Here is a 108792-nt window from a genome sequence, read left to right as displayed (position 1 = left end):
ATGTTGTTCATGGATTTTAAGAAATAATTTGACAAAATACCACATAAAAGGCTAGTTAACAGAACTGAGGCTTATGGAATAGGAGGGCCAGTGTGCATTTGAATTAAAAAGAAACTGTCATAAGGAGAGAAAGCAGTAAGCTATGGTAGATGGTTTGTTTTGGACTTGTTTTTGAGGGTGGGAGACAGTGATCTCCAAAGACTACTGCTTTTTTTGCTTCACATCATCAATTATCTTTTTTTTCCTCACGGTTAAAAGTGGGCATGTTCGCAGATAATTGCACAAATTTCAGTAATATTCATAACTCTACAGATATGTCCATAAGCAACACGATTTGGACAACAATCAAGCTTGGGCTGATAAGTGGCAAGTCACACTTATGTCACACAAGTGCCAGGCACTGACCACCTTGAACAAGAGAGAATCCAACCATCTTCCCATGGCATTCAATGGCACTACCATCACTGACTAACACACTATCAACATCTTAGAGGGTACCACTGACTAGAAACAGGAGCAGGTTGGAAGTGGTAATTCTGCATTAACTAACTCACGTCCTGACTCCCCATGCCCATTCCCTACCTTTAAGTTGAGTTGCCACAGTCTTAGCAGACAATAGGGCTGCTCTCTCATTACAGAGAGACGACTCGTGGAGGTTTAACCCGAGGGTGACCACGCCTCAGGCTCGGGGAAAGGTTGACAAGGAGAGTCCTTCACAGTCACCTCAGCCAGTGCAAAATTGAACCCACGCTGTTGGCATCAGTCCATCATCTATAAGGCACAAGTCAGGGTGTGACAGAATATTCTCCACTTGCCTTCATATTTCCATCAAAACTGAAGAAGTTTGACATCATCCAGGTTGAAGAAGCCGCTCAATTCACACCCCATCCATAATCTTCAACATTCATTCTGTCCACCACTAGCGGCAGAGGCAGCATTGTGCACAATCTACAAGGTGCCTTGCAATATCAATCCAAAGTTGCTTCGACAGCACATTCCAAATCCATGACCTTGCCCAACTAGAAAGACAGTGGATGCAATGGACATACCACCTGATTAGGGATTCATTTGTACAAAAGGCAAGCTGTGCTGTTACTATAACTAAAGTCTGTGAAGAAAAAAAAATCCTATTCCATGAATTGTACATTATTCTTAGGTCGAACCTCCGTATCCAACAAACAGCATCCAACAATAATCTGTGGATAAATTACACAGGTTTGGTGCTCTTCCAAATTAAACATCAGGAAATTGTCACAATTGGTTACAAATTCCAAATTACTTTCCGATATAATTGTCCAAACTAATGTCAATTTGTGAAGTCAGTAATTTTTAATGTTTTTGTTAATTAATTATCTCTCAAACGGTATCTGTTATGTTTAACACTGAGCAATAAGTCAGATGTTAATTAAATGCAGTTAATATACAATTATGTGCAGATTGTGAGCATTAATTGGGGTTTCAACTGAACATTTTTGAAGAGACATTTCTTGAAATGGAGAGGTAGATGATTTGAAGGTGTACGTTTCACTCTGTAAATAAATGTTACATTGAGTAAAGAATAGGTTTTCTTATGTTTTCTACAATATAATAGCAGATTAGGTTCACAACTGAACAGTGCATGCACCGTGTGTCTCATGATGATCGCAATATTGTATTATCAAGCACAAAAGGGAAAAATTAAAAACAGATAAAACTTCAGATTTAGTGAAGGCTGACTTCAATAGTATGAAACCAAAACTGTCTGCAGTAAACTAGGAAAATGTGATAATCAGTAAAATGATAAAATATCAATGGGAGCTGTTCAAAATAGAATTAAATGCAATTTATAACTAAGATAACAACTTTACTTGTGAAAAGTCAGCTAAAGCAATAACAGAACTAAATGGAAAAATTATATAAAATATTATTTAAAATTACAGATTGTGGCAATAAGGAAAAATATAAAAATCAACAAAATTAAAAAGAATTTTCAGACTGGAGGCCTGTGACCAGTGGAGTACCACAAGGATTGGTGCTGGGTCCTCTACTTTTTGTCATTTACATAAATGATTTGGAGTCGAGCATAAGAGGTGCAGTTAATAAGTTTGCAAATGACACCAAAATTGGAGGTGTAGTAGACAGCGAAGAGGGTTACCTCAGATTACAACAGAATCTGGACCAGATGGGCCAATGGGCTGAGAAGCGGCAGATGGAGTTTAATTCAGATAAATGCAAGGTGCTGCATTTTGGGAAAGCAAATCTTAGCAGGACTTATACACTTAATGGTAAGGTCCCAGGGAGTGTTGCTGAACAAAGAGACCTTGGAGTGCAGGTTCATAGCTCCTTGAAAGTGGAGTCGCAGCTAGATAGGATAGTGAAGAAGGCGTTTGGTATGCTTTCCTTTATTGGTCAGTGTATTGAGTACAGGAGTTGGGAGGTCATGTTGCGGCTGTACAGGACACTGGTTAGGCCACTGTTGGAATATTGCGTGCAATTCTGGTCTCCTTCCTATCGGAAAGATGTTATGAAACTTGAAAGGGTTCAGAAAAGATTTACAAGGAGGTTAGCAGGGTTGGAGGATCTGAGCTACAGGGTGAGGCTGAACAGGCTGGGGCTGTTTTCCCTGGAGCATCGGAGACTGAGGGGTGACCTTATAGAAGTTTACAAAATTATGAGGGGCATAGATAGGATAAATAGACAAAGTCTTTTCCCTAGGGTCGGGGAGTCCAGAACTAGAGGGCATAAGTTTAGGGTGAGAGGGGAAAGATATAAAAGAGACCTAAGGGGCAACATTTTCACGCAGAGGGTGGTACGTGTATGGAATGAGCTGCCAGAGGATGTGGTGGAGGCTGGTACAATTACAACATTTAAGAGGCATTTTGATGGGTATATGAATAGGAAGGGTTTGGAGGGATATGGGCCGGGTGCTGGCAGGTGGGACTAGATTGGGTTGGGATATCTGGTCGGCATGGACGGGTTGGACCAAAGGGTCTGTTTCCATGCTGTACATCTCTATGACTCTATAACTTCAAAAAAGGGAGTTAAATAAGAAATTTACAAGCTATCGAAATCAAACATCTTTGATGATTCTGTTAGAAATAAGTATGTGGGCAGAAATAACCTGATTGTGCCTAAGCTGGTTTGAGGTACATACAGAGGCCTACAGGCAACTATCCAAACATTCTGATGCCTCAGTTTATTTCTGCTAATTTTCCTTATGTCATTTTCTGAATTTCTGCTCCTGAATATTTCAAATCATCGTTCAAACAGCCTTTTGTGAAGAGAACTTGTGCCAATTGTCCTTAACATTTTTTTGTGCATGTACACTCACAGTCCATCGGCTCCTGTACCCCTTCGAGTTAATATCAATACTCCTCCTTCCTACCAAAATGCAACAGCTCACATGCTCTGCATTAAAATTTCATCTGCCAGATAGCCACCCATTCCATTAGAGTATGACTTTTGAGATCTCGCACTATCATCATCACAATAATTCCAAACTGTGTCATGTGCAAACGTTGAAATTGTGCTCCACACACTCAAATCAGGTCATTAACCCTACATCAAGAAAAGCAGTGGTTGTGATCCTGACCCCTCGGACAATGATCCAAATAAAAATCATTTGCTGCTATTCTTTTCCTGTCAGTCAGCCAATTTCACATTTAAGTTGTCACCGCCCTTTTATTTAACAGCTTCAACTCTACTTAAAAGGCATATTATCAAATACCTTTTGAAAGTCCAACTATACATCAACCCTCGGTGTTACCTCATCAAAAAAACCCCGCCCCTGATCAACACTGACCCCCCTCTCCCCCCCCAGGCCCTGATCAACACTGACCCCCCCACTCCCCCCCAGGCCCTGATCAACACTGACTCCCCTCCCCCCCAGGCCCTGATCAACACTGACCCCTCTCTCCCCCAGGCCCTGATCAACACTGACCCTCCCCTCTCCCCCTCAGGCCATGATCAAAACTGACCCCCCCTCTCCCCAAGGCCCTGATCAACACTGACCTCCCCCCCCCCAGGCCATGATCAACACTGACCCCCCCCCCCACCTCCAGGCCATGATCAACACTGACCCCCCCCTCTCCCCCAAGGCCATGATCAATACTTACCCCCCTCACCCTCTCCCCCTCCCCCCCAGGCCCTGATCAACACTGACCCGCCCCCCTCTCCTCCCCCGGGCCCTGAACAACACTGACTCCCCCTCTCCCCCCCCCCCCCCAGGCCATGATCAACACTGACCCCCCCTCTCCCCCAGGCGCTGATCAACACTGACCCCCCTCTCCCCCTCCAGCCCCTGATCAACACTGACCCCCCTCTCCCCCCCCCCCAGGCCATGATCAACACTGACCCCCCTCTCTCCCTCCCCCCCCAGGCCCTGATCAACACTGACCCCCCCCCCCTCCCCCAGGCCCTGATTAACACCGACTCCCCCTCTCCCCCAGGCCCTGATCAACACTGACCCCTCTCTCCCTCTCCCCCAGGCCCTGATTAACACTGACTCCCCTCTCTCCCTCCCCTCCAGGCCCTGATCAACACTGACCCCCCTCTCCCCCAGGCCCTGATTAACACTGACCCCTCTCTCCCTCTCCCCCAGGCCCTGATTAACACTGACTCCCCTCTCTCCCTCTCCCCCAGGCCCTGATCAACACTGACTCCCCTCTCTCCCTCCCCCCCAGGCCCTGATTAACACTGACTCCCCTCTCTCCCTCCCCTCCAGGCCCTGATCAACACTGACCCCCCTCTCCCCCAGGCCCTGATTAACACTGACTCCCCTCTCTCCCTCCCCTCCAGGCCCTGATCAACACTGACCCCCCTCTCCCCCAGGCCCCGATTAACACTGACTCCCCTCTCTCCCTCCCCCCCAGGCCCTGATTAACACTGACTCGCCTCTCTCCCTCCCCCCCCAGGCCCTGATTAACACTGACTCCCCTCTCTCCCTCCCCTCCAGGCCCTGATCAACACTGACCCCCTTCTCCCCCAGGCCCTGATCAACACTGACCCCCCCTCCCCAAGGCCCTAATCAACACTGACCCCCCTCTCCCCCTCCCCCCCAGGCCCTGATCAACACTGACTCCCCTCTCTCCCTCTCCCCCAGGCCCTGATTAACACTGACTCCCCTCTCTCCCTCTCCCCCAGGCCCTGATCAACACTGACTCCCCTCTCTCCCTCCCCCCCAGGCCCTGATCAACACTGACTCCCCTCTCTCCCTCCCCCCCAGGCCCTGATTAACACTGACTCCCCTCTCTCCCTCCCCTCCAGGCCCTGATCAACACTGACCCCCCTCTCCCCCAGGCCCTGATTAACACTGACTCCCCTCTCTCCCTCCCCCCCAGGCCCTGATCAACACTGACTCCCCTCTCTCCCTCCCCCCCAGGCCCTGATCAACACTGACTCCCCTCTCTCCCTCCCCCCCAGGCCCTGATCAACACTGACTCCCCTCTCTCCCTCCCCCCCAGGCCCTGATCAACACTGACCCCCCCCTCTCCCCCAGGCCCTGATTAACACTGACTCCCCCTCTCCCCCAGGCCCTGATTAACACTGACCCTCCCCTCTCCCCCTCAGGCCATGATCAAAACTGACCCCCCTCTCCCCAAGGCCCTGATCAACACTGACCTCCCCCCCCCACCTCCAGGCCATGATCAACACTGACCCCCCCTCTCCCCCAAGGCCATGATCAATACTTACCCCCCTCTCCCTCTCCCCCACCCCCACAGGCCCTGATCAACACTGACCCCCCCTCTCCTCCCCCGGGCCCTGATCAACACTGACCCCCCCTCTCCCCCAGGCGCTGATCAACACTGACCCCCCCTCCCCCTCCAGCCCCTGATCAACACTGACCCCCCCCCCCCGGCCATGATCAACACTGACCCCCCCCTCTCCCTCCCCCCCCAGGCCCTGATCAACACTGACCCCTCTCTCCCTCCCCCCCCAGGCCCTGATCAACACTGACCCCCCTCTCTCCCTCCCCCCCCCAGGCCCTGATCAACACTGACCGCCCTCTCCCCCTCCAGCCCCTGATCAACACTGACCCCCCTCTCCCCCCCCGGCCATGATCAACACTGACCCCCCCCTCTCCCTCCCCCCCCAGGCCCTGATCAACACTGACCCCTCTCTCCCTCCCCCTCCAGCCCCTGATCAACACTGACCCCCCCCCCCCGGCCATGATCAACACTGACCCCCCCCTCTCCCTCCCCCCCCAGGCCCTGATCAACACTGACCCCTCTCTCCCTCCCCCCCCAGGCCCTGATCAACACTGACCCCCCTCTCTCCCTCCCCCCCCCAGGCCCTGATCAACACTGACCCCCCCTCCCCCTCCAGCCCCTGATCAACACTGACCCCCCCCCCCCGGCCATGATCAACACTGACCCCCCCCTCTCCCTCCCCCCCCAGGCCCTGATCAACACTGACCCCTCTCTCCCTCCCCCCCCAGGCCCTGATCAACACTGACCCCCCTCTCTCCCTCCCCCCCCCAGGCCCTGATCAACACTGACCGCCCTCTCCCCCTCCAGCCCCTGATCAACACTGACCCCCCTCTCCCCCCCCGGCCATGATCAACACTGACCCCCCCCTCTCCCTCCCCCCCCCAGGCCCTGATCAACACTGACCCCTCTCTCCCTCCCCCCCCCAGGCCCTGATTAACACTGACTCCCCTCCCTCCCTCCCTCTCCCCCAGGCCCTGATTAACACTGACCCCCCCTCTCCCCCAGGCCCTGATCAACACTGACCCCCCTCTCCCCCAGGCCCTGATTAACACTGACCCCCCTCTCCCCCAGGCCCTGATTAACACTGACTCCCCCTCTCCCCTTCCCGGTCCGCGGACGCCCTCTCCCTCCAGCCCTGTGTCCCTCTCACCTTTCCGACTCTGCGTCTTGTCTCTCACACAACACCTTCCCTCCGCTTCCGATTCCTGTCGAAAGGTTCCGGGAGCAGCTGTTCCGCCTGACCACCCTCCCTTCCTGACAGTCCCTCTGGGTTACACCCATGAAGCATCATATATTTATTGTTACACTTTGGTGTGATGTTTCCAAAGTAATAACATGTAAATAATGTTATATGTCAATTTGATCACTGTTTTTAACTATTATTTATGCAAAATATTATTTATAGATACTTGTATTTATTAATACTCAAGCATGCTGGTTTGCTAGTTCTAAAGTAATAATATTTAAATAAATTATACATCCTTTTAATAACATTTACATTATGATATAGCTTAGCTGCACAAATTTCCTCTACATTGGGGAGACAGGTCGCCAACATGCGGAACATTTTGGAGAACATCTCTGGGACACACGCACTAATCAACACCACCACCCTGTGGCCGAACATTTCAACACCCCCTCCCACTCCACCAAAGACATGCAAGTCCTGGGCCTCCTTCACCGCCAAACTCTCGCCATCCAACTCCTGGAGGAAGAACATCTCATCTTCCACCTTGGGACCCTCCAACCACACGGCATCAACATCGGTTTCATCAGTTTCTTCATCTCCCCACCCCCCCCCCCCTTGTCCCGGATCCAAACCTCCAACCTGACACCACCCTCTTGAACTGCCCGAGCTAACCATCTTCCTTCCACCTATCCACTTCACCCTCCATCCGACCTATCATCATTCCCCACCTTCATCTAACTATCGCATTCTCAGCTACCTTCCCCCAGCCCCAGACCCCTCCCATTGATTTCTCAGCCCCATGCCCCCACTCCACCCCAACCCCCACCCCACATTCCTGAAGAAGACCTTATGCTCGAAACGTCAACTCTTCTGCTCCTCAGATGATGTCTGACCGGCTGTACTTTTCCAGCATCACACTTTTTGACTCTGATCTCCAGCATCTCCTGTCCTCACTTTATCCTAGCTGCACAAATACCTACCTGTATATATGAATATATAATACATTAAGAATCTTGGATCTGCAGATATATCTAACATTTTGCTGGGCTATTTTTATAACAGGAAATGTCTGTGTAATTCTGTAATGTTGCAAGTTAAAATTGTTAATGTACTATGGATGTTATGAAATTGAATATCACATAAGCAGATTTGACTTTGAAATGTGGACCAATTTTATCTCCGCCCCCACCCCCTCTCCGGCCTATCACCCTCACCTAAACCTCCTTCCACCTATCGCATTCCCAACGCCCCCCCCCCAAGTCCCTCCTCCCTACCTTTTATCTTAGCCTGAGGAGAAAGTGAGGTCTGCAGATGCTGGAGATCAGAGATGGAAATGTGTTGCTGCAAAAACGCAGCAGGTCAGGCAGCATCTAGGGAACAGGAGAATCGACGTTTCGGGCATTAGCCCTTCTTCAGGAATGAGGAAAGTTGGTCCAGCAGGCTAAGATAAAAGATAGGGAGGAGGGACTTGGGGGAGGGGCGTCGGAAATGTGATAGGTGGAAAGAGGTCAAGGTGAGGGTGATAGGTCAGACTGGGGTGGGGGCGCCACCTCCAAACGGACACTAACCTCCATGTACAGCGCATCATCCGCCGCCATTTCCGCCACCTCCAAACGGACACCTACCACCCCACTAACCTCCATGTACAGCGCATCATCCGCCGCCATTTCCGCCACCTCCAAACGGACCCCACCACCAAGGATATATTTCCCTCCCCTCCCCTATCAGCATTCCGTAAAGACCACTCCCTCCGTGACTCCCTCGTCAGATCCACACCCCCCACCAACCCAACCTCCACTCCCGGCACCTTCCCCTGCAACCGCAGGAGGTGCAAGACTTGCGCCCACACCTCCCCCCTCACCTCCCTCCAAGGCCCCAAAGGAAACTTCCATATCCGCCACAGATTCACCTGTACCTCCACACATATCATCTATTGCATCCTTTGCACCTGATGTGGCCTCCTCTATATTGGGGAGACAGGCCGCCTACTTGCGGAGCGTTTCAGAGAACACCTCTGGGACACCCGGACCAACCAACCCAACCACCCTGTAGCTCAACATTTCAATTCCCCCTCCCACTCCACCAAGGATATGCAGGTCTTTGGACTCCTCCATCGTCAGACCACAGCGAAACGACGGTTGGAGGAAGAACGCCTCATCTTCCGGCTAGGAACCCTCCAACCACAAGGGATGAACTCGGATTTCACCAGTTTCCTCATTTCCCCTCCCCCCAGCCTGTCTCAGCCAAATCCATCAAATTCAGCACCGCCTCCCTAACCTGCAATCTTCTTCCCGACCTCTCCGCCCCCACCCCAATCTGTCCTATCACCCTCACCTTGACCTTTTTCCACCTATCACATTTCCGACGCCCCTCCCCCAAGTCCCTCCTCCCTATCTTTTATCTTAGCCTGCTGGACAAACTTTCCTCATTCCTGAAGAAGGGCTAATGCCCGAAACGTCGATTCTCCTGTTCCTTGGATGCTGCCTGACCTGCTGCGCTTTTCCAGCAACACATTTCCATCTCTGATCTCCAGCATCTGCAGACCTCATTTTCTCTTCATCTTTTATCTTAGCCTGCTTGGCACACCCTCCTCATTCCTGAAGAAGGGCTTATGCCCGAAACGTCGATTCTCCTTCTCCACCAGCAACTTTTCAAAATGCTGCAATTTCCAAGGTAGTTATCCACCACAGAAAAGCTAATGACCACTAAATCAATCTTGCCACTGGAGACGGGAATAATATCGACACTGTCAGTCTGTGACGCAGTGCTGAGGAAATGAGGTGTCACCTCCAAGCTGGAAGTGCATTGGGAATCCAGCTAAATGATGCAAATCAGGGTTTCAGCATATACAGAAGTAGCTACAGTATTCTGTGGGGCAACCAGCTGAACCAGCTTAACTGGTCAATTAAATAAATCACCCAGTTTTTTCTTAGCAGCACAAGGAACGTCAATGCCCCCTGCTGACCTGGGCTGCCACACTACCCAAGTTACAAAGCCTTGAAACAACTCCCATATATACTCCTACATTTTCCTTTCTGTCAGTGTCCTGACACATGATTTTCAAGCTTTCCTGGCTGCCAGCTGCCACGTCCCCCAGAGAAAGGACCAAGGGGCTGATCAGTGGTATTTAAAGCAGCCAACAAATACTGGCCGAGCCAGTAATGCACAAATTCCATGAATTATTTTTAAAAATCCAACAATGCTCCAACCGGAAGTTAAACACAGCTGCTGGAATGGATGCAGATTGATGTCAACCAGATTGAAAATCCAAAGTGATATGTGAATTTAACCTACTGAAAGTTCTTTGGGCCCAATTGCATCTACAGCTCTTGCTTTGGAGAGAAACCTGTCAGTATCGGTTACGTTTGACTAGTGGGCATTTGAAGAATGACTGACAGAGAATACAAATTCAAGTCATTCTGCTGTAACCCTCATTTCGTTAATGCAAATTCACTGTAATGCAATTGACAAATTGGGAACACTATTTCTAAAGCATGAACTTTTAAAACATGTAATGCAATTACATCACCAACACTTTAAGCGCTGTTTCTAAAGCGCGATTTTTCTATAACACGGGGATGCACAAGAACACATCCATTGCGTTATAGAAAAACTAGCTTTAAAACCATTACTTAAGCTTAGGAGGTTATTTTCTTGTGTTTTTACTGAAGTTCTTCACTAATTGTGCCCCATTGCCTGTTTCCATGTGTCAAGTACAATGGGACAAGTTTCTCTCTGCATGCAGATTTCATCAATGTGACAGACAACTACCAAAATAAATGGTTCAAATTACAGCTCCACATCCTTTTTACAGACTGCACATTTACTACCTCATTTTTTCATGGATCTGCCTCAAAGTTATTGGCTAAACACATCTTCCTGAACAATGGTACCACACGGATCAAAATTACTTAGCACTAATGTGGGCAGCATTTGTATCACGTCACCATACCTTCTACCTGTATGAATGTTATGACCATGTTCTGAATTCTTTTGACAGGTAAAGATGAAAATCATTCTAGTACAGACTAAGGAACACTTACAAAACAAGGGACAACCATTCTCCAATGAATTGCTCAGACCAATGCCTGGACTAATCAATGTCATCCTTTCTGGTTTAAAATTTAAACAAACAAGCAGTCAACTGTCAGTCATCATCTAGCTTGCATTCTCCATGGCAATGTCTCTGTGTCCAACTAGTCAGCACTCTCCCTTCAAACATTACAAATATTGTTTTCCCTTTTCATTGATACTTCTTGCAAAGTATTCTAACAAGTTTTTTTTTATTCATTCATAGGATAAGGGCATTGCTGGATAGGCCAGCATTTATTGCTTATCCCTAATTGTCCAGAGGTCAGTTGCTGTGGGTCTGGAGTCACATGTAAGCCAGACGAGGTAAGGATAGCAGTTTCCTCCCCTGAAGGACATTAGTGAACCAGATGGGTTTTTTCTGACAGTCAACAATGGATTCATGGTCATCATTAGACTCTTCATTCCAGATTTTTAAAATTGAATTCAAATTCCACCAGCTGTTGAGGCAGGATTTGAGCCCAGGTCCCTAGGCATTATCTGTGTCTCTGGATTAACAATCCAGTGATAATATCACAATGCTGCCACCTCTCCAATGCAAGCTGAAAAAATGTATCTTTCTTTAGCAAAACTCACAAACTATTATTAATTATTTGTAAAGACCTGATCCAGAACTCTATTAGAACCTTCTTTCTTCAGCAAATAAGTTAGTCTTGATTATATATTATTGTTGCACATCACTGACAGTATACTCTAGCTCTTAGCGGAGCAGCTGTTAACCCATTATGCTACATCAGCTCACAGCGTATTTCCAACATTGTTGTAAAGACTCTTGACGCAAATAATATGGAATTTGTGGAGCCTGAACGTGTGGAATATACTGGTGCATCTGTCCAACAACATTTTTACACAATATGTAAAAACAATCAGCTTGTCTCCTCGGGAAAATTTCCCCAAGGAGACACATGACTGGCATGATTGAACTAAATAAACAAATAACTTGCATTATATAGTCTCATTTACTGCCCCAGGATGTCCCAAAGCACTGCACTGTCAATTGAGTAATTTTGAAGTGCTGTCACCATTGTAATATTTCGTACTTAGATGTACCTAAGATTTCGTATCTTTGTACCAAAGATGGGCATCAGGAATAGCAACATTGTACAATTTTCATTGTACTCCTGTACTTTTGTACTTGAGTACACAAGACAATAAAATCTAATTCTAATACTTTGGAACATGGCAGTCAGTTTGCAGATGCAATGTCCCACACCAACCTAGAGTGACTGTATAACCTGATTCAAACCTGCTGGAGTAGTTTGCTCAGAATCAAGTCCTGCGACTTCCAGAGTTATCACAAATGTTCAAGATTTTAAAAACTACACAGAGTTCCCCAATTTACCTACTTTCAAAATCCAGGTTGACTGCATAAACCAAAACCACTGATATTCTATCTTGTTTGCATTGGATAGAATTCAACAAAGCTGACTCATTTTTCACATTTAGCCCCTATCATTAATGCCTATTTTGTATGTTTCTCTCCTTTGTTACCATTTGCACTGCCTTTGTAATTTGCTCTGGACATTCTCATCGGTTCCACTCCTCTTCCTACTTTTCAATAGTCCTTTTGGTTACAAAGAATTCAAATCAGATTTGAAACATTAGCATCATTTCCCTCCCCACAGATGTGGCAGACGTGCTGCATTTATGGCAAGACAATGGCCTGGTGGTATTGTCACCTGATTAATATTCCAAAGACCCAGGTAATGTTCTGGGACATAGGTTCAAATCCTGCCATAGAATTTGAATTCAATAAAAAAAAGTCTAGAATTAGGAATTGAATGATGATCATGAAGCAGTTATTGATTGTTGGAAAAACCTATCTGGTTCATTAATGTCCTTTATAGGGAAAGAAAGTGCCATCCTTGCCTGGTCTGGGTTATGCAATTGACTCTTAACTGCCCTCTGGGCAATTAGGGATGGGCAATAAATACTGGCCTAGCCAGCGACACCCTCTTCCTGTGAATGAATTTTAAAAATCCTCTGCGGTTTCAATTTGTTCTTTTTCGCTCCAAGTCCAGAATATTCATTTTTTCTCTCCTAATGCAACGGTCCTTTATTGTTGTCATTTGGTGCTGTATTTACAAGTTTGATGTCCTTCAGGGACTCCAAAACGTGCAGCAACATTGTAACTAACCCAGCAGTTTGTGGAGAATTAGTGATAGCCAGTAGGCAGGATATTATTAAGCTGGAGAGGATTCAGAAAAGATTTACCAGGATGTTGCCAGCAATGGAGAGTTTGAGTTATAAGGATAGGCTGGGAATTTCTTCACTGGAGCACGGGATGTTGAGGGATGACGGGTTGGACCGAAGGATCTGTTTCCATGCTGTACATCTCTATGACTCTATGAGAGACAAAGATAAGGTGAATAGCCAAAGTCTTTTCCTGAGGATGGGAGTCCAAAACAAGGAAGTATATTTTTAAAGTGAGAGGAGAAAGATTTAAAAAGAACACAAGCAGCAATTTTTTCACACAGAGGGTGGTTCATATGTGGAAAGAACAGCCAGAGGAAGTGGTGGATGAAGGCACAGTTACAACATTTAAAAGACATTTGGACATGAATAGGAAAGGTTTAGAGGGATATGGGCCAAACACAGGCAGCTGGGTTGAGGTTAGTTTGGGAAGCTTGGTCAGTGTGGATGAGCTGGATCGAAGGGTCTGTTTCCACACTTTATGACTCTGTAGCTCTATGACTACGAGTTCAGAATCAGCACAAGTTGCTGGAATGATATCGTTCAAATCATTAGCCTCGCAAAGATGCCAGCATGGCCTCAGCCTTCCCATAAGTTTCAGGAAATTGTTGCATTTGGCCACTTCAAATAAATTAATCTCATGCATAAAGCTAAGGCTGATATTTAATGACGTGATTTCTGTTCCTGCATTGTCACTGAACTTCTCTGAGCCAGAAATGGAGCCACTGAAAATCCAAAGTCTCAATCCAATGGACAGTAATTTTTTACAGACATTTAAAATGTAAAAGCTTAACTTTTTCTTTTTGTGTCTTTGCTTTCAAATTTCCCTTTTAATACAATCTTTCTTATTCCACTATCATTTCTTTGCGACCCTAATTTCACTGAAATGTAGTGTATCTCTGCTCCAACTGCCTCTGTTTCTTTATTTATCCTTAAATCTTACTGATTAAAGGGAATGTGGGTCCAACTGATAAATCCGACAATCAAACTCTGAACGAAAACACAAGTTGTTCAATGGAAGGATCTTAACTATAACTAATGCCTGTAAAAATGGTATGGCAATTATCATGGGGGATTTTAATCTACATGTCGATTAGTCAAACCAGCTCAGTCAAAGTTAAAAATCACACAACACCAGGTTATAGTCCAACAGGTTTAATTGATTGTCACCTGATGAAGGAGTGTCGCTCCGAAAGCTAATGCTTCCAATTAAACCTGTTGGACTATAACCTGGTGTTGTGTGATTTTTAACTTTGTACACCCCAGTCCAACACCAGCATCTCCGAATCACAGCTCAGTCAAGGTAGCCTTGAGGAGGAGATCGTTGAGTGTATCTGCCATAGTTTTCTTGAAGAGTATATAATGGAACCAATGTGGGAGCAAGCTATCCTAGATCTGGTCCTGTGTAATGGGACAGGAATAATTAGTGATCTCATAGTTAGGGATCTTCTTGGAAAGAGTGATCACAGTATGGTTGACTTTAGAATACAGATGGAGAGTGTCAAGATAAAATCCAATGCCAGGGTCCTGTGCCCTGGGAGGCGACAATAGAATGAGGGAGGACTTGGCTAAAGTAGGCTCCAAACAAAGATTTTATGGTGGGACAGTTGATGAGCAGTGGAGGACTTTCAAAACAATTTTTCAAAGTGCATAGCAAAAATATATTCCAGTGAAAAGAAAGGACTGTAAGAAAAGGGGTAATCTGCCATGACTGTCTATGGAAATAAGGCAGGCTATCAAATTGAAAGGGATGGCATAAAAAGTGGCCAAAAACAGCAGGGAGCTAGAAAATTGGGAAAACTTTAAAGTTCAACAGAAAGACACAAAAAGAGCTACAAAGAAAAGTAAGATAGAACATGAGGAGAAAAAAAACTAACAGAATACAAAGACAGATAACAAAGGTTTCTATAAATATATAAAATGAAAACGAGTGACTACATTAAATGTTGGTCCTTTACAGGATGAGAAGGGGCATTTAGTTATGGGACACGATGAAATGGCCAAGGCATTGGACAGGTATTATGTATCAGTCTTCACAGTGGAGGACATTAATAAATGCTAGTAATTGACAAAGAGATGAAAGTAGGTGAGGACCTGGAAACAATCATTATTATGGAAGAGGTAATGTTGTGCAAGCTATTGCAGCTCAGGATAGACAAGTTTCCTGCCCCTGATGGAATGCATCCCAGGGGACTAAAAGAGATGGTGGGAGAAATAGCAAGTGTACTGGTGGTAATTTTCCAAACTTTGCGGAACTCTGGGCAGTCCCAGCAGATTGGAAAACAGCAAATGTGACAACACTGTTTAAAAAGGGAGGTAGATGAAAGAAGGGAATTATAGACTGGTTAGCTTAACCTCTGTCAGGGAAGATGCTTGACTCTACTATAAGGAAGAAATAGAAAGGCATCTTGATAGAAATTGTCCTGTTGGGCCGATGCAGCATGGATTCATGAAGGGCAGGTCATGCTTAACAAATCTTTTGGAACTCTATGAAGACATTACGAGTAAGGTGGACAACAGGGACCCAGTGGATGTGATGTACCTAGATTTACAAGAGGACTTCGACAAGGTGCCACACAAGAGGCTGCTGCATAAGATAAGGATGCATGGCATTGCAGGTAAAATATTAGTATGGATAGATGATTGGTTAACTAACAGGAAGCAAAGAATGTGGATAAATGAGTGCTATTCTGGCTGGCAATCAGTAACTAGTGGTGTGCCTCAGGGATCGGTGTTGGGACCGCAATTATTCACAATTTATATAGATGATTTGGAGTTGGGGACCACGTGTAGTGTGTCAAAGTTTGCAGATGACACTAAGAGGAGTTGCAGAGCAAAGTGTGCAAAGGACTGTGAAACTTTGCAGTGGAACATAGATACTTTGAGTGAGTGGGCAAAGGTCTGGCTGATGGAATACAATGTTAGTAAATGTGAAGTCATCCATTTTGGTAGGAGTAACAGTAAAAAGGATTGTTACTTGAATGGTAAAAAATTGCAGCATGAATCAAAGAGGTTGGTCTGCATGCACAACAAGTAATTAGGAAGGGAAATGGAATTTTCTCTTTCATTGCTAAAAGGATTGAGTTTAAAAGCAAGGAAGTCATCTTGCAGCTGTATAAGGTGCTGGTGAGGCCACACCTGGAGTACTATGTGCAGTTTTGGTCTCCTTACTTAAGAAAGGATGTACTGGCATTGGAGAGGGTGCAGAGGAGATTCACTAGGTTGATTTTGGAGTTGAGGGGGTTGGCTTATGAGGAGAGACTGAGTAGACTGGGATTATATTCATTGGAATTCAGAAGAATGAGGGGGGATCTTAGAGAAACATATACCATTATGAAGAAAATAAATAAGGTGGAAGTGGAGAGGATGTTTCCACTGGCAAGTGAAACTAGGACAAAAGGGCATAGCCTCAAAATTAGGGGGAGTAGATTTAGGACTGAATTGAGAAGAAGCTTCTTCACCCAGAGGGCTGTAACTCTATGGTATTCCCTGCCCAGTGAAGTAGTTGATGCTACTTCATTAAATGTTTTTAAAGCCAAGACAGATTTTTTTGAACAATAAAGGAATTAACTGTTACGATGAGAGGGCGGTAAGTGGAGCTGAGGCCATGAAAAGATCATCCATGATCGTATTGAATGGCGGAGCAGACTCGATGGGCCAGATAGCCTACTCCTGCTCCTAGGTCTTATGTTGTTATGCTCTTAGCTACAAAAGCAGGAGTGAATCTGTCTCAGATAGATATCACTTTCTGTAAAGAAGTTTAATTCACAAAGTTTTTAGTCTGTTGATTTTTATACAATTGTCAATTTGTTATTTGTATTTTTTTATTAGTTCATGGATCCTGACATTGTTGGCAATTACTTCTCATCTCTAATTGTTAGACAGCAATTAAGAGTCAACCACATTGTTGTAGGTCTGAAGTCATAGGTAGTGCCTGATCGCAGTTTCCTTGTCTAATGGATAATAGTGATCCAATTGATTTTTACTCCAATAGTTACATGATTGCCATTAGCCATCTTTTTAGTCTGGATATTCATTGGAATTCAAAGGGAGATTAGAACTCATGTCCCCAGAGCATTAGTCTGTGGTCTTGCATTACTAGCACAGTGACATTCCCAATGTAGCATTACATCCCCTCAAATGTTTTTTGATTTCAATATGTTTAAAAGCAACTAGCCTATTCACCATTACGTATTCCAGGTATAGTCTGGGTGTAGGCCCAGTTTTAGCTTTGCATGTGAAGTGAGTTATTCATCCTTGTACGATTTTGTAGTTCATGCTATTTTTACATTAGACTAATGACAAATGAATGTTTTTGGACAAAGAAGGAACCCATCAATTTCTTGTCTTTGTCAGAGAGGGTAGGGCCTGCAGGAAAAATTAGGCTAAAAATAGTGTCTGAAACCCTACTACCCTCTGGGAATACAAATAGGAGTAAATGCTAAATACGTTAAGGCCTTAGAGATGGTGCAAAGATTGGGCAAGCAAGATTGGTCTCATCAAAGCAGAAAAGGATTAAATACTCAATAGAAGGTTTTGATAGGATGGGAATGTTAAATTGTTTCTGCTGGAAGCATTGGGTATATTTTAAGTAATTGGGAAAATAACCAGGGCAGATGAGGAGACTATTTTTTACACAGTGAGACATTGTGATCTGGAATGCATGACCTGAATGGATGGTGGAGCAGATTAAAGAGTAAACTTTGAAGGGAATTGGATAAACACATGAAGGGTCAGCACAGATGCAAAGGGACAAATAGCCACTGTATGGCTCATTGATTCTTTAAGTTCAAACTGTACCGCAGAAGTCAAAGACCCAGCAAGAATAAGCAAATCTCATTTGTTAAGATTGTTCTGAAGAAGGGTCACTGAATCCAAAATATTAACTCTGATTCCTCTCTGCAGATGCTGCCAGACCTTCTGAGTTCTTCCGGCAATTTCTGTTTTAGGATCTTTAATTTGTTGTGTTAGTTGTTGCTAAGCACAGAGCCAAACATTTGTGCTCTTAATGTTGCAGCTGGTATCAGGTCAGCTCCGAAAATATATCTGAATCAGTTTTACCAACCACTCTGAGGCATTTGTATGAACTACATAAATCACAATTGTGGACAATCTATTGCTTCCAATCGTCATGATCAGGAATGAATGGTCATTATCTGTGTGCTTTTCTCCCATATCAATTATAATTTCACAGACCTCCTAAAAAAAAAGGTTTATAACAATTTTAAATAGGGAATGAATATCCAGTGCCTGGATTTACAGCTGATTTATGACAAATGGTGCAAATTCCCTCATCCCCTCACATTCTATATCCAGTTCTACCCACCTACCACACTGCATCCAAAATCTTTATCGATGACTGTCACTTTGCCCAACTTGTAATGAGCAGCCTGACCAATTCTCACTCATTTTCAGTATACTTTTTTTTCTTTCCTAAATATTGATGTCTTGAAAACAATCCACATTCCAGAAAAGAGGGTGTTGTAAATCTCTGGGACCTGATCAAATGTATACCCGGACATTATGGGAAGCTCGGGAGGAAATTGTGGGGCTCCTAGCAGAGATATTTGTATCGTCCACAGCCATGGGTGAGGTGCCAGAAGACTGGAGGGTGGCTAATGTTGTGACTTTATTTAAGAAAGGTTATTCGGAGGTGCCTGGGGTCTATAGACCAGAGAGCCTGATGTCAGTGGTGGATAAGCTGTTGCAGGGCATTCTGAGAGACAGGATATACATGCATTCAGAGAGGCAAGGACTGATTAGGGATAGTCAACATGGTTTTGTGCATGGGAAATTGTATATCACAAAGTTGATTCGGTTTCATGAGGAGGTGACAAAGAAGATAGATGAGGGCAGAACGGTAAATGTTGTTTACATGTACTTTAGTAAGGCCTTTGACAAAGTTCAGCATGGTAGACTGGTTAGTAAATCAGATCACATGGGATCAGGGTGAGCTTGCCAATTGGATACAAAATTGGTTTGATGATAAGAGACAGAGGGCTGGTGGTGGAAGGTTGTTTTTCGGACTGGAGGCCTATGATTAGCAGTGTTCCACAGGGATCCATGCTGGATCCACTGTTACTTGTCATTTATATAAATGATTTGGATGAGAATATATGAAGCATAGTTAGTAAGTTTGCAGATGACACCAAAATCATTGGTATAATAGACAGTAAAGAAGGGATCTTGATCAATTGAGACAAGGGCTGAGGAGTGGCAGATGGAGTTTAATTTAGATAAATGCAAGGTATTTTGGTAAGACGAACAAGGCAGAACTTACACCATTAATGATAGAGCCCTGAGGAGTGTTGTTGAACAGTGAAGACCTAGGGATTCAGGTACATAATTCGTTGAAAGTTGCCCCACTGGTAGACAGAGTAGTAAGGAAGGTATTTGGTACGCTTGCCTTCATTACTCAAACCACTGAGTATAGGAGTTGAGACGTCATGTTGAGGTTGTACAGGATGTTGGTGAGGCCATTTTTGGAGTACTGTGTACAGTTCTGGTCATCCTGCTATAGGATGAAATTGGAATTGGAAAGGGTGCAGAGAAGATTTATAACGCTGTTATTGGGAATAGATGGTTTGAGTTATAAGGAGAGGCTGGATAGACTGGGACTTTTTTCAGTGGTAGGAGGTTGACACATGATCTTATCGAGGTTTATAAAATCAAGTGGGGTATAGATAAAAAGAATAGTCAAGGTATTTTGCCTAAGGTAGGGGAGTTCAAAACACACGGGTATATTTTTAAGGTGAGAGGAGAAAGATTTAAAAGGGAGCTGAGGGCAACTTTTTCACACACAGTGTGGTTCATATGGAATGAACTGTCAGAGAAAGTGGGAAATGCAGGTACAGTTACAACATTTAAAAGACACTTGGACAGGTACACGGATAGGAAACGTTAAAACATTTAGAGAAAGTGAGGATTGCAGATGCCAGAAATCATAATCGAGAGTGTGGTGCTGGAAAAGCACAGCAGGTCAGGCAGCATCTGAGGAGCAGGAAAATCGACGTTTTGGGCATAAGCCATTCATCAGGAATTCCAGCTAGCTTCTCCCCAGCCCCACCCCCCTCCCATTTATCTCTCAACCCCTTTGGCCACAAGCCTCACTCCGGATGAAGGGCTTATGCCCGAAACGTCGATTGTCCTGTTCCTCGGATGCTGCCTGACCTGCTGTGCTTTTCCAGCACTACATTCTTGACTAAAATGGATATGGGCAAATGGGACTCGTTTAGTTTGGGAAACCTGGTCAGTATGGACAACTTGGACTGAAGGGTCTGTTTCCATGCTGTATGACTCTATGACCCTATACATGTAGCCATCCTGCAACATCTTCTGACAAATTAGAAACATGTACATATGAACCTACAAATCAGGAGCAGGCCATTCAGTCCTTTGGGCCTGTTCCAGTATTCAATAAGATCACGTCTCATCTGATTGTAACCTCAAATCCACATTCCCATCGACCCCTGATAATCTTCAAACCTGTAAATCCTTTATATTCTTCCTCTTCAGGTAATAGTCTAATTCCCTTCTAAACATTTTAATTCAACTTATTTCCACCATAATGTCAAGCAGTGCGTTCTTAGCTTTTACCACTCAAGCATCCAAAAGCCTTTTTAACGTACCACTTTTGCTTCTTTTACCAATTTCAAATCTGTGCTCTCTCCTCTTCAATCCTTTCATGCATAGGAACAACCTTTTGCTGTCTATTCAATCCAACGTGACATGAATTTCGATACTAACCCAGAAATTGAGTGGAATCTGGAGATATAGACCTGAAATGTTCAACTCTGTGGATGAATCTATTTGAAGCAATGACTGTCCTAGTTTCTCCTTCACCAATTGACAATCAGGAGTACAACACAGAGGTGATCTCTCGTTGCAGAATATCTGATACCATATAGGTGTTTGGAACCACAGAATATAAGTGGTTGCTCCCGTTGAATTTGGTCAAACACAACATTCTAGGATGCTGATGGTGACAGATGTTTTTGCAGTTCAGTGTGGTGGTTATACACTCCTTGTTGGAGATCATCATTACCTGACACTCGAGTGGTACCAAATGCTACTTGCCACAAATCCGGGTCTTGCTACATACAAGGATGGACTACTTTACTACATGAGAAGGTGTGAATGTACAGTCATCCATGAATATCTGCTGTTGGCTTTCCAGTGGGGGCAAGTTCAATGATTAATTTATAGCATTGTGAAAAATGGCAAACATGTGCAAGTCTTCACTGCTTTACATTCATCTGATGATTCAAGAATTTGGACCCCGTATTTTCAACTGGTTCTGGATTAAGAGTGGCTTTTCTATAAGTTGCTGTGGGTAATTAATTTTCATATTAATAACACCTTTACTTTTATAGTAGGTAACTCTTCATATCAATCAGGAGTATGTACACAAGTACATGATAATGGCAAGACATAAACATGGTGTTCCTTGTTCATAGTGTCTTGGCAAACAATATTCTATATACTCTGAGTGCAGTAACCATTTCAATTACAGCTGGAGAGGTGAGTTACATGTAAATTATGTCAGTGGTTAATAATGCTTTTTTTCTGGTTTTTAGATTAGTTTTCCTTAAGAAGCTCATGGAGTAAACATATTAGATCACAGGATACTCCGTTACCGTTGTCATCTGATATGTTGGTGCTGAGTCCATAATACCAAAGTGTCAAGGTCTTGATGACTTTGATTGTTTCCAACAGTTGTTTCAGAATATCCATGTTACATCCATCCCATAGTGTTACCAGAGCACCCACTGCGTCTGTGGTGACACTTTATGTCCAGTTTATCGGTGTAAGTAATGTTTTTAAAGCTTTTCTTGCACTTATTATCTGCCTGCGTATGTTTGTGGTATCTTGATTACTAAGTAAGTGGTAGATTTAAAAATGTGTTTGTACAACTATGAAATGCTAACTGAAGAGTGGGTTGTAAGTTTGGAGTTGGGGTGGGTGTGGAGGTGGAGGTGGGGAGTTTTCAGGCAGGAACACACCCCAGAGGTCAGAGCTAAAGTTTCTCTTGCTGCACAGCCATGCTGCCTGCTGAATTCAAATTGTTCCGCAGCACTTGCTACAATACAGCCTCCATGTTCTATTTTCATTTGTTATTGAAACTAAGGTAACGATCCCTGATCTGATGTCACATCACTCCATCCTCATCCCTGAGTAAACGGTAATTTTCCTGTTTTCAGACTCTTCTCTCAGTTTCAAGCGGCGTAAAGATTTGCAGGCTGATTAACAATTTGACAGAGTGCAATGTGAACTCTCTTTATTTCAGCCGACTGAGTGGTCAGTCCTGTATGACAGGAAGCTTTAATGGCCTCTAAAGATCCATATAATGGATAGTGGTGGGATATATTTCTGTGCAGCAGGATTCCAAACCTGTTACAACAATAACTTAGATTTACACAGCCCCTTAAACAGATTCACCATTCCAAGGTGCTTCATGGAAGTATTATAAAAGAAAGTATGATACTCAACTGCATGAGAAGGTGAGATGACTAAAGGCTTGGATCACTGGCCTGCATGGTGGCTTGCTGATTAGCACTGCTGCCTCACAGCACCAGGGACCCAGGTTCAATTCCAGCCTCAGGTGACCGTCTGTGTGCAGTTTACACATTTTCTGTATCTGCATGGGTTTCCTCCCACAGTCCAAAGATGTACAGGCTAGGTGAATTGGCCATGCTAAATTACCCATAGTGTGTAGGTTAGGTTCATTAGTCAGGGGAAATGTAGAGTAATAGGGTAGGGGAATAAGTCTGGGTGGGTTACGCTTTGGAGGGTCAGTGTGGACTTGTTAGGCCAAATGACTTGTTTCCACACTGGAGGAATTCTGTGAAAGAGGCAAGTTTTAAGGAGTGTCTTAAAGTAAAAACAGTGAACTAGAGACAGTACACAAAGGAAAATTCAGAGCATGAGGCCTTGGCAATTGAAAGTGCAGTTGGTAGAGGCCAGAATTACAGGAATGCATAGATCTCAGATGGTTGTGGGACTGGAGATGATCGCAGAGGCAGGCATGAGTGAGGCCCAGGAGGGATTTGAAAATAAAGGTAAGAGTATGAAAATTATGGTGCTAGTTGAGTGGGAGTCAATGTAGATCTGATCAGAATCTAACATAAAGTCAAAGACTCCTTGCTCGATCGAAATAAGATGGAGAGCTGCCTGATAAAAGGCAACTATAAGTTGCTTTTATTGTTACCACCAGTCCCTGGAGGAGGCTGCTCAATTTATTACACGTTCAGCTGGGACCTCAAATTGTCTCTCGGCTGAGGAATGAATGAATTAGCTCCCTATTTTTGTTCTCCCCCCTCCTCCATTGGATGCAAAAGGTTAATTTTTTTTTAAATCCCTTCTCCTGTGGATGCCTTTCTCCAGCACCAAATCAATTTATGTTTTAAACAAACCAATTTAACAAGGCTTTTCTGAGTTAACAAAAGCGTGAGTTCATTAGTTATTAACCACAAGAACTTGCATACACATAGATTTGAAATGAGAGGTGAGTCCAAAAAAGAAGTAAGTTAAAAAGGTAAATGGATTAGTCTCTGAGTTCTATAAAAAGTAGATAATGGTATGTGTGTCAGTAACTTTGGTTGATACTAATAGCACTCACGTTGGTAGATGAACAGTTGATTTGATATGTTTGGCTCTGCAGGTTGGCTGAAAGGCCTTTGTCCTATTTACTTTTTGACCGTTTTCACTTGCTTTCTGACTTCCATCAAAGAGAGAGAGAGAGATCTTTTATTTTTACCTGCAGTAGAGTTTATTTGGAGTTTTCTCAGCTGTGACCCTCATAGCACACACCATTACCAGCTAGCACACACAGAAAAGGGTTACAATTAGCTTTAACCCCCTGTTATGATTCCAATCCGACTGAATCATGGATAGGGTAAATAGACAAGGTCCTTTCCTTGGGTTGGGAGAGTCCAGTCCCTGTGTAAATATTAATTTTCCCTGTTTTCAGACTGTTCTCTCAGTTTAAAGCAGTGTAACAATTTGCAGGCTGATTAACAGTTTGACAATGTGAAGTCTCTTTATTTCAGCTGACTGAGTGGTCAGTCCTGTATGATGGGAAGCTTTTATGGACTCTGACGATCCATACAATGAATGGTGGTGGGATATATCTCCCACATCTGACACAATTATTCCATACTGAATGTTAATCTAGAACTCAGAGCCAACACTCTGGTCCCAACAACGAGGTTGTGTGCAGCAGGATTTCAAACCTATGACAACAACTTCAAGTTACATCATCCCTTAAACAGGTTCGCCATTCCTAGAGGTGATAGGTTTAGGGTGAGGGGGAAAAGATTTAAAAGGGACAGAAGGGGCAACTTTTTCACGCAAAGGGTGGTGTGTAATGAGCTGCCAGAGGAGGTGGGTGGAGACTGGTACAATTACATTTAAAAAGGCATCTGAATGGGTACATGAATATGGGCCAAGTGCTGGCAAATAGGACTGGATTAATTTAGGATATCTGGTCAGCATGGACGAGTTGGACTGAAGAGTTTGTTTTCATACTGTACATCTCTATGACCCTATGATATTACATGATCCCAGAATGAAATCTGACCTGAGAGACAATATTTTGCTCATTTTTAACATGGTGGTCTTTCGCTGAACAAAAGCACACAAGGCTGTAGATTTGAGTTTAACAATTAAATAGAAGTTTATCATACAAAATATATTTTAAAAAGAAACCAAACTGTCTATATATAACAGAGTTTAACAAATTTCAAAGCACACTGCAAAACAAAATTTCATTCTGGAATGTCACTTTACAGTTAGTCAAAATCAAGATAAATTTTCCTTCCCTATTACATTTGTACTTTTGACTTAACTGCCTTTCTCACTTCCTGTTTTGTGAGCTGTAAGGTCTTTTCTCTAGAATATCACATAACTGAGTTAGTTTTGAATAGCCAACGCAGGCTTCTAACTAAACACTTCTGTCTGGCAGTTTCACCAAACTAAACACTTTCACTGAGGTAACTTACTCCTAAACTGCTGTGAACAATCTTCTACTTCTAGGAGAAAATATACCAGCATCTGAATTCAGCCAGGTCTCCTTCAAACTACCCAAAAGCTTTCCAACCTCTTGACTTTTCTTCCCTAAAATCAATATTTGATTAATCTAAACCTAAAATGTCTTTCAGTGTTTTCTCTGACTTGCTCTAAACCCCACAACATAAACAAATTTCCATTAACAATCCAGGAGGCCTTTAGTCATCTGCTGTCTAACTCATGGTTCTGATTTAAATCATGGTTCCAAAAAGACTGACCTATTCAATTATAAATCCTCTCACAATGATGAAACAACACCCATATGCCATTAGTTTGAAATCTAAATTCTAAGAAAAAAGATATTTATATATATCACAATTTCCATTGTAAGATAAACTTAAACATGTCTCTTACCATGGCTACTTTCTTTTCTCCCATCATGTCCACAGTCAGAGATAACTCATAGAAGATTACTGTACGATATATGTGCATTTCTCTCTTTGAAGCTTCCTTGACAACTGTTGAGTGTAACCATCTCGTGTCTCCCTCTAGTTATGGGTAATCCATGCAGGTCTTCCAGACCATCACTGAATTACATTACTCAAAATTTACATTCTCAGTCATTTTTGGCCATATTGTACATCTCTATGACTCTAAAAGTTCAATATTTCCTTAGGTGATGCAGGGCTATGATTTGTGACTATGACACTCTCCTCAAAAGACAAATAATATGAGATAGACAAAAGAACACAGAAAACAACAGACACATACATCATTCCTCCAGCCAAAAAAACCCAAAGAACTGCAGATGCTGGAAATCAGAAACAAAAACTGAAATTGTTGGAAAAACTCAGCAGGTCTGGTAGTATCTGTGGAAAGAAAGCAGAGTTAGTGTTTCAGATCAGGTGACCCTTCTTCAGAACTATTCTGAAGAAGGGTCACTGGACCGAAAATGTAACACTGCTTTCTCTCCACAGATGCTGCCGGAACTACTGAGTAATTCCAGCCATTTCTACATTTTTTTCAGTCTTCTAGCCCTGGTCAATATTACATTTTTAGTTCAAATCTGGTGTCATGGACCCTAGATAGGGCATCTGAAATCACATTTGATTTTTCACCAATGTGGATGATTTTTAGGTGGGCACGTATCCTCCTTCAATTATTTTTACCAGCACTTTGGCACTTACTGCACTTGTTGGTGGGAAGATCACACCTTTTCCCAACAGTAGAGTTTGCCTGGCTACAGTGTTCCTCAGTATCACTATAAGTTGTTCACCTCACCCTTGGGAAAAGTGGCCATCCTTCCTTTGAATACAAAGTCCCAACAACTCTGAGATTTGGTTAACTTCATCTGCACTTTTAGGAATGTCTTTACAGGGATTCTTAGCTACAGCAGAGCCATAGCCTGGTCTACTATGCTGACTCTCATTCTCTGCTTGTTGTGTATGTGTCCCAGTGAATTCCATTGGTTTTTCCAATAGCCCAGATTTGCCCTACTCATCGGCAGTTAGAACACAGCTTTCTCGTTCTCACTTTTCATCTCAGTATCACCTTTTGTACCCTGACGAGGGGTCCAAACATTTTCCTCTGTCCCACAGGTGTTCAGTTTCCAATCATTCTCCCTACCATTATCCTTGCCAGTTAGTTGGGACTGATGAGTAATGGTTTCTTTTCTGGAACAGAGAGGTGTAGATCATTTCATAAAAATCAGCCAGCACAGCAACCTGCCTACTCCCAGTTACTCTCTGCTTTTCTACAAATATTCTTATTGAAAAAGGAAGGGTGTTTTAAAGGAGAAATATTTGACAGAGATGTTTAAGTGACTTCTGTTTTAATTGGCTGTACCCACTGGTCAAAAGCTACTTAAATTCCTGCTTTCAAATTCCAGGTACACCTGGTCCTACTGTTTCCTAAGGGTGCAGAAATTTTCAACAGTATGACTCCAGTATTAAAGATAATCTTTTTTTAAGAGCCTTGCAATCAACAGCACCTTCTTCATGCATGAGGGAGTAAACTTTGAGAGTTTTCCTGAAAGCAGTGATAAGGACTGATATTTGCAATGCCACTTCAATTGCTCTGCTACCTGTGTGAAGGATATAAAGATAGCTTCTACCTTTCCTTCATCAAACTTAGAATTAAATGAGCAAACTGAATTGATTCCATCCTTTGGTGTGACTTAGTGGTGTCTGATGAATACAATAGATTTTCTAGTTCCTTTCCTGTTTTTTTCTGTAATTCTCTCTCATCACTCTTTGCTCATCCCTTTCCAATCTTTACTTTTGTCTTTGCTCCCATACCAATTTTTCTCTCATTTCATTCTCCCTTCCTTATATCTCTTTTCTTTCTCTTTTTCCTGAAGTTCTCATTTTTGCTGCTCCAATTTTAATCTCTCCACTGTTCCTGAACTGTTTCATCTTGCTCAATTTCCACCTGTAAACCGCTGACCACCTTATTAAAAATTTTGGGTTTTCTAGCATTTGGGTTAAATTCAAATCCTAAGGAACTTGAATTGTCAAAAGTAACTTACCCCAAGCTTTCTAAGAAATGCACTGACATTACATGTCAATACTGCTATAGTATTGCAGGGCAAACTCAAGAAAGTCCTTTATAATTAAAAAATTAGTTTTCAAAAAGGCAATTTATCCTCTTTATCTTGTTTATTTTGTCCGTAGGTTCAAATCAGAGACACCAGCCCTCAATTTGTTATGAACAGTCCCTGTATGAGGTTTCCCAAATTATTATAGTTCCAGACACATACCCCACATTGATAAGCTTGGGTTGAGGAGGGATAAACTGGTTTACCTTCTTTATTCACTCCAACCCCCACCTCATTTGTTGACAAGAATCCTTTCCCTTGCAGATGCCTTTTTCCCAAACCAAATTAATGGGTACTCCACATAGAAGATTGCTCATAATTTACATTTCCAGTCAGTTTTTGGCTGTTAGTTTTACACAATGTGTAATTAAAAGTTCAATATTTTCATAAGTGATGCAGGATTATGATCAGTCATCATGGCATTACTGATGGAAATTTCAAACCAATACACTCATAACCTTATTATTTTACTTGTAAAATTATACAGGAAAATAGTGTTCCCCTGGGCATTGGGTTCAATGGAAGAGAACACAAGGTATGATGATTTCACACTGCTGTTCTGGATGTGAATTATAGGCAAGGCTAATAGTTTCACAGTCAAGAAAAACTCAAAGTTTCCATGAAGGAATAGACAGACTTGCAGAATTTGATCCCCAAAACAAGAATGACAGCAGAATGTTACTTATTGAGTCAATGTTAGGTCATGGTTCTAAATGAATAGAAATTGAAAATGTGCTTATGATTCTTTGACACAGAGGATGATTTATAAGTGGAATGAATTGTCTGATGAAGTGATAGATGCAGGTGTAGTTACAACATTTAAAAGACATTTGTACATGAATAGAAAAGGTTTAGAGAGATATGGGCCAAATGCAGGCAAGTGGGACTAGTTTATTTTGGGAAAATTGATCCGGATGGACAAGTTGGACCAAAGGTTTCCATGCTGCATTACTCTGTGACATCCCAAAATCCCTTCCAATATAAAAACAGGATCAGTTCTTTGTAAATTAATGACTTTGATAAATGTAGAGTTGAGGGCGTGTATGGATATAGGTGTATTAACTTTTCACCATTAATTATAGATTTATAATTATACTTATAATTCAGTTCTTCCCAATGAGATTTGAATTTTATTTGATGTAAAGCTTAGAAGTAAAATGTATTTGGGCAGTCTCAGTTCAGTTGAGAATGGGCACGTTTACCAGGCAAAACAGCCCACCCATATTCATTACTAGTCAACAGAAAATTAGGAGGCTCCCAGTCTCATATTGTGATGATGGGAGGGTCATAAATTTGACAGGCGTATACTTAGGTTGCATGTCAGATGTTAGAGTGTGAGCAAATTGTTTGGACCATTTATACAAGTAATTCCTATCTGAGTTTTAATTCATGCCCAGTGGATCAGTCCAGATTAATGCTTCCTAACACCAAAGTACACTTTCAAATGGATCTTTCCAGCACATTTGAAGTGTTTGATTCTGAGAATCAGTTTGGAAATGCTGCAGACAGTTGCTTCTGTTTCTCTGAATCACTGCAAATCCTCACTGTCAAAATGCTTTGTATATATCAACACAGTATTAAATTCTTTAAATAAAAAATGTTGAATAATGTATATATTAGGGTGGCTTTAGAGTAAAACTTAGACCCATAGACTGAATTCCTGTTTTAATCAATGGCAAGAGACAAGCAGCTGAGTAGAAGGACAATTTTCTCCACGGGACAATCAGAGTGAGTCATCTTGGAACAAGTGTAACACAGCTACTGGTAGATGACTGAAAAGTGACGTTGCCAGAAGCCTCAAAGCAGATCATCTGTCCTCAAAGACTGCTTTGTCACTCATTTGGCCAGGGCCCTTATGGGAACCAGTGTTACATAGGATTATTTACTTCACAGAAACAGGCCATTTGGTCAAAATTGTCCAAGCTGTTAATGTTTCTCATGTACTTTTTCCCACCTTTTCTCACTGAATTATCTTATCATAACCATATACTTCCTTCTCCTTCATATGATTGTGTAACTTCATTTTAAATACACCAAGACAATTAATTTCAACCATTACCCTGTAATAGTGAGTCCCATGTTCATACCCTCTTGAAGTAAAGAGGGTTTTTTTTTCTGAATTGAATATTGAATTCGTATATTTTTGTCTTTGAAAAAATGTTTTTCTAGAAATATGTGGAACTTTTGTCATGGAATTGTAAGATTTAATATTGAAAGTTTCCATAGTCCTAATGGATCACACAGCTGCTCTCACCTTGGACAGAGAGATGACTGTGGTGGTTTAACCTGAGGGTCACCATACCTAAGGCAAGGGGAGAGGTTGAGGAAGAGAGCTGGTCATGGTAGCCTCAGCTGGTGCGGAATTGAACCCACACGGTTGGTGTCACTCTTCCATCCAGCAAATTAAGCTAACTCACACCCTTCATTAACATTACATATATAACCACATGAGATTTTTCAGAGCCATGGAGGTTGATCCCAGGGTATTACTTTTGCATAGTATGTTCTTAAAACTTCAATTACCCCACTTTCAACAAAATGTAAATTTTCAAGGATCTTACATTGAGAATAATAATATGAAGAATGTAATTTCACATGAATTATTATTTCAAAACGTTTTCCACCTCTAAGTACTTCACCAGCACATCTTGTTGATTAAACAGCAACTACTGACAGCAACCTTTGGATTTTCACATTTAGCTGCAAATATCTGGCCTCCAGAGGATGCTAGATTAGAGTGGTGCTGAAAAAGCACAGCAGTTCAGGCAGCATCTGAGGAGCAGGAAAATCAACGTTTTGGGCAAAAGCCCTCCATCAGGAATCCTGATTACCTAGTTTTTACCTCCAGAGGATGCTGTCAGTTTCATGGAGTTATAATTGCTAACACTGAAGGTTTCACTGCCTGTTAACTCCAAAGTCCAGGCCAATGTTGCTGCTCCTTCAAAAATAGCTATTTTTCCCAAAATGATAATGCAAAGTAAGTTACTTTGTATTAATTACTTTGAGATAATTAGTTGCACTATGTCCTCATGTTTTATTTAAAGCAAACCAGTTAGACCCCATAGAGAGTTGTAACTTCAATTAAGAGGATTCCCCTTGCCTTTTTAAATCATGTGAAATTGGAATATTAGTCAAATAATGGCTTGACCTGATATTATCACAACCTGGTGGTGAGCTATTTTGAATGAAGAATCCCAGTATTGATGCTTGGTCCATGCTGAGCGAATTAATTTCAGCTGGGCAAATGATTCAGTTGCTGTCACTTAACTATAGGTGTTGCAGAGGGAGCCTGTTGTTGTTTTCTGCTGCATGTTTCAACTCAGTACTTCTGCGAGAAAGTAAACATTTCTATGAGAACAGGCTTGGTTTTATATCATAGTAATACATGAAGAATTAAACCTTGGATAAAATACCAGCAGCCTGTGACAGTAAAACAGTAAGCCACAACATTGAGAAGGACAGTGGAGCAAATCCAAAGTACTGAGATGTAAGTACATGATACAGATAAATGCCTTTACAATGAGATGCAAGTTAATGTGGCATCGATCTGCGCATCAACTTGTATTTGGAATTGACAGTGCAGAGAGAAATTTGTTTCTCATTAACATACAATGTCCACGCTTCTATGTAGTGTTACTTTTTTGTGACTTGAGGTCATTTATTTTTACAATGCTCAGACTATAGTATTCCCAAATATATATTTGCAGCAGCATTGCTATTTTAAGATAACAGCCCATGGCTTTCCATGTGTTGCTTACATTAGTCTATAGCCAAGCAAATGACTCACCATAAGAACTCAAGATTAAATTTATTTTGCTAGTTGCACTTCTGCATTTTCTATCTTGTAACTTCCTTACAATAAGTTTGTGTTGCCATAAAATAGAGAGATTATTTCACATTGAAATGGTTGGTGAGGAGAAATGTGATGAGGTGGAAGTTTGAAGCATTTGACCCTCAAATTTACAGTGATTCTATGGCCTAACACAGCCCTGTCTATTTTCTTGAATGGCATCCTTTTCCACAGCTGGAATTTGCAGGTATAATTTGCAGGTATCATAGTTATTGAAAATCAGTAGAAAGCAATCAAAGGGAAAAAAGATCTACAGCTCAGTTGTTTGCACCTGCCTCTCAGCCAGAACTTCTGTATTCAAGTTTGATTCCAGGATTGTTGGGCAAAAGAGGAGTGTTCATGGTATGGTTCCATTTGACAACCAACCTCTAATAGAGTCATAGAGATGTACAACACACAAACACCCTCTCGGTCCAAATCGTCTATGCTGAGCAGATACCTAACCTAATCTAGTCCCATTTGTCAGCACTTGGCACATATTCCTCTAAACCCTTCCTATTCAATGTACACATCCAGATGCCTTTTAAATGTTGTCATTGTACTAGCATCCTACACTTCCTCTGGCAGATCATACCATACACACACCACCCTCTGCATGAACATGTTGCCTTTCAGGTCCCTTTTAAATCTTTTCCCTCTCATTCAAACCTATGCCATCTAGTTCTGGACTCCCCAACCCCAGAGAAAATACCTCATCTATTTACCGTAGCCATGCCCCTCATGATTATATACATTTCTCTCAGGTCACCCCTGGCTTCCAAAGCTCCAGGGTAAACAGCCCCAGCCTATTCAAACTCCCCCTCTCGCTCAACCCCTCTAACCTTGGCTACATCTTTGTAAATCTTTTTCTGAACCCTTTCAAGTTTCACAACATCCTTCCAATAGGAGGGAGACCAGAATTGAACACAATATTCCAAAAGCAGCCTAACCAATGTCCAGTACAGCCACAACATGACCTCCTAACTCCTATACTCAATGCTCTGACCAATAACGGAAAACATACCATGTCTTTATCACTATCCTATCTACTATGTCCTGCACTTCCTCACTCTTCCCCAAAGGGAATAAAGATATGGGTGGAGATACAAAACAAGCAAGCAGAGAAGAAACAGCATCTCCCCAACATGAGAACTGAAGTCTAGTTCCTGAATTATACTTCCTGAAGCAGAATCATATAGGACTAAAACATTAATTCTATTTCTTTCTCCACTGGTGATGCCAGACTTTGCTGAGTTCCTCCAGCATTCCTGGTGTTTGCCTAGAATAATATGTTATGGATCCAACCAGGTATCAAACTATTTTGGATATGGTGATGTGACCTGGTAGAATTTAGCATTGTGTTTGAGAGGGAGAAACTTGGATTGGGAACAACTGTGCTAAACTTAATAATGAGTTTATAAGAATATTCATAAATGGTGTGATGACATTACTGACTAAGCCAGCACTTATTGCCTATCGCTAATTACCCAGTTACGAGTCAGACACATGTAGGCCTGTCCAAGTAAGGATGGCAGTTTCCTTCCCTAAAAGGCTTTAGTGAATGAGGTGGACTTCTCCAACAATCAACAATGGTTTCAACATCATCATTAGGCTCTTAATTCCACATTTTTATTAAGTTCAAATTCCACTATCTGCCATGGCAGGATTTTAACCCTGCCATGACCTAGGTCTCTCTGGATTAATGGTCTACCATTAATACCACTTGGCCACTGTCTCACAATAATCACAAAAGGCAGAGCTGGCTGGAGTGGATGGGTAAAAAAAGTTTAGCAGCAAAGATGGTTGAGGTACAATGGCAGACCATCAAGAAAATAGTTCATGGCTCAGAATAGTGTTGTATTCCAGTGAGGGAGTAGGATTCTCGGAAGGGGCTAAGTCAGGGAAGTTAAGGATGGCATCAAGTTGAAAGAAAAAAATACAGCATGCTAACGGTTAAAGAATATCGAAGAAAAGCAAGAAAATAAACATCGAGGGTCAACTCACAAGTAATATCAAGATGGATAGCAAGAACTTCATTAAATATATAAGAATGAAAAGAGAGGTCAAAGTGAACACAGGCCACTTAAAGAATGAAACTGTGGAAAGAATAATGAGGACCCAAGAAGTAGTAGAGGAGTTTGGAAAGTCACACTAATAACATTCCAAAAATACAAAATAAAATTGGGGAAAAAATAGAGAGAGAATATCTATATCAACTATCAGTAGAGAAAAAGCATTCAGACTAAAGACCAATAAGTCCCCTGGATCTGTTGAGATGCATCCTGGGATATTACAAGAAACAGCTACCAAGATAGTGGGCAGTAACCTTCCAGGAATCCTTAGATACTGGGAAAGTCCCAGAAGATTGGAAACTGCCAATGTAACACGTTTGTTCAAAAAGGGAAGGACACAAACAATTAGCAATTATAGACCTTAACATCTGTTTTTAGGAAAACGTTAGAGACTGTTATAAAGGATATAATAGCAGAACATTTATAAATACATAATTTAACCCCTTTTCAACCTGTTGTAGTTATGTTGTAGTAGTTTGGCGAGCTGGGAAGTTGATTTGCAGAAGTTTTGTTCCCTGTCTGGGAGACATCTTCAGTACTTTGGAGCCTCCTATGAAGTGCTGCTGAACTGTGTCTTTGGAAGTTATTTGCTTCTGTTCCTGCTGCATTTGGTTGCCAGTTCTGGTTGTTCATTGTTGAGGCCGGTATATTGGGTACCTACTGGAGTCTGTGGATGAATGCCATGCTTCTAGAAATTCTCCGGCTGTCCTCTCTTTGGCTTGTTCTATGATCATTGTGTTGTCCCAGGTGAATCCGTGGTCCTGTCATCTGTGTGTGTGGCTACTAGGGACAACTGATCGTGGTGTTTTGTGGCTCGTTGGTGTTCGTGAATGCAGATTGCTAGTTGTCTGCCAGTTTGTCCTACACAGTGTTTCATGCTGTGTTTGCATGAAATTTTGTAAATTACATTTGTCTTGCATATGATGGATGGAGGGTCTTTTGTCCTGGTGAGTTGTCTGAACATGGCTGTTGGTTTATGGGCTGCCATGAATCCCAGTGGTCGGAGAACTCATACAAACACTATGTAGGACTAACAGGCAGACAACTAGCAATCCACATCCATGAATACCAACTAGCCACAAAACGCCATGACCAGCTGTCCTTAGGAGCCATACACACAGATGACAAGGACCACAAAATTCACCTGAGAACCAAATAAATTCCAAAGACACAGTTCAGCAGCACTTCATAGGAGGCTCAAAAGCACTGAAGATATCTTCCAGACAGGGGACGAAACATCTACAAATCAACTTCCCAGCTTGGTGAACATACCCACTAGTATGACAACCGGCATCTTTACGCAAACCTCTAATCAACCTGTTCAGAGATATTACTACACAGCTCCGGAGCAGGTTGGACTTGAACCTAGGCCTCCCAGTTCAGGGGTAGGGACACTACCACTGCAAGAGCACACAAGGGGAAGCAACCTTTCTGCACCCACCCTGCCAAGTTCTCTAAGAATCTTGTGGTGCTGGAAAAGCACAGCTGGTCAGGCAGCATCTGAGGAGCAGGAGAGTCGACGTTTCGGGCATAAGCCCTTCCTGATGAAGGGCTTATGCCCGAAACGTCGACTCTCCTGCTCCTCGGATGCTGCCTGATTGGCTATGCTTTTCCGGCACCACACTCTTCAACTCTGATCTCCAGCATCTGCAGTCCTCACTTTCCCCTGTCTAAGAATCTTGTATGTTTCAGTAAGGATGTCTCTTATTCTCCTGAACTCCAATGTGTACAGGCTGAATCTACTAGATCTCTCATGAAGGAAACCACCCATACCCAGGATCGACCTACACAGCCTCCAAAACCAGTACATCTTTCCTTGGATAAGCAGACCAGAAAGCAAAATCTCAGAATAAAGGGTCATGCATATAAGAGAGAGATGAGGAGGAATTTCTTCTTCCAAAGTGGAAAAGGCCATTTGGCCCCTTGAGTCTCTAAAGAACATCCCACCCAATCCATGTAACCACATATTTAGCATGGCCAATCCACTGAACCTGCACATCTTTTTGACAGTGGGAAGAAACTACAGTTGAAACTTTATTGCTGGAACAGCACAGCAGGTCAGGCAGCATCCAGGGAACAGGAGATTCGACGTTTCGGGCACAGGCCCTTCTTCAGGAATGAGCAGAGAGTGTTCAGCAGGAGAAGATAAAAGGTAGGGAGGAGGGACTTGGAGGAGGGGTGTTGGAAATGTGATAGGTGGAAAGAGGTCAAGGTGAGGGTGATAGGTCGGAGTAGGATGGAGGCGGAGAGGTCAAGAAGAAGACTGCAGGTCAGGAAGGCGGTGCCGGGCTGGAGGGATCCGGCTGAGACAAGGTGGGGGGAGGGGGGCTGAAGAAACTGGTGAAGTCCAAGTTCATCCCCTGCGGTTGGAGGGTTCCCAGTCGGAAGATAAGACGCTCCTCCTCCGACCGTCGCGTTGTTGTGGTTTGGCGGTGGATGAGTCCAATGACCTGCATATCCTCGGTGGAGTGGGAGGGGGAGTTGAAATGCTGTGCTACAGGTTGGTTGGGTTGGTTCGTCCGGGTGGCCCAGAGGTGCTCTCTGAATCGCTCCGCAAGTAGGCGGCCTGTCTCCCCAATATAGAGGAGGCCACACCGGCTGCAGCGGATGCAGTAGATGATGTGGGTGGAGGTGCAGGTGAATCTGTGGCGGATATGGAAGTTTCCTTTGGGGCCTTGGAGAGAAGTGAGGGGGGAGGTGTGGGCGCAAGTGTTGCACCTCCTGCGGTTGCAAGGGAAGGTGCCGGGAGTGGAGGTTGGGTCGGTGGGGGGTGTGGATCTGACAAGGGAGTCGCGGAGGGAGTGATCTCTACGGAAAGCTGATAGGGGAGGGGACGGAAATATATCCTTGGTGCTGGGGTCTGTTTGGAGGTGGCGGAAGTGACGGCGGATGATGCGCTGTACATGGAGATTGGTGGGGTGGTAGGTGAGGACCAGTGGGGTTCTGTCCTGGTGGCGGTTGGAGGGGCGGGGCTCAAGGGCGGAGGAGCGGGAAGTGGAGGAGATGCGGTGGAGGGCACCGTCGACCACGTCGGGGGGGAAATTGCGGTCCTTGAAGAAGGAGGCCATCTGTGTTGTACGTATTTTGAACTGGTCCTCCTGGGAGCAGATGCGGCGGAGACGAAGGAATTGGGAGAATGGGATGGCGTTTTTACAGGGGGCAGGATGGGAGGAGGTGTAGTCCAGGTAGCTGTGGGAGTCGGTTGGTTTGTAGTAGATGTCCGTGTTGATTCGGTCGCCTGAGATAGAAACAGAAAGGTCTAGGAAGGGGAGGGAGGAGTCCGAGACTGTCCAGGTGAATTTGAGGTTGGGGTGGAAGGTGTTAGTGTAGTGGATGAACTGTTCAACCTCCTCGTGGGAGCACGAGGTAGCGCCGATACAGTCATCAATGTAGCGAAGGAAAAGATGGGGGGTGGGGCCAGTGTAGTTGCGGAAGATGGATTGTTCCACATACCCTACGAAGAAACTACAGCTCCAGCAGAAACCCACACAACTACAATACAGGGAAAATGCACAGACAGTCACCCAGTTTGAATCGAACCTGGGTCACTGGCACTATGAAGCAGCAATGCTATCCACTGAGTCACTGTACTGCCAAATGTTATGAAATGATGCTGCAGATAGAGTGAAGGACTCCTACGCCTTCGGTCTGAGCATCACTGTTCCAGTACAGGTTTTCTGGCAAATAGCTACTCCCAGTCCACTACCTCATCATTTTAAAATTAAGCTGTGTCTACCCACTTCCTCTTGTTCAAAGCCTTTATTTCTAATCCATCTTTGACCTTTTGCACAACTACCTTAAATCCTTTTGATTTAGGATCACAATCATTGTAATGCTTCCCCACATTGCCATTGTTCCTTAAAGCTAGGTCCAGCATCACAAACCGCTTCCCTCACCCTCATTCTCTATGGGAGGACTTTCTGTAAAGTTGCCTTAAAAAGCTCATTTATAGGTTTATTCCTTCACTTGTTATTCAGCTTTTGTTTAGAATTTCTTTTTAGAATCCCTACAGGGTGGAACAGGCCCTACAACGAGTCCACACCAACTCCCCAGAGAGTATACCACCCAGACCCATTCCCCTACCATATTACTCTACGTTTACCCTGATTGATGCACCTAACCTACACATCCCTGAACACTAGGGGCAAGTTGGTATTTGCCAATTCACCTAATCCACAGAGCACCTGTAGGAAACCCATGCAGACAGGGGGAGTTTGTGCAAATTCCACACAAACAGTCACCCGAGGCTGGAATCAAACTCAGGTCCCTGGCACTGTGAGGCAGCGGTGTTAACCATTGAGCCACCGTACTGCACCCACTTTGACACTGTTAGCACTTTAATCACACCGACTGACACTCTCAATCACCTGCACAGGCATATTATTCTACCTGCCTACACTCCACTCACACCATGTGAGGGGTCCTTTGATCTGTCTGATAAGAAGTCTGCATCAAGGTGCTCTCTTCACTTCACCTGACAAAGAGGCAGCGCTTCGAAACCTTGTGATTTCAAGTAAACCTGTTGGACTATAAACTGGCGTCCTGTGACTTTTGACCTTGTCCACCCCCAGTCCCACAACGGCACCTCCAAACCCGCTGTGACTTCACGGAGAAGGCTCGAGAACCGATGCGCTCGGGCGACAACCCGAACCTAACTCACAAGTGGGCAGTTGCGACCGCCCTCCCATTTGCCCCTTTGAAAATAACGACGAAACCAAAAGATCGAACCGACGTGACGGGCGGCGACGTCGGGGATCCGGACGCATGCGCAGTAACCCGCCTGCGCAAGCCCTGCCGAGGAGGAGGCGGTGGTGGTGGTGGGACCGAGACGGAAACCCGCAGCCAATCAGAGCGGCCGGCGGCTCGGGGAGCGGCGCGGGCCTTTTGCAAATAAACCGTCAGCGGCAGGACCGGGCCGAGTGATCGGTGACATGATTTGCGGCTGGTTTAACCGCTAACAGGAAGCAAAAAAAAAGGGTGGGAGGAGGAGGAGTTGTTATTGTTATTTGGTCCGGCCCGGCGACTGATACCTTTCTTGATTTGGGTAGGGGGAGAGAAAAGGTTGCTGTTGTTTTAAAACAAAGATGTCGGCGGCGGCGGCTGCTGCTGCCCACCGTCCGTCGGTTTCGCTGGCGGAGTTAAGATGGCGGGCGGCCTGGTGCGCTGCCTCCGGGGTGCGCCGTTAGAGCGGGACTGAGAGGTGGTGTTTCCCCTCCCCCGGGAAACAGGATGGTGACCGTGTCGCGGAGGCGGCCTTCCTAGATGATCGTAGCAGCCTGGACCGTCTTCCACGCCACTCGGAGCCTGGTCAGAGGGTTACTGCTTTCCCCGGAGTCGCCCGGCGTTGCCGCCGCCGTTGCCGCCACCGCCAGCCGAATGGGCAACAGCTGCGTGTGCCGGGACGGTAGCGACGCCGAGGAGAACCCGGGCCGCCCGGGCGAGCTCGGAGCGGCCGAGCGCCGGGGGCACCCGCCCCCCCTCTTGTCGTCGTCGTCGTCCTCCTCCTCGCATCATCACCGCCACCACCCTCAGCACCACAGCAACAACGCTGAGGGCGAGCCCAGGAGCCGCTCCCGGGACCCGGTCAGGCCGCCCAGGAGGGGACGGGGTCCCCACGAACCTCGGAGGAAGAAGCAGAATGTGGACGGCCTGGTGCTGGATACCCTGGCTGTCATTCGTACGCTGGTGGACAAGTAAGTGGCAGCGCTCAGTTCTCTCTCCCCTCCCTCTCCCAGACCAGGAAACTGACTCAACTGGCTTGCTCACTTACCCTTCTTTCCCCACCTACCAGGAATGTGTAGAAAACCCTTCCTGTCGATTGGGTTTAATCGCACAATTCGCGAAAACTCAGACTCTCCTGGTAATGTTGTTCAGTCGTTTTATCTTTATTTCTTCATCCGTATTCATCAACATGAGCTCAAAAATCAGAAATTGTCTTCGCCCTTTTAAATAACTTAAAGTTGAGTTGCCTTTTGTTAGAAATACATTAAATTGTCCCTTTTTATTTTTGAGAACTGACACTAGCTTGTGCAGCTTATACCCATAACGTTTCATAATAGGCTCATGTATCAGTTTTAATAATCCAGGATGTTTTGGTTGAGGACAGCAGTAGTAAAATTAACTACTTTTGGGCAAAAGATGCTGGAAAAAAACTCCAACTGAAATCCAATAAATCTTCTAGCGTCCTAAGATGCTTTAAAAAAAATCCCTCAGATTCTGAAAAGGTCCCAGCCATTTAGAAGTTAGCAAAGTTGAACAATCAAGGAGACAGACAAAATTGAAAACTACAGGTCAGTTAGTTTGAAATCATTTGTCGGGAAAGGATTGAGTTTTTTAATGGACGTGAAAGGAAGTCTTAATGTAACAAGAAGATCATGGTGTGATCAAAGTATGGTTTGCCCAAAAAAGGGCATGGGTGACTCAGTGAAAGAGAGTTTGATTCCACCCTTGGATGACTCTGCATGTGAAATGTTTGCATGTTTTCTGTATGAGGTTCCTCCAGGTGCTCTGGTTTCCTCCCACAGTCCAAAGATATGCAAAGAAGGTGGATTAACCATGAGAAATGCAGGGTTACAGAGATAGGGTATGGGAATGTGTCTGGTTGGGATGCTCTTCAGAGGGTCAACTAGGGCTCAATAGGCTGAATGGTATTCTTCCACGGTGGGGGCTTCTCCTGATTCAGTGTTGAGAGCCTTTTGAGGATATAACAGGGAAATTGCATTAAGGGAACCCAGTAGATATTGTATGTCTCAATTACAAAAAGGCATTCAAAGCATCTCTCACACACAATGCACAAGGCAGAGGCTCATTGAGTTTTGGAGTAATATGTTAGAGTGAATAGAGATTTGGAGCTAGCGTGTTTCAAGCTTATTGGCTATGGCTAGGAATGTGCCACAGAAATTAGTCTTTGTAATTTATATTAATGACAGGTGAAGAGACATAATATAGAGGAGCAGCCAAGTCAACGTTTCGGGCATAAGCCCTTCAACAGGACTTATGCCCAAAACTTAAACTCTCCTGCTCTCCAGATGCTGCCTGACCTGTGCTTTTCCAGTGCCACACTTTTCGACTCTGATTCTCCAGCATTTGCAGTCCTCCCTTTCTCCAAGAGACATATGTCCAAGTTTGCAGATGATATAAAGCTAGATGATAATGTAAACCACAGAGGGAACAAAGATTCTGAAATGTTTTTATAGATGGGTTAGTGAGTTGGCAGGTGGAGTATATTGGGGGGAGCTGTGGTCAACAAAACAGAAAACCGGAGGGCAAAACTTGTAAATGTTGATGTTCAGAGACTTGGGTGTACCTATGACGTGCTCACAAAGTTAGCACGCAGGTACAGTAACAGTCAGAAAGGTAAGTGGCATGTTGGCCTTTGCAAGATTAAAAAACAAGCAAGCTATGCTAATGTTTTACAGGAGTTTAAAACCACACCTGAAGTCCTGTGCAGTTTTGTCTCTGGATAAGAAATGATATCTGGTACAGAAACTAACTAGGTCTGGCAGTCTCTCTGTGGTTGCTGCGGATTTTGAGTTTTGGTAGCATTTGTTTTTGTTTCAGATTTACAACACCTATATTCTGTTTTATAAAAGGGACTCTAATAGCTGGTTTGGGAGCTACATAGTAAGATTCATTGGATTAGTTCCTTTGGATGAGAGGGTTGTTTGATGATATGTTGGTTTAGATAAATGTTGAATAAATTGGTTTGGTTTTCTCTAGAACATAGACGAATGTGTGACACTTTTATTGAAAGTACAAAATTCTGATGTGCCTTGACAGAATGAATACTGAGGTAGATTCATCAGCTGGAGAAGCAAAGATCCAAACAGTCTTTGAGTAAGGGCCATATGAATAAGGATCAAAAGTGTTGTCCTTCACATCTGCTCTACCATTCAGTAAGATCATTGTCAACATTCTTGCAGATCCTCAATTTTGTGTCCCCTTAGTAAGCAACAATCTTATATACTTCTGCCTTAGATACTTAGATTCTACATCCACTGAGTGTTCAGTAAGAAAATTCCAAGGACACACTCACTTCCTGTGAGTGAAAAATGTTCCCTCATATCAAATCTAGTGATTTCTAAATGCTGAGCTTATTATAACCCCACCCATTAGATTGTAGTATATTCGCAAACTTTAAATTTTCCAGGATTACTTTCATATCTGATCAAATCAGCTGTTTTGGCACTAACAATTTTGAGTCATAATTTATAATGGGTCACTAAAAAGCATGTTCAGGGTGTAGCATGTAGCACTTGGGTTTATGGCACTTTAGTCTAAATTTATATTGAACAGTGTACGTAAATTGCATTTTATTTTATAATGTTGCCTTTGAGTCTTGAATTACTTTTTTAGTGCAATATTTCCATTTGTTTATTTTGAGAAGAATATAGAAACAGTTACCATTACCAAATAATCCCTTGTTACACAGTTTTTCTCATTAAGATGTGTTGTCAAAATAGCTCAAAGAACTTGGGAAGAATTTGGATACATTGTTTTGGAGCCGGTTAGCACTGTTCGTGGAATGTGATGCAAAATGACATCAACATCATGAATTCAATCCTCGTACTGTCTGATGGCATTCATGAGTCTGCCTACTTGCCTTGCCCCAAGACAACTTTTTTTTCTCTTGTAGCGCTACAAGACTGTTGTCTTTCAGGACAGTTGCCATTTCGCTAAACATAATGGTGAAAATGTGGAAGTTGTTGCATGCAAGGTTTGAAGCAAATTAGCACAGATGAGATTTGACTCACCAATACTAAGTCATAAAAATGGCTATTATAGAAATATGTGAGGATAAGGTGGTAAAATATAATTTGAGTGGAAAGCTCACCTGGAGTATTAATGTTGGTCGAAACCAGTTCGGGTATATGGCCTGTTCTATGAAATGGTAGCTTTGCAGTGCTCTAAAAGACTGTCAACATTATCCAAAGCTATTTGCCTGAAATCTTATACTTGGATATATAGAGCATGTGAAGAGTTAATGATGACTTGTGTGCAAACATTCTTTTATTATACGAAATACTGTTTCGGAACTTGTGCTGGCTCCTGCACAAGAGTTGTTAATGTGTGTTTGAGTGCTGCTGGTCTTTTAAATGTCACATTTTTATCTCTCATAAAATTCCTTCAATATTTGTAAAGTACTTGGACAATCGTTTCAAATTTTGAACAATGATTTCTTGCACAGTATTTGTAGTGGTTAAAAACAGGACATATAGATCCTTCTGCAATAGCTGAACCACCTCTCATCCAACTTCATCTAACCCCCGTCAACATACTGTTCCATTTTTTTCCTTCATTTTGTCTTGCTTCCCTTTTCTATTCATCTCCATGCTTAATGTTCTACATTCTAACCATCTTCTGGGTAGCCAAATTCCCTATAAATTTCATGTTGAACCTTTCAGTAACTGCTTATGATCAGTAGTTCTGGTCTTGCCTGCAAGTGGAAATGTCAGCTTTACCTATTCCTTAAGCCCTTCCAAAACCATCAACTGCTCTATCCATCTAACACCTTGTGTCTTCTGTAGCAAAGATACCTAGTCGTAGTCATACAATATGGAAACAGACCCTTTGGTCCAACTTGTCCATGCTAACCAAGATTCCAAGACAAAAGCGAGTCCCATTTGCCGGTGTATCCCTTTCCTGTTCGTGTACCTGTCTGAATGCCTTTTGAATGTTATAACTGTATCTTCATCTACAACTTCCTCTGTAGTTCAATCTTTCTCCTCTCCTTAAAAATATGCCCTCCAGTTTTGAACTCCTCTAGACTAGGGAAAAGGCCTTTTGCTGTTCACCTTATCTGTGCCCATCCTGTTTTTATAAACCTCAAGGTCACCCCTCCGCCTCCTGCAGTCCAGAGGGGGGATAAAAGTCCCAGCCTATCCAGCCCCTGCGCAGTCCTCGTAACATCCTGGTAAATCTTTTCTGAATTCTCTCCAACTTAATGATAACCTTCCTATAACCGGATAACCAGAGCTGCACACAGTACTCTGGAGAGGTCTCATCTACATCCTATGCAAACTCATTATGAATTCCCAATTCCTAGGGGCAGACCAGCAAAAAGTATTACTCCTGATCGCTCAAAAATCTCCCAGAGGTATAGCACAGTCTGAATGAAGGTTGAAATCATATTGAACTAAAAGTAGATTTAACAGTACAATAGCGCCTCGACTTAGGAACTTAATCCGTTCCGGGACCTGGTTTGCAAACTGAAAAGTTCGCGAACTGAATCAATTTTTCCCATTATTCAGATAGCGTAAGAATGTTTGGATGGCTGTTCACAGCGCACGCGCTAAAGACTAACTGAATGAGATTATGCGGGGCCCGAGAGCTTTTCGTTCAACAAGCGCATAGCAAAACAGAACAATGAAACCACGTGTTCGCACATGGGCTTTTTGCGTTTGTACCTTCGTTCGTACCTTGAATTTCGTATGTATGTTGAAGCAAAATATTACGTACAATCCTGTTCGTAAACTGATTTGTTTGTGAACGGGGTCGTTCGTATGTCGAGGTGCTACTGTACATTTATAAAATATAAGAAAACTGCTCTGTACAGTACCTCTCAGAAAGCTGCTTTGTTGCCAGCTGACATCAATGCATGTGCTGTCTCGCAGGAAAACTGGCATCAACTTCATGCATATACAGAATGTTGCAGATTCTGATGCATGTGTGCAATGGTGCAGAGATTTCAGCACACAGAACAAAGCGTGCACACCAATCCCTGCTGGAATCAAATTATTGCCAACGGAAGTAAACATTCTCCAATACCACTTCCTAATTCTTCAATGATGTTATAGCCAAATCGTGCTGCCAAAACTCTCGTTATCCCAGAACTACCTGTACTCAAAAGGTCTGAGCAATGAAGACATCTTAACTACCCTGTATACCTGTGACACATCTCGAGTTATGTACTTGAGCCCTTAGGTCTGTTAGATAATACTACCCAAGGCCTTACCATTAACTGTATAAGTCCTGTTCTTGTTTGTTTTACCAAAATCAATACCTTGCATTTGTTCAGTTTTTAATAGATATAGCCCTTTCCTTTCATTTTTTAAAATTTTAACCCAACTTCTTTTCATTTGGTGACCTGAAGTACACTCAGTACTTGGGTACAAGCTAATCAGGTTTGTGACAAGGTTAACTTAATATATGCTATTTAATTTCTTTCTAGAAATTAACCCATGGGGTTTATTTACTTGTCTATAACCGTATTCAAAGGTAACTTTCTTTCACTAATCTCTATCTTCAACATCTTTGTTTTCTTCAGTCATTCTGTGCCATTACCCTTTTAGATACTTACTTTCCAAGGAGTAAATTGTCTGTTATTACAAAAGTACCATTTCTGTTAGCTATTTGAAGTTTATTTACAAATCGCAATCATTTGTTACTCTATTGTATGTTGGCATAGTCCTCCTGTGTTGAGTGTAATCATTGTCTCTTCAGGTAACACCATGTCATCTCTGTTCATTTGAAACCGCAGTGGCTGAGTTCTTGGTTTGAACCTTTTGGCTGAATTAATGAATTATGCAATGCAACATTTTGTTTTTTTCTTGTATTGAAGTTTTAGCCTTGATCGTGTGTTCAAGTCTTGTAGAATTTTAATCTGCAAAATTTGACCCCAGCAAGAATGCTGTTAAATGAGTCAGGCTGTCATTGACTTTACTATTGTAATGATATTTCTAGCATTTCATTTTCAAACTAAATTTGAATTAAAAACATGATATTTCATACACGGCAACTCCTGAGTGTTATGAAGGTGGTATGTACTGTACCTTTGAGAGTAAAAACTGGTAAGCACCTGTCATGTGACTGATTAGCAGTCACTATGTGTACTGGAAAATTGAAAATATGTAACATTTGGCTGTAAACTAGACACCTCAGTTGTTTTGATCGCCATTTGAATTTAACCAATCAGTTTAAATTGTGCCCCAGATACTAAAACCCAATCGAATTTGAATTTTCATGTTTTGACAGCATCAAACCAATGCTTTGAAGTTTTATTTTTAAAAAACAGGCATTTTGGACAGTTAGCCAGAAAGAGCGCCAACTGCCATTGAAAGACTGCTATTCACCACACCCTCCGTCAAAGGTGCCTTTTTCATATGAAACGTCTTGGCAGAAGAAGCCTACCCAGAAAGATCTACAAAAAGAGGAAATCTATACCGGAGATGACAGCCGCTTTTGAAAATGAAGTTGCTGTAAATTTAATAGGGGCTCTATTGGATCAGTTAGGTGAAAATGAGGACTGCAGATGCTGGAGATCAGAGTCAAGATTAGAGTGGTACTGGAAAAGCACAGCAGGTCAGGCAGCATCCGAGGAGCAGGAAAATCGACATTTCGGGCAGGAGCCCTTCATCCTTTTCCAGCACCACTTTAATCTTTGGCTTTATGGATCAGTATGTTGTTAACAAATCTTTGAGAAAGGAGGCTTAGTTGTAAACAGTTTTGTTTAATGTTCATTTTTAGCATTAAAGAATAGGATTGTTTTTTTGTTAAATAGTGGAATTTGGGTGGTTCGTTGTCACTCATACTGTAACATTACGAGGCAAAGTGAGCTTTTCTCTGGGTTTGGTTTAATTAGCAGAAGGGTTTACTGCCATGTCGAAACAAGTTTGGCTACTGTTTGAACATGTACATCAGATGCCAGAACAAAAGAAAAATGTTTCTGGTAATTTGATATAATGGAAATGGGTTAACAGCAATTGTAATTTGGTCCCTTGATTGCTGGAATTCAGATGGGGTATTGTGCTGAAACAAGTTTCTGCATATAAGGTGAGTGTCAGTTACTCAACTATAGATAAACTCTAGGCTTACTGGGCATCCTTACACACTCCTGCCAGTGATTTGAATTACAGTGGGAAGTAGAAAGCTCAGCTAAAGTTTCTACATCACTGAGGTGTGCGGACTAGCTGTTGGTTGGCATAGATGTGAATGTCTCTTGTAATTAGTAATCAAATATCTTGAACAGGATGTTCATAATTTCACGCTGACCTAAAAGATTAATTTGGAAGACATGTTCTACTCTTAAATGAAGTGTGGCTTTTTGGAATTAAAATTCTGAACTCTAGATGAATTCCTTTCCAAAAACCTTAAATTCTCAAATTCTTGCAGATGGAATTGTAATTTTTCTAATTTCAAGTTTGATTTGCTGCTGCCATTTTGACGCAACATGTGCAGATAAGTGTGTTAGCATTAACCTTTCTCTGAAGCTTACCACAGATTTCCATTGACACAATCTGATTTACTAATTCAATCTTCTTGGGGCATTTAAGTATGCCACTACAAAAACAAACAATGTTGCAGCCGAAGACCTATTCAAAGTATGAACATGGCAGTCATGAAGCTTGAGTTTGGAGAAAATGTCTCAAGGCGTCGGGTGGTAACGGTTTGGCAGTGGAGGAGGCCAGGACCTGCTTGTCCTTGATGGGGTGGGAGGGAGAATTGAAGTGTTCAGCCACCGGCCGGTGGGATTGGTGGGTGTGGGTGTCCCAGAGATATTCTCTGAAACGATCCACAAGAAGGAATCCTGTCTCCCCAATGTAGAGGAGATCTCACTAGGTGCAACGGATGCAGTAGATGACATTCTGAGAGGTGTAGGTGAATTTCTGATGGATTGTGGAAGGATCCCTGCGGCCTTGGACGGAGGTGAGGGGAATGGTGTGGGCGCAGGTTTTGCACTTCCTGTGGTGGCAGGGAAAGGTGCCAGAAGTGGGGTGTGGGCTGATGAGGGGTGTGGACCTGATGAGGGAGTGGTGGAGGGAATGGTCTTTGCGGAACACTGATAGGAATTGGGAATAAGAGATGGCATTTTACAGGAGGTAGGGTGGGAGGCAGTGTAGTTTAGGTAGCTGTGGGAGTCTGTGGGCTTGTAGTATGTCTGTGGTTAGTCTGTTACCAGATACAGTGATGTAGAGGTCCAAGAAGAGGAGGAAGGTTGCCGAGATGGTCTGGGTGAATTTGAGGTTGGGGTGTAAGGTGTTGGTAAAGTTGATGAACTGCTCAACCTCCTTGTTGGAGCACGAGGTGGCGTCAATACAGTCATCAACGTAGCGGCGGAACAGGTGGGGGCTGGTGCCGGTGTAACTGCGGAAGATGGACTGTTCCACATAACCGACAAACAGGCAGGCATAGCTGGTCTCTCCCACTCAGTCAAGGACATGCAGGTCCTGGGCCGCCAAACCATTACCACCCGACCACCTGGAGGAGGGACACTTCATATTCCCCTGTGGATTTCAACAGCTTCCTCATTTCTTCTCCCCCCACATTATCCCAATCCCAAACCTCCAACTCGGTACAGCCCTCCAGACCCATTCATCACTGGCCCCTTGGACCTAACAGCTTCTTCCCTCACCTTCATCCACATATCGCTTTCCCAGCTAACTCCCCCACCCTTCTCCCATTTATCTCTCCGCCCCAAACCACAAGCCTCATTCTTGATGAAGGGCTTATGCCCGAAACGTCAATTCTCCTGCTCTTTGGATGCTGCCTGAGCAGCTGTGCTTTTCTAGCACCACACTCTCGACTCACCATCCTGACATGGAAATATATTACTGTCCAATCAAAATCTGGAATCTCTTTTTCGAAGAGTATTGTGCGTCTTGCTACAGCACATAGACTGCACCAATTCAAGAAGGCAGCTTGCTACCACCTTCTCAGGGGAACTAGGGATGGGTAATAAATGCTGGCTCCCCAGCAATGCTGACACTCATATTTCCCAAGAGGATTTAAGAAAAAGACACATTGCTAGAATTCTTTTGAGGATGAAGCGAGTAGGGTGGATAAAAGGGAACCAGCAGAACTTCAGTGGACTAACTAGTAGTGTCCATAGGAATTTGGGCTGGAGGCTGTAACTGTGTACAATCTGCATTAATTTGCTGAGGGGACAGAGTGCACTACAGCCACGTTTACTAGGTCAGAAAAACAAATTGAGGATAATGAGTCTGTAAAGGGGTAAAGTAAGTGGGTGAAAGGTTTTAGCAAATGGAGAATAATATGGATATTAACTACTTTAGTTGGAAGAATGGAAAAGCAAAATATTTCTTAACCAAGAGAAAATGCAGAATTCTGTGGTACATAATGATCTGGGTGCCCTTGTATGTAAATAACAGTTTGTTGCTACAGAGAATAATTAACCAAATGAAATGTTAGCCTTCGTTGTGAGAAAGATGGAGTGTGCATTTGCAGAGGTCTTGAGCTCTAAAAATCATTTGTGTGACTGCAGCTGCAGTGCTGTGTACAATTTCGGCATACTTATTTAGGATAGTTGCTTTGGAGGCATTTCATAAGGTTCACAAAGCTAATTCCTGAGACGAAGGGCTTTGTCTTGAGGAAAAATTGGGCAGTCTGGACTTTACTGGAGTATAAAAGAATGAGAACTGATTAAATTCTGAGGGAAATTGATAGGTTGGATACTGAGAGTGTTTCTCCTTGGATACTGAGTGTATTTCCCCTTGTCGGGGAATTCATAACAGGTTGCACAATTTAAAAATAAATGGTCTATCAGAATTGAATTTCTGAGGGTGGTCATTCTTGACATTCTCTTCGCCAAAGAGCATACTCGAGACTGAGTTGGACAGATCTACAGCAGAATTGAGAATTAGGGGAGGGAAGCAGAAAAGTGTACCACAACTCCTTGAGTGCCTTGATCTTTGATTGAAGGCTGAGTGGACGGCTCCTCTTTCTTAGCAAACATCTTCATAAAGATACTGTGAAAATAGCCATACTGGAATTCGTGCTTGTACTGAACTGCAAGCATTGGTAACAGACAGTTAATCAAGGTTAGTTTTATTAGTGCCTTTGCTCATTTATTGAAACCTTAATCCATGCTGCATCTCCGAACTTGTCTACTTTGTCACATACCTCGCCCATCTTCCATCTTGCATTGTCCATAAAGTTGAAGTCATCCAACGTTGTCTGTCCTAAGTATGTACCAAAACCTGTTTGGCCACCATACCGGTGGGTTAATATTTTGTGATGTTTTAGTTCTGCATCCTGGCATCTGAAGTGTTTTGTTTTTGTAATATATTTGCTATCAAGTTTATTATAATTCTGGCTTATGCAGTTAAAGTACTGGGAAACTTAAGACCCCTTTCTCTTAGTCACTATGACTGAAATCTTGTTTGGATTTGGTATTTGTGTTTATATCCAGATACTGTTGTTAGATGCATCTTGCTAAAGTTTGGACTTAAATGGACATTGACAATATGAATATGCCATAATAGCTTGAATTTATATGATCAATATCCCAGCTAGGTGTCAAGGCAACAGGGAAAAGAGTGCCACAGTTCTTGTTTTAAGTTTGGGAAAGGAGTAGGACCGGGTGCATTGTATTGTGATTTCTAATGCTATATTTGACATTTGAAAGTATAAACCCAAATATTAAAAGTGACATATCATGGTGCCACGATACTTCTGTGTGCCAAACCACATTTGTAGCTGAGAGGGCAGGGAGGATGTTTTTCCATCTTTTGCCGTTGATGCTATGGAACTAATGCTTGCAACGTTTACAGAGGAACCTTGATTATCTGAAGGCAATGGGTGGGCACTATTTCATTCAGATCATTGATTGTTCAGTTAATTGGTTTCCTCTCTCAGACTTTCTGGTAAGTCTGCTCCCCATTCAGGAAACAAGGCAGCAGCCCTGTACAGGACAATGTTGGAGATATTATCTGGGGAAGGGGAGTGTATCTACACCCCTATGTAGAACTCCTGGGAAAGTAGTGGGGGGGGCGGGGTGGGCAGGGGAGAGAGGGGGGAAGGAAGGAAAGGGAGTTAGGGGAGAGGAGAGATGGCGGGATGTCAATCATTTGGAGATGGTGCCTGGACTGTCCAGGACTGTTCTCGGCAGCATTTCAATGGGCCAAGTTAATTTTTTATCATTGCACCTATAACCAAGCGACGCAATCAGGGTTGAAACAGCTTTTGACGTTATGCTTCTATTGGGACCTTGAGATCCCCTTCAGATAATTTGAAATTCGTATAATCGAGGCTCCTTATAGACAGCAATTACTTTGACACTAATCCACAGTCAATTCATGCTCACTGTTCCTGAAACTTGAGTAGCATAAACTTTATCCTTACTTGCTAATGTAGTGGTTTTGTTGGGAATTTGAAAGTTACATGGCTCGTTCTGTTAAATTGACTGTCAATAATGTCTGCATTCTGCCAGACTTGTCACTGGGATACTATTTGTTTTACAGTATGTAAGATGTTTTAAGACATATTAATGGTGCTTAACAAATCAGCAGGCAAAAACCTATCATGAGATGTTTTTGAAGGAAACCACAGGGGAATTCCATGAAGTTAATCAGAAACAAAACCGTGTTGTCACATTCCATTAGCCAGTTTTCACTTTGAAAAGATTGGGAAAGATGTCCTTTAACATCTTGTACTTGAGGCTGCATTTGAACTCTCCCCAACTAACACACTAAATATTTTAGCAGCCTATTTAGCAATTCTGACTGTTTCTATCCCATTAGGTAGGAAAAAGTACTTACTAACTTGATTTAGCTTATCTTAAGTGTGAGAGATGAGTCATTTAAACTAGTTGTTATTTTAATTGTTAACCTTCAATTTATTCATTCTCTTCATGCTAAGAAGATTTGGGAAAGTGAAATGTATCTGTTTGCACTCTATCTACACTCTGGTCCAAAATTTAACTTAATATGTTACAATTTAAGGAAACGAACATTTCCCATAAAATCCGTTTTGATTTGGACGCTTCCACACTCGACAGCAACCCAACTTTTGCTGGCCCATAATGGACTTTGCATGTAAATTTCTAAATGGCTGTATAAGTGGTTACTAGTGGTGATTAATAGTTTTAAAACATTCATGGTGATTTGGTGGGAAAGTCGTTCAGTTGTGTGCAATAGCACTTCCAGTTTTTTTTTAAGAAAGCTAAAAATTGAGGTAGATTTTTAACTGTGGGAATTTTTTTGCCAAAGCTTCATATTACTGCTTTCTGCTGGTTGTCTTTTTAATTTTCTAATCCGAAAAAAAAGGACCATAACAATATGCTGAGAATCTTGTTTGTTTTTTTCAGTGACCAAGAGCCGCCGTATTCAATGATCACCTTGCATGAAATGGCAGAAACAGGTAACTACCAGACTGAACAAAACCTCAAGTAGGGGCAAAACATCAGTAATAAAGTTGGAAATTTCTGGAAAAGCTCAGCAGGTCTGGCAGCACCTATGGAGGGAAATCAGTTAACATTTCAGGTTGAGTTCTGACGAAAGCTCACTTAACCCGAAACGTTAACTGATTTCTCTCCACGAGTGCTACCAGACCTGCTGAGCTTTTCCAGCAATTTCTGTTTTTCTCTGACTGCATCTGTAGTGTTGTTAAATAAAAACATTCAGTAATTTCATTACTGCCAGTGCACTGGTATTTTTATCAGACTGAACAGAATTTGAATGATTTTTTTTGTAAAGTTTTATTCTTTTAAGATTCATTTGATGAAGTGGGGAGGCTGCTCTGAACCTCATTAAGTACAGCAGTGGATTGTTGATTTGTCGTTTGTCATGTTTGTACCTATCTCTCTCTCTGTGATGCTTTTTTTTATTCATTTACGGGATGATGGCACAATTGGCTACACAGCATTTATTACCCATCCCTAGTTTCCCAGAGGCCAGTTAAGAGTCAGTGTAATACTATAGGTCTGCAGTCACGTGTAGGCCAGACCAGGTAGAAATGGCAGTTTCCTTCCCTAAAGGACATTAGTGAACCAGACGGGTTTTTCTGACAATCAACTATGGGTTCTTGGTCATCATTAGATTATTAATTCCAGATATTCATTGAATCAAATTTCACCATCTGCCATGGTGGCATTCAAACCCAGATCCTCAGAATATTATCTGGGTCTCTGGATTAACAATCCAGCAATAATACCACTAAATCATCACATCCCCTACCTGACAGGGAACCTAATGGAACTAGATGTTATTGTTTTCTCATTTTATTTACATGCTAACTAATTTGTGGGTGTTAATACTAATTGTGACCAGTCTCCTGTGGTTAAGAGTAACTGTCTTTGGTTAGTCTGTCATGTGAAATGGTAGCAGCATGTTAGGTTAGAAATTTGATTCCGTTTGAGTAGAGATAAGAAATAGCAAGGGAAAGACGTCCCTAGTGGAATAATATATTTGTCCTGAAACACAAGTCCTGTAGTAAGGCACAGTATTAAATCAGGAAATGCAAGGAGCTTGTAACAAAAGTACAACCATAATTATGGGGGATTTTAAAGACTGGAAAAATCAAACTGGTAAAGGTGGCCACTAGTTTGAATTTATTGAATATAAATGTGTTTAGAACCCACTGGGGTTATTCTGATTTGGTATTGTGTAATGAGGTGGGATTAATGAAGGATCTCGTGGCAAAGGTTTCCCTGGGGAAGAGTGATTGTGGCATGCTAGAATTTTAAATTCAGTTGGAGAGTGAGAAAATAAGACTGTTGCAAGTGGGCAGGAATGGCCCAAGTGGTCGAGGCATGAAGACAAAAGATGGGATTGTCAATAAGGAGTGGCATATGTGTCTTTTAAATATGTTTTTATTGAAAAAGTAGATTTTAAAATATTACAAGTACAAAACAATACAAAAAAATTTTTGTTGCAAACCTTTCGTCCCCTGTCTAGGTGACATACTCAGTGCTTGGGAGCCTCCTGTGAAGCGCTTCTGTGGTGTTTCCTCCGGCATTTATAGTGGCCTGTCTCTGCTGCTTCGTGGCTAGAAACTAGCCACGCAACGCCACAACCAGCTATCCTTAGTAGCCACGCACGCAGACGACAAGCAACATGAATTCGACTGGGACAACACTACCATTATAGGGCAAGCCAAACAAAGAGCAGGCAGGGAATTCCTAGACGCATGGCTTTTATCCACAAACTCCATCAACAAACACATCGACCTGGACCCAATATACCGGCCACTACAGCGGACAGCTGAAACTGACAACCGGAAGCGGCAGGGGCAGGCCACTATATATGCCGGAGGAAATATCACAGAAGCGCTTCACAGGAGGCTCCCAAGCACTGAAGATGTCACCTAGACAGGGGACGAAACGTTTGCAGCAAAAATTTCCAGCTCGGCGAACAGAACCACAACAACGAGCACCCGAGCTACAAATCTTCACCCAAACTTTGAATACAAAAAAACCCAAAAAAAATCCCCAACCCACCCTCGTACTAATGTATAAACATATATATAGAATAAATAAAAACCCAACCTGGCTATTTAACTAAATAAATAAATAACCAACAACAAACTAATAGTAATGACTCAGCCCAGCCAAACAAAAGACTCATATGTTCACAGTTCCTCCTCCCTGAATATTGGACTTGTAAAACACCATCGTTATGGCTATATAAAAGCCCTAATTAGTGTGGCAGATGAATCTGCCCAGGTGTTCCATAAAGGGCTGCCATGTCTTATAAAAATTCTCAGTTTTGTGGTGTACCAGATTTATGAGGAAAATTAAAGGGAAATATGCTCCATAACAATCTTCATAATATCCAACCTAGCAAGATATTCTTTCTTGCACAAAACATGAGAATATTGAAAAGCTTTTTTTCTTGTGCATGTCTGCAGGAAATACAGTGGGCAAGTCCCAAAGGGGAGAGAGAGAGGGTCCTTAGAACATAGAACATTACAGTGCAGTACAGGCCCTTCAGCCCTCGATATTGCGCCGACCTGTCACACCAATCTGAAGCCCATCTAACCTACACTATTCCATGTATGTCCATATGCTTGTCCAATGACGACTTAAATGTACTTAAAGTTGGCGAATCTACTACCGTTGCAGACAAAGCATTCCATATCCTTACTACTCTCTGAATAAAGAAACTACCTCTGACATCTGTCTTCTATCTATCACCCCTCAATTTAAAGCTATGCCCCCTCAAGCTCACTGTCACCATACTTGGAAAAAGGTTCTCCCTGTCCACCCTATCTAACCCTCTGATTATCTTATGTCTCTATTAAGTCACTTCTCCACCTTCTCTCTAACGAAAACAGCCTCAAGTCCCTCAGCCTTTCCTCGTAAGACCTTCCCTCCATACCAGGCAGCATCCTAGTAAATCTCCTCTGCACCCTTTCCAAAGCTTCCACATCCTTCTTACAATGCGGTGACCAGAACTGTACACAATACACCAAGTTCGGCCTCATGGTTCCGGAACTCGATCCCTCTATTAATAAAAGCTAAAACACTGTACGCCGCCTTAACAACCCTGTCAACCTGAGTGGCAATTTTCAAGGATCTGTGTACCTGGACACCGAGATCTCTCTGCTCATCTACACTACCAAGAATCTTACCACCCTTCTCCACCCTTACACCCAAAGTCCTCTCCATTGTGGCCGCCATATCGCTCCAATATGTTTGAAGTCTATCGCAAGACCAAAGACAATGGGTAAGAATGCCCGTGCAGACCTTGCGTCTCCCTCAAATAAATTGACCATGCAAGACTCGCCTCCACCTGCCCAATGTTTAAATCCTGAATCTATCATTTCCTGTTGAAAACCCGACATACCCATTAAAGGTGTAAACAAAGATGTTTTGCCAATATTGCCTTCCCTCTGCGAATTGCCGTCCAGCTTCAACAGTATTGATGACTATTGGGTTATGGCAATATTCCCTAACTGTCTTCATTTTGTCCAAAAACAGCAAACTGTTAAGGGAGCACCTTGCCTGGGAGGCTTCAATATCTGGTCATATTAAAAGAGGATTTCCACAAACCCAATCATGCATATAGGTCAAAAGCGAGCTTAATTGATCATTTTTAATGTCTGGAAGGTCCACTCCCCCCCAATGTGTGAGGCAGTTGCAATTTGGCTAATTTAATGAGTGGCCACTTAGGATGCCAAATAAAGGAGCTGAACCAGCCGTTCAGTCTCCTGAGCGTTTGCTTATTGAAAATCGGGGGAAGCATCCGTATAGTGTATAGCAAACGAGGGAGAATGTTCATCTTAATAAGCGTATCCGACCCAATCACGAGATTGGAATTGCCTCCTATCTTTGAAGATCTTGTTTAATTTTTCCAAATAATTGGATAAAATTGGCTTTGAATAGCCAATCTAGAACTGGATTAATGAATATGCCCAAATACACACAACCTCCTTGTGATCACCTAAATGGGAATCTATAGTCTCCCTCAAGAGCTAGAGACCACCCATAACCATAGCCTCTGATTTCGCAAAATTAATCTTGTACCCCGAGAAAGCGCCAAACGCGCAAATGCATTGTATTAGGCAAAGCACTGAAACTGCTGGATTTGTCAAAAGTATTAGGACAACGTCTGCATGCAACGCAATCTTATTAATTTTGACCCCACTTCTGGAGCTGGTATATTGGGATCCCCACGAATGGCCTCTGCCAATGGTTCAATAATCAGCGGAATAAGCAATGGTGAAAGGGGGCAGCCCTGCTGGCTGCTGCTAAAAATATTAAAATTGCTTGATGACCGCTGCGAGAGGGCCACCGTAGAGAACCTTTACCCATCTTGTAAAGACTTCACTCAAACCAAACCGCTCTAAAGTATAGAAAAGGTACTGCCACTCAATTCGGTCAAATGCCTCCTCTGCATCTAGAGAAATGACTAATCCCTGTATTGACTGTTATTGGCATGCTTGAATTGCATTAAGCAGCCACCTAATATTATTGGAGGACCTGCAGCCCTTTATGAAGCACATCTGATCCTCTTTAATAATAGAAGGTAAAACAATCTCCAGCCTTAACATGAGAGTCTTAGAGAGGATTTTAAAGTCCACATTTAAGAGCGAGATGGGCCTGTACGAAACAGTCTTCCGAGTCCTTCCCTTTTTTTTTTGAGCATAAGTGAAATATTGGCCCCTCTCAGAGATGGTGGGAGACTATCATGACTGTATGAATTATTAAACATATTGAGCATTGGGCCTGACAGTATATGTATAAATTCCTTATAGAATTCACTGAAAAGTCTGTCAGGACTGGGTGCCTTTCCACTCTGAAGCTGCCTCACAGCTTCCTGCACTAGCTCTGATAACGGGGCATTGAGAAAGGATTGTTGTTCTGAAGTCACACCCGGGAGCTTGAGGTCCCTAAAACAAAATTCCATTTTGGCCTGCCCCTCCTCTCAATCCTCGGATTGGTATAATTTAGAGTAAAATCTCTGGAATGCCGCATTAATCTTTTTTAGAATTACGTTAGGTTCCCAGACCCTTCTCTAATCGCCGTAATGGCTTGTGGGGCATTCCTCTTTCTGGAAAGATACACTAAGTATTTGCCTGGCTTGTCACCATGCTCATATAACCTTTTGCTTTGCAAAAGCCAGCTCCTCCTTTGTGGTCTGCATGAGCACGGAATTTAATGCAGACTGCAGTGCCGTAATCCTCTATAGTTTGACCAAAGAGGGTCTGTCAAAGTAGGCCTTCTCGGCTGCCTTCAACCATGCTTCAAGGAGACGTTGCTGCTCACCTGTCTGCCGCTTCCTACTTTCGGAATATGAAATAACTACCCCCCTAGCATAGGCTTTGGCAGTTTCCTAGAGAACAGATGAGCTATCAACCGAACCTATATTGATGTCTAGGATCGCCCAAAATTCCCTAGAGCCATACTCCACAAACTTATTACCCTTAAGGATAAAGGGATCTATTTGCCAGTACCTCAAACCCACTGTAACGTCCTTAATCTTAACCGTAAGGTACACTCGAGCATGATCAGGGATCTTCCAAGATGCCACCAAATCCAGGGTTACTGCAGTGGTCAGAAAAAAATATCAATCCTTGTGTGACATCTGTGCGAATTGGAGAAAAACGCAAAATCCCTACATGTAGGGTGGAGATGCCTCCAGATGTTCACCAACCCTAATTCCCCACACAGACCCACTAACTGTTTAGTTTGTACAGAGGGCATCGAAGGACCTTTGGGCAACCTGTCTACTGTGGGGCCCGTGAGACAGTTAAATCTCCCCCTGTAATGGTGTGCCGGGACTCGAGGCTGATCAGTTCAGAAAAAACACTTAGAAAATGCAGAGCTCTGCAGTGAGATCTTCGCCGCCCTTTTAGATACCCCCCTCCCCACCCCAGGAGTGGCATATATTTAAGGAGAATGTTAATTGCTCCCAAATAAACTTAATTCCAGACAGGAAATTGTTCATGACAAAGCAAGGAAGTTGTAGAAACCTTTCAAAAATAAAGGTATACCAAATTGCAAAGCAAGTGACAGGCTGGAGCACTGAGACTTTTAATATCAGAAAAGAGTTATTAAAAAAATGTAATATAAAGAACAAAGGTTAATTCCACAATAAACCTAGTGCAAAATATAAAAACTGATTCTGTAATTATATAAAAAGGAAGAGAGTACTTAGTGAATGGTGGTCCCTTTTTTGGAGGTTGAGACTGTGGAGTTAATAGTGCAGAACACAAATGGTAGATTCATTAAATGAACAACTTGCTTCCATTTTTATGGTGGAGGGCACTAGTGTCGTCCCAATAGGAAATGATAGCTCATTGGTTATAGAAGGGGAAGAAAGTACCTCCATCGTAATCACTGTGAGTGGGGAGAGAAATACTGAGCAAATTAATTGACTGGTATTGAAGGCAGACAAGTCCCCATCACGCGATGGCCTACATCCTAGAGTCTCAAAAGGAAGTGGCAACAGAAATAGTTGGTTATAATATTTCAAAATTCCTTGGATGCAGGTAAGGTTGCAGTGAATTGGAAAAAAATGCTAATATATAATCCTTACTCAGTGAGGGAAACCAAAAGGAGGAAACTGTAGACCAGTTAGTTAAACTTGATATTGGGAAATTGTTAGAATCCATTATTAAGGAAATAAAAACAGGGCATTTAGAAAAACAACACAATGCATTCAAGATAGCATGAGTTTAATAAAAGGCAAATTATGTGTTTTGACTAACTGGCTACAGTTATTTGTCCACTTTGCTTATTATATCTTCAATGGGGATCCTGTAGATGTTGTATTTCTGGATTCCCAGAAGGCATTGGATTAATGTGTTGCATGAAAAGATCACAATGGGTTAGGGGTCATGTATTAGCTTGGATGGAGGATTAGCTAACCATCAGAGTCAGGATAAATGGGTCTTTATTTGTACTTTGGGGTGGCAAGGGGTCAACAGTTTACAGTCCGTACTGCTGCCCAGTTTGAATTCTGCCAGGAGCACTTCGCTCCTGACCACTCTACAGCCTTGATTCAAACATGGGCAAAAGAGCTGAATTTGAGGTGAACATGACATTAAAGCTGTATTTGACTAAGTCTGACATCAAGGAGTTCAAACAAAACTGGAATCAGCAAGTATCAGACAAATTCTCCCTTTGTACTCTTACTTGGCATGTAGGAAGATGATTGTAATTGGTGGTGGTCAGTCATCTCAGCTCTGGGATATCTCTGCAGGAATTCTTCAGGCTAGGGTCCAAGGCCCAACTACCTTCAGCTGCCTCAATGACCTTCCCTCCATCATAAGGTCAGAAGAGGGGATGTTCACTGATAGCAGTGTTCAGCACCAGTTGTGACACCTCTGGTACTGGAGCAGTACATGTTCAAGATCTGGACAATATCCAGGCTTTGGATGACAAGTAGCAAGTAACATTTGTGCATCTCAACTGTCAAACAATGACCAGTAAGAGACAATCTAACCACTGCCCTGTCACATTGAATGGTGTTACCGTCACTGAATTCCCCACTGTGGACATCCTGGGGGCTACCATTGACCAGAAACTTAATTGAATTGTCCACAAAAAGTGGAGGAGCTGGTATGAGACTAGGGTGGATAAAATTGGCGTTGAGATTTTTAAGTTATAGTCCAACAGATTAATTTGGAAGCACTAGCTTTCTGAACGCTGTTCCTCCATAAGGTAGCTGTGGAACAGGACCATAAGGCGCATAATTTATAGCTATTAATTCTGTGTCTTATGAACCTGTTCCACAGTTGACTGATGACTAAGCACTACTCAGAAAGCTAGTGCTTCCAAATAAACCTGTTGGACTATAACCCGATGTGTTTTTTAACTTTCTCCACAAACAGTGACAATAAAAGCAGGTCAGAGGCCAGGAAGACTGCAGAGACAAACTCCTCTCCTGACCACCACCCCTGAAGAGATCTCTTCAGGAATTCCTGATAAAGAGCTTATGCCCGAAACTTCGATTCTTCTGCTCCTGAGATGCTGCCTGATTTGCTGTGCTTTCCAGCACCTGCAGTCCTCACTTTCTCCTACATGTCAGGAGTGTGATGGAATACTCCCCACTTGCCTGGATGGATGCAGTTCCAGTGACACTGAAGCTTGATACCATCCAAGATGAAGCAGCCCTTTGACTGACATCATATTCACTCCATCCAACACTCTGCTCAGTAGTAGCACTCTATGCCATCCACATGATGCATTGGAGAAATTTGCCAAAGATTCTTACACAGCACCGATTTTGGCAGATGGAGTTTAATGTGGATATGTGTGAGGTTTTCCATTTTGGACAGGAGTAGAAAGACAACTTATGTAAATGGAGAGAAACTTTGGAGTGCTTTATTGCAGTGGGATCTGGGGTTTTTTATGCATGAGTTACAAAAATGAATAGGTACAGCAGATAATGAGGAAGGCAAATGGAGTTTTGGCATTAATTGCTGAAGGATGAGAGGAAATGTTGCTGCAACTGTACAAGTCAGTAATGACACTGAACCTGGAGTGTTGCATACAGTTTTGGTGCCCTTTGTTAAGAACGAATGATAGTTGCATTGGAGGCAGTTCATAGGAGGTTCACGAGATTACCTGCAAGAGATGAGGGGTTTGACTTAGGAAGAGGGCAGTGCAGTAGACATGTTCTATATGGACTTAAGGTGGATGACCAGGTTCCTCATGGGAGACTGGTTAGCAAGGTTAGATCTCTTGGAATACAAGGAGAACTAGCTGTTTAGATACAGAACTGGCTCAAAGGTAAAAGACAGGGTGGTGGAGGATGGTTGCTTATCAGACTGGAGGCCTGTGACCAGTGGTGAGCCGCTTTTCACCGTTGAATCACCGTTTTTCATCCTTTTTTTTTGTATAAATGATTTGGATGGGAGCATAAGAGATCTAGTTAGTAAATTTGCAGATGACACCAAAATTGGAGGTGTAGTGGACAGCGAAGGAGATTATCTCAGATTACATGAGGATCTTAATCAGGTAGGCCAATGGGCTGAGGAGTGCAGTTGGAGTTTAATTCACATAAATGTGAGGTGCTGCATTTTGGGAAAGCGAATCAGAGCAGGGCTTATGCCCTTAATGGTAAGGTCCTAGGGAGTGTTGCTGAACAAAGCGACCCTTGGAGTGCAGGTTCATAGCTCCTTAAAGTGGATGTGCAGGTAGATAGGATAACGAAGAAGGCATTTAGTGTGCTTTCCTTTTATTGGAGTATTGAGTCCAGGGGTTGGGAGGTCATGTTGAGGCTATACAGGATATTGGTTAGGCGGCTGTTGGAATATTGCATGCAATTCTGGTCTCCTTTCCATCGGAAGGTTGCTGTGAAACTTGAAAGGGTTCAGAAATGATTTACAATGATGTTGCCAGGGTTGGAGTGTTTGAGCTCAGAGGTTGAATAGGCTAGGGCTGATTTGCCTGGAATGTTGGAGGCTGAGGGGTGACTTCAGAGATTTATAAAATCATGAGGGGCATGGATAGGTTAAATAGACAAGGTCTTTTCCCAGGGGTGGGGGAATCCAGAACTAGAGGCATAGATTCTGGGTGAGAGGGCAAAGATCTGAGACCCAAGGGGTAACATTTTCACGCAGATGATGGTATGCGTATGGAATGAGTTGCCAGAGGAAATGGTAGAGGCTGGTACAATTGCACCATTTAAAAGGCACCTGGATGGGTATATGACTAGGAAGGGTTTAGAGGGATATAGGCCAAGTGCTGGCAAATGGGACTAGATTAGGTTAGGATATCTGGTTGGCATGGATGATTTGGACCCAATGGTCTGTTTCTGTCTTGTATATCTCTAACTCTAATTCTATCTCTCTGAGAAATGGAGTGGTTTAGGCCTATATTCTCTCGAGCTTAGAACAAGAGATCTATTTTGAAGTATACAAAATTAGACAGGATGTTTCCCTATGGATAATCTAGAACAAGAGGTCGTTTTAAAACTTACTGATTATTACTATTTTCTTTTTTGGGTCATGAATCTGTAGAGTTCACAACTGCAGAATCTGGGTACGCTGCAAATTGAAGGAAAAGTTGACAGGTTCTTAGTTAATAATGAGTTGAAGGCTTATGGAGAGCAGGCTGGCAGGCAAGTGGAGTTGAGATCAGTTATCATATTAAATGACGGAGCAGCCTTGAGGGGCTGAATTGTCTACTCCCAGGTTTGTTATGTCCCGCATTGAAATAATAGGCAAGTTTCTACTTTGTGCACAAACATATGTTTCCCTCTATTAAAAGACTTGAGGATACACTGTGTGGAAAAGCAGAAAATATTTGCTTTTCTGTGTTTAGCTATACATTGCAGGTGCCAAAATTTGTTTTGCAAATGTTTTAATGCCATTTCAACTGCAAACTCCAGGCTAATATGCATTCACTAGCCAGCAAGTTGTACTCGAGACTGCCAGGATTTAGTGTTGGACAGGTTAGGTGAGTGGACGGATGCATGGCAGATGCAGTTTAATGTGGATAAATGTATGGTTATCCACTTTGGTGGCAAGAACAGGAAGGCAGATTACTACCTAAATGGAGTAAAGTTAGGTAAAGGGGCAGTACAAAGAGATCTGGGTGTTCTTGTACACCAGTCAATGAAGGCAAGCATGCAGGTACAGCAGGTAGTGAAGAAATCTAATAGCATGCTGGCCTTCATAACAAAAGGGATTGAGTATAGAAGCAAAGAGGTTCTTCTGCAGCTGTACAGGGCCCTGGTGAGACCGTACCTGGAATATTGTGTGCAGTTCTGGTCTCCAAATTTGAGCAAAGACATTCTGGCTATTGAGGGAGTGCAGCGTAGGTTCACGAGGTCAATTCCTGGAATGGCGGGACTATCTTATGTTGAAACATTGGAGCGACTGGGCTTGTATACCCTTGAATTTAGAAGACTGAGAGGGGATCTGATTGAGACGTATAAGATTATGAAAGGATTGGACACTCTGGAGGCAGGAAATGTGTTTCCGCTGATGGGTGAGTCCCGAACCAGAGGAGACAGCTTAAAAATACGGGGTAGCCCACTTAGGACAGAGATGAGGAGAAACTTCTTCACCCAGAGAGTGGTGGGTGCGTGGAATGCTCTGCCCCAGAAGGCAGTGGAGGCCCAGTCTCTGGATTCGTTTAAGAAAGAGTTGGATAGAGCTCTCAAGGATAGTGGAATCAAAGGTTATGGAGATAAGGCAGGAACAGGATACTGATTGAGGATGATCAGCCATGATCATAATGAATGGTGGTGCAGGCTCGATGGGCAGAATGGCCTACTCCTAAATCTATTGTCTATCTATTGTCTATTGATCGTGCCTCTTACGCTGGAGTCCAAATTATTACTGTATACAAATAGTAAGGTCCCAGAACAGTGCCCTGCAGAACCCCACTGTAATACACTTGCAGTCACACAGTCATCCTTCTACCGTCGTGCTCTTCATCCAGCTCTCAGCCAGTTTTGGATCCAGCGTTTCTTTAAATCCCGTGGGCTCTTTGTCTTTTTTTAAACCAGACATGAAGGATCTTAATAAAAGCTATGTTCAGTACAAATGCTACAGGAAGGATAACAAATCCTACAGGAAGGATAGCAAGGGAGGCAAGAGAGGGGGGGAGTGGCCTTTTTGATAAGGGAGAGCATTAGAGCTGTGCTGAGGGAGGATATTCCTGGAAATACATCCAGGGAAGTTATTTGGGTGGAATTGAGAAATAAGAAAGGGATGATCACCTTATTGGGATTGTAATAGAGACCCCCTAATAGTCAGAGGGAAATTGAGAAACAAACTTGTAAGGAGATTTCAGCTATCTGTAAGAATAATAGGGTGGTTATGGTAGGGGATTTTAACTTTTTACAAACATAGACTGGGACTACTATAGTGTTAAGGGTTTAGATGGAGAGGAATTTGTTAAGTGTGTACAAGACAAATTTCTGATTCAGCATGTGGATGTACCTACTAGAGAAGGTGCAAAACTTGACCTACTCTTGGGAAATAAGGCAGGGCAGGTGACTGAGGTGTCAGTAGGAGCACTTTGGGGCCCGTGACCATAATTCTATTAGTTTTAAAATAATGATGGAAAAGGATACACCAGATCGAAAAGTTGAAGTTCGAAATTGGAGAAAGGCCAATTTTGACGGTATTAGGCAAGAATTTTCAAAAGCTGATTGGAGGCAGATGTTCGCAGGTAAAAGGACGGCTGGAAAATGGGAAGCCTTCAGAAATGAGATAATGAGAATCCGGAAAAAGTATATTCCTGTCAGAGTGAAAGGAAAGGCTCGTAGGTATAGGGAATGCTGGATGACTAAAGAAATTGAGGGTTTGGTTAAGAAAAAGAAGGAAGCCTATGTAAGATATAGGCAGGATAGATCAAGTGAGTCCTTAGAGTATAAAGGAAATAGGAATATACTTGAGAGAAATCAGGAGGGCAAAAAGGGGACGTGAGAATTAAGGAGAATCCAAAGGGTTTTTACAAATACATTAATGACAAATGGGTAACTAGGGAGAGAATAGGGCCCCTCAAAGATCAGCAAGGCAGCCTTTGTGTGGAGCCACAGGAGATGGGGCAGATACTAAATAAATATTTTTGCATCAGTGTTTACTGCAGAGAAGAACATGGAAGATATAGAATGTAGGGAAATAGATGGTGACATCTTGCAAAATGTTCATATTACAGAGGAGGACATGCTGGATGTCTTGAAACTGGTAAAGGTGGATAAATCCCCAGGACCTGATCAGATGTACCTGAGAACTCTGTGGCAAACTAGAGAAGTGATTGCTGGGCTTCTTGCTGAGATTTGTATCATCGATAGTCACAGGTGAGGTGCCAGAAGACTGGAGTTTGGCAAACGTGATGCCACTGTTTAAGAAGGGTGGTAAGGACAAGCCAGAGAACTATAGACCGGTGAGCCTGACCTCGGTGTTGGGCAAATTGTTGGAGGGAATCCTGAGGGGCAGGATGTACATGTATTTGGAAAGGCAAGGACTGATTACGGATAGTCAACATGGCTTTGTGTGTGGGAAATCATGTCTCACAAACTTGATTGGGTTTTTTGATGAAGTAACAAAGAGGATTGATGAGGGCAGAGCAGTAGATGTGATCTATATGGACGTTAGTAAGGCGTTTGACAAGGTTCCCCATGGGAGACTGGTTAGCAAGATTAGATCTCGTGGAATACAGGGAGAACTACCCATTTGGATAAAAAACTGGCTCAAAGGTAGAAGACAAGGTTGTGATGGAGGGTTGTTTTTCAGACTGGAGGCTTGTGACCAGTCGAGTGCCACAAGGATCGGTGCTGGGCCCTCTACTTTTTGTCATTTACATAAATGATTTGGATGCGAGCATAAGAGGTACAGTTAGTAAGTAAGATAACATCAAAATTGGAGGTGTAGTGGACAGCGAAGAGGGTTACCTCAGATTACAACAGGATCTGGACCAGATGGGCCAATGGGCTGAGAAGTGGCAGATGGAGTTGAATTCAGACAAATGCATTTTGGGAAAGTAAATCTTAGCAGGACTTATACACTTAATGGTAAGGTCCTAGGGAGTGTTGCTGAACAAAGAGACCTTGGAGTGCAGGTTCATAGCTCCTTGAAAGTGGAGTCGCAGGTAGATAGGATAGTGAAGAAGATAGTCAGAGTATTGAGTACAGCAGTTGGGAGGTCATGTTGCGGCTGTACAGGACATTGGTTAGGCTACTGTTGGAATATTGCATGCAATTCTTGTCTCCTTCCTATCGGAAAGATGTTGTGAAGCATGAAAGGGTTCAGAAAAGATTTACAAGGATGTTGCCAGGGTTGAAGGATTTGAGGCTGAGGCTGTTTCCCCTGGAGTGTCGGAGGCTGAGGGGTGACCTTATAGAAGTTTACAAAATTGAGGGGCATGGATAGGATAAATAGACAAAGTCTTTTCCCTGGGGTCGGGAAGTCCAGAACTAGAGGGCATAAGTTTAGGGTGAGAGGGGAAAGATATAAAAGAGACCTAAGGGGCAACTTTTTCATGCAGAGGGTGGTACATGTATGGAATGAGCTGCCAGAGGAAGTGATAGAGGCTGGTACAGTTGCAACATTTAAGAGGCATTTGGATGGGTATATGAATAGGAAGGGTTTGGAGGGATATGGGCTGGGAGCTGGCAGGTGGGACTAGATTGGGTTGGGATATCTGGTCGACGTGGACGGGTTGTACCGAAGGGCCTGTTTCCATGCTATACATCTCTATGATTCTAAGTCTGTATGATTACATTAAATGCATTGCCTCATCAATAATCCTGGCTGGCTAGCTCAAACAAAATTTGTAAAATTTAACCTTCCATTAAGTGAGCCAACAATTCAACAAATGCTTTCAGTGTGTGTGGTTCCACCAAAAATAATCCTGGCACAATTATATTAACGGAATTGGTAATATAGTTGTGCCAGGGTTATTGTTGATGGATTGTTCGAAATTCATGTATGTAATTTGTGGAGTGGAGCAGGAAGACTTGTATGAAAGCTAATTCTAAAGTTCTCTTTTTTTTTGGAGAAAACTAGTTGCATTTGAAGTAGAACATAATTCTTGTGTTGCTGCCATTCATTGCATGGTGCTGAATCTGCTCGAGAATATATTGCTGAAAATGTGTTGCTGGAACAGCGCAGCAGGTCAGGCAGCATCCAGGGAACAGGAGAATCGATGTTTCGGGCATAACATCGATTCTCCTGTTCCCTGGATGCTGCCTGACCTGCTGCACTGTTCCAGCAATACATTTTCAGCTCTGATCTCCAGCATCTGCAGACCTCGCTTTCTCCACCAGAATATATTGAACTGGTTGACAAAATGCAACTTTATATGTGACCGTGAGTGCCAGGAGTTTTGAATTTTGATCAATACATGTCTGTAATGGAAGTAAAAGCCACAAATTTATAAGTCAACAAATGCATAATATTTGGTTCAATGTGGTGGTGTTTAATTCATATTTGTACTTAACTTCAAAGACTACATTTTCATTGGGCTATGTGTTTCATGAAGATTGAACTGAGTTTTCTAAACACCAATTTTGAATACGTTAGGAGGTACAGTGGCTCTGTGGTTAGTACTGCTGCCTCACAGCTCCAGGGACCCGCATTTGATTCCAGCCTCTGGTGACTCTGTGTGGAGTTTGCCCATTCTCCCCGTGCTTGCATGGGTGTTTCCTGCATGCTCTGGTTTCCTCCCACAGTCCAAAGACATGCAGGTTAGGTGAATTGGCCATGTTAAATTACCCATAGTTTTAGGTGCATTAGTCAGAGGGAAATGGGTCTGGGTGGGTTACACCTTGGAGGGTTGGTGTGGACCTGGTTGGGCCAAACAGCCTGTTTCCACACTAGGGAATCTTAATACTATTACCAGAAGAATTTCTAACTTCAAGATAGAAATAAGAACTTTATGAAGATGCATGTGTATGTTGTTGAACTCTATCTAATTTTTGTTCTTTTTCCTTGGTGATAGATGAAGGTTGGCTCGAAGTAGTACAGTCCCTGATTAGAGTTATTCCTCTAGAAGATCCTTTAGGACCAGCTGTCATTACTTTACTGCTGGATGAATGCCCGCTGCCAACCAAAGTAAGTGATGCATGATTTGCCATGCTCTCTTATTCACGCCTGTCTTTTTATTTAAAATTTACATTTATCAATTATGACTATAAAACACCCTTAAGGGTGAAATTATTAGGAATATTTGGGTTTGGTGATGTTATCAAGCAACTTAACATAAGAAATAGAATTGAGTGTAGACCATGTGGACCCTAAAGCTGCCTGCACCATTCAATACTATTGTGGCTTGTCTGATATCTCCTTTACACTCTGTACAATCTCTTGATCTGATAAACTAAAAATCGCTCTGACTTTTGAATAAATTCGAAGGTTAGAGATCTCCAATGTTCAGTTGGCAATTTAAGCCTTGTCGGAGTGCTATCTCATCAACCCCAGTCTCCTTTAACCAGGGATTGTGCTCCCAAGTTCTTAATATATCTAGTGTTAGCTAGATAAACTGGTGTTAACTTGGGTCAAAATCTGTGGATGAATTGGACCTTGATGTCTTTTTTTCCATACTGATTAGTTTATTGACTGACCACAGCTCGTGCCACAGCCCTCAATACCATTTTTATGCCCTATTTAAATCAACTGTTCAGACATGTGACATTGCAGGTGGATCTTGAACCAGATCTTCTGACCAAAGATAGGGACATTACTGCAAGAGCCTTGCTGTTCCCATTTTTACATGTTTGTATACACACACATTTAATCAATTTAACTTAACTTAAGTGTGCAACTTAAACCTTGGCATACTGTTAACAAGCGCAAATCTTCTCAAGCCCCTTCAGAATCTGGTACATCTCCATAATATTTCTTAAATTTTAAACTCTAGTGAGTAGAGGCTGAATTTACTTCACCTGTCATTGTACACCTGTCATTGTACAGCAAGATTCTCTTCCCAGGAACCAATCCAGTTTGTACCGTTTCCAAGGAAAATATAACCTTCCTTAGATAAGAGACCAAAAGTGTGCACACTACTCTGAATGTGTTGTCACTAAAGTCATTGTATTTTTATAAACTAATGACATAAATAAAAGTTGAATCCAAACGTTTTCTAGATATTATATAAGCATTATAAATTGAATTAAGGGCAACTTTTAAAACCTGTCAATATTAATTTATGAAATATTAAATCATCCCATCCAATAAAGTATGCATAAGTGTAGAAATGTTTCACTTTAATGTGCCAGTACATAGGGGGACTGAGGAAACAAGGCCTCCAACCCCTATCTCAACTTTCCACAGGGCTGGAGAGCCTGGGTAATGCTTTTTCTCTTTTTTTTTTTTAAAATGTATCAATCCAATCCCATAAGTAAATGGGCCCTCTAAAGTTTCAAAAATGCTGTGATCCCTGCTAAAGTAATTTTTTGGATAAGTCCGATCCTAGATTGAAATCTGGCTTAATAGATCATACCTTTTTGTACCTGCCCTTATTGAATAAAAACATTTTTCAGAGTGGAGTCTAACAATGAAACAACTTCTATGCAAAAGAAAGGATGAAAGAATAAACCAAACTATTTATACATCACGTGAAATATTTCAACCCCATGGTAATAACACAGTTCCTGGCAACATCACTTTGTAGTACAGGTCGTTTCACTATAATGTGTATTTCGTTGACACCAATTATCTGTAACAAGATTGACGAATTGGGAACAGTGTTTCTAAAGTGCGACCTTGTAAAATATGGCTGTAATGTGACTATGTGACCAACACTTTAAGCACTCTTTCAATTCCCGAAAAATATAGAGCTTTAGAAAGAAGCTGTTGTGTTTGATAGCCTTTTTCTTTGGGCTTAGACTTTCTCAATTTTGAATAACCTCATCATAATTCTAACCAACATTCTGATGAGGAATTTCAATATTGTAAAATGAGTCCTTTCCGGAAGCAATAATCAGGATACATAGGAAGGGGTAAGTACAGGGACATGTTGGCGCTTCACTGTAGCAGAGTGGTTGTTGTGTACCATACAAACAATTCTTTACGCAACAGTGACCAGTTGAAAACGACAATCCCTTAGCATGCTGGGACTAGCAAAGTTGTTCCTGTTGAGAACCTATATTAACTTGACAGACCATATGGCCTCCTGTGATAGAATCGATGTAGGTTGCAAACTGCCCCAAACAGCTTGTAAATGGAAATTAATCAAATTGTGACATAGGCACATTCTGTCCATTCTTTTTTTAAAGTTGTATGATGTTATGTAGAAACTTTGAAGTGCATTGTGTTTGCACCATGTGTTTTTAATTAAGCCTTTTAAATTTTTGCTATTCTTTGATAGGATCTTGATATCACTAGTGTTACGAAACTGGGTAAACCCCTCTGCTAATTTTAAACTCAACAACAGAGAAGCTCACCTTGTACCCTTATCTGTTTAAGTTTCAAAAGGCAAAGAACTATCCCAGAGGTCACCATTTAAAGTAAAAAATTAACAAATTTATTCATTTAAGTCCAACAGAGAATGTTGAAACCAAATATTTACAACTCCTTTCTCTTCAATCTATCCTATACCTCCCAATCTACTGGTCTGATAAATTCTCCCTTAAATTTATGGCAAAATCAATTTCAAACCCAGGTATAAGTCTTCCAATGTCGAAGTTTCTCTGTAGATTCCTCTTGGTGTACTGCTGCACAAATTTCTTGTAGACAAGTAACTTCCAGAGAGTTGTTCTGTTAGCAGTCTGTTGCTTCTTGGCAGCTGTTTGTAGTTCTCCCCCTAACTGTTCAAAATGTCTGGTTTTTATACCCCAAAACATTGGATCATTTCTTTGGTTTGATGTCCTCCCAAATTGTGAAGTTCAAATTCAGTTGGATTTTGGAATCTGGAACATAATTTAAACTGGCTGAATTTGAATTTGTTTTTGTTCCATGGCAATGCAGTACCAGCTATTTGTGTCAACCAAGTGTTACATTTTTACTTTGTTCAGGATGTTCTGTGCTTCTCTCAGTCCGTGTCAGCTTCCAGTCTCTCTCAAAGGTACAGTACATTCCTATACCTTCATAACACTAAGACCAGCACTTGGTGTTCCTTCTGAATTGGTTTAGGTTATATCTTGCTGGGTCATTTCAGAGGGCAGCACACATTGCTGTATGTCTGCAATCTCATGGAAGCCAAACCATCTAAGTATAGCAGGTTTATTTACTGAATACATTCTAAATGACTTAATCAGTGAGTGATTTGGGTTTTTTCAATGACCTTGAGAGTTTAATGCTCATCATTACTGAGATTAGCTTTACATTACAGACTTATTGACTGAGTTTCCAATTCCACCAGCTGTGAAGTATGATTTTGAACTTTTCTATGTCTAACATTACCCTGTGTCTTTGGATTACTAATGCTATAACATTACAATTATGCCATTGTTTCTCTTGTAGATACCATAACATAAATGTGCAATGAAGCATTGTCACAGCATCGTTCTGACTAAATAGTTAGGAGAGATTTGTCTTCTCCTCGCTTCTGAGAGAATTGTTATGGTGTAGAAAGAAAAAGCCCATTTGGCCCACTTTTATCTGCTTTGGCTCTCCAAATGGATTTTGACAGTGCCAATTTTCCACCTTTTCCCCTAATGCTGTGCATGTTTCTATTTCCATATTCATCTAATTCCAAACTGAGTGTCTTGAATGAATATGCTTCTGTCTTTCAAGGTGGTGTGTCCCACACCTGAACCATTTATTGTGTAAATGTGTTTTTCCTCATTTGCTACTTGTGCAACTCATTTTTGAAATCCACATCTCTCATTCTGGGTGTTGTGCAAGTGAGAGCTGCTTCTCCGTTTTCTACTTTTTATCAAAGTCCCTCATGATTTTGAAAGCTTCAGTAAAATCTGCTCCTCTTGCACTTTGCAGTGTGAGCAAACCCAACCATACCAATCTAGACTCCTAACTGAAGTGTTTAATCCCTGAAACCAGAACCATTCTTGTAGGCTGCTTTTGTAGTCTCCAGTGTGTTTGCATCCTTTTGATAATCTGGCATTTGGAATGCTGTGCAGTATTCTGCTACTGGGAGGATGTTGTGAAATTTGAAAGAGTTCAGAAATGATTTTAACAGGGTTTGGAGGGTTTGAACTGTCGGGAAAGGATGATTAGGCTGGGGCTAATTTCCCCTGGAGCATGGGAGGCTGAGTGGTGATGTGGTAAGTTTATAAAATCATGAGGGGCATGTACAGGGTGAATGGTCAAGGTCTTTTCCAGAAGTCCAAAACTAGAGGCCATTGGGTTTGGGGTGAGAGGGGAAAGACTTAAAAGGGACCTAAGGAGCAACTTTCTCACAAAGAAGTGATGTATACCAGACGAAGTTGTGAAGATGATAAAATTACAACATTTATAAAGCATCTGGATGGGTATATGAGTAGGAAGAGTTTAGAGGGATATGGGCTAAGTGCTGGCAAGTGAAACTAGATTAATTCAGCATGGAGAAGTTGGACTGAGGGATCTGTTTCTATGCTGTACCTCTGTTTTATACAAGTTCAGCATCATCCCTTCCTTGCTTTGTACTCCGTGCCCTTTTAGTAAAGTCTGGGATACTTTAAGCTTTGTTCTCCACCCGTCTGGCCACATTTTCTAATGATCTATACAGAAAAACACACAAGCCCCTCTGCTGCTCTGACCCCTTTATTTTATATTGTCTATCATGTTCTTCCCATCAAAATGCATCATCTCCCACTTTGTTATATTGAAATTCATCTGCCCACCTCACTTTGTTTATTACAGTTCCACACTGTCATCCTCTGATCTTGAGTGCTTCCAAGTTTTATATGATCCACTTTAGTTTAAATTTTTCCCCTGCATACCAAGATCCAGATCATTAATATATTGGACAAAACAAGGGGTCAAATACTGGCCCTTGGGAATTCCATGACAAACCTTCCTCCACAAAATTATTCACCTTTACTTTTTTTTTTAAACTGGTGATCCACCTTTTTTTTTGTCCATGTTGCTGCTGTTCCTTTTTTGTTTGAGTTCTGACTTTCTGCAAGTCAATTTGCCTATGTAATTTGCTTTTTTTTCTAATTCATTAATTGCATGAGAGTGTCTCTGGCTAGACCAATATTTATTGTTTCTCATTAAATTGCAGAGAGCAATTTAATAGTCAGCCACATTGTTGTGGATCTGGAATCCAATGTAGGCCAGACTAGGTAAGAGTGGCAGGTTTGATTCTCCAATGAACATTAGTGTTTCTGATTTGTTTTTACAACCATCAGTATGGTTATCTGCTTACGATTAGGCCAGCATTTTATTGAAGATATTTACTGAATTCAAGCTTTGGGGTTTGAACACATTCTCAGGTAATAAAACTTGAGTTCTGGATTGCAAGTCACTGCTTCACTCCTTCCTGTTATGCTCCATCACCATACTTTTTGTTTAAATGTAACCTTAACTAGTTAATATGATGGTTTCACCTAACTGGTACTCAGTAGATAAAGTTGTTGTTGTCCACCTGATGCTTGTAAGCAAGACGTGTTTTACAAGCAGTAGGCTTCATTTAGCTCTCATGGTAGCTAACCCTGAATTTTAATTACTTTAGAATGCCTTGGGGCAACCCACCCTGACTCATGTTAAACCTATCATAAGTGGACTGCTACCTACAATTCAACTTTTTTCCCCAAAATGAAAACGACATGTAAATGCAAAAAAAGGAGAAAGTAATTAAATTGGGTAAAAACGAGGACTGCAGATGCTGGAGAAAGTAATTAAACTGTCAATTGATCTGACTTTCGACAGTAACCATAATCCTTGTCCTGTATATTAAAAAATTTCTATTTTTGCAGAAGATTAGCCCTAGTTTGAATGTGACTTGTAATTAAGGGAAATGAGAGAAAGTGTGATTCAAATAAAGAATAGTCATGTTTTTGTGAAGTTGTGTTATGTTTCAATGTACATGGTTGATTGTAAGAGCACTGACTGGCTTTTTAATTTTATTTTAAGGATGCATTACAGAAATTGTCAGAAATGTTGAATTTAAGTGCATCTCTAGCTAAGCAAGATGCTTGCAATCCGGCTAAACACCGTAATACTACTGCAGTACTGGGATGCCTGGCTGAAAAACTGGCAGGTACGACAAAAATTCTTTTTGCCTTCAATTTCTTGAGATATTCTTGGTCACACACACATGCTTTTGTATGTACTTGACTTGATCTTTTAGATATACTTTGTACTATTATATAATAACTGGGCATCTATTCATCACTGGTGATACGTGGAACAGTGCAACATCTGAAGGATTTATGTAAATAACTTGAACGAAAAGTAGAGGTGCAACATACTGTGAAGTAGTCTTGAAATTTTATCAAGATCAAGAACATGAGAACAGGAGCAGTTGTAGACAATTCAGCCCCTCGAATCTGCTCTGCCATTCAGTATGATCATGACAGATCTTGGCTGCACTTTCCTGTCTGCGCTCCATAACCTTTTAAACCCATTACTAAATAAAAATGTCATTTTGTCCTTTAACTTTACTCCATGTTCCAGCATCCAACAGACTCTGGGATAAAGTTCCACAGATTCATTACTTTGAGAGAGATAATTTCTCCATCTGTTTTAAAGCTGCTACCCTTTATCCTAAAGCAATGACCTCTTGTTCTAGATTGCCCCCACAAAAAGAAACCTCCTTTCTGTATTGACTTTATCAAATATTAAAGAGGCTTGTTATACTTCAGTTGAACCTCCTTTTTGTTCTTCTGAACTCCAGAGACTATAGACCTAAACTACTCTCCCTCTGTTCATAAGACTGATTTCCAGAGATGAGGAATGTATCTAGTGAACCTTGTCTGAACTGTCTCAAATACAACAAAATTTCTTCTCAAGAGAACCAAAACTCTATGCAGTACTCCAAATGCAGTCTTACTCATGCCTTGTACAGTTGCAGCCATATTTCTCTACTTTATATACTCTCTTCATTTTTAGCAATAAAAGTCAAATTCCATTTGTTTTCCTTTATTATCTGTTGTATCTGCATGCTAGTTTTTGCAACTCTTGAACAAAGATAACCAAATACCTCTGCAGTGAAGGATTGTCAAGTTTCTCTGCATTTACATAAGTTGCCTTTCTTCTACTCAATCCAAAATGGATAACCTCACCTTTATTTGCACTTAACTCCTTTTGCCAAGTTTTGGCCCATTCAGCTAAGCTATAGATAGACATTTGTAAATTTCTTGTTCCTTCAGTGCGACTTACTTTCCCATCTATTTTGGTGTTATCTACAAATTTGGTTGAAATACTTTCAATCCCCTATATCCAGGTTATTTAATATAGATTGTAAGTAGTTGGGACCTGAGGACCAAACACTGGCTTCCTGCAAGTTGCATCTTTCATTCTGACTTTACTTTGTTGGTTAGCCAATCCCCTCCCAAGCTAATTAATTACCCCTAATTCCATGTGATCTTACCTTGTCTATTGAACTTTTTGTGCGGCACCTGATCAAATGCCTCCTGAAAGTCAATGCTCTGTACCTGCAGAATCCCCGTTATTCTCCTTAATAGTTAGCATCTTTGAAGATTAGTGGAGTCAACTTCTGTTTATTGTTGAATGTTCTTGATGAACATTTCGGAGTCTCATACCATTGTTACTAGGAGCAGGGGGTTTGTAAACAGCCAAAAAGTGAAATCTGTAGACAATTCCTCTTTTGTTATGGTGCCGTACATCTCCTTAATTGGAAACGGGTACAGGAGATTCTGTTGCAGTACATTGGCTAGTGCCACACAGTTTTGGTATCCAATGTTGATCACCACTGTTGATATGATGCCTTGTATAACTTTTTATTTTAAATCTTCTTTGTATATAGCTTTGCATATTGATGGGTTTGCATGTTGTGTACATGGTATCTGCAGGAACACATTGTACTGGGATTGCTAGCATTGCTTAGTCATTCTAGTTTCTCTGAGAAGTAGCTGGGTGAGAATATATTAGGAGGAAGGTTAGGATCCACAAAAACTTGAATTGAGGTCAGGGTTACTGCTTTGCACTGTGTCCCCTTAAATTGTCAAACTGTATTCTTAATTCAGTGGTTAGCACTGCTGCCTCATCGCGCCAGGGACCCAGGTTCAATTCCCGCCTCAGGTAACTGTCTGTGTGGAGTTTGCACATTCTCCCCGTGTCTGCGTGGGTTTCCTCCGGGTGCTCCGATTTCCTCCCACAGTCCAAAGATGTGCAGGTTAGGTGAATTGGCCATGCTAAATTGCCTGTAGTGTTGGGTGCATTAGTCAGGGGTGAATATACAGGAATGGGTCTGGGTGGGTTGCTCTTCGAAGGGTCAGTGTGGACTTGTGGGGCCGAAGGACCTGTTTCCACACTGCAGGAAATCTAATCTTAACCTTTTACAGCTTTCTTTAAAAGATTGATTTTGAATGTATATTTTACTGCTTTTCAACAGCCTTAATTTAAAATTACTAGTTTGTTTGGGGTACGAAGAGCTAGATGGAGAAGCAGCACAATTAGTACTGCTTTCTCCAGGATTGGAATGGTAAGGAATAATTTTGGTGACCGTCCAGTATTTTTACCAGTGTTAACTATTTTTCTTTTGAAAACTGTTAAACTGTTAATGGCCTAATGGGCACAATGTGACTGGTACATCTATCAACTGTCATTTGTTTACTGTCAGGGTTTTATCCACTCATGACTTCTGGAAAGCTAACAATGGCTTTGGCTGATTTTCTTTTTTTTCCCTAACCTTAGCCTAAGGATCCAGTTTTTGATGATACTTATTTGCATCCTGCTTTAATGCACACATCTGTTGAGAAAAGTAGAGTTCTTAGATGCAGTATTCTTCTTTGGTGGGGGAATGGTGGGGAAATGCCAATTGCCACTTGTGCTTAGCAATTCTCTGAAATAATTTAGCAAGGCAATCGTGCATGTACAAAGAGTAACAAGGACAGTGATGAGAGCACCTTTTACACCTTTAGAATGGTTGAGAATGGTCATTAAGCAGAATATCCTAATGGATAGTAAATGGCAGCCTTTCCAGTGGTGTCCAAATGGATACCATGAGTAATGATTAGGATGAAGGGAGAAAACGTGTGCCAAGAATGGCATCATCCATTTGCTGAAGGTTGTTCTCATTTTGAAAGGTTGTTCACATTGTGAAGAACAGATCACCAAAAGCACTTACCAGCTTTCTTAACAAATTGAAACCCCTCCTTCTATTGTACATGAGGTTTTGTGTTTCTGGTACTGTAGACAAAGGTAAAGATGAAACTGGAGAACAACTGGGAGCTGTTCTTCTACCACAAGTAGAGTAAGTTGGGTCATGTTATGTCCCTCTTTACTTAATGTGTGGTGAGGGTAGTGAGCATTTTGATAGAACGCAATTTCTATTTGTATTTGTTCTCCTTTAATTGGCAGGTCTGGAAACAGAAATAAACAACTTTTGAAATAGTGTGCATTTCTTCAAAATATTGTGGCATTTTAAGAGCAATTTTAATTAATTTTCAGTCCAGTGACAGATTCCTCTTGAAAGGCTGCAAGTTCTCTAATCCCAGCTTGTAACATTTCTAGGTCCTGCCAGCATAGGTCTTCTCAGTCCGGGAACCTTGGAATATTTACTGGAAAGTTTGGTGAGTATTAGAAGTATAGGTGTGGTAAATCTTTTGAGACAAATTATTGAAAGCTATAAGTCTCTAAAATATGAACAAATGAACATGTTTCTCCATGTTAGATCAATGAGTTTTTGTTTGTGATATTTGCTGTTTTTGGATCATATCTGTACTTTAAGGCTAGATGTATGTGATATGTAATCTGGGTCCAGTTTATTAATCCTTGACTATCAGAGAGAACATTTAGGATAGCTAGTTTAATGTTTGATCAAGGAGTTGAGCTATAAGTGTCTAAAACAGAAATGATGAGGTTTTGGGGAAAGAGTTTGAGCTTGAGGTCGAGACTGCTGAAGGCTCAAACACACTCATTGGAGGATATGCAAGAAACCTGTGCTAGAAGACTACAGAGTTCAAAGACATTGTAGTGGGCTGACCTGAGCTGCTGCTGTACTTGCAGTTGTTGACCCAGTGATACAGTGCTGATGTATTCACAAATCAGAATGATGTTTGATTCCAACTTCCGAACAGCTCGGTGTATGAGTCTACACCCCAAGGATTGCAGTGGTTCAAAAAGCAGTTCACCATCACTTGATTGAGGGAAATTGGGAATCTGCAATAACTGTTGGCCACAGCAATGCCCACATTGTACATATGTATTTCAAGAAAAATTTGCATTCCTGTGATTATGGTAATCTTTCCCAACTTGACGAACAAATGCATTAGAATAACAAGCAATTTAGACAACGTGATCTAAATTTTGACAAGATGTTACTCAGGAGGCTGCTAAATAAGCTAAGAGCTCATGGTGTTGGGGCATGGTACTGGGATGGCTAGAGAATTGGCCTACTGGCAGAAGGCAGAGACTGGGAATAAAAGGGTATTTTTCAGGGTGGCAGCTGGCGACCTGTGGAGTTTCATGTCCATGTTGGGACCATAATGGTTGATGTTGTACATTAACAGTCTGGATAATGGAACTGAAGGCATGTTGCAAAGTTTGCAGATGATAAAGATAGGTGGAGAGACAGGTCGTGTCGAGGCAGTGGGGAAGCTCAGAAGGACTTGGACAGGTTAGGGGAGTGGGCAGAGAAGTGATAGGTGGATTACAATGTGGAAAAGTGAGGTTATACACTTTTGGTAGGAAGAATAGAAGCGTAGACTTATTTTCTGAATGAGCAAAAGCTTCCAATATCTAAAACACAAAGGGACTTGAGAATCCTGAACTAGGATTCTTAAGTCTAACATGCAGGTTCAGCTAGGAAGGCAAATGCTATGTTAATATGGTTTTCAAGAGGACTAGAATACAAGAGCAGGGATGTACTGCTGAAGCTGTATAAGGATCTGGTCAGACAGCATTTGGAACAAATGAGAGCCGATTTGGGCCCTGGATTCAAGGGAGCATATTCTGTTATTGGAGGGGGTTCAGAGGAGATCTACAAGAATGATCCCAGAAATGAAGGATTTGTCATAAGGAGCAGTTGGCTTTGTAGTTAATTTGAATTTAGAAACATGAGCTGTCTCATTGAAACTTCCAGAATACTGAGAGGCCTGGATACAGTTGTCCTGGAAATGTTTCCATTAGTGGGAAAGACTGACACAAGGGTACAGCCTGAGTGAAGGGACAACCCTTTCAAACTGAGATGAGGAATTTCTTCAGGTGGTTAATCTGTGGGACTCATTGTTTCAGACTGTGGAGTCGAAGTTACTGGGTATATTTAAGATGGTGGTGGTGGTGGATCAAAGGTTACAGGGAGAAGCCTTATTGGGGAGTTGAGAAACATTAGCTATGATTGAATGGCAGGGCAGATGTGATGGGCTGAAAGGCCTAATTCTGCTCCTACATATTTGGCTTGTATGGTCATCTTGCTGGCAAGGTTTGTGGGAAAGGAGTTTGTTCATGTAATTCTGACATTCTGCAATGCATCCTACGATTATTGCAATGCATTGGTGGTGCTAGTGCTGTGTTGGCAGGGTTTACACTTCTTTTCACAACTTCTACGGTTTGCAATAGGCCACCAAGAAAATTTTGTACTGTCTGCATATCAATTTAATTTTGAAAATAGGCTATCATTTGGATGTTCAATATCTTCTCTCAATGAAAATTCTGTTGACTTGATTTGTAGGGCTGTTCATAATAGTCCAAAAATGTTCATTAGCTTCTTGGACAATTGAACATTTTGGTAGCCATAAACGAACCAGAAATGTTGGTTAATTGAATATGATTCAAGTCCATAATCTCTGTGGTGGAAGTGATGTAACCTCCAATTTATAATCTTAACAGCCAGCTAACGAGAGAACTATGCTAAACTAACACCCCAGTTCTGTGCTGCATTCTGGGCTTTCTTATTAAAACAAATAATAGAACAAAAGGAGATACAAGTAATATCACAATAGAAGAGTTTACATCAGGAAATGGTAAAGAAGCTGAGGCTCATTTCTCTGAATAAATGGCCTCTAGAGTCTTGTAGATTCATAGATTCAAGTGGTTTTGAATGGGAATCAAAAGCATGAACTTGTAACCTACGTATTTCTTTATTCTGTAGCAAAATATGGAACTTGCAATTGTATATATTTGTTGAGAATAACAAATGCATTTATGGGCAAAGAAGGTAAGTACATTAGTGAATAAAGAATGGTGGGATGGGTTGATAAGATGAAGAAAGCTGGAATGAGGTGTGGAGCATAAACCTGTTAGGAATAGGTCACTTGGCCTGTAAGTATAAAGTATGTAGCATGTTTACTTGAATATACATTTAACTTATGGAATGTGGGTGGTGTTGGCTTGGCCAACTCCTAAAACCCATCCCTAACTACTCCCTACGGTGGTCAACTACCACATTTGCTGTCCAATTTTAGGATCTTAGAAATCTATAAATTTCTCACCTGATGAAACAGAAGGTAAATACAGGAAGGAGATCTCATTGACCAAGGAGTCCAGGACCTGCGATCACAGTTTAAGGATGTGGAATAGGTCATTCATCACTGGAATGAGGAGAAATCTCTTCACCCTGAAACTGAACCTGTAGAATTCCCTATCACAATGTAGTTAAGGCAAAAACATTGTTTTGAAGGAGGAGTTAGCTATCATTCGAAAGGTATCAAAGGGAAGGAGGAAACAGTAGGAATGAGATGGGTGATCAGACGTGATATTAAATGGCAGAGCAGCATAAGGGATGAATCTACTATTGTTCCTATTTCCTGTATTTTAGCTTCACTTAAGGCTCCATTTGTCACTGATCAACATACTGTCTTTTTCTCCCTTTGCACAGGGATTTGGCTAATTTTCCTCTAAAACCTTTATGCTATATGACTCTTATTTACTCCTGCATGTGAGGCCAAAATCCAGATTCAAGCCACCTTAAGTTGCTTGTGAAGTCACATTTATGTCACCTAATCTCAGATTCACACAACTAAGATTTTCTATCACAGCATCTTTATTGAACGACCAAAAACTTGAAAGGCCTTCCTCTAATTTCCTGTAATCTCTTATTTCTGATATCTTTATTGGAGACCTTGACATGGAGGCCAGATTATAGCACAGTACTTTAAAACTGAAGTGTTAAGGTGTATTGTAAAGAATAGAAGTTAAGCATAACTAAACAGTCCACTGGAGAAGGAGTCTTTTTTTTCAATCTGTTGTTTAGTTTAAGACAAAGTTGTTTTTATTGAAGTAAATAATGGTGAGTTGTTAATGAGCTTTCCTAGAGTGTTCAGGAGCTTTTTGATGGAAGATGTCGATGATTTACTGAGCACACTGCCTTGATGTGCACTGCATGCAGTTACCAACATGTCAGCTATTAGTTTGAGCTGAATCACCAAGGTTTTGTACAATAGTGTTTGATTCTTTCTAATAATGGTTCTGCTTTGGTTTCCCCAAGTGCCGTTATATGCTATCTTTTAAAACTCCGCTCCTAAATTTTAATTCAGTAACTTAAATTACACTTTTGCCTCATCTTTTAAGACTGATAAAGCCTTAATTGTTGTTTTGTAACTTGAAGTCACTCAATCAATAGTTTTTTTTTAAAGTAGACAAGGCAATGGGATTTTTGTCTGTTAATAAATATTTATAGGTTGGTTGATATAACTAAAAAGGAATCATGAAGATGGCTGTTAACTCTGCAGCTGCTTGATGAATGAACAGTCACAAGCAGTTTTTGCCTGTTCAATTCTTGGGCAGCAGGACCTTCACACTCATCACGTGGTTAGACCACTTCTGGAGTCCTGCGGGGGGGGGGGGGGGGGGGTGCATTCATTAGGCTGAATGGCTGCTCCACAATGCTATCAGCACGTGTTCAGTTCATGTACTCTCGTCACCACGAAGGTTCTGTCTACTTGACCTTGTCAGAGGTCCAATGACCAATGGGTTAAAATCCCACCCTCATCCCCAATCCCACCTCTGTCATCTTCCTTGAGAGCAGCCCTATGGTTCTCTGGGACTTTGGACGTCATAGACCAAAAATAGACATTTTATTCTCCTTTCTTAGCCTCTGAATATCAATCGTGAAGACTTGACATGATAGCCAGTATCGTTAAGTAAACTTTAAAAAACTGAATTTATTTTGAGTCTATGGTTAACTTAAACTGAGTAATTTTTGAGGCTAGCATATAATAATGTTTGGATATTTTACTTGTCCAGAGATAGGGACACTACCACTGTGTCACAAGAGCTCTGATTATGACTGTGTATATATCCACTTTTGGAGCTATATGCAGAGATGTAATGGGCTAAGAGATGCTATTTAGAAAGTTTCCACCTTGTTTGTTTTTAAGTAGTTATGGATATGTGCTTAAGGACAAACCAGTGGAATTTGTTTCTATTTTTGGCTGGATGCGAATGTTGTGATCAGCATGACCTTTTTTAATTCAAACATTATTTTTAAAAATTGACTTTTTAAATATTTCAGGCTGTCCAGATCTCATTATTAATAAGAAGTCAGTTTTCAAGTTAATTTAGCTTTATGCTCGATACCACTCAAAGTATGAAAATCTATTTTGTCTTGTATTGCCTTTGCCAATGTAAGTGTTTTGCACAACCTAAAGTCTCAAGTTTATTCAAAAATGCATTGTCAAAAATAACTTGTAGCATAACAGTTAAAGCTATGTGAATTTGTTTAATTTTTGACTCTTTAATATTGCAGAGTGTGCAGTCTCACCCCACAGTCATGCTTTTCTCCCTCATAGCCCTGGAAAAGTTTGCACAAACAAGTAAGTTTGCTGTGTCAAAATGAATATCTATGCAGAAATTAAACCTTGTAAAAGTGTAGTAGTAAGATTATTTTTCAAAGTAAACCTGTTTTTAAATAGTTGGCAATATCATCATGTATTAACTTGCCATTCAGATTCTGATGACATTGAAAACAGGATGGTTCAGAACAATCTTCACGAGTAACTGAGCTTAGTCAGGTTTTCAGCCCTCCAGCAGAGGTCTCCCAAAATTTAAGGTGGCTGTCCTATACACTGCAGACCATGACTCAAGAAAAATGTATGTTTGTGTTCAAGCCTGCATACCACCTGTCTCTGCATGCAATGCTTTGGATCCATGTATCTATTATAGCTAATTGTATTTGGGGATCCAGATTGGTTGTCTCAGCTCTTTGCTGCCTGCCTAATGTTCTAGAATTCTTTATAGTTTTTCCCCATGATCTTGGCTGTGAACTAAGACTGTGTAACTCTTCATTCTGTAGTAAAGTTAGGTAGACTTTCTCAAATGCTATCTGATCAAACATTTGACAAAGATGTCCAATCCGACTTAACAAGTTCTTTAGTTTGGTAACAAAAAAGTGCTCAAACACTTAGAATTAATTCTATGAGCTGGCAGCAGCTAGTCACCGCTTAAGTAAGAAACATGGATTCATGTCTTAGTTCTGACCCTCCAGAACTGTATAAATATATCTACTTTGATTCAACAGAAAGTTCCCTAGCTTTATATATTGTCTAAATCCAAAACGCTTTTTTTTTCTATTCAACCTTATCAATGGCCTGAGGTTTTAGAAACAGATTCCTACAAGACAGGTGTTGTTGTTGTTCTCTTTTTTGTTTTTTCTTAACTTTTGGGGTGAATTAATCTAAACCAACAATTATCTTGTACAACATTGTTGTGACCTTTTAAAGTATCATGGAATCTTCATCTATAAGGCTGACTGTCTAGATGTTCTGCCTCAACCTGGTAGCATGCTGCAAAATAAAATTTACCTAAATACTGTACTTTTTCCTCACTCATACAAACATCAGACTGAATGTTATGTAACTTTGATTTTCAATAAAAAGCACTGGCATTTGTGATTAGCCCACACCACCTTGCTCTCTGAATTTTACAAAAGAGGGGTTTGGGCAAGTAATGGAAACTGCAGCCTGTCTGCCATATTTAAATAATTTTAAGCTTGTTAAAAGCTTAGTTGATCCCAGTGTTACACAGGCAATTGGAAGAAGGTGGCCTGCTTTTTTTCAACTCTAAGTAGCACACCAGAAAGGTATGCCCTTTGTTTATTGAGGCATTACCCTTCCCTAAAACAAGAGACCCCCATTTCATTAGAAATCAGAACTATAAAATTCACTCCCTGCTTCCCACCAAATAGTCCTGACTTTGCTTAAATCAAAATCCATGGTGGTCTTCCTATAATACCAATAATATGCTACCTGTCCCTGACAGGACTGAAGGAGTTGTCAGTTAAGCAGCTTGACCAGCAGCTCTGACTGTAACTTCCTTCCACAATAGAATTAAGTCCCACTTTGTCTTTCTAACTCTGTCTGCACCATAATATCACTGCAACTTGGACTTCTGTTTGGTTGGTTTCCTGCTGACTGTAGTTAAGGAAGGTTGAGCAATCTGTTCTCCGATTTTAAATTAATCACATCTCTGTTCTAAACTTTTTAGTCTTTAAAATTTTGAAGCAAATTATCAAGTCATCTTTTGTAAATGGAGTTTTTCGGATTATGGTTTATTTCTTTGTGTTTTCCTCATTCTACTGTACCTTTTTTTGAATTGAAGACTTAATTTCGCATAGATCTCCCAGGTGTGATCTTAACACCATTTCAGTTTAACATAAGGTTTGTCTTAAATATTGGTAGCTCCCAATATTTTGAATGCTACCTCAAAACCTTATTCAATTGCATACTGATTTGCTTGTACATTGTAGTTTAACTGTTTGAGTTAGCTCTTTAAAATTTGAAAACCAGTTCTGTTTACTGTGTAATTCTAAGCTGATTTATGTAGCTGTAAGCATTATTAATGCACATGTTCATGTGGGCAAGGAATGCATCTTTTAATACTTGAATTAATTCCCAACAGCAGGTATTTACTGAAACTACACAAATTTTAATTACAGGTGAAAATAAATTAACAGTCTCTGAGTCATGTATTAGTGACCAGCTACTTATGTTGGAGTCTTGGGTAAATCACACCGATTACCTCAAACGGCAGGTTGGCTTCTGTGCGCAGTGGAGCCTGGACAATTTATGTAAGTTTAAAATTTTGTCCTTGTCTAACACGCACTAAAATATTTGGCAATATTCAAATGAGGTATTTGTACTTTAAGTTGTTTCTTTATAAGCTAAAAAATCATCATAGTGATACTTTTTTTAATGAGTAGAATTGCATGTTGCAATTTTTTAATTCCTTACTGTAGGGATTTGAAGAGTAACTGAAAATAAAATCACTTGATCCACCAATTTCTGTGAATTTTGCACAATACAGGCTGCAATGAAGCCCTCTTTCTCTATTTTCCCCCTTCAACTTTTAATTTTTAAAGAAGTTCTTGCTATTGAAAATTGACTTCTCATAAACTTCATGAAACAAAGTTTAGTGGAAATGAGATAATATTGAAGGAATAATTTGTAACCTGATGCACCTTAGAAATTAGTAGTGTTGGACAAAACTCTCTAGAACATCCATGTTGACCCACACAATAGTAAAGGGAAAGTCCTACTCGACTGAAATTTTGCCTCGACTTAGATTTGAACAGACAACCTGATTATTAGAGTGAGCTATTGTTGTAATTTCTCTTTTAAAAGTATGTCCTCTCCATCTGTAGCCTGTCAAGACCCTCAGGATTTTGTATCTTTCCCTCAAGATGCCTCTTACCTTTTTTAAACCCCCAACCAAAACAAGCCGCGCCTATTCAACGTTCCTTTAAAACAACTTGTCCAACCCAGGTTTTGGTCCAGTTAATCCTCTCTGAATTGGCAGATAACTGAGCCAAATCGGTCTTCCAAGTCCGTATTCGCAACACAGTAAACCTTCAAAGACCCTCAATGGATCCCAATGGTTTCTAACCAGACTTCTGAATAACCAATCCCAGGCTCTATGAATAATCAATCCCAAGACTGGTTTGTATCTTAAACCAAAGATTTAGCAATTTATTAACAGTATTGTAACTTCAGCAAAGCAAAATTAAACAAAACAAGTGGTCGATGCCATGAAGACACACCCCGCCCCCCCCACACGTTCATTTTCACCCCCATTCACCAAAGACACACAGACAAACAATTAAGGGATAAAGACAATTGGCCAGATAACTTGTGGTTTCATGATGCCTTGTTCCACCATCATAGATGGTTTCTTAGTTGATTTTAGTTTTGACGATAGTGTTTCAAATATACCTACACAGATTACTTTAGATTACTTTACAGTGTGGAAACAGGCCCTTCGGCCCAACAAGTCCACACTGACCCACCGAAGTGCAACCCACCCATACCCCTACATTTACCCCTTACCTAACACTACGTACAATTTAGCATGGCCAATTCACCTAACCAGCACATCTTTGGACTGTGGGAGGAAACCGGAGTGCCCGGAGGAAACCCACGCAAACACTGGGAGAATGTGCAAACTCCACACAGTCAGTCGCCTGAGGCAGGAATTGAACCCGGGTCTCTGGCGCTGTGAGGCAGCAGTGCTAACCACTGTGCCACCGTGCCACCCAGGTCACCTTTACTTGTCATTTTGAGTTCCCAAGAGGTTTATGGGATGTCAGTTTTTAAATCACCATGTTGGCACAAAGTAGCCATTTTCCATTTTGGACTGAAAGCAGTCCAAAACCCAGTTCAAACTCAGACCACCCCTGTCAAATGGACTGTCTCTTCCACAAGGTCCAAGTTACAATTCAACTTCTATCATCTTGTACTTAAGGTATTTTCCAGACTTGCTGAAACCAATCCCCAGGTATTAGCCTCATTTATTAGCCAACTTCTGTTGAAGCATTATGCTTTTATCTGGTGACTGCAGAATCTTGGTCAGGAACTGACTTGCAGTTAACTTTAATTTGTGCAGGTCAGGCCTAGAAGTTAAAATAATGAAATATCAGCCCTACCAATGAACTGTGCACAGTACTTTGCTATCATACCAATGACCCGTATAACTGAAGCATAACCACCTCCTCCTGTCTTCCACTCCCTTTGTAATAACTTGTCTATTTGCTTTTTTGTTTGCTGTTCCTGCATATTAACCTTGGTGATTCATGCATGTGGATACCCAGATTTCTGTGCATCTGTGATCTGGTGTCCGTCACCATTTGGATGATGTGCTTTTTTTATTCTTCCTGCATTATGGACAATTTTACACTTTCCCACATTATACTCCTTTGCCTGCTCTTTGCCCATTCACTTAACCATTCAATTGTTTTTAGTCTCTCTTGTATCCTTTCACAACTTAATACCCTGCCTATTTTGGTGACACCAAATTTGGCAACCATATCTTCTGTCCCTTAATTTCCTCCATCTTTTCTATTGCCAGTGCCCTATAGTCGACATTATTCAATGTTGAGATTAGATTCCCTATAGTGCGGGAACAGGCCCTTCGGTCCACCCAGTCCACACCGACCCTTCGAAGAGTATCCCAGCTCCCTCTGACTAATGCACCTTACACTATGGGCAATTTAGCATGGCCAGTTCGCCTAACCTGCACATGTTTGGACTGTGGGAGGAAACCGGAGCACCCGGAGGAAGCCCACACAGACAGTGGGACAATGTGCAAACTCCACACAGACAGTTGCCCAAGGCTGGATTCGAACCTGTGACCCTGGTGTTGTGAGGCAGCAGTGCTAACCACTGAATCGTAATTGCACATTTTCTGTTCCTGGGGTATAGCCAAATTAATTCTGTCTTTGACTCTTCTAGACATGCTTTTCCTCAACCTGCAGTGCTCTCCTTAGTCAATTCTACCACCCCTTTCCATTTTGTTCATTTTCCAAAATGCAAGGTGTTCAGGAAAAAGAATATTTTCACGCCCCAGTTTTGCTGCCTCAAGCAAGGTGTCTAGTAGAGACACAAAATTTAGCAAATGGCAGGGAGCAGACTCCATCTTGTTTATCACCATTGTACAGTATGTTTCTCATATGTATGCATAACCCGATTTTAGACTTTCTTACTTTCTCCCTTTCTCTGGCCCCCATCTCTTATGCTGCCATGGTGCTCTGCAGCTGCTCAGCTCTGTGTCATCCTATCACACCAGGGAAGTGAGATGCAACCCTGCTGCTACTCTGAAGAAATAAGGCTGCTGAAGTTATTTCCTTTAATATTTATGCTTTTTTAATGCAGTTTTGAAACCGAAAAGGCAGTTCACTTATGAAAAAGTAAATCTCAGTCACGTTAACGCTATGTTGAACAGCAACGATGTTAGTGAATACCTCAAAATTTCGCCAGATGGTCTGGAGGTGAGTGTGTATGTATTTGTTAAATTTGCCATGAGCTGCTACATTAGAATCCATTTCAGTTCCATTACTGATTTTGATGGGTTTTTGAAATAGCATGAAGTCTCGATTTTGCTCAAGTTGGATTCGAAGTTCACCATTTGCTAATACCAATAAACATACAATGGAGATTAATAAACCGCATAGAACTTTTGAGGAGGTTTGATGGGAAGGCATTTGATGTGATGTTTAATATGCTGCACTATTTTACATTACTTGTTTGACAATGATCAAGCCAAAAATAGTTATCAATCTTTTGCACAAGTAATCACAGAGACAAAAGAATAGAGACAGCACAAATGATCTTTAAGATATGTAGCTCAGGTTGTTTGTCTGACTACAAATTGTACTCATTTTCTGGCATGAAGCTCTCATTCAAGCTTTCAGGTTTCCATTCAGATTTATTTGCATAAATTCTGATCTTCCATGAAGCAATGCAATCAATTGCCATTTTAAAACCACTTTTTCACAGTAGAGAAAAGAACAAAACCAAGTATTCAAATGCAGTTTTATTAATGCCACTGGTTATATAAAACCATTTTTGAGAAGTGTTTAGTCTTGCGTCTGAGTACATTTTAAAGAACAAGTTTTTTTTTGTCAGCAGAAGTTATGATTAGATTTTAAAACTACCTCTTTCTGTTTATGGGGTACAACAACAGTGTGTCTCTGTTCTAAAAATGCATTCTGTTTAAGGCCACTGCAGAGATCTAGTTTTAACATTTATTGAAAGCATTAAATTGCACATTGACCATAAACTAACTTTGGTCTGGGTAGGATTACTCTAATGAGGGTGAAATTCTTTAATTCCAGTTCCCTTTCAATTTAATTCCAGTATTATGTGCACATATATTATTGGGTTTTATTCATTTAAAATGGAAATATGCATGCATGGCAACACTCATCAAACTGAAATAATCTTTGTGTTGGTTATTCCATATGTTACTCCAAACTACAACCTGTCAGTTTTATCTCTGGCCTTTCTCCCCAAGGAATGCTTTAGTACATTTGTGATTCGTTTGTCCCATTTGAACTTTTGTCAGCTTGGTTTGGAAAGGATTTAAATTTTCACACTGGTGAATAAAGCATAAATTTATATCTAAATCTGCTAGTGTTTACTATTGGATCCTTCTGGTTCAATGCTCTCTCTGTTTATTTTAGACTCTGTGATAAGTATTTGTATCACCATGCAAACCGGCTTTTTGGTTTGACCTCCAGTCTTTAACTGATCTCAGCAAGGCATTAAGAAGAATGTTAATATCATTGTTGACTCCCTAGTGTCAGGGCGAAAATAGTAGTTAGGATTCTGGTTACCAATTACAGGCTGTTAGTGTCACAGTGCATTTGCAAACAAGCCATCCAGCCAACTGAGCTGCAGATCTAGTACAAAATAAATGAGCTGCCTGTTTAGCAAGTTGACTTAATCCTGTAAGTAGGTTTCAGACTATGAAGGTGTGATTGAGGTGGACAATGTTTGAAGTTTATACAACTAAACAATTCAGCCTTAATTATTTGATGTTGTCAATGTATACTTTTGATTTGGAATGTTTACAACAATGTAAATTTACCATGGTCCCTAATTACATGCCAGGACAAATGAACATTATTGCTGTTTCTTTAGCATAACTAATAGCTGTTGATCTTAAAAATATTTTGTATTTTTACATTCCTGCACCTGGGAGCAGTTTATCTCGACAACATTTCAGAAATGAATTGAACCAACAACGTATTTGTAGGTTTGAGGTTTTTGGTGAAGAGTTCACAATGGGTTAACAGTGACCAGAATTGAATGGTGCTTGGGTTGCTGGTTCAATTATTTAGTTAAGTGAATTAACAGTATGATCCATTGCCCCTTGATTTTGGACCATTTTACACAGCTTTAATATTTAAAGCATTTAATTGAAGGCTTTATTTGGATACTGCAATAGTTTATTGAATTTGTAATGCAGATTTTCACGTGTGAAAATTTGATCCTTTTCATTTTATCTTATAAAATAGACTTTTTTTTTTGTGACTTTAGAATGATACATTTCAAAAATTGAGAAACAGGAGTGTATTGCCCAAAAATTTCAATAGATCTGTACCTCCATTTAATGCATTTTTACTCTTGCCTTGCAAAATTCTCTTGTTCTCACTTTTTAAGTTTCTCTTCACAACGATTTAAGACCTTTTTTTCTCTCACCAGTTGCGTAGAAACCTGCTTCGTATTTTCTACCATCTCAAATTTTGATTACTCCTTTATTGGATTCTCCCATCAAAGGAAATTAGTTTCTCTGCAACTGTCATCTTTCTCATTCCTTTACTGTTTGAACAGCTGATTTAAAATTGCTTTCCTCTTTCCAAGTCAAGCTAGTACAAGCCAACTTCGTGTGACCTGATCTCCCAATTTAATTCTTAAGTTCTAGTATGATTTTAGTTAATCTGCATTGTATCACTTCTGTAAGACAATCTTAGAACTGGTCAGATGCCATTGAGTTCATGTGCAATGTATTGTACAACTGAAATATCACTTCACACTTTTTAAATTCCAATTTCAGTCATATTGTGATTTAGTATGCAAAATCTTGTCAGATATTATATAAATGTTCAATGTGGTTTATTCTCTTGGCAGGCTCGATGTGATGCGTCCTCTTTTGAGAGTGTGCGGTGTACGTTTTGTGTAGATTCTGGAGTATGGTACTATGAAGTAACAGTAATTACTTCTGGTGTAATGCAGATTGGTTGGGCGACCAAGGATAGTAAATTTCTTAATCATGTAAGTAATGGGAATTTTTTAAGTGAACCAGACTCTTATTTTGTATTTCTTAATTTCTAAGTTTTGATATGTAATTGCAAAATTGCCATAGTTGGCACTGCTTGATTCTGATAAGGAAAATGTTGGGAAGCAATTCATAAAATGTTAGTAATTTGACTTATCACCCCCATTGCAGATTGCTCAGTATCAGAAGATAAGAACGTTACATAGTTGAACCCAACCCAATCCAAATCTTCTTCTGTCCATATATGCACCTTCCAAAAGGTTTAGCTGGAAGTTATGACCCTTCCGTTTATTATTTCTGCTTGTGGGTATCTGAATAGCCTCTTGTTAGCCTAATTTCAGATTTGAGAAATACATAGAAATCTAAACTGGATTTTTTGGCTCAGATAAATTGAGGAAAGAACACTTCGATTGCATTTCCTTTTGTGGCAATCAAAACTGTCATCCGTACATATGGTCCTCACTATTTACCTGACTGAAATCTCTGGATTTCTGCTATCTAATATTTAGTACATTTTAAAAATTGTACTAAACATGGCATGGCGCAGTGGCTCAGTGGTTAGCACTGCTGCCTCACAGTACCAGGGACCTGGGTTCATTTCCAGCCTTGGGCAATTGTCTGTGCGGAGCTTGCACGTTCTCACCCCGTATCTGCATGGGTTTCCTCCCACAGTCGTTAAGTGAATTGGCCATGCTAAATTACCCATAGTGTTCGGGATGTGCAGGTTAGCTGCATTAGTCAGGGGTAAATGTAGAGTAATCATTTTGGGTGGGATACTCTTTGGGGGGTCAGTATGGACTTGTTGGGCTGAAGGGCCTGTTTCCACGCTGTAAACATTTATGAATCTGTGTCTATAAATTGTTCTGATAGCTCCTGGGTTACACTGAAATAATTAACTCTCTTTAGATTTATTCTAGTTAGTTAACTGTTCTTTTACAGGAGGGTTATGGGATTGGAGATGATGAATACTCATGTGCATATGATGGCTGCCGGCAGCTGATTTGGTATAATGCCAGAAGTGAACCACACATCCACCCTTGCTGGAAAGAAGGTACTGTGATAAATGCTGCTCAGTCCAGCATACGAACTTGCATAACGTAGCTTTCATTATTTTAAACTAGATTTTATTGTATGTAATATACTCATGTTAAAATTGGAATATACTTCAAAATTTCTCTGTGCGCTTTGTCTCTTAAGTAAATCAACTATACAAAGCAAAGGCCATAAGACGTAGGAGCAGAATTAGGCCTTTCGGACCATCCAGTTTCCTCTGTTGTTCCATCGTGGCTGTTTCTCAATTCGAATCTTTTGCCTTCTCCCTGTAATCCTTGATCTGCTTACTGAGAGCCTATCTATGTCTGTCTTAAGTATATTCAGGGACTTGGCCTCCACAGCTTTCTGTGGCAGTGTGTTCTGCAGTGGTCACCCTCTTGGTGAAGGAATTCTGCATTTCTATTGTAAAGAGACATATCTTCACTCTGGGGCCGTGGGTCCTACTATTCCTGATTAAGGGCTTTTGCCCGAAACGTTAGATTTTCCTGCTTCTCGGATGCTGCCTGAACTGCTGTGCTTTTCCAGCACCACTCTACTCCAGAATCTGGTTTTCAGCATCTGCAATCATTGTTTTTACCCCATGGGTCCTACTAGTCTCTTCTGGTGGAACCATCTCCATGTCCACTTTATCCAGGCATCTGAGTATTCTATAATTTTCAATCAAACCCCCATCCTTCTAAGTTCCATCAAGTACAGAGCCAGAGTCTCCAACAGCTCCTCGCATGACTAGCTTTTAATTCCTGGAAATCTCGCCTGGATTCCCAAGGCTTCCACGTCCATCCATGAATACAAGGTCAAAAACTGCTTATAATATTCCAGATGTGGTCTGACCAGAGCCTTGTACATCCCTACTGTTGTAATCCAGTCCTCCCAACATGAATGCAAACATTGTATTTGCTTTCTTAACTAATAACTGAACCTTCCCCTCCATGCTAACCTTAAGAGAATTGAACTAATATTCCCCTAAGTCTCTTTCTGCTTCAGATTTCTGAAGCCTTTCCCCAGTTCTCTTTTCAAAAAGTCCAGGTTTCTAGTCTTTGTATAACCACCATGTATAACCTCAGTTCATAACCTGTCATTTCCCACATTGTAGTTCATTTGTCACTTTTTTGCCCACTCTTAGCCTGTCAGAGTGCTTCTGCAGTCATGCCACCTTCTCCAACACTTTGTTGCTAAGTTTGCAAATGACCCAATGCTCTGTTACATCATCTAGGTCATGAATGTATAACGCAAATAGTTAAGGTCCCAACCCTGACCTCATGGAATCCACTAGTCATTGGCTGCCATCCTGAAAAAGATCTCTTTAGCCCAACCTTGCCTGTAGTACATGTCTTACTTAGCAGCCTCATGTGTGGCACCTTGTCCATCAGGCTTGTGGAAATCCAAATAGATTACATCCATTGGCTCTCCTTTGCCTAACTTGCTCATTACCACCTCAAAGAATTCTAATGGCCTTTGAAAGGCATGACTTCCCCTTGACAAAGTCATGCTGCGTTGGCTCTATTTTGCCACGTACTTCCAAATACTCTGCAATCACATCCTTAATAATGGATTCTAAATTCCTACCAATTGTAAAGGTCAGGCTAACTGGCCTGTAATTTCCTGTCTTCTGCTTCCCTCCCTTCTTAAACAGGAGTGTTACATCCGCCATTTTCCAAAACTCTGGGGTGTAGTCTATCTGGTCTGGGTGATTTGTCTACCTTCAGACCTTTCAGCATCCCCAGCACCCTCTCTTTCATAATGGCCACTACACCACCTCTGCCCCCTTGCTGTTTTGAGGTTCTGATATGCTACACGCATCTTCCACCATGAAGGTTACTGAAAGTACCTATTCAGTTCCCCTGCCATTTCTTTGTTCCCTGTCACTTCTGCAGCCTCATTATCTACTCTTGCCTCTCTCTCACCTTTTTAAATATGCACAAGAAAACTCTTGCAATTTTTTTTAACATAATAACAGGCCGGCTCACCCTGATGTATTTAATCATATTCTTCCTCCACGATGTTGCTTTTTCAGTTGTTCTCTGGCTTTTAAAAAGCTTTCTAATACCCTGGCTTCCAATAATCTTCACCATATTGTATTCTTTTATGTTGTCCCTGACTTCCCTTGTCAGCCATGGTTTGTCCTCCCTTCAGTATGTTTGCTTCTTCCTTGGGATGAATTTCTGCTGTGCTTCCTGAATACCCTCGAGTATCTCCTGCCATTATTGCTCCAGCGTTTTCCCTGCTAGGCTCCTCTTCCAAATAACTGTTAACTCTTCCTCCTTGTCTTGGAGCTTTATTTTGGTCCTCAAGTGATACCGTTTGGGATTCAGAATCCAGATTGGGAAATACAAATTGCTGACCTTTTATTAATGCTATGTCTAGTTGAACTCCAGATTTAAAAATTCTTACCAGTGTTTTCATAACTTTGCCTCACTATCTCCACAATTTTATTAATTACTGCAACTTATTGAAATTTCTGCAGTCCTCATTTTAATTGCACCATCATTAGTGACAGATGCTTCTGTCTGCACAAGCAGAACATCTGAACCTCTCAAACTCAACTGGCTTTCTGCTTTTGTGTTTTTTTTAATGAAGGCACTCAAAGCCTACATTTTGATCCACCAGCGTTTTCCAATGGTAAAATTTGATCAAATTTGCTCGTGTGAAAATTGGAATATGATTAAATGCTTCTCCATACACTCCTGAAAACTTGGTTAGTGACTCAGTTATGTTTTGGTTCACTAATACCCTTCAAGAAAGGAAACGTGCCATCTTTATCTACACTGGCGCCAGATGTAACTCCAGTTCTACAGCAGTGGTTGACTCTTAGCTGATATCTGGCCAAAGATAGGAGAGCTGTCCCAAAGTCTAACTAAGCAACTATATAACAGTATTATTCATAGAATCACACCCATCGGTCATCATCTTTGAACTCCTCTTGGCATGTCCTGACTACTGGCAAAGTAGACCCACAAATGTGACAGCACAATTAGAGTCCTAGAGATGTACAGCATGGAAACAGATCCTTCGGTCCAACTTGTCCATGCCGGCCAGATATCCCAACCCAATCTAGTCCCACCTGCCAGCATCTGGCCCGTATCCCTCCAAACCCTTCCTATTCATATACCCATCCAGATGCCTTTTAAATGTTGTAATTTTATCAGCCTATATCGCCACCTCTGGCAGCTTATTCTATACATGCACCACCCTTTGCTTGAAAAAGTTGCCCCTTAGGTCTCTTTTTAAATCTTTCCCCCTCACCCTAAACTTATGCCCTCTAGTTCTGGACTCCCCAACCCAAGGGAAAATGACCTTGTCTAGTCACCTTATCCATGCCCCTCATGTTTTATAAACCTCTAAGTCACCCCTCAGCCTCCAACACTCGAGGGGAAAACAATCCCAACCTATTCCGTCTCTCCCTATAGCTCAAACCCTCCAATCCAGCAACATCCTTGTAAATCATTTATGAGCTCTTTCAAGTTTCACAACTTCCTTCTTCTAGGAGGTAGACCAGAATTGCACACAATATTCCAAAAGTTACCGAACCAATGTTACAGCTCCGACATGACATCCCAGCTTCTATATCCCAATGCTCTGAATTGCGTAAAATTTGAAGGGAATGACCCTGGGATTCCTCAGTATTCACTGTCAACTGCATGAAGACTGATGGCTTGAGGTCAAACCTGAAGGACATCTGATCAATAACTGCCACATTCCTGTAGCTAACTGAGTACCTCAATGTTGGCAATACCACTTGATATTGCAGGGGTGATGAAAGTTCTGTAAATGAGAGACTTCAGTGTCCGTCAGAGACTCTATTTGTGTTACTAAGTAATGCTGGAGAGATTGTCTTCTCTTCACATAGGGCAAATATCACTTTGTGTGGCACTACTGCATTAAGTGTGTATAAGCAGTGTGAAACTGCTCTAGCAGCTCAGCTCAAATTAACATCAAGCTGCGGTAATGATGGCCACCAGCAAGATAACTGTACGTGAATGCAATCTATTAGCTCATGATCCCATTGATCCTCACTTTGCCATTCTCATCAAGCTAGAGAATCAACCCTGGTTCAGTGAAGAGTAGAAAAGCATGTTGAAAGTACTACCAGGCATTCCTAAAAATGAAGTACCATGATGAAACTACAATACAGCTAAACTTGTTTCTTCCACTGCTTAGCACACATTTGGTACAATTGAATAGTTCCCAACCAACAGATCTGATTAATGCTGTAGTTTTGCTATGTTCCAGTTATTTCAATTGTCAATCATCAGTCATAAATAGTGAGAAGAAGAAGAAGAGGTTTCATAGATACCTCATTGTGATGGCAGAGTCAAGCATATTGTTTCAAAAGAGCAACTTGCAATTGTCTTAACTACAAATGCTGAGTGGATGACCCATCTTGCGTCACCTTGAGGTCCAGTGAATTCCTTTCCAGTCTTGAGGCAAGTTGATTTGCTTGAAAAAAATATCCAGAGCAACAATATCAAGAAACAGCTGAGCGGCCTGGATATAGTCTGTTTTCAGTTCTGTGCATGTGTTCGCCAGAAATAGCTGCACTGCTAACTGAGATTTCCCGGTACAGCTAAAATGTTGGCATTTCTACAATAAAAAATACAATATGCCCTCTCTACAAAAACATACAATCCAGAGACCAAGTACTGGCCAATTAGTTTACTTTGCTGATGATTGTGATGTTGAATGGGATAGTCACCAGTGTTATCAAGCAGTGCCGCCTACTTAATAGAATTTCTCAGCAGGCTAAGTTTTCAGTTTTGCGAGGGTGATTCATCTTCAGAACTCTGGCCAAAACATGAAAAAGCAATGAACTCCAGGGATGATGGCAGAATGATTGCATTTGACTTGAAGGCATCATTTTAACAAAGCTGGAGTAAATTTCAGCTTGCCACACCTGGTACATTTCTGCAGGAATTCATCAGGACAGTGTCCACAGCCAACCACCTCCAGCTGCTGTCCCAATGACTTTCCCTCATTGTAAAGTCAGAAGAGGGGAATTTCATTGTGTAATGTTCAACTTAATTTGTAACTTGAGATAGGAAAGTTCCAACATGCAGCAGAACTCAAGCAACAATCATGCCTTGTCTAAATAGCAAGGAACAGTTTTGTTTTATGTGAATCATGGAATGACTATCTCACAAAGGTGTATAATCACTTCTCGACTTGATGACAATGTCATTGAAAGTCACTGCAACATCTCAGCAATCACCTTGGTCTAGAAAATTTAACTGGACCAGGATCAGAGGCACGATCTAAAGAATTATCAAGAGGCTGGTCATTCTGTGGTGAATGACTTGACATTGCTTGAGTGATGTCCCTTTTAAAGGAAAATTCATCAAATAGAGGCAATGGTGTAGTGGTAAGTGACTGACTAAGCTCGTAATCTAATGACCCAAGCCATATCTGGTGACCGGTTCAAATCCCACCATGGAAGATGGTGAAATTTTGAGTTCAATACAAATTCTATAAATAACAGCTAGTGTGATGGCAATCATGTAATTACTGATGTATTATAAAAGCCTGATTTACTAGTATCCTTTAGGGAGAATTCTTTACTTTTTAAAGTAGCAGTGCCACCATCCCATACAAGGAAACCAGCTGATAAAACATGATAAAAGCTGATCTTCCTTGACTAAGTGTCAGTCAGGTACCATTTCTACCTATCAATGTAGTCAGAGATAGGTTTGCGTTATAGTCAAAATGTATTTTATGTCTGGACTATATGCAAGGCTTTAAGTGGGGAAGGGGGCACAAGTAACCTTTGTTCGTTGATCTAGCACTTGTGTGAATAATATCTAATTTTGCTCCTCTTATTGAGAAAGCATTGCATTATTCAATTTTTCTGTGCAGGGGACACAATAGGATTTCTCTTAGACTTGAATAAGAAGGCAATGATTTTCTATCTCAACGGAAACCAGCTACCCCCAGAGAAGCAAGTCTTTTCATCAGCCACGTAAGTAAATGTTTACAGAAATACTTGGGTTTTTCTGGAAAAAAGTTGCTCTTGGAATTTTGAAATATGTTATAGCTCATGAAATATCAATTGATTTGATGCAAAATATTTGTTTCGAAGGAATACAGTATTTTCCGTAAACGTTAAAGCGCTTCAAATGCTTATATTTAAGAGTAAAAAGTGGAAAAACCTCCAAACGTTTTAGATGTATACACACTCTTAATGGATCTCTTTACCTGTTTTGTTTACAGTTTTTGCAATTTTTATGCACAATTATTTGCAGTTGACAAAGCATCAGGAAATTTGGAAGTGATATATTTGATATATTCAAAATTTGTAGTGTTATGATATATATTCAAATTTCTTTGTTTCTTAAAAAAGCTTTTTGCACATGAATTGAATTTTTCTGTATAAATAATATGGTATCAACCCTGTAGAAATAAAATTGCAGGAAAGTTTGATATCATGCAAAGAACTCTAAGACTCTTATTGCTTGGATTTGCTTTTTACTACTTTAGCTCAAATTCTGAAAATTGTGCTGGATTCACCTACCAGAAAAATTATTCACAACCATGTTAATTCCCTTTTATTGTTTAGCCATCATTTTTATCCATTTGCTGCTCAACTATTTCATCTCCAGTTCAGATAATTTGCTGCTTTTTTTTTAATCAGTACATTTAGCTCTGATTACTAGACTGGTGAATTGTTGCTAGACCATATTAACAAACATTGTATTCTTCAAATTGTGGTGCACAATCCTGAACACATTATTTCCAATGATTTATGACGTGACACATTCTGTTTATTTCAATATTAACCCACTCCTTCATATTCCAAGTCTCATGAAGTTACATGATTACAACCACAACCAAGATCTGCTTACCTTCTCTGTCCATCTTCTGAACAGCTCTGGAACTTCTAAACTAGGGAAGCTTACTTCTTGAATTCCTGCACCTTGAGGATTAGTAAAGGTTGCCCACAGATTAGGGTGCTGTCCAGTCTAGGTTTCCAGATGTTGGAAGTAGAAAATAATAAGTCGCGTTTACAGAGAGAAGGGAGAAACAGTTTTTTACATATTGTCTTTGACACAGGAAATCATCTTTTGAGGTCATAGAGATGTACAGCACGGAAAAAGACCCTTTGGCCCAACTTGTCCACGCCGACTAGCTATCCCAGCCCAATCCAGTCCAACCTGCAAGCACCTAGCCCGTATTCCTCAACCCTTCCCTATCATATACTCATCCAGATGCCTCTTAAATGTTGCAGTTGTACTAGCCTCCACCACTTCCTCTGGGAGCTCATTCATTACACGTACCACCCTTTGCTTGAAAAAGTACCCCCCTTAAGTCCCTTTTTAAATCTTTTTTCCCCCCCTCACCCTAAACCTATTTCCTCTAGTTCTGAACTCCCCCAACCCAGGCAAGAGACTTTGTCTATTTATCCTATCCATGCTGTTTATGATTTTATAAACCTCTATAAGGTCACCCCTCTGTCTCCAACGCTCCAGGGAAAACAACCATAGCCCATTTAATCTCTCCCTATAGCTCAAATCCTCCAACCCCGGCAACATTCTTAAATCTCTTTTCTGAACCCTTTCAAGTTTCACAATATCTTTCCAGTAGGAAGGAGACCAGAATTGCACACAATATTCCAACAATGGCCTAACCAATGTCCTGTACAGCCGCAACGTGACCTCCCAACTCCTGTAATCAATACTCTGCCCAATAAAAAAGAAATACCAAACACCGTCTTCACTATCCTACCTACCTGCAACTCTACTTTCAAGGAGCTATGAACCTGCACTCCAAGGTCTCTTTGTTCAGCAGCACTCCCTAGGACCTTACCACTAAGTGTACAAGTCCTGCTAAGATTTTCTTTCCCAAAATGCAGCACCTCACATTTGTCTGAATTAAACGCCATCTGCCACTTCTCAGCCCATTGGCCCATCTGATCAAGATCCTATTGTAATCTGAGGTAACCTTCTTTGCTGTCCACTACACCTCCAATTTTGGTGTCATCTGCAAACTTACTAACTATACCTCTTCTGCTCACATCCAAATCATTTATATAAATGCTGAAAGGTAGTGGACCCAGCGCCGATCTCCCACTCTGTCCTAATCAATTCTCTTTGTTACTTCTTCAAAAAAAACTACATCAAGTTTGTGAGACATGATTTCCCATGCACAAAGCCATGTTGACTATCCCTAATCAGTCCTTGCCTTTCCAAATACATGTACATCCTGTCCCTCAGGATTCCCTCCAACAACTTGCCCACCACCGATATCAGGCTCACTGGTGTATAGTTCCCTGGCTTGTCCTTGCCACATTTCTTAAACAGTGGCACCATGTTAGCCAACCTCCAGTCTTCCTGCACCCCACCTGTGACTATTGATGATACAGATATCTCAGCAAGGGGCCCAGCAATCACTTCCCTAGCTTCCCACGGAATTCTAGGGTACACCTGATCAGGTCCTGGGGATTTATCTGCATTTATGCATTTTATGGCAAATAAGAGTTAAGGAGAATCCAAACAAATCACATCGAAGGAAGAGATATTAAGGTTAGAGATTAGTCTGAAATGTGGGCTTCAGAGGATCTTGCAAGGGCATAAAGTTTGAGAAGGATAGCCAGTAATATGGTCACAGAAGAACACATACTTGCCAAAAGTTAATCAACATTTTACTCTTGTTACAAAGCAGATGGGAAGAACTATAGAAATGTAAAAGCACAGAAGTGGGCCATTTGGCCTATTTTGTCCATGTTGATCCAAAGACACCCAGGTGCCCTTTTCTGATCCTGTCGTCCTGTGCAAGGCCCTTAGCCCTGCATCTTACAGCACTTTGTGCAGATCCAGAGAGGATTAGAAAGAGTTAAGGGTCACTGCACCACTACCACTCAAAACACAATCATCCTCTTTTTTTAAACAAAAAATGTCCTCCTGTCCCGTCTAATCCTTCTGCCATTTAGCTTGAATCTATGACCCCTGGTTTTTGAATTGTTTGCAAGGGAAACCGGTTCCTCTTGTCTACTTTCATCTCTTTCCCCTTAATTTTGTATACCTCAACCATGTCACCTTTCAGCTGCTTCAGTCTCCCTTCACAGCTACAATTCTACAGCCTCAACAACATTCTGGCAAATCTCTGCACTCGCGTGCTCTCTCTAGAACAATTATATATGTACTTTTAATGTGATGACCAGAACTGCGCACAATACTCCACTGAGTTTGTCCGTCGGAGGATAGTGTAGGAAGTGGAAAGGAAATTTTAAGTGTTAAGAGGTATAAGAAATGTTAGAAAAACTGGCTTTATTACCTTGGTAGTAATTCCGAAGCCTCAACAAATGTTTAAAAGGCATTCGGTTGGATTCACCATGATAGCTGGTGAAATTTTACATTCAACGATCTCGTGGTATCATCACTGGACTGTTAACCCAGATAATGTTCTGAGGTCACATGTTCGAGTCCTGCCACGGCAGATAGTGGAATTTTGAATTCAATTAAATATCTGGAATTAAGAGTTTAATGATGACCATGAAGCCATTGCCGATTGTTGGAAAAACCCAACTGGTTCACTAATGCCCTTTTAGGGAAGGGAATTACCATCCTTACTGGTCTGGCCTACGTGTGACTCCAGACGCACAGCAATGTAGTTGACTCTTAACTGCTTTCTGGGCAATTGGTGATGGGCAACAAATGCTGTCTGGACAGTGATGCCTTCATTCTGTGAATCGATTCTTAAAAAATAAGCCCAATATGTCTGGAATGAAAAGCTAGTTCTAGGAAACATGAATCTAGAAGTTGCTATCAAACTCCACCTGGTTCATTAAAGTCCCAGGGGAGGAATGCTTATACTTGTTCTGGCCTACATGTGGCTCCAGACCTATACTGCTCTGAAAAGGCCTAGCAAGCCACTTAGTTGCACCAAACCACTACGGAAAGACTATGATAAGACACAAACCTCATGGACCATCTGACATTGGCACTTGCTATCTTGTCAAATTTCTGCCAAGTCTTCTCATTAACATCTGTTGGCTTGTGCCAAACAGAAGAGCTGACCAACTGACTAGTCAATCTATATTACAGTGGTGCTGGAAAAGCACAGCAGGTCAGGCAGCATCCAAGGAGCAGGAAAATCGACGTTTCGGGCAGGAGCCCTTCAGGAATGAGGCTGGAAGTCTCGGGGGTGGAGAGATAAATGGGAGGGGTGGGGCTGGGGAGAAGATTGAGAGTGCAATAGGTGGATTGCCAGAAAAAGTAAGATATTTCTAAATACTTGAGCATCAAGTGAATTTGGCTGTTTCACTATACTACTCTGCAGTAGAGATATAAGTGGCATTTGCCAGTAACTGGATGCACCATTGAGCTGAACAGACATTCTGCCACCCCTCATCTGAATAATGTATGTAGTATATGCAGTTCAGTGTTCATGTATGCTATAAGTCCTAAATATCATATATCCTCAGCTGTTTGCAACAGACAAGGTACTGAACCAACCAGTACTGACAAAATGCACAACATCTGGTTCAACATTGAATGTGATTCCACTATTGGGCTGCATTTTCTAAATCATTAATTTGTGCCAAAGTATGTTGACAACCAATTTAGGGTTCAGTCTGTCACCACATACAGATGTCTGGAATTAGCTGTGGATTCAATTTAAGGGAACATCAATCCTGAGATCGTGGAGTAATGATTTTAATGGGAGTAAAAGTCACCAAGAAGGAAGAACTGAAGTCTGGCATACAATAAGAGTGGAGACAGGAGAGAAAAGCGCAAGAAATGCTGAAGATCAATGTCTTGTGCTCAGCTTCAAGTGACAGCTGAAGTGTTTGCACAAGTGCATGGTATTCAGACAAAATTCTAATTCTGAAGGTGTGACTATGTTGATGCAAAACATGCTGGTATAAACCAAGGATGGAAAAAGACTACATGCTTGAAATCCTGTGGCCTAATTTTAAACATAAACATAAATATAACATGTTAAATGCAAGTCCAATTTTTTTTTTTCTTTTGGATCAGCTGGTATTTTTGGCAGTTCAGTTATCTCCACTTTAGACACATACTCGCCCCAATGTCTCAAGAGTATAAGCCACTGAAGCCCTACAGTTACAACAGTTTTGATGATATCAGCAATTCTACAATTTATTTGTATTTAGAAGTTCTCTTACGTGAAACAGAACTCTTTTTTTTTTTATTTTCTCTCATCACCGTGCTGTGTTTGAATCATTCACCACCAATAAATCACCTGCATTATCTAATTGTTTAATTTCCATGCAAAGTCTGTCAAGAGTAGTGCAGACCATCCAAGATGTGAGAGAGGGGGGAGGAGGCTAAAGCAAATCGAGTTGATCTTCCATATATGTCCTAATCAGTGTGTTCAAGGACGTTATGACCTACCTCTGGAACAGGTGGGACTTGATCTGGGCCTCATGGCTCAGAAGTAAAGACATTACCAATGCACCATAAAGACCCTTTAAAATGGAGTTGGAAGGGGAATCATAAATTCAATTATCTGAGTAAAAATATCAGCACCTGCTTTCCTTAAGCCACTGGCATTTGATATTAACCATTCAATGTCATAATTAAACAGAACAATACTGCCTTTTTCTGTACAAAGTTTTTAAACTGTTTTAACATCTTTATCACCAAAACTGTTTCCAAAATGTGAATATTAAATGTGGTTTTGTATTTAATTTTTACTCAACTGTATTCATTTGCAGATCTGGCTTCTTTGCTGCTGCTAGTTTCATGTCTTACCAACAGTGTGAGTTTAATTTTGGAGCAAAATCATTTAAGTATCCACCAACAGTTAAATTCAGCACGTTTAATGAATATGCCTCCCTCTCACCAGAAGAAAAGATCATTCTTCCAAGGTGCGTGCAAACTATATCAAACAATAAAACTAATTGGATCATTGTGTTTAAAGGTCTCATGGCATTTATTTTTGAAAAAAAGAGAAAAATCGCTTAAAATAACCGTTAGATCTTTTAAAAAGTCATCACCAGGATGTTTGTGTGAGTGTAAGCATTAGAAAATGAATGAACTGGAATTTGTTGTAATTTTGTAAAAATTGTTAATTATGTTTCAGGCATAGACGTCTAGCTTTATTGAAACAAGTAAGCATACGGGAAAACTGCTGCACCCTTTGCTGTGATGAGATAGCTGATACAGAACTCCGACCATGTGGACATAGGTATGTTGCAGTTTTGTTTTAGTCAAATCATTTTTGCCCACTTTATAATGGTTGTCTGCAGTCACAATTTGTTTTCAAATCCGTATGCTATTGATGTAAACCGCTTTGACTTTCTCTGACTCTTACTGGTGTGTGGCTTGGAGAGGAACTTCAGACATTGTGCCTGCTGCACATGTCCGAGATAGTAGTGGTTGTGGGTTTGAAAGGTGCTGTCTAAGGAGTCTATATTCTGAGCCTTGGTGAATTCCTGCAGTCCAGTTTTGAAGATAGCGGGCTGCTGCTGCTGCTACTACTGATCCTTCAACTTTAAATCTATGCTCCTAGTTCTCTCTCTACTGAGGAAAGTAGGCTCTTATTCATTTGAGCTAGGCCCTTTTATTTTTATATCCACCAACTTGAATTTTCCCCATTGGCCTTCCCTCAAACAAATTCCATTTTCATAGACCGTTTCTTGGTCTCCATTATGTTCCCAAAGATCTACCCTTTCGATTGCAATCTTCCTTTCAGTGCAATGACCAAAGCAATAAGTGGTATTTGAGCTGCAATCTAACTAGTGTCACACAGTTCAAGCCTAAATCCCTGCTCTTTGTATTCTATGCCTCACCCAATAAAGGGAAGTATCTTGTATGCTTTGACCAGTGTTCTACAGCTGCTTAGTCTGTCCTACTGGCATAATGAGTAATCCTGAAGTCATGTGTAATTGTCGAAAGATGTGTGTCTACCTAATTATTGAAATTTGTCATAACTTTTTTGACTAGAACAATCCCACAAAATTTATCCACAGTCAAGTTGTAGTGTATTGCTGTTCATTCTAGGAACTTAAACAACATGAATTGATTACTAGCAATATAACTGTCTGAAGTGATCCTTGCTCACTAGATGTCCTCTTTTGATAATATCTCCAAATAAAGTCTCCAGAATAATGAATGGAAACCAAAATGTTGAAAGTAGTCTTTTAGATTTACCAAAACTTGCACAACTATTTTGTGCTGGCCTAGAATAAGGTGTCTCAAAATATTGGAGCACTGAAATGTTTCATGAGCTTGTACAGTAGTATGTGGTCGCCTTAATTGAAAATCATTTTGAATTTTGGAAAGCTTGTCTGGCTCTACAGTTCTCACTGAAATACTTCACTAAAGCTTACTTTTTAACATCTTGATCTTCTTTTTGTTTACAGTGATCTATGCATGGAATGTGCCTTGCAGCTGGACACCTGTCCCTTGTGTCGTCAAGAAATAAAGACCCGGGTCAGGCTGATTTCACATGTTTCCTGAACTCTTTCTTCTAAGACCCGTTCTGATCAACATCAATACAAAGTGCTAAAACAATGAACCTCCAGCTGGGACACGTACCATCCAAAATGCAATGTGCGTGGATGCTCAAATCAGTCCATTAGCCAAAAAGGGCTAACTTGATAAATTCCAATGAAGCAAGTTTTGGCCACTTTCAAAGCAGCTCCCAGACTACATAGACCTATAGCACACATCTGGCTGCATTTTAGCACTAAATTGGTGATCTCATTGATGCCATATTTTGGCCGTTGTGGGGAAAATGTAAAATTATTGCAGAAGATTACGCTTAAGAGTGTGGTTTGAGGTACAGTGGTGAAGGTGAAGCACGGTATTGGGGCAGTGTAGAGAAACCTCACTCTTCAACTAAACATTAAAACTTCTGACCTGCGAGTGCTTAATATGGATATGGAGTACCTGAAATAGGGGAAGTGTTCTACTTAGTACTCGATATCCTTCACCTTCAAGAGCACAACATATCTGAAGTTTCAAAGAAGACAATTTCAGCTTTCTTCAAGAATAAAGATACCTATTTACTTTGTTTTGTGTCCTCTGACTAAAAGAACGTGGTGCTTATTTGGCAATCTGGTTCATTGTCCAATTCATCAATAGCTCTGAAGGGCTATGAAAGGTTCCAAGGATATATGCAACAGCAGCAAATCAAGAAAAATATTCATGAATAATGAAATGTTATCTTTGCATTATTTCCTATATGCACAAATGTTTACTTTTGTAGCCAGTGTTCCACAAGGTACAAATGTGTCCAGTGTAGCAGTATCAGTTTTTGCTGGAAAAATTTCATGGCAGATGAATGACTCAAAACGGCAAGATTTGCCAAATTACTTGTTTAAAATTTGAGACCTTATGAATCCAAAGAACAGTTTTTTAAAATGACATCTATGGTAGTCAAAACTTTTTGTTGATCATAAAAACATTTGTAAACTATCCACAGCGCTAACCCTTCTGGATAGTGAAAATTATAAATTATTTATTTAATGAAACTGTGTTCTACTGATGCAAGAAGTTTTTTCATTCATGTTTTAACATTAATGATTGGATTTGCCAAGTTTTGTAATGCAACTGATTTGGGCTTTCTCACCACGACTGTTGTCATCTTCTCTGTCTCCCCTCAATTTTATTAGACCAGAATTTGTTAGAGCATTGAATTATGAAACTGTCCGTTTTCAAAGCACTGTAAATGAAAGGATTCTTAAATGTGGAAACAAAGGGAGATAGCAACTTTGCCTCATTCAATTTCTTTTGCCAGTTTGAGGAACAATCGTTGAATAATTGGGCTTGAAAATGGAGTATTGTCATTTTTTGAACTAGTTTGAAATGCCATGGGTTTACTTGGGACAATTCAAACTTGGTTGTTCTTAATCATTATTGTACTACACCTGAAATACACTCAAGATCTCACTACATTCCTATTTACCACTGTACAGAAATCAGAAGATCGCACTCTTGTCTGGTATTGAGCACCAGAGCAACTGGTGTTTTCAGAAAAAATTTGCATAATAAAATTTGAATATGAAGTGTTTAAAGAATTAAATTTATTAGAATAATGTAAAATTGAGAGACATTGTCAATTTTATACATGCAATGATGTTTAAAACAAATCAGCATTGAACTTGCTGCTGGATATTTTGACTAAATGTGTGTGACATTCAAATTTATTTACATGGATAAGAATATTTTGTACTTGACCTGTTATGATTAGGAATTAACTTTCTGTGAATGTTACAGTTACCTTATCTGCTACTGAGTGCCATTCCATATCACTCAAATATTTCAGGCTATATTGATTTCCAGTACTCTTGTAAAACTAGTTGTAAAAACTTGTAATGTTGGAGACACCTTGTGAAAAATAGGAGATTGTGCTTTGGCATGCCTGGGAGAGGACTGCTTACTGCATTCAGGAAAGCTTTGAATTGGGAGTTGAAAATAAGGTTCTTCAGCTTTTTAGTTTGCATTTTTAGCTTTCAGTACTCTTGGTGTTTGTTTTCATTTAAATTTTTGCTGGAACCAAGAGCACTTGACCTTCCTTAAACTGTCCTCTTTAGAGAGTTGGGGGGATAATGTTGATAAGATGAAAACAGGATGGATTGAGTACCAATTGACAGTTATTCTAAGCAAGTTTCAAAGGATCAGGAAATACAGAAAAGAGAAGTCTGAGGCTGGTACAGTTGAGAAGAGGAGCAAGTTAAATAGTCAAGGCAGAAAGTGAGGTCTGCAGATGCTGGAGATCAGAGCTGAAAATGTGTTGCTCGAAAAGCACAGCAGGTCAGGCAGCATCCAAGGAGCAGGAGAATCGACATTTCGGGCATAAGCCCTTCTTCAGGAGTGAGGAAAGTGTGTCCAGCAGGCTAAGATAAACGGTAGGGAGGAAGGACTTGGGGGAGGGGCGTTGGAAATGCGATAGGTGGAAGGAGGTCAAGGTGAGGGTGATAGGCCGGGGTGGGGGTGGAGAGGTCAAGAAGAAGATTGCAGGTTAGGAAGGCCGTGCGAGTTCAAGGGATTTGACTGAGAAGTTTTGCATTTCTTGCGGTTGCAGGGGAAGGTGCCGGGAGTGGAGGTTGGGTTGGTGGGAGGTGTGGACCTGATGAGGGAGTCACGGAGGGAGTGGTCTTTTCGGAACGCTGATAGGGGAGGGGAGGGAAATATATTCCAGGTGGTGGGGTCCATTTGGAGGTGGCGGAAGTGACGGCGGATGATACGCTGTATATGGAGGTTGGTGGGGTGGTAGGCGAGGGCCAGTGGGGTTCTGTCCTGGTGGCGATTGGAGGGATGGGGCTCAAGGGCGGAGGAGCGGGAAGTGGAGGAGATTGGTGGAGGGCATCGTCGATGACGTCTGGGGGGAAATTGCGGTCTTTGAAGAAGGAGGCCATCTGGGTTGTACTGTATTGGAACTGGTCCTCCTGGGACCAGATGCGGCGGAGACGAAGGAGTTGGGAATATGGGATGGCGTTTTTACAGGGGGCAGGGTGGGAGGAGGTGTAGTCTAGGTAGCTGTGGGAGTCGGTCGGTTTATAGTAAATGTCCGTGTTGATTTGGTCACCCGAGATAGAAATGGAAAGGTCTAGGAAGAGGAGGGAGGAGTCCGAGACGGTCCAGGTGAGTTTGAGGTCAGGGTGGAAGGTGTTGGTAAAGTGGATGAACTATTCAACCTCCTTGTGGGAGCACGAGGCAGCGCTGATACAGTCATCGATGTAGCGGAGGAAAAGGTGGGGGGTGGTGCCAGTGTAGCTGCGGAAGATGGACTGTTCCACATATCCTACGAAGAGGCAGGCGTAGCTGGGGCCCATGCGGGTGCCCAAGGCTACTCCTTTGGTTTGGAGGAAGTGGGAGGATTGGAAAGAGAAGTTGTTCAGGGTGAGGACTAGTTCAGTCAGTGGCAGGGTCCTGGTTGGTACGGTGGGAAAGGAAGAAGCGGAGGGCTTTGAGTCCTTCGTGATGGGGGATGGAGGTGTACAGGGACTGGATGTCCATGGTGAAGATAAGGCGTTGGGGACGGGGGAAGCGAAAATCATGGAGGAGGTGGAGGGCGTGGGTGGTGTCCTGAACGTAGGTGGGGAGTTCTTGGACTAAGGGGGACAGGACCGTGTCGAGGTAAGTAGAGATGAGTTCTGTGGGGCAGGAGCAGGCTGAGACAATGGGTCGGCCGGGGCAGTCAGGTTTGTGGATTTTGGGCAGGAGGTAGAAACGGGCAGTGCGGGGTTGTGGGACTGTGAGGTTGGAGGCGGTGGATGGGAGATCCCCTGAGGTGATGAGGTTATGGATGGTCTGGGAGATGATGGTTTGGTGGTGGGAGGTGGGGTCATGGTCAAGGGGGCAGTAGGAGGAGCTGTCCACGAGCTGGCGTTTAGCCTCAGCGGTGTAAAGGTCAGTGCGCCAAACTACTACCATGCCTTTCTTGTCTGCCGGTTTGATAGTGAGGTTGGGGTTGGAACAGAGGGAGTGGAGGGCTGCACGTTCCGAAGGTGAGAGGTTGGAGTGGGTGAGAGGGGTGGA

At 41.6% G+C, this 108792-nt stretch overlaps 1 protein-coding gene across 1 annotated transcript; it reads left to right on the top strand.

Moving 5' to 3' along the window:
• Positions 1–38493: 38493 nt before the first annotated feature.
• rspry1 (ring finger and SPRY domain containing 1) lies at positions 38494–106353 on the top strand. The gene is made up of 14 exons (XM_043707140.2): positions 38494–39354; positions 51705–51757; positions 67245–67357; positions 73259–73385; positions 76823–76881; positions 81996–82062; positions 84183–84314; positions 87391–87506; positions 90151–90294; positions 91238–91349; positions 97199–97301; positions 103020–103172; positions 103388–103492; positions 104670–106353. Exons 1-14 carry the CDS (start codon positions 38924–38926, stop codon positions 104764–104766), a joined length of 1812 nt encoding a protein of 603 aa, XP_043563075.2. The 5' UTR covers positions 38494–38923; the 3' UTR covers positions 104767–106353.
• The last annotated feature ends 2439 nt before the right edge of the window (positions 106354–108792 follow it).

The sequence above is a fragment of the Chiloscyllium plagiosum genome, unplaced genomic scaffold, assembly GCF_037043375.1.
Source record: "Chiloscyllium plagiosum isolate Xiang-an unplaced genomic scaffold, Cpla_swu_hap1 HiC_scaffold_17, whole genome shotgun sequence".
In the NCBI taxonomy this organism is placed as follows: Eukaryota; Metazoa; Chordata; class Chondrichthyes; order Orectolobiformes; family Hemiscylliidae; genus Chiloscyllium; species Chiloscyllium plagiosum.
Note: the sequence above shows the minus strand (reverse complement) of the source record. Positions and strands in the feature narration are given on the sequence as shown.

What these genes read in the sequence shown, in the direction of transcription:
- rspry1 (XM_043707140.2), top strand. Translation starts at nt 38,924, where the DNA reads ATGATCGTAGCAGCCTGGACCGTCTTCCACGCCACTCGGAGCCTGGTC. An exon ending in ATTCGTACGCTGGTGGACAA is followed by an intron (nt 39,355 to 51,704) that starts GTAAGTGGCAGC and finishes TGTTTTTTTCAG; the next exon opens with TGACCAAGAGCCGCCGTATT. An exon ending in CCTGGCTGAAAAACTGGCAG is followed by an intron (nt 73,386 to 76,822) that starts GTACGACAAAAA and finishes TAACATTTCTAG; the next exon opens with GTCCTGCCAGCATAGGTCTT.